Here is a 144,179-nt window from a genome sequence, read left to right on the forward strand (position 1 = left end):
GTATATTTTGTAGACATTTTTATAGTAGGGTTTTAGCTATTAATGACAGGTATTCTAATCCTCTAGTTGTAGGATATAGTGTGACTTGACTTTGCAGTAGTCGGAACATTTGTTTAGTTTGTTTACTTAGTTTTGGACCAATTTGGGTCACAGATTGTTCCATTCTTAGTTCTTGATAGCTTTGTTCTTTTATCAAAGCATCTAGTAGGTTATGGAATGTGGGTCTTGTTCTGCTTGTGGTAGCTTGGAAAGCATTATGCCAGCCTTCTACACTGTTGTTTGTTTTAGCCTCTTGGTTTAAAGTACTAAGATAGACATTCCACCAAGGTATTTGGAATTTGGGTTGGCGTCGATGTCCAGATCTGTGCAACCTTCCCACCCAAGTATCTTCGAAATAGTCCAGTAATGGTGTTAGTTTATCTTCATTCCTCTTGTAATATGTGCTGTCAATTAATAAATTATAGTGTTCCGCTACATCGGTAACAGGAACGTAGGCCAGTGCTATCAATTTTTTAATTTGATAGGCAAAGGTGCTATCTGTTGAGTACAAAATACTTAAAGTTGATTTCTGGAGATGTCTCCATATGCTCTGATTGAAATGATAGTAGCAACCCTGGATTGCTGTGTGTGGAAATGTTTTAAAAATGCTATTAATCATAGCTAATTCGAAATCAATAATTATTTTTTCAGGAAAATAATTATTCATTTCATTTTTGAGAACATTTAATATTTCTGTGTAAGTGTTTTGCTGTTTGTTTGGTAGCAAGCAGTAAATGAAAGGGATGTTATAGTTATGGTATAACCCGTGGATGGAATATAGTTGATAAAAAGGTTTTGGGCATGGTTTAAATGTTCCATCCATCATCCATTGGGGACATTGGTGGATTTTTCTTAAATTACTTGCAGTTGCAAACATTATGATTCTGTTTGTACTGCTTTCATTGTCAAAAAGGATACATTTTTCTTTATTGTGTGTGATGGACATTTCTGGTGAAATAATAATTTCCTCAAAAGTAGTAGGGTTGGGTGGGGTTGTGGAAGTGCGTCTTTTAGTGTATGCAATTGTGCGTTTTAGGGAGTCAATAGAGGGTAGTTGACCTGAAGAATGAGCTGGGACTTTTAACAGTTCCTCTTTAAGGATTTGTGTTGTTGGTTTATCACTTTGTGTGCTAGCAGTTTTAATACTTTCTAAAGCATCTCTTATTTCAATTTCTGTGACATTGGGGGGATGATTGTGTTCCCTGGTAAATAACACATTAGTTTCCTCAGTCGTAGCCCTTCCATAACATTTGTTTGATAATATTTTGTACATTTCCAAAAAACTTTTCTACCACTTTGTCTTTCCTGATTATAAACATAACCCATATAACATAACAGTAATTTATTTTTCTGTGACATAACAAATTCTGCACCTTCTGTCATTTTGTTTTACTTGTTCTAGGAAAGAGTAGAAAGAAACAAAATCAAAAAACATCTATTTCACTTTGTGGTGCAAACATAATTAATGTTGTATTTATACTTACAGTTACTAGAAGTAGTAATCACAAATGCAGAACTGTATTTTGAAGGATTGTCTTGTATGTATATCGTTATTGACTGTTGGTATGAAAATATAGAAATGCTAAGTTAATGTTTACACATAACTAACGTTTTTCCAAGGAAAAAGCACTTTTTAATTTTGCTTAGTAGTACATTTGATGTGAACATTACATATACTTACTTGTTTAAATAGTTGAGTTGTAGTATTTGGTGGAGTACATCAAGGTAGTAAAGTTCAGATCTGTAGAGAAGATAGAATAAATAAATGTTACATAATATAAAAATTATTTGGAACCGTTGGGAAAGTGGAAATCTTTAAAAGTATACTAACTTCTAAATAAGTAGTTTTGTTTGCTGTAGGTAGAATAGATGTATGATGTATTCACAATATCTGTAGAGGAAATATAAAATACATAACATGGTGTTAAGAATATAGTTCTCGTTTATTTCGGAAGTAAAAAGACAAATTAGAAGTATACTTACTTTTTTTACAAGGGTAGTCTTGTCTTTTGGTATAGTTGATGTTGGATGATTTTATTGGTTCTGTAGGGAAGATGTAATATGCAAGATATGTTGTTTAGAAAATAGCATTTTTAATATTGGGTGTTTACTAACAAAAACATATATACTTATATGTTTAATTAGTGTAGTTTTATACATTTGTAGTGTTGAAATAGGAAAATCGCTGATTATCTGTCAAAAAAATGTTTAAAATAAAGTATGAATCTTGTGAAATAGTGCTTAAAAACAGCAGTTGGTGTATAACAGAGCATTAATATATACTTACTATCTGATTTTGTAGGTGAAGAAATAGGAGCATGTATTAGGAATGTATTTGTAGTAGTTTCTATCAGAAAAGTAGGAGGAGATAAAAATTACATAAGTGCAAGAGTTAGTAGATATAAGTAAAATAGTACACTACTAATTTAGCTTTCTAAATAATGCATTGTAACTTACTTGAATAATTAGCTAGTAAAGTGGATCTTTAAAGATGTTTGTTCAGGAACAAAATCTTCAGAGTGTTGGCATCTTCTTTCTATAGAGTTAGCAGCAGCAAATGGTATAATGCATGTATCCCTTTTATAGTATGTGTATTTTGTGTGCTTTGATTTGATTGGTTGCAGGATGAAAGAAATGATTGTATAGGCTAGTTTGAATTTTTTTTAATTTAATTGGTGTGTTTGTTGATGTGAGAATGGTGGTATGTGGTGACTTCCGCATTAAAGCAGGTTAGTTGTTAAATAAAATAGATTTGTAAGTGGAAAAAAATATTTAACATGTTATTTACATGTAAAGATTATTTTTCAAATGATATAACGCATTTAATAGAATGTATAGTAAATGTAGATAAATAGGAACGTTATAAAAGTAACAGGTATTATATGTAAAAGGTTTTTTGTATAGAACAATGACTTTTATAGACTATTAATATGGTATTTTAGACATGAAAGGGTACAAAAAAGAACTCGATATTTGTTTTGAAACGATATTTTAGCACTCTATATTTTAGTAGTCGATATTTTTGTAGTGTTAGGGGTAATTTAATGAAAAACGATATATTTGTAGTCGATATTTATTAAGGCGATATTTAAGTACTCGATATTTTAAATACTCGATATTTTTGACTCGATATTTTTGTAGTTGTTGTAATAAGTATAGAAAGTCGATATTTTTGTAGTCGATAATTAATCAACAATATTTTAGCAAGTCGATAATGTGACCGTCGATAATATTTCAGTGATCCCCTCCTCAACACCCGCTCCGTCCACAGGCACGCCATCGAACTCTGGAACCTCCTCGACACAACAGCGCCGGACGTTGCCTTCCTCACAGAAACTTGGATGAACGCCTCCTCAGCCCCCGACATCGCCATAGCCATCCCAGATGGCTACAAGATCACTCGAAGAGACCGCACCAACCAAACCGGAGGAGGCATCGCCATCGTCCACAAAAACACCATCCTCATCACGACCAACTCCGACGACACCCTCACCGCCGCCAAACACCTTCACTTCCAGATACACACCGACCACAAGACCACTCTCAGAGGCACCTTCATCTACAGACCCCCGGGACCATGCACACAATTCAGCGAAGCCATTGCAGACTTCATCAGCCCGCTCGCCCTCACATCCACAGACTACATCCTCCTGGGGGACCTCAACTTCCATCTGGAAAACAACAATGACAACAACACCACCACCCTGCTGGACAACCTCGGACTCAAGCAACTGGTGAACACCCCCACCCACTACACCGGCCACATGCTTGACCCAGTTTTCTCCTCCAGCAACCACATCTCCTTCAGCCACACAACCGGACTACCCTGGACAGACCACAGCTGCGTCCACTTCAGCTTCAGGAAAACCACGACCCACCACCACCCGCAACAGGCCCCCCGAAGATGCTGGGGCAAGATCACCACCGACCAGCTCACCACCACCCTGAGCCAAAACCCCCCAACAACACTACGGACTCCAACGAAGCAGCCCGCAACCTTACACAGTGGCTCACCAACTGCGCCGATGACCTCGTACCAATGAAGAATGCCCCCGGCAGATCAGACAGCAACAAAGCCTTGTGGTTCACTAACGACCTCAAAACGTCCAAGAAACCCTGCCATAACCTCGAGAAAGCCTGGCGCAACAATCAATCAACAGAAAACATGACAGCCCTCAAGAACGCCACCTGCAAACACCGCCAGCAGATCCGGACCACAAAAAATACAGCGGTCAAGGAACGACTGGATAACAACGCCCACAACAGCAAGGAGCTCTTCAGCATCGTCAAAGAGCTCTCCAACTCAAACGCCAGCAACAACGACATCACGCCCTCGCAAGATCTCTGTGACTCACTGGCCTCGTTCTTCAACCACAAGATCGCTGACATACACAACAGCTTCGGCACCCACACCACGCTCCCACCCACCGAACCAACGCCCCCCACCACCCTCCTCTGCACCTGGACCCCCATCAGCACGGAAGACACCGCCCTCGTGATGAACACCATCCACTATGGCTCCCCAGCCGACCCTTGTCCTCACCACATCTTCAACAAAACCGACTCCATCATCGCACCCCAACTCCGGAACATCATTAACTCCTCCTTCGCATCTGCCACCCACCGGAGAGCTGGAAACATGCAGAGATCAGCGCCCTCCTGAAGAAACCCACCGCGGACCCCACGGACCTCAAGAACTTCCGCCCCATCTCGCTCCTCCCTTTCTCCGCCAAAGTCATAGAGAAGATCGTCAACAAACAACTAACCGCCTTCCTCGAGACAAACGACTCCCTCGACCATTCGCAGTCAGGTTTCAGAGCAAATCACAGCACCGAGACCGCCCTCATCGCAGCTACCGACGACATCAGGTCCATGCTCGACAACGGGGAAACGGCTGCCCTCATCCTCCTCGACCTCTCGGCCGCATTCGACACCGTCTGCCACCGCACCCTAACTACTCGCCTCCACCATGCCGGTATCCAGGGAAAGGCCCTGGAGTGGATCTCCTCCTTCCTCGCCGACAGAACCCAGAATGTCTGCCTGCCTCCCTTCCGCTCAGCAGCCACCAAGATCATCTGCGGCGTTCCTCAAGGCTCCTCGCTCAGCCCCACCCTCTTCAATGTCTACATGAGCCCCCTCGCAGCCATCGCACGCCAACACAACCTCAACATCATCGCCTACGCTGACGACACCCAGCTGATCCTCTCCCTCACCAACGACCCCGCCACCGCCAAAGCCAGCCTCCAGGAGGGAATGAGAGACGTTGCGGAATGGATGAAGCTCAGCCGTCTGAAACTGAACAGAGACAAGACGGAGGTCCTCATCCTCGGATCATCCCCCTCTGCCTGGGACGACTCTTGGTGGCCCCCCGCACTGGGCACCGCCCCCAAGCCCACAGACCACGCACGCAACCTGGGGTTCATCCTAGACTCCTCCCTCACGATGACAAAGCAAGTCAACGCTGTCTCGTCATCCTGCTTCAACACCCTATGCATGCTCAGGAAAACGGTCACCCAAGCCCTCGTCACCAGCCGACTGGACTACGGGAACGCACTCTACGCTGGAACCACAGCCAAACTACAGAAAAGAGTCCAGCTCATACAAAAAACCTCCGCACGACTCGTCCTGGACATCCCCCGCCACAGCCACATCTCCACCCACCTGAGAGACCTGCACTGGCTTCCGTTCAGCAAGAGGATCACGTTCATGCTCCTCACCCACGCACAAAAGCACTCCACAACACAGGCCCCACATACCTCAACAACCGCCTCATGTTCCACACTCCCACCCGCCAGCTACGCTCCGCCAGCCTCGCCACTGTCCCACGGATCCGCAGAACCACCACCGGGGGAAGATCCTTCTCCTACCTAGCGGCCAAGACATGGAACTCCCTCCCCGCACATCTCCGGCTGACACAGGACCATCTCTCCTTCAGGAAGCAACTCAAGACCTGGCTCTTCAAGCAGTAGCAGCACCCTCTCCCCCTTTCCCCAGCACCTTGAGACCCTAGCGGGTGAGTAGCGCGCTTTACAAATTTGATGATTGATAGTGCATTTATGGGAAAAATTGTGCTTTCAAAAATGCAACATTTTACTCCATTTTTTCAAACTTTTCTTAGAGGAAGAAACCCATCCAAGCCCCCTCAGAAGAGGTCCGACTCACTCGTTTCACTGGCTCACTACAATTCAGGATAAGTATTAAGCCACAACACTTTCAAAGATCACCAGTCACTACTGCAAGACCAGAAGGTAGGCAGTGTTTTGATGAGCACTGTTTACTTTCTGCAGCTTCCACTGGGGCAGGGACACTACACATTCAGGGGGATATTCTTAAGAACGTGTGATAACTACCGTAAAAATAGCATTACGCAACTCTTCACATCACAGTCTATCGCGGGAAAATAACACAGTGGTAACGTGGTATTCCCAAGCCCACGGTACCATGCGATAAGCTCACGATAATGCGTCAAATGTCTGCGATAAAGTCAACCCGACGCGGCAAAAATGAAAAACATGAACGCAAAAAAAGCTGCGATGAGGCCAATCGCGATACAAAAAACAGCCATAGGCCTGCAAATCCACCTCGTCATGCAGGAAAATGCACTATAAAAGCAAGTGCAGAGGCCAACGTGAACCCCACAAGCCCCACAGACCACCAGCAAGGAACAACGGGGTCGGGGAAGGCCAAGGAGAAGAGTCCGCAGGAAAACCAGATCAGCGTTACAGAGGTGACAGAACACTACCACCAACTGACACACAATTGGACCAACGTGAATGCAGTTGGAGTGTTGAGGAGGGCAATGAAGGAGGCCACGAGCCGCTGGCATGATGTGAAAAGCCAAACCAAGCACAAACCCGCTGCCAACAGGAAGGCAGCAATGTCAATAAGAGGTGGGAATCCTGCGCCACAGGAAGAGCAGGAGGAAACGGGGGCCACAGTCATCAGTGTGGAGACGGTGCAAAGAGGTGGGAGTCTGGACACAGCTCGAGAGGACCTGACACAACAGCAACAGGGTGAGTAACGACCAGGGACTGGGGGCACGGGGGATATGGGCACAATGGCACACATGCGCAACGATATGTACCACACTGCACACCCACAATGACCCTGGATCATGTCCCTGATCCCTGTGGAACACTGCAACAGACACACATAGCAATCACAGCACATCCACATTGACGACAAAGTGGTAAAATGTGCAGACCAGACACTGCAGAACAGAGGACACAACTGGCTGCGCTCATGTGCTGAAAACAGGCCAACCACATCTCACAAAGCAGGAAACTGTGAGAAGGAAATGTACAAGTACAACCTCACATCCGTCATGTAGTCCAAATGTCCACTGTCCTGCATCAAAATCCAGCACCTCCCAAACAGTCACAATGTACATACTCATACAGTCTGCATGTAAACAAGAAGAATGCGCCAACATACATGTCAACACAATGTCAACATGCATTTCTCCTTCACATTGCAGAGGGACAAACATCACCTCGAGCTGAGTAGACCAGACAACGCATCAGTGATGCTGGAGATGCCCACCACACCTTCGATACCGACACCCCACAATGCCCCACAACAGTTCATGGATATCCCGGGCAACCCACCAACCCACCACCAGGACCAGGGCAGCCAAGCTACATAGAGGAGAACCCAGCCCCTGCACAGACCACACAGAAGGAAGCACCCGCAAGCACGACTGGCTCCCAACACCTCATCGAGCCACACATGGCATTCCAATGCTAGGTGTCAGGATGCCAAACAAAAGTGGCCTAACAGGTGCGGGAGGGGTCCGAACACATGGAATACGAACTAGATCACATGCGTGGGTGTCTAATTCCTCTCAGGGACCACCTACACCACACAAAGGAGACCGACACTGCAACAGAGACACATGCATTTGCACATTTCCAGTACTGAACCATGCCCAGAGGCATGCAATTATCATTCACACACCCACGCTGGACCTGCGTAGGAAGGCTTTTAGAATTGGGGGTCTCTGGTTGGCGCAAGTATGCACTTGTGACAAGCAGGGACCCTCTCCTCTAAGTCAGGGCGAAGGATGACCCCTTAGAATTACCCTTGCTCACCCTCTAGGTGCGTGGCGTGAGCAGCCAAGGCTATTCTTCAGGCGTTAGTTAGTTAAGCATTTGTAATATTACACACAGTAAAACACACCAATCCCCCCACAAATGGACACCAGGCTGTGGATATATAAAAAATACGCTTCTTTATGTAAAAATATATATATCACTTAGGTCAGACTTATTCCCAAGACCAAATAACGTTTTTGTTGCACCACAGGTTGTAAATAGGTACTTTTCTTAGTTTCAGTTCAAAGATGGAAAGTTCTTTGGTAATTTGCTTCTACTGTGGATTTCTTAACTTCAATGTTCCAACAATAGTTCTTTTACGTTCTTTCTGCAAATAGTTCTTATGGTGTTCTTTTTCTCTGAAAAGATAGTCTCTTACGCACCTTGGGGGCTTTTAGGACCCACCCCAAGCCTTCGGCGTGCTTTGCAGCTCTCCTCCTGTCTTCGACGGGGAAACTGACTCCGTCCCTACCGCGGCTCACGCATCAGGCGTGAGCACGCCTGTACCGGGCCCGACTCTTCCTCTCGGCTCGAGGACAGAGTCAGCTGCGGGCCGGCCCAGCGGTGCGGGGGGGACTCGGGAGACAGCGCGGCAGGTAAGAGCAAGCTCGGAGGCCCTGACGGGGAGTACTGACGGAGCACACAGCTCTACTCACCCGTGGGGGCTCCGGGCACACGGAGGCTTCTCTGCGCAGCTCCCAGGCAGGGAGCGATGACGGGGAAAGAAGGAGTTGCAGGCCCCGGGCCCGGTGGTGATTTAAGGCGCACTTCTTCTTCTTTGGCGAGAGTCGGCACCGGCTTGTGCGACTCCGACGGGGCACTCTCGGATCTTTGACGCCAGCGGGCGTGTGCAGGAAGGCAGGCGCGGCCCGCGACCCTCGGCACAACGGTGCGGGGGGTCTCCTCAGCGGGGGCGGCGCGGCCTGGCAAAGCCTCGGGAATTGCGAAGCGGGGTCACAGGGCACGGACTGTGCAGCTGTCGACCCGGCGTGGATCACAATCCACAGAGGAAATTCCGGCGGGAGGGGGGAGAGCGCTTCAAGGCACTCCAGTAGCAGGCAAAGGGGCAGAGGAGCAGGAAGCCAAGCCTGGGGGCAGAGAGCGACTCCGATCGGAGGGAGGCTCTCACGGGGCAGAGGCTGGCAAGCTCCCGAGTGCCACAGCCCTAGGAGGGGCGATGAGGGGCGCAGTCTGGCTCCAGCAGGGAAGCGCACACGGCTCGAAAGTCAAGACGAGCAAAAGCACCAAGGACCCACTAGTCCTGGGGTCCAGATCAGGGGGCAAGCTCAATCAAGCCCTTGGAGAATGTTTAAAGCACCAAGAAGCAAAGTCTTTTCTCAGCAAGTCTTCTCCTCTCATTTCTCAGCAAGGCAAGCAGCAGGCCAGTCCTCCCAGCGTCTCTTCTCCTTCTAGTTGGGTAGAGGTCCTTCGTGGTAAAACAGGATTCTGATTTACAAGGAGCAGGGCTCCTACTTTTATACACAGTTTCTTTTGTTCTTACAGGCCAGGGGGGCCTTTGCATAACTGCTATCAGCCTCTGAGCACTTGTTGGGGGTACTTCTGGCTTCTGCATTCAGTGTGAGGGCAGGCACATCAGCCGCTCCCCAGGGGGCGGAGCCAGCATTGTGTGGAGAGGGGCAGCCAGGAGTACTTTGTTGACAGGCTTCGCCCTGCCTGGGCCAGGTGCAGGCTGAGTCATCAGTCGCTCCCCAGGGGGGTGGAGCCGGCATTGTGGTGGCAGAGCACAGCCTGATGCATAGTCCAGGGAAACTCCTACCTCCCACTAAGGTGTAATCCTTCCATTCACCACCTGTCATCCCCCAGCCCTGTCACTCACACATCCCAGACAGTCAGATACACATCCAAGCAGAGGCGGGCTGAAATGGTTAGGCAAGCAAAGGCTAACTTTCTAAAAGTAGCATTTGCAAACACAGGATATTAAAATAAACTTTACTAAAAGAAGTATTTTATTATTCTGAGTTCAGGCATACTAAACATTAATTTCTACCTTGTTCCCTGAGCCTGCTGGGATTATAGAGTGTAATAATTCCAGCAGCCCATCTGGCCTAAAGGGAACAGGTAGCCTTACAATAGTGAAAAACGAAATTGGCAGTAATTCACTATTAGGACATGCCACACACATCAGAGCATGTCCTACCTTACACTTACAATGCACCCTGCCCTCAGGCCTACCATAGGGGTGACTAATATGAAGTTAAGGGAAGGTTTAGGGGCTGGCAAGTGTGTGCACTTGCCCAGCCAGCAGGACAGTACCAGACTGCACGCAGGTTCTGCAATGGCAGACCCTAGACACATTTTAAAGGCTGCTTCTGTGGGTGGCGCAACCAGCGCCGCAGGCCCACTAGCAGCATTGGTATTTACAAGCCCTGGCACTCCTGGTGCACTGTACTGGGGACTAACAGTAAATCCAATGAACCAATCATGGACATCAATCACAGGTACACTTTACAGTAGGGAGCACTTGCACTGCGGCACGGATTGGCCGTGGCGCAGTGCCCTGAGCAGCGGACACCAGCAAAAACATCTGAGGCACAACAGCAAAAAGTGGAAGGGAAACTCACGCCAAGGTGCCAGGTCTAACACGTGTCCCCTCCAGCTGAAATGTGGGGGAACTACCCTACCCCAGGGAGTTCCTCATCACTAAGGTGGAAAAACCTGGACAGACCGTCAGCTTTGGCGTGATGTGTGCCAGGGCGATGTTCCACCGTGAAGTCCATACCCTGTAGGGAGATGGACCACCTCAACAGTTTTGGGTTCTCACCCCTCATCTGCATCAACCATCTGAGGGGCCTGTGGTCTGTCTGAACCCGGAAGTGAGACCCAAACAAGTAGGGTCTTAGCTTCTTCAGCGCCCAGACCACAGCAAATGCTTCTCGCTCTATTGCACTCCACCTACTTTCCCGTGGAAGTAACCTCCTACTGATGAAGGCTACAGGTTGGTCCCAGCCCTCTTCAGTCATCTGTGAGAGAACAGCCCCTACACCATGCTCTGAAGCGTCTGTTTGCACTATGAATTCCTTGGAAAAATCAAGAGCCCGGGCGCCGTGCACATGGCAGTCTTCAGGGTGTCAAAAGCCTTCTGACAGGTGTCAGTCCAAATCACATTCCTGGGCTGCTTCTTAGAAGTCAGCTCTGTCAAGGGGGTCACAATAGTGCCATAGCCCTTGACAAACCTCCTGTAATACCCAGTGAGCCCCAGGAAGGCTCTCACTGCAGTCTGGGTCTTGGGGGGTTCCCAAGCCAGGATGGTCTCAATTTTGGGTTGCAAGGGTGCCACCTTGCCACTCCCCACTTGGTGTCCCAAGTACACCACTGAACCCTGCCCAATCTGGCACTTGCTTGCCTTGATTGTGAGGCCTGCCTTGCGCAGGGCCGTCAACACTTCCCAGAGGTGTCGCAGGTGTTCTGGCCAGGTACCACTGAACACTGTTATGTCATCCAGGTAGGCGGCACTGAACTCATCCAGTCCAGCCAACACCTGGTTGACCAACCTCTGAAAGGTGGCAGGGGCATTCTTCATTCCAAATGGCATAACCCGGAACTGGAAATGCCCATCTGGTGTAGAGAATGCGGACCTCTCCTTTGCCCCATCGGTCAAGGCGATCTGCCAGTACCCAGACGTTAAATCAAACGTGCTGAGGAACCGGGCAGCCCCTAACCGATCAATGAGCTCATCAGCTCTGGGGATAGGGTGCGCGTCAGTCTTGGTGACTGAATTGAGTCCTCTGTAGTCCACACAGAACCGGAGTTCAGGTGTGGCTCCCGGCGCAGCAGCCTTTGGGACCAAGACCACGGGGCTGGACCAAGGACTGCTGGAGGACTCAACCACCCTAAGAGCAAGCATCTTGGAGACCTCCTCCTTGATGCAGGCCCTGACCCTGTCAGTCACTCTGTAAGCCTTATGCTTCACAGGTAAGCTGTCTCCTGTGTCCACATCATGGACGCACCAATCTGTGACACCAGGAACCAGGGAGAACAGATCTGGAAACTGCCCCAGTAATTGGCGGCAGTCTTCCTGTTGCTCAGGCGTCAGGGTGGGTGAGAGGTTAACTCCATCCACTGACCCATCTTTCTCAGAGGCCACTAAGAGGTCCGGTAGAGGCTCAGACTCCTCCTCCATTCCATCATCAGTTGCCAACAACATGCCCACTTCGGACCTTTTCAAGTGGGGCTTCAGGCGGTTAACATGTAGGACCCTCAAAGGGTTCCTGGGAGACTGCATGTCCACCAAGTAGGTTACCGGACTTTTGCGCTCCACAACCTCAAATGGACCTGTCCACTTATCCTGAAGTGCACAAGGCTCCACTGGGGCCAAGACCCACACCTCTTGTCCAGGTTGAAGCTCTACCAGAGTGGCATTCTGGTCGTACCACTGCTTCATTTCTTCCTGGCTGGCTTCCAGATTTGCCTCAGCAAGTTTTCTGAAGCGCCTGGTCTGGTTTCTGAAGGCCAGCATGTAACTGTATACATTCTGGGGAGGTTTCCTGGGAGATTGCTCCCATCCTTCCTTTACCAAACTCAGTGGTCCTCTCACTGGGTGACCATACAGCAGTTCAAAGGGGCTGAACCCTAGGGACTTCTGTGGCACCTCACGGTATGCAAAGAGCAGGCATGGCAAGAGGACGTCCCACTTACGCCTCATTGGACCTTCCAGGCCCATGATCATGCCCTTCAGGGTTCGGTTGAATCTCTCAACCAACCCATTTCCTTGGGGATGGTAAGGGGTGGTGAACTTGTAGGTTACACCACACTCTTGCCAAAGGGACTTCATATATTTGGATATGAAGTTGGTCCCCCTGTCGCTCACCACCTCTAGAGGGAATCCCACTCGTGAGAAAATTCCCATCAGTGCCCGTCCCACCACGGGGGCCGTCACTGTCCTCAGAGGGATGGCTTCAGGGTACCGGGTGGCATGGTCCACCAAGACCAGGATGAACCTGTTGCCCATGGCTGTCTTGGGGTCCAGAGGCCCAACAATGTCAATACCCACTTGTTGGAATGGAGTACTGACCACAGGGAATGGTTGGAGGGGAGCCTTGTTCTTCCCTCCGCACTTCCCACTTGCCTGGCAAGTCTGACAGGTCCTACAATGAGCATCTGAGCTCTTGTGCATTTGGGGCCAGTAGAAGTGGGTGACAAGCCTGTCATAGGTCTTGTCCATCCCCAAATGTCCTGCTAACGGCACATCATGAGCCAGCCCCAGTAGGAAGGCTCTGAACTTCTGGGGTACCACCAGCACACGGGCTGACCCAGGTTCAGCAGCCTTAGGCTCTGAATACAGGAGGTCATTCTCCCAGTACACATAATGTGTCTTGGCCTGAACACCATTGGCCTGGTCTGCAGCCTGCTGCCGCATACCCACGAGAGAAGGGCATTCTTTCTGCTCCCTGCAGAATTCCTCCCTGGAGGGGCCTCCTTCTTGCTGCCAATGGGTCAGCTCAGGCAGGTCCCCCAGTTCAGCAATCTGTTCCCCAGTAGGCTCCAGGGCATCCCCCTCAGGGTTTGCTTCCTCCTGGACAGTGGGAACAATAGGGGCCGGTTTCCCGCGCCTCCTGCGCCTTCTCTCTAAGGCCGGTTCCCGGGCCTCTCGTTCAGGCCCCAGGACCTCTTGATCACCCCTACTGGCTGCCATTGACCAGGTGGTCACGCACGCCCAGTCAGGTTGACCCACCATCTTCAGGTGAGTCGTTTTCTCCACCTTTTCCCAAGGGGAGTCCTCCAAGTCATTCCCTAGCAAACAGTCCACAGGCATGGTTTTCCTCACACAGACCTGCAGAGTACCAGAGACCCCCCCACTCGAAGGGAACTTGAGCCATCGGACACTGACTCTCTGAATTGTCAGCGCTGACAACCCTACAGTAGGCATGGGGTACAACCTGCTCTTGAGACACCAGGTGCTGCCTCACTGCAGTCACACTGGCTCCTGTATCTCTAAGAGCCTCAGCTTTCCTACCATTGATGGTCACTACCTGCCCATATTTTTTAGTGTTAGAGGGCAGGTAGTTTGTAGGGACCATTACACTGTCTCCTAATGAGACTAGGGTCCTCTGAACAGGATCTCCACCCCCTGGGACCATCACTTCTTCTCCTAAGTGAACACTAGTCACTTGCCGGGGGGAGCACCAGTGGGTGCTGGTTTTCCAAACAGGCGACACTTGGGGCCACTGGCAATGTGCCCCGGGTCACCACATCTGTAACAATTGAAGGGCCCCTTTGGAACAGGTCTACCTGTCGGGGCCCCGTTCTGCTTCGGGGGTGGGGGAGGCTGAGAACCTTTATGCTGGTTCCCTTGAGGATTACTTTGGGGGCCTTTAGGGAACCCTTTCTGTTTACCCCTGTCCCCCCCACTCTTCTGCTGGGGACCCTGCCCACCCTTGGCGGAGTCTCCCACTGAACCCTCGTGGACCCGGGTGCTGAGCCAGTGGTCCGCCTCCTCAGCAAGCTTCCTCGGGTTGGACAGCTTGCTATCAATCAGGTGCTGGCGTAACTCAGGAAAACAGTTATCAGACAAGTGCTCCCATGCAATTAAATCAAAGAGACTTTGAAAATCATTCACCTTATTACCCTTCACCCAACCATCCAGGGCTCTGCAAAAAAAAAGTCACATACTCCACATAGGTAGTCCCAGGACGCTTCGCACACCCCCTGAACCTCTGTCTATACATTTCAGGGGTAAGCCCATACCTGGTCATTAAGGCCTCTTTCATGTGGGGATAGGAACTCTGTTCTTCAGTGGGCAAATCTAGCAGGGTGTCCCGCCCTTCGCTAAGGAACCTCCCCCACAACCCCGCTCCCCAATCCTTGTCAGGGACCCGGTGGGAGGACATGGCTACCTCATATGCCCTAAACCACTGTCCTATGTCATCCCCCCTAAAGAACTCCTTAACTACATCTTTGGGGATGTGCACCTTGGACTCTACCTGCACCGGCGTTGTGCTGCCACCAGAAGGAGTTGTTCCCAAACCTCTCAGCTCCAACTCCTTCAATCTCAGGTTATGCTCATTTTGGCGTTGCTGTGCCTCCATGGCCAATCTTTGCTTTTCCATCTCCATTTGTCCCGCCAATTTTGCCATCTCCATTGCATGAGCCCTGTCTGCTGCCCTGTCTGCCAGCTCCTCTGGTGACAGGCCTCTGGGGGGGCTCCACAGCGCCATCTGGTGGTATGATCTCCACCGGAGTCTGGGGATCTCTTGACTCCTTCCAGGCTCTCAGCGCCTTGATGTATTGGGATTTCTTCTTGCACCCAGTGTGTGCAGCTCTGAACTTTATACAGAGGGCTTTCAAATCCTGTGCTCTGTAGCCCTCCAGACCTCCTTGTTCCCAGTCTACATCTTCAATTCCAGAAATGACAGAGGGTGCCCTTCCAGCAGGGAGTGAGCCAGGCATGGCTTCAACAATGGCAGATGTCTCAAGCAAAATTTAAAAAAATGGAAACCTGTGGCTGCGTTATAGGTCTGCTCTCGCTATGTGGTGCTCAGTTAATTCACTGTATGTAAACTACAAATGCAAATTCGCAAATCCTCACCGTTGCGTCCAATGTTAGAATTGGGGGTCTCTGGTTGGCGCAAGTATGCACTTGTGACAAGCAGGGACCCTCTCCTCTAAGTCAGGGCGAAGGATGACCCCTTAGAATTACCCTTGCTCACCCTCTAGGTGCGTGGCGTGAGCAGCCAAGGCTATTCTTCAGGCGTTAGTTAGTTAAGCATTTGTAATATTACACACAGTAAAACACACCAATCTCCCCACAAATGGACACCAGGCTGTGGATATATAAAAAATACGCTTCTTTATGTAAAAATATATATATCACTTAGGTCAGACTTATTCCCAAGACCAAATAACGTTTTTGTTGCACCACAGGTTGTAAATAGGTACTTTTCTTAGTTTCAGTTCAAAGATGGAAAGTTCTTTGGTAATTTGCTTCTACTGCGGATTTCTTAACTTCAATGTTCCAACAATAGTTCTTTTACGTTCTTTCTGCAAATAGTTCTTATGGTGTTCTTTTTCTCTGAAAAGATAGTCTCTTACGCACCTTGGGGGCTTTTAGGACCCACCCCGGGCCTTCGGCGTGCTTTGCAGCTCTCCTCCTGTCTTCGACGGGGAAACTGACTCCGTCCCTACCGCGGCTCACGCATCGGGCGTGAGCACGCCTGTGCCGGGCCCGACTCTTCCTCTCGGCTCGAGGACAGAGTCAGCTGCGGGCCGGCCCAGCGGTGCGGGGGGGACTCGGGAGACAGCGCGGCAGGTAAGAGCAAGCTCGGAGGCCCTGACGGGGAGTACTGACGGAGCACACAGCTCTACTCACCCTTGGGGGCTCCGGGCACACGGAGGCTTCTCTGCGCAGCTCCCAGGCAGGGAGCGATGACGGGGAAAGAAGGAGTTGCAGGCCCCGGGCCCGGTGGTGATTTAAGGTGCACTTCTTCTTCTTCTTTGGCGAGAGTCGGCACCGGCTTGTGTGACTCCGACGGGGGCCCTCTCGGATCTTTGACGCCAGCGGGCGTGTGCAGGTAGGCAGGCGCGGCCCGTGACCCTCGGCACGACGTGCGGGGGGTCTCCTCAGCGGGGGCGGCGCGGCCTGGCAAAGCCTCGGGAATTGCGAAGCGGGGTCACAGGGCACGGACTGTGCAGCTGTCGACCCGGCGTGGATCACAATCCACAGAGGAAATTCCGGCGGGAGGGGGGAGAGCGCTTCAAGGCACTCCAGTAGCAGGCAAAGGGGCAGAGGAGCAGGAAGCCAAGCCTGGGGGCAGAGAGCGACTCCGATCGGAGGGAGGCTCTCAGAGGGCAGAGGCTGGCAAGCTCCCGAGTGCCACAGCCCTAGGAGGGGCGATGAGGGGCGCAGTCTGGCTCCAGCAGGGAAGCACACACGGCTCGAAAGTCAAGACGAGCAAAAGCACCAAGGACCCACTAGTCCTGGGGTCCAGATCAGGGGGCAAGCTCAATCAAGCCCTTGGAGAATGTTTAAAGCACAAAGAAGCAAAGTCTTTTCTCAGCAAGTCTTCTCCTCTGAGTCCTCTCCTTTCTCAGCAAGGCAAGCAGCAGGCCAATCCTCCCAGCGTCTCTTCTCCTTCTAGTTGGGTAGAGGTCCTTCGTGGTAAAACAGGATTCTGATTTACAAGGAGCAGGGCTCCTACTTTTATACACAGTTTCTTTTGTTCTTACAGGCTAGGGGGGCCTTTGCATAACTGCTCTCAGCCTCTGAGCACTTGTTGGGGGTACTTCTGGCTTCTGCTTTCAGTGTGAGGGCAGGCACATCAGCCGCTCCCCAGGGGGGCGGAGCCAGCATTGTGTGGAGAGGGGCAGTCAGGAGTACTTTGTTGACAGGCTTCGCCCTTCCTGGGCCAGGTGAAGGCTGAGTCATCAGTCGCTCCCCAGGGGGGTGGAGCCGGCATTGTGGTGGCAGAGCACAGCCTGATGCATAGTCCAGGGAAACTCCTACCTCCCACTAAGGTGTAATCCTTCCATTCACCACCTGTCATCCCCCAGCCCTGTCACTCACACATCCCAGACAGTCAGATACACATCCAAGCAGAGGCGGGCTGAAATGGTTAGGCAAGCAAAGGCTAACTTTCTAAAAGTAGCATTTGCAAACACAGGATATTAAAATAAACTTTACTAAAAGAAGTATTTTATTATTCTGAGTTCAGGCATACTAAACATTAATTTCTACCTTGTTCCCTGAGCCTGCTGGGATTATAGAGTGTAATAATTCCAGCAGCCCATCTGGCCTAAAGGGAACAGGTAGCCTTACAATAGTGAAAAACGAAATTGGCAGTAATTCACTATTAGGACATGCCACACACATCAGAGCATGTCCTACCTTACACTTACAATGCACCCTGCCCTCAGGCCTACCATAGGGGTGACTAATATGAAGTTAAGGGAAGGTTTAGGGGCTGGCAAGTGTGTTCACTTGCCCAGCCAGCAGGACAGTACCAGACTGCACGCAGGTTCTGCAATGGCAGACCCTAGACACATTTTAAAGGCTGCTTCTGTGGGTGGCGCAACCAGCGCCGCAGGCCCACTAGCAGCATTGGTATTTACAAGCCCTGGCACTCCTGGTGCACTGTACTGGGGACTAACAGTAAATCCAATGAACCAATCATGGACATCAATCACAGGTACACTTTACAGTAGGGAGCACTTGCACTGCGGCACGGATTGGCAGTGGCGCAGTGCCCTGAGCAGCGGACACCAGCAAAAACATCTGAGGCAGAACAGCAAAAAGTGGATGGGAAACTCACGCCAAGGTGCCAGGTCTAACAAAGGCCCAGTCCACTCCTCTTACGCATTGAGTGGGTGACTATAAAGCTATATGTCAAAGGTCTAACACGCTACCTGCGGTGACACGTTGGCGTCCGCTGTACACAACACAATGTAATTTTGTCAGGCCCGGTGCCCTCATGCATATATTATGACCTAACGGACACAGGTAGTTTGTGGAACTGTCCACGGGCACGTACGCCCGGCCCCTTTATTGGCAGGGCCACATGTACAGTGACACCTGTGCTGGATGTGTGTCGGGTGAGTGTGAGCCAGCCCTCATGGAGTGGTTCGTGCTGGCAACAATTTGAACAGTGAACACCATTAAAACGGAAACTGAAAACACCAGTATAACAGAGACAACTGCGGAGCATTATGGAAGTAGCCGGAGCAAGTATAGAAGTCACCCAATATGCAAACAGAAGTGTCCGTGAGTTGCAGTGCACTGAGGTTGGGGCACCTGTAGTGCTGAGCAGGGTATCAGTCTGATGATGGACTCCACCACAGGTGTGAGCAACTCCGTTAGTCTGCCAGTACGATTGTTTCGACTCTTGCAGTTGGCAGTTAGAGGTGGTCCTGGTGGTGGTGGTGGCATGTGCCTCCTGCGGTGATGCGTCATCCGGGCCGGTCAAGACTCAATTTAATGTATGAGCCCTGGTGTAACGCAGTTGATGCCGGAGGCAGCGGACAGCGCAGGGCCACATACACATGGCATCGATGACCCCAAGGCCATCTTCTCAGAGGCCATACAATATTTCAAGAGCCATGGTCCCAACCTTGAGCTGCACAGAGTTAGTGGCCCCGGATGCACTGCGGTCTGCACAGGCACACCGCCACGGGACGGTGACTTATGGTGCAGTAAGATGGGCCACGTGAGCTAAGTGGGTCCTTATCGATGTCCGAGGTGAATGTGGCGGAGGGTTGCGGGGGGCAGTGGAAGATGTCTTCCAGGGAATGATGCATCAGGTTGGAAGCCGTCTGGAAGCAGCAAATTGAGGAGTGGATTGCTACTGCCTAGTTTTTGCCACCAAGTCAGTAGCACTGACATGATGGTGACGACAACCCCCAGTTCATGGACTCAGTCACCACCAAAGTTCAACTAGAAAGTGTCCATGGATATCAGGGAACAGACTTAGTGGCACCGGAGCTGAAAGGGGATGCAGTCTGTGATGAGACCTGTATATTGATATCAAGTCTGCCATAAATAAATCAAGTCTGAGTTTGAAATATGTGACCTATTCGACTGCAGTGTAGGCCGAAGGCAGCGGCCAGCAGGGACCCACAGCCACTTGTCGTTGGCTTGCGATGCACAGAGTGACAAAGGGCAGTTGTTGGTAGTGTTCGATCACCTTTGTAACGATGATCCTTTTTTCCTCCTGACTGAAACGTGTCATTCTTTTACACCTCTCCTTGCGTGCAATGATATGTACTCTGCCATTGAAAAATTAAGACTCAGTTCCAAATGTGTGACCTACTACAGCGAAGTGTGGCCCGAGGACAGTAGTCTGTGTGGGCACACAGACACGTGGGGTTGGAATGCTATACACAGACTTGGTGGCACCACATCGAAGGGAGTATAGTGATAGAAGCAGCCATAATTAATGTTCTCTGCCATAGTGTAATCAAGACTCAGTTCCAAATGTGTGACCTACTAGTCCGCTGTGTATGCCAGTGGAGTACGTCAACGAGAAGGGAGTTTTGCGGGCCTGTGTCGCGAAGGCCATGATGGTCTGAGGAGGCTGCCAGGGTCGCAGCACTCGGGCTTGGAGTTTGCACCAGCACGTGGTGGGCCCTCTTCGACACACGCCAGTGTCAGCAGGTGTGCATTAAGGCCTGGGTGTGCAGGGCCTGGCAGGACTGGTACGGGGACCAGCGGCTCACGGCAACGGCCTTGTGGCAGGGTGAGGTACGCCGCCCTGGCAGAGACGTTGGAAGAGAACCACATCCAGAGCTACTTGCTTTTTATTCACACCCCTACACTGGCCTGGCGTACGCCGGGCCAGCCCACTCTGCTCATGCTTACAGGGGGGGACTTAGCAAGCTATATTTCCGGGATCTTCCTCACTGGCTGGGTGTCATGGTTGCGTCCACTGCACTCCAAACACCAGTGGTGTACGTCGACATGGATGTGTGTGGTCTGCATACTGTAGTCTGGCCATCGCATCCACGCCACACTTGTCATTGTGTACATTCACATTAATGGGTCACTTGCCTCCTTCGCCCATGCCTGGTCCCCACCTCTTCCCACAATCTGCTGTTGTGTGGCTAAGGTGCCATGCCGTTGATGGGTTATGTACATGGCTGGCCCAGGTTGTCACAGTAAATTGTGCTGTCGTGTCTGGTGGGTGGGCATGTTGTTTGGCATGTTGTATGTGACTTTGTGACATGTGCATTCCCAGTATTGTGAGTTGCATGATTGTGGAGTTGAGGTGTGTGGTGTGTTCATTTGGTACTTGCCAATGAGCAGCGCATTTCTTTAGGTGCCAGCCTGGAAGCACAGGTTGATGATGGACTACCGAAAGATGTAGGACTCATGCACTCCGCCTGGGTGGTTGGCGTCAACGTTGGTGGAGATTTACCGGTGGTCCACTATTGCCTGCACATTGATGGAATACGTGTGCTTTCGGTAGCGGATATTGTGTGCAGTGTTGCCAGGGGAACAAGTAGGACATGTGTGCGGTCAATTGACCCCTGACAGGTGCGGGAAGCCAGCTATGGCGTAGACGCCTTGCTTGGTCTCCAGTTTTTCCTGCGCAGTGTGGGGGAAGGATTGGTAGTGTGGTACCAAGCTGATGATGGCAGACAAGACAGTTGTGGGGAACTTGGATTGGGCTGGTTGTGAGACTCCTTCGACTCTGGCAGTTGTTGTTTGGAAGGTTACAGAGGCCAACAGATGCAGCACAGCCAGCAGCTTTGTCTGGGGTGGGATGTTGGTTGTCCGCTGTGTTGGTACCATCAGCCTGTAGGCAATGGTGGTCTGGATGCGTGGGATGGTTGTCCTTTGGAGCCTGTGGTGGGCAATGACATTCCCTGGTGTCGGTTCTGTGAGGATGTTGCATTTTCAGGAGTTTGCTGTCTTTGTCTGCGCTGCCTCAGTGTTGGTCCGCAAGGGGGCGTGGGGTCCTAGGGTTGGGGTTCTGGGGTGGTAGCGGTGGGTGTTGTGGCCCTGTTGGGGCTCCGAGCTGCATGATCCGTGGATCCATGGTATCTGTTGGTCTTCAGATGTGGCTGTGGTCTGGGCTTCCTTTTCTGGTGGCGGTTGTAGTCCGACTTTGCACCAGGTCAGAGAAGGTGTTAATTTCCTGCTGCTAACGCGACTTATCGCCTGTTTTGTGATCTTATTACAGATCAGGCTGGTCGTTGAGAATGTTGAGGTGTGGTGTTGTCGCTGATTTTTCCTCTGGAACGCCTACTCTTCATCTCATTAGTGATAGTTGCCGGGGTCGTCTGTGGCGATGTTTTTTGAGGATGCAATCGCCGGAAAACTGGTGATATCAGCTGTTTGCACCAGCTTGTGAATGGGGTGGTAAATTTATTGTGACTTTGGCTGCAATAAATTGCTGATAACTCAGCGATAGCTCCTTGAGAATATGCCCCTAGGTTTTGTAAAATAATTAAATTATGCAGCAGAAATACTAGTAACAGTAGCAGCAGCTACTTGCTAGACAGCTTGTTTCACGCTTTAGAAATACAAAAACATACATTCATACAGAGCAATGAGCAAACTTCTGAATAAAACATAACACATTTTTAAACAAGTAGTTCCCATGTTTATTTGATGTGATTGCATGAAAAATAATATATTTAAATAAAACATTTACGACCACTGCGCCTGATCCTGTAGCCTGGTCCCCCCCTCGCTACTCCTGCCTGCTACTCCTTTTGCCGCCTTTTCTCCAGCTGATGACCGGACGACCCAGCCGTTTCTGAGCCGCCCGCCCGCACCAGTCTTTCCCGCCGCTGCCTCCCTGCGGCCCCGCCCCCCGCTAGCCCATTCGCCGCCCCACCGCTGACCCTCCTCCCGGCTGCCTACTTAAGGAAGCTGCGTCCTCGTCCAGGGAGCGACCACTGCGCCTGATCCTGTGGCCTGGTCGCCACCTCACTCCTCCTGCCTGCTGCTCCTTTTGCCGCCTTTTTCTCCAGCTGATGACCGGACGACCCAGCCGTCGCTGAGCCGCCCGCCCGCACCAGTCTTTCCCGCCGCTGCCTCCCTGCGGCCCCGCCCCCCACTAGCCCATTCGCCGCCCCACCGCTGACCCTCCTCCCGGCTGCCTACTTAAGGAAGCTGCGTCCTCGTCCAGGGAGCGACCACTGCGCCTGATCCTGTGGCCTGGTCGCCCCCTCGCTCCTCCTGCCTGCTGCTCCTTTTGCCGCCTTTTTCTCCAGCTGTTGACCGGACGACCCAGCCGTCGCTGAGCCGCCCGCCCGCACCAGTCTTACCCGCCGCTGCCTCCCTGCGGCCCCGCCCCCCGCTAGCCCATTCGCCGCCCCACCGCTGACCCTCCTCCCGGCTGCCTACTTAAGGAAGCTGCGTCCTCGTCCAGGGAGCGACCACTGCGCCTGATCCTGTGGCCTGGTCGCCCCCTCGCTCCTCCTGCCTGCTGCTCCTTTTGCCGCCTTTTTCTCCAGCTGATGACCGGACGACCCAGCCTTCGCTGAGCCACCCGCCGCACCAGTCTTTCCCGCCGCTGCCTCCCTGCGGCCCCGCCCCCCGCTAGCCCATTCGCGGCCCCACCGCTGACCCTCCTCCCGGCTGCCTACTTATGACGCCCCCACGCACGCGCAGCGGGCGCGCCGATTGTGCGCCGAAGGCGCGCCAAAGGCAAGCCCGTCTGCGCCCGTACGCGCCTGACCGTGCCCAGTGCCAGGACCCCTGACCCTCCCCGCCGATGCAAGACGACCCGACTGACCTACGACGCCGCCACTCTCAATGCACTCAATGCCGGCCGGACCCACGCCTGCTGCCGAGCCACCCCGAGACGCACCCACGGACCCTTCACCTGCTGTACCTGCAAGTTCACCTGCCTCCGAACCTGCCCCGCACCCGCCAAGACAAACACCAGCAGCAACCACCTCAAGTGCATCCTGCTCAACACCCGCTCCGTCCACAGACACGCCGTGGAACTCTGGAACCTCCTCGACGCTACATCACCGGACGTCGCCTTCCTCACGAAACCTGGATGAACGCCTCCTCTGCACCCGACATCGCCATCTCCATCCCGGACGGGTACAAGATCATCAGGAGGGACCGCATCAACCAGACCGGAGGAGGCATCGCCATCATCCACAGGAACACCATCCGCATCACGACCGACGCCAGCGACTGCTTCGCCGCAGCCGAACATCTCCACTTCCAGATTCACACCGACCCTAAGATGACCCTCAGAGGCACCCTCGTCTACAGACCCACGGGACCACGCACACAATTCAGAGAAGACATCAAAGACTTCATCAGCCCACACGCCCTCCCCTCGGCTGACTACATCCTCCTAGGGAACCTCAACTTCCACCTGGAGAACAACAAGGACTGCAACACCACCGCCCTGCTGGAAAACCTCGCTAACCTCGGACTCAAGCAACTGGTCAACACCCCCACCCACTACGCCGGCCACACGCTTGATCCCGTCTTCTCTTCCAGCAAGTACATCACCTTCAGCCACGCCACCGGACTCCACTGGACCGACCACAGCTGCGTCCACTTCAGCTTCAAAAGAACCATGACCCACCACCACCCGCAATAGGTACCTCACAGGAGCTGGAGCAAGATCACCGCCGACCAGCTCACCACCTCCCTCAGCCAGAGCCCACCCGCCAACACAACGGACCCCAATGTAGCAGCCCGCAACTTCACACAGTGGCTGACCGCCTGCGCCGACGACCTCGCGCCACTAAAGAACCATCCCAGCAGACCCAGAAGCAAGAAGGCATCCTGGTTCACCGACGAACTCAAGGACTCCAAGAAGACCTGCCGCACACTCGAGAAATAACTATGAGAGAGGGGGACTCGCACAGCTGAATAAATCAAAGTTAATCCAAAGGTAAGAATGTAGTGTGCTACTGGAGTTGAACACTGCCTGGCCTCGCAGTGAAAAATCAAAGGAACTAAAGCAAGGCCCTCTCAACCCGGAGAGGGCGACTCCGAGCACTACGTAAAGGACCAATCAGGTCTTATAATTTAAATCCAACAGTTCATCTTCAAATATACGGAGGGAAATCATCCGAATGTTGAAACCAAGTTTGTTTTCCACATTGGTTTATTCACCAATTATTGATTTAGAATATTCAATATCATATCAATGTTATCATTTCATCAAACTGTTAACACATCCCGATGCATTTCGGGCACCGCCCTTCCTCAGGGGATTACTCTACAAAAAACAATCCAAATAAATCATGTTCAAAAAAGCAGCTCAAATAAATATAAATCATGTTGTCAAACATAAGATCTGCATGCACGTATATGTATACACCCCTATTCCAGGTGAAATCATATCGTTAAACTAATCACAAAAAATGCATCAGTTAAAATCAAATGTGAATTCAAAAGTGTCCTCGAATCAAGTGAGCAAGCGTAACAAACGTGATTAATCATGGTGACCTCAGCGTTAGTTCAAAAGTATTACCAACACTAATAATCGAGCATATGGAGCACCGGTGCACGTGAACAGATAGTCGATGGTAACAAACAAATCCCTCATCACAAGCAGTACAACCCTAACGTATCACCGTGTCAAAGTTAGAAAAAGTGCATGCGTGTAATCTCTAGTCGCGTAGCGAATAGAGCGGGTTTCCCAGAGGGGTAACTTACTTGTTAAAGTGTCAAACAGATTCCCAGTTAAACGCGGTAACCGGAGGACCCAGTGTGACGGACCAATACTACCATAAGTAAGACGCGAAAGCGCATGGAGATAGACAAAAGACTAAAAGCCTGAAAGATAGAAAGTGGACTACCCGTCCAAACCAGCAGAAAACATACAAAACTCGAACATTAAAAGATTAGAGCAAAATGCACAAAACGGTCAACCCCAATAAACAAATTCGACTGCATCTTAAATAAAAAAATTATAAAGTACAGTGACAAGACGATCAGAGACCTGTCAATATGAGTGGGTGCAAACAGTGTGACATATACATAATGCAGGGTAAACATTACAAGTAACATAAAAATTCCATCCGGTCATTTAATCCATCGGGCACCATCGTGGACATCGTACGGATCCAAAAGTTCTCTCGTTTGAGCAATGTATTCTTGTTGTTATGTGTCACTTTGACTTGTTCTAGAATCAAAAATTTTAATTGTGCCACGCTATGTCTGTGTTCATGAAAGTGGTTAGCCACACTGGATTTTAGCTTGCCAGTGATACAGTTATTGCAATTGCTGCAATTATAGCAAGGTTTGAGTCCTGAATAAGTGGTCACACTGCTGGTGGACTGAGGTTGATTAAGAATTTCCTTAACATTTCTGCCTCGTGTAAATGCAAATATGGGTGGTTGACTGAAGAGTCCATTGAAATCAGGTTCAATTGCCAAAATAGGCCAATGTTTGCGAATAATGTGTTGAAATTTATTGGAAATCATGGAATATTTCGAAACCACAACCATCCGGTCGGAATGTTCTTTAGGTTTCAATTGCAGAAGGTCGTTCCTGCTGGTTTTGGCTGTTCTTTCTACAGCTAGATCCAATATGGGGGTGGGATATCCCCGCGCTTTCAGTCTCTCCAACGTAATTTTCATCTGTTTCATGCATTCATTTTCGTTGGAAACAATCCGTTTGATACGCAATAATTGCGCATAAGGTAAATTGTTCTTTAAACCTGACCGGTGAAAGCTGGTGTAATGCAGGGTGGAATTCCTGTCAGTGGGTTTTCGAAAAATCGTGGTATGCCATTGGTCTCTTTCTCTGGAAATTTCCACATCCAAATAGTGGATACATTTTTTACTGTATTCCCATGTGAAACGGATTCTTTCATTGAATTTGTTCCATGTCTCTAGGAAAGACACAAGGTTATCAGCTGTTCCACTCCATAAAAGGAATATATCATCTATGTACCGGAGAAACAGTTTGCCATGTTGAAGCCAGCTATTGTGACTTAAAATGTGAGTTTCTTCAAATGATCTCATTTAGATGTTGGCGTAACAAGGAGCCGCCGAATTTCCCATGGCGGTGCCATTGAGTTGGAGAATCCATTTATCCAGGACAGTAAAATAGCTGTGATAGAGGGTGAAGATAGTTAATTGCATGAGAAAGACTTTCAAGTCAGAATCCAAGTCTGAAGATGTTAATACATGTTCAATAGCTTCTATGCCTCCATCATGAGGGATGGAGGTATATAGTGAACATACGTCCACCGTACACATAATGAGATCAGTGTTTCTTAATTCATTCATGACTGATTCAATTTTCAAGAGAAAGTCAGTGGTGTCACGAACATGTGACCCCGTCTCCAATACAAAAGTACAGCGCTTAGAGACCCCGGTGGTTATAACGCGCTATACAAATTAAATAAATAAAATAAATATCTGTCAAGGAATCTCCCTGTGTTCTGATGTATACTGCCTCTGGTGGATACAATGGGCCGAAAAGGCGGTTTGGTAGGATGTTTGTGCATCTTGGGCAACATATACAGGACTGGAGGTTTTGGATTCACGGGTGTCAGAAATCTTCTGGTTCTGTCATTAATGGTACCATTCTCAAAGGTTTCGTTGATCAGTTGTGTCAGTTTTTTAGTAAACTCCATGGTTGGGTCATCGTCTAGCAGGTCATATGTGTTAGGATCACTAATATGTGCTTCAATCTGTTGTTCATAAAATGTTGTGTCCATAACAACTAGTGCACCACCTTTATCTGCACTCTGACAGGTAATGGAAGGATTGTCAGCCAATTCTTTGAGAATACTCTTTTCCTTCTTAGAGAGGTTACCATGTTTCAAGGGCTGTTGGAATGGTAGTTTACCAATCTCTTGTTTGACAAGATTCTCAAAGGAGTCTATGATTTTATGGCTTTGTGGTGCCATGAAAGTACTATGTGGTCTTAATCCACGGAGCATGTCCTCTTCAAGGGTGTCAGTCGGACAGATGTTTCTAAAGTAATGGCGAAGACGGATGTTACGAACGAGTTTAAATGTGCTCACTTCAAGCTCCAAAGTGTTGGAGTTAGTCGTAGGAACAAACGATTGTTCCTTCTGTAGAGTGTTGCTCTGCTCGCTGGATAATACCATAGAGGAGATATTAATTATCAAATTGTCTTCAGGAATCAACGTTTTCTGTTTGTCCTCTTGCCTTTGACTGCTTGAGGTGTTCTTTCTGATCCCTCGGCGGGTTTTTCTCCCCCGGGGTCTTTTTGTTGTTCTGGACCTGTTTCTAAAAAATGAACCGCAGAATCTGTTGAGGTGCTTGGAGTCGGGGTGTCAACATTAACTGGTGTTTTGGTAGGTCTAGATCGGTTATCATCTTCCGAAGATGATGTTTTGTTACCTGAGAACGGATTGTATGGTTTGTTAGACCTACGGCGAGCTTACACTTCTGCCCAAGTGTACACCTCGCCGAGTTTATAGTCTATGGTGTCTCTTTTGAACTTCCGTAGTTTCCTTTCCTGTATCTCTCTAGTATGTTTCTCAATTTGTGTTTTCACATCCTCCAACATAGTGGTCAGTTCTTCAGCGGACATGGTTTCGTCCAGCTCTTTTTGTACATTGTCAATCTCCACTTTCAAATCTTCCAATGTTTTATACAGCTCCTCCACAATCAGGAGGATGAGGTCAAGAGAACATTTATGAAGTATAGCGTACCATCGCTCAACAAATTGCACGTTGTTTTTACATAGTAAGGGTTTTAGTGGAACCCTTAAGCCTCTTGGGATCCTTTGGACACGGTGGTACCGGATAAGGGTACTGGCATGTAATTTTTGATTGGATTGTTTTTTCAAAAGGTAGAGTAATTGTCTAATGTTACTCTCCACACTGCGAGGGTTGCTGGTGGAGGTGATGTCTTCCTGAATGAGGCCGTAGATTTTGTCAGCATCATCTTTGGTAAAGGCGAAGGTGCTCGCCTTTAAATCGGTCATGCCGGAAACTGAATCAAAATTCATCGTAACTGCGTGCAGAGTTCCAAGGTCAGGAAAGAGTTATAACTATGAGAGAGGGGGACTCGCACAGCTGAATAAATCAAAGTTAATCCAAAGGTAAGAATGTAGTGTGCTACTGGAGTTGAACACTGCCTGGCCTCGCAGTGAAAAATCAAAGGAACTAATGCAAGGCCCTCTCAACCCGGAGAGGGCGACTCCGAGCACTACGTAAAGGACCAATCAGGTCTTATAATTTAAATCCAACAGTTCATCTTCAAATATACGGAGGGAAATCATCCGAATGTTGAAACCAAGTTTGTTTTCCACATTGGTTTATTCACCAATTATTGATTTAGAATATTCAATATCATATCCATGTTATCATTTCATCAAACTGTTAACACATCCCGATGCATTTCGGGCACCGCCCTTCCTCAGGGGATTACTCTACAAAAAACAATCCAAATAAATCATGTTCAAAAAAGCAGCTCAGATAAATATAAATCATGTTGTCAAACATAAGATCTGCATGCACGTATATGTATACACCCCTATTCCAGGTGAAATCATATCGTTAAACTAATCACAAAAAATGCATCAGTTAAAATCAAAGGTGAAGTCAAAAGTGTCCTCGAATCAAGTGAGCAAGCGTAACAAACGTGATTAATCATGGTGACCTCAGCGTTAGTTCAAAAGTATTACCAACACTAATAATCGAGCATATGGAGCACCGGTGCACGTGAACAGATAGTCGATGGTAACAAACAAATCCCTCATCACAAGCAGTACAACCCTAACGTATCACCGTGTCAAAGTTAGAAAAAGTGCATGCGTGTAATCTCTAGTCGCGTAGCGAATAGAGCGGGTTTCCCAGAGGGGTAACTTACTTGTTAAAGTGTCAAACAGATTCCCAGTTAAACGCGGTAACCGGAGGACCCAGTGTGACGGACCAATACTCCCATAAGTAAGACGCGAAAGCGCATGGAGATAGACAAAAGACTAAAAGCCTGAAAGATAGAAAGTGGACTACCCGTCCAAACCAGCAGAAAACACACAAAACTCGAACATTAAAAGATTAGAGCAAAATGCACAAAACGGTCAACCCCAATAAACAAATTCGACTGCATCTTAAATAAAAAAATTATAAAGTACAGTGACAAGACGATCAGAGACCTGTCAATATGAGTGGGTGCAAACAGTGTGACATATACATAATGCAGGGTAAACATTACAAGTAACATAAAAATTCCATCCGGTCATTTAATCCATCGGGCACCATCGTGGACATCGTACGGATCCAAAAGTTCTCTCGTTTGAGCAATGTATTCTTGTTGTTATGTGTCACTTTGACTTGTTCTAGAATCAAAGATTTTAATTGTGCCACGCTATGTCTGTGTTCATGAAAGTGGTTAGCCACACTGGATTTTAGCTTGCCAGTGATACAGTTATTGCAATTGCTGCAATTATAGCAAGGTTTGAGTCCTGAATAAGTGGTCACACTGCTGGTGGACTGAGGTTGATTAAGAATTTCCTTAACATTTCTGCCTCGTGTAAATGCAAATATGGGTGGTTGACTGAAGAGTCCATTGAAATCAGGTTCAATTGCCAAAATAGGCCAATGTTTGCGAATAATGTGTTGAAATTTATTGGAAATCATGGAATATTTCGAAACCACAACCATCCGGTCGGAATGTTCTTTAGGTTTCAATTGCAGAAGGTCGTTCCTGCTGGTTTTGGCTGTTCTTTCTACAGCTAGATCCAATATGTGGGTGGGATATCCCCGCGCTTTCAGTCTCTCCAACGTAATTTTCATCTGTTTCATGCATTCATTTTCGTTGGAAACAATCCGTTTGATACGCAATAATTGCGCATAAGGTAAATTGTTCTTTAAACCTGACCGGTGAAAGCTGGTGTAATGCAGGGTGGAATTCCTGTCAGTGGGTTTTCGAAAAATTGTGGTATGCCATTGGTCTCTTTCTCTGGAAATTTCCACATCCAAATAGTGGATACATTTTTTACTGTATTCCCATGTGAAACGGATTCTTTCATTGAATGTGTTCCATGTCTCTAGGAAAGACACAAGGTTATCAGCTGTTCCACTCCATAAAAGGAATATATCATCTATGTACTGGAGAAACAGTTTGCCATGTTGAAGCCAGCTATTGTGACTTAAAATGTGAGATTCTTCAAATGATCTCATGTAGATGTTGGCGTAACAAGGAGCCGCCGAATTTCCCATGGCGGTGCCATTGAGTTGGAGAATCCATTTATCCAGGACAGTAAAATAGCTGTGATAGAGGGTGAAGATAGTTAATTGCATGAGAAAGACTTTCAAGTCAGAATCCAAGTCTGAAGATGTTAATACATGTTCAATAGCTTCTATGCCTCCATCATGAGGGATGGAGGTATATAGTGAACATACGTCCACCATACACATAATGAGATCAGTGTTTCTTAATTCATTCATGACTGATTCAATTTTCAAGAGAAAGTCAGTGGTGTCACGAACATGTGACCCCGTCTCCAATACAAAAGGTTGTAAATATCTGTCAAGGAATCTCCCTGTGTTCTGATGTATACTGCCTCTGGTGGATACAATGGGCCGAAAAGGCGGTTTGGTAGGATGTTTGTGCATCTTGGGCAACATATACAGGACTGGAGGTTTTGGATTCACGGGTGTCAGAAATCTTCTGGTTCTGTCATTAATGGTACCATTCTCAAAGGTTTCGTTGATCAGTTGTGTCAGTTTTTTAGTAAACTCCATGGTTGGGTCATCGTCTAGCAGGTCATATGTGTTATACAATCCGTTCTCAGGTAACGAAACATCATCTTCGGAAGATGATAACCGATCTAGACCTACCAAAACACCAGTTAATGTTGACACCCCGACTCCAAGCACCTCGACAGATTCTGCGGTTCATTTTTTAGAAACAGGTCCAGAACAACAAAAAGACCCCGGGGGAGAAAAACCCGCCGAGGGATCAGAAAGAACACCTCAAGCAGTCAAAGGCAAGAGGACAAACAGAAAACGTTGATTCCTGAAGACAATTTAATAATTAATATCTCCTCTATGGTATTATCCAGCGAGCAGAGCAACACTCTACAGAAGGGACAATCGTTTGTTCCTACGACTAACTCCAACACTTTGGAGCTTGAAGTGAGCACATTTAAACTCATTCGTAACATCCGTCTTCGCCATTACTTTAGAAACATCTGTCCGACTGACACCCTTGAAGAGGACATGCTCCGTGGATTAAGACCACATAGTACTTTCATGGCACCACAAAGCCATAAAATCATAGACTCCTTTGAGAATCTTGTCAAACAAGAGATTGGTAAACTACCATTCCAACAGCCCTTGAAACATGGTAACCTCTCTAAGAAGGAAAAGAGTATTCTCAAAGAACTGGCTGACAATCCTTCCATTACCTGTCAGAATGCAGATAAAGGTGGTGCACTAGTTGTTATGGACACAACATTTTATGAACAACAGATTGAAGCACATATTAGTGATCCTAACACATATGACCTGCTAGACGATGACCCAACCATGGAGTTTACTAAAAAACTGACACAACTGATCAACGAAACCTTTGAGAATGGTACCATTAATGACAGAACCAGAAGATTTCTGACACCCGTGAATCCAAAACCTCCAGTCCTGTATATGTTGCCCAAGATGCACAAACATCCTACCAAACCGCCTTTTCGGCCCATTGTATCCACCAGAGGCAGTATACATCAGAACACAGGGACATTCCTTGACAGATATTTACAACCTTTGGTATTGGAGACGGGGTCACATGTTCGTGACACCACTGACTTTCTCTTGAAAATTGAATCAGTCATGAATGAATTAAGAAACACTGATCTCATTATGTGTACGGTGGACGTATGTTCACTATATACCTCCATCCCTCATGATGGAGGCATAGAAGCTATTGAACATGTATTAACATCTTCAGACTTTGATTCTGACTTGAAAGTCTTTCTCATGCAATTAACTATCTTCACCCTCTATCACAGCTATTTTACTGTCCTGGATAAATGGATTCTCCAACTCAATGGCACCGCCATGGGAAATTCGGCGGCTCCTTGTTACGCCAACATCTACATGAGATCATTTGAAGAAACTCACATTTTAAGTCACAATAGCTGGCTTCAACATGGCAAACTGTTTCTCCGGTACATAGATGATATATTCCTTTTATGGAGTGGAACAGCTGATAACCTTGTGTCTTTCCTAGAGACATGGAACACATTCAATGAAAGAATCCGTTTCACATGGGAATACAGTAAAAAATGTATCCACTATTTGGATGTGGAAATTTCCAGAGAAAGAGACCAATGGCATACCACGATTTTTCGAAAACCCACTGACAGGAATTCCACCCTGCATTACACCAGCTTTCACCGGTCAGGTTTAAAGAACAATTTACCTTATGCGCAATTATTGCGTATCAAACGGATTGTTTCCAACGAAAATGAATGCATGAAACAGATAAAAATTACGTTGGAGAGACTGAAAGCGCGGGGATATCCCACCCCCATATTGGATCTAGCTGTAGAAAGAACAGCCAAAACCAGCAGGAACGACCTTCTGCAATTGAAACCTAAAGAACATTCCGACCGGATGGTTGTGGTTTCGAAATATTCCATGATTTCCAATAAATTTCAACACATTATTCGCAAACATTGGCCTATTTTGGCAATTGAACATGATTTCAATGGACTCTTCAGTCAACCACCCATATTTGCATTTACACAAGGCAGAAATGTTAAGGAAATTCTTAATCAACCTCAGTCCACCAGCAGTGTGACCACTTATTCAGGACTCGAACCTTGCTATAATTGCAGCAATTGCAATAACTGTATCACTGGCAATACCACACGTCACCCAATGAAAGGTCACACGATTAAACTACGTGTCAATGCTACCTGTAACAGTGCTAACGTTATTTACATGTTGAAGTGCCCGTGCGGCAAATGTTACATTGGACATACAGAACGCAAAATCCGTGTTCGCATTTTGGAACATAAAAGCAACATACGCACACACAATCTAAAATCCAGTGTGGCTAACCACTTTCATGAACACAGACATAGCGTGGCACAATTGAAATTTTTGATTCTAGAACAAGTCAAAGTGACACATAACAACAAGAATACATTGCTCAAACGAGAGAACTTTTGGATCCGTACGATGTCCACGATGGTGCCCGATGGATTAAATGACCGGATGGAATTTTTATGTTACTTGTAATGTTTACCCTGCATTATGTATATGTCACACTGTTTGCACCCACTCATATTGACAGGTCTCTGATTGTCTTGTCACTGTACTTTATAATTTTTTTATTTAAGATGCAGTCGAATTTGTTTATTGGGGTTGACCGTTTTGTGCATTTTGCTCTAATCTTTTAATGTTCGAGTTTTGTATGTTTTCTGCTGGTTTGGACGGGTAGTCCACTTTCTATCTTTCAGGCTTTTAGTCTTTTGTCTATCTCCATGCGCTTTCGCGTCTTACTTATGGGAGTATTGGTCCGTCACACTGGGTCCTCCGGTTACCGCGTTTAACTGGGAATCTGTTTGACACTTTAACAAGTAAGTTACCCCTCTGGGAAACCCGCTCTATTCGCTACGCGACTAGAGATTACACGCATGCACTTTTTCTAACTTTGACACGGTGATACGTTAGGGTTGTACTGCTTGTGATGAGGGATTTGTTTGTTACCATCGACTATCTGTTCACGTGCACCGGTGCTCCATATGCTCGATTATTAGTGTTGGTAATACTTTTGAACTAACGCTGAGGTCACCATGATTAATAACGTTTGTTACGCTTGCTCACTTGATTCGAGGACACTTTTGACTTCACCTTTGATTTTAACTGATGCATTTTTTGTGATTAGTTTAACGATATGATTTCACCTGGAATAGGGGTGTATACATATACGTGCATGCAGATCTTATGTTTGACAACATGATTTATATTTATTTGAGCTGCTTTTTTGAACATGATTTATTTGGATTGTTTTTTGTAGAGTAATCCCCTGAGGAAGGGCGGTGCCCGAAATGCATTGGGATGTGTTAACAGTTTGATGAAATGATAACATGGATATGATATTGAATATTCTAAATCAATAATTGGTGAATAAACCAATGTGGAAAACAAACTTGGTTTCAACATTCGGATGATTTCCCTCCGTATATTTGAAGATGAACTGTTGGATTTAAATTATAAGACCTGATTGGTCCTTTACGTAGTGCTCGGAGTCGCCCTCTCCGGGTTGAGAGGGCCTTGCATTAGCACACTCGAGAAAGCCTGGCTCCTCGACCGGACCACCGACAACATGACCGCCCTCAAACACGCTACCCGCAAGCACCACCAGCTCATCCGCACCACCAAGAAGAAATCCCTGAAGGAACGACTAGACAACAACGCCCACGACAGCAAAGAGCTCTTCACCATCGTCAAGGAGTTCTCCAACCCCAGCACCGGCACCAACGACATCACTCCGTCACAAGACCTCTGCGACTCCCTCACCTCGTTCTTCCACCGCAAGATCGCTGACATCCACAACAGCTTCGGCGCACCACCCACGCACCCAACCGTCAAACCAACGCCCCCCACCGCCACCCTCCGCACCTGGACCACAGTGACCACCGAAGACACAGCCCGCACGATGAACACCATCCACTCCGGATCACCGACCGACCCCTTCCCACACCACGTCTTCAACAAGGCCGACTCCACCATCGCACCCCAACTCCGGAACATCATCAACACCTCCTTCAACACCGCCACCTTCCCGGAGAGCTGGAAGCACGCCGAGCTCAGCGCCCTCCTGAAGAAACCTACAGCGTGATCCAGCGGCCTATAGAAAATATATCATAAACAACGCTACCCAACTTCATAACCTATAAACAAAATTCTATACTAAATATGGACCCATTTATAAACCTGACATATTTTGGGCCTACTGAATCAGGTGGTCAGATTAAATCTATATACACATTATCTACAAAATATATACAATTTTATACATCTGCGGAAAGAATATTGTCATTAGAATAAAACTTAACCATTTAAACGACCACCATTGGCGACGTGATCTAGCTAATAGTAACCTACACTTCTGAATAACCAAGACCAGCTTGTTTGTCAAAAGTAAGATTTTATTTACTAAATTATGGTATATAAGTTGATAGTTTTATAAATGAATTTTATTTGCAATAAAGCAAGCATGATTGTAAAGAAATATGAGAAAAATACAATTTAAGCAAGTGAATCAAAATCAAAGTAAATATATAAAGTTTAGCATTTCTAAAACCTAATTCCCTAACTGAGCTAAATAGATAGAAATTAAAGAAAAGTTCTTTGAGGATTCTTACGTGCTCCACGCAAAGTCCGTCAGCACATCACCCTCATCGGAAAGTCAGAAAGCAGCAGCCAGCCCATCCCTAGGGGCATGACTTTTTATACCTTTCTACGCTAACTAAACTACGCAAAGGAAAGTTTTCAGAAATCTTCGACGTCCCATTGGCTGAGAGTGACAAGTGACATGTCACCCACTTTTCAAAAGTTCCATTAGATCATGTTTCATAAAGACCATTGTCTCTTCCACGTGAAACCAGGAGCTTCCTGAGTTTGCAACAAATGTTCAAATTTGTTCTCACTACGTCCAAGCAACTTCCGCGGATGCCAAGTTAAGGCTGACAAAATGTTCACTTTCGACCTTGGCCATGTCCGACAGAATGATGACAGCACATCAGTTTTTGCTTTGTGAATGCAGCTTTGATAAACTCTTTAATTCAGAATGGGCGTCTCGTGACTTTTGCAGAATTACAAGTCAGCTCTTTTCTGCGACTCAAGTGACTAGGCCCAAAAGCAGACAACTTATGATTTCTAATATAAAACAAACACAAGAAAAGTATTAATGTAAGAAATAATGTAGATTCTGTATCCACCCCAAGATTTACTAATTAATTAACCCACCCGATTAATCAAAATGTTATCTAGCCATTGCAAACAAATAAAGCAGCGTTTATATCTACCAGTCTCCGTTATTCCATGAGACTCATATGCACCTAGAATAGTAGAAATGACATCACACAGACAAGGAAAAGCAAAACAAGCACATGCTTCTCTTAAGTTTGCAGCAGTTAGTAATGACAAAAACGAAAACAATAAATTATTTTATTATTTTGCACGAACAAAAAGATGCAACAATTATGCACATTTATGAGCACACATGTTAGTCCCCCCATGTGTAAAGTTTAATCTAAGTTGTATTAGCACGACATATCACAAATCATTAATATTATTATTCATGTTATGGAAATGTGACTTCACGAGTTTAAACAAAATTTTGTTTTCTATCTCGCTCCATCAACTCCCTCATCTGGTGATTAACAAATCACCACACCAGCACTCAAAATTTTGATAATTTATAATTTCTAAGAAATCGATTCAAATTCATTTGTATCAGTAAACCTAAAAGTCTGTTTCTGCATAATCTTTGGAATTAGCATAACGCTCTCTATGTAACTCCTGTAATTCGATCTCTCTTTCTTCTTCTTTTCTGAGTTTATAGATTCTTTTCTTTTCTTTCAACTGTTTCTTTCTTTTATGTAACAAACAACCTATTTTGGTCAAAATAAAAATGAATACTATTATAATCAAAGGTGCCAGAATCTTGCCAAGAATTGAACTTCCGATATTATGAAACCAGTTTTTAATTGCTTGAAACCTTTTTGAAAGTTTCCCTGTAAAATCATCTTCTTCTAAAGGAATTATCTCTGAATGCATTTGTGTAATATTCTTAATATACATTTCAATATTCTTACTTTCATCAGGTATATATGTACAACAATGTTGTACATGTAAAATGCCACAGACTCCTCCCTCTTTTGCTAGGAGTATGTCTAAAGCAAGGCGGTCTTGAATTACCATAGATCTAATTGCAATAACTTCAACATTCACTAATTGAAACCCATCAGCTGTGTCAGTCGATAATCTATCAACTATAGTGGACAATTTTCTGATTCTCCCTGCATTTAGGGTTATACCAACAAAAGGTATTACAGCTTGAAAAATATCTCCCAGAACTTCAGTAAAAGTTTCTCTTTTAACTCTATTTACATAATTATGAATTTTAAACAATCCTTCTGAATCTCTGTCAACATGAAACACTTTAGGAAAAACAATTCCCACATAACAAGTTCCATAGCAGTGGTCTGGAAGGTTGTAGTAGGCTTTGTCACCACAAACAAAATAAATCCCAGGAAAGATAGGATCTTTTCCACCTTTAAATCCCCAACCTCCCAAAATCTGATAAGTATCTTCACAGTTACTTGCACCTACAAAATAATTATCAAAAAGTGTATTATCTCTTCTAATGCAACGTTTTCCACTAACTGGTTTGTCTATGTGAATTGCAATATTTTCAAGCATTTTGCCATTTAATTTCTCATCCTCTTTCTGCCAGTAACCTGACTTAGTCTGCTTGACTAATTCATTCCTCTTATAAATTGCTCTTCTCTCCTCAACCATGTTCAAAAATTTCTTTCCTTCAGCACTTAATTTACATGTTAGATTATTCTTGTAAGCATACTCGTAAGTGAGTTCATTAGTAACAAGGAAAAATTCTCTCATTTGTTTTGCTTTCTTATGCTTATTTAAAGTATTATCAATCTTAATATTTGCAAAAATTTCATCATAATTTGAATAGTAATATTCTAAACGTCCAGTTTGATAAAATAAACTAGTTAATACACTACATGTTACAGCATAAGTGAGAGGAAGCATATTATATGTTACTCCCTCAGAAACAGAAGCAGGTAACTTAACGCAGACGTAGCAGTCTTTTGCATCCATTACTTTAACATATTCACTCAATAGCTTTGTGAATGTATTACTTGAAAAATCACCAATTGATTTATCTTGATGAATGTTAGGCTGATGATCAATAACTTTTGCAGACGCACTATGTTTAGTTTGGCTAACCAGAGCTTTGCTTGTTAAGTTAACTTTGTGTAATTCTCTATTCATCTCCAAAGGGATAATCACAGCTAGAACCAACCAGAGCAGAACTAAAATGAGCAGACACACCAGAGTCATCTTACAGCATCTTTTAAAAACAGAACACTTTGAAGTGCTCTCCTTAACATAAGGCATTCTTGGTTAAATTTTAGCTTAAAAATAAAATAAAAATAAATTTTAAAATTCTATTTACACCCCCCTTTTAAAATAATTTTTTTTTTTTATTTTTTTTTTTTTTTTTTTAAAACCCTAAACAAGATTTCTTCGACCTTATGTCATACATAAGTTTTCTTCAACTAAACAGTTTTTCTTCGACCTTGTGTCAACTAACAAATTTTCTTCAGCCTTTTGCCAATTTAATATTTTTGTACTTCAATCATTGTCACTAATTTCTTGGATTTCGTTTTCTTCTTCACTACTATCATATATGTCAATAACAGGTGGAATTACTAAGTAAGTCCACTCAGGAGACTTGTATTTTTGGTTTGGTCTTATTATTCTCTTCCCTTTTCTCGATATCACTTCAATTTTTCTTCCAACTCCAACTTCTTTTCCAGGACTCTTTTGACTACTGATTTCTTCAACTTGTTCTTTTGGCTTTTTGATCAATCTGACTCTCAATCTTCCACCTGGCCAGTAGTCTGCTTTTCTCACGTACTTCTTCTTTGGTTCAGAATTATTTGATTCTGACTTCCAAGTCCTTTTCTTTCTGTTTTCACTTTCACCTTCCACGTCACTTTCTTCAGTTTCGTAGTCTGAAATTTCAATTGACTCAGGAACTTCTCTATTCGGCAATTTCACTCCTTCAGGAACTTCACTTTGTCTTCCATCACTGGTACTTGGTAATTCGTTCTCCTCCTCTTCCTCAATTACCCCCAACTTCCCAGATTTCGGATTTTTGTTCCTTACTTCAGAGTTTGTTCTCTGCCTTTCGATACTCTCCTGGTCTGAAACTTCTTTTTGTTCAGCTTCTTTGTCTTCAATGGAGACAACCGAATCTTCAGTTATCTTTCCTTTTAACAGATTCTCTTCACCTTCAGAATCTATTTCAATTATTTCCAAGTCTTTTCTTGTCAAATTTCCATTCACTGGCACAGTTTCCAGATGTCGACTTTCTTGTCGATCTTCAGAATCTGGAATTATTTCACCTTCTGTTTCGCCTTCTGCTTCAGAATCAGAATCATCTGTGGTATCACTTTCAACATCAGAACTCTCAGGAGTTGGTACTGGAATAGTATGACTAGGATGAATCCAACGTTTCAATCCTCTGCACTTTACAGCATTAGTAGTGATCAAAATTATCTGCCTAGGTTTCTGCCATCTAGGAGCTAGACAATTCCTTCTCCGATGTACTTTCGTTCTGACCCAATCGCCAGGTCTCAGATCATGTGTCAAAACTTTTTCATCTGACTGAGCTTCAGTTCCCACCTGATTAGACACAGAAGTTACCATATCAGATAACCTTTTACAGTAATCCAAAATTGCACTGTCATTTATGCTCAACAGTTTACCTACAGGTACAAAAGCTTGCCTCATAACTCTTCCCATTAAAATTTCATGAGGACTCAAACCTGTCTTTTTATCTGGTGTACTTCTTAATGACATTAAAACAAGTGGAAGAGCATCAGTCCATTTTATACCTGTTTCAAGACACATTTTTCCAATTCTGTTTTTAATTGTTCCATTTATTTGTTCAACTACTCCTGATGCCTCTGGTCTGTATGCACAGTGTATTTTCTGCTCAATACTTAAAGCTTCGCAAATTAACTTCATCAGTTTGTTATCAAAATGGCTTCCTCCATCACTCTCAATAGTGACTGGAAAACCGTACCTTGGGATGATTTCTCTGAGCATTAGTTTTGCCACTGTAATTGAATCACAATGTCTTGTAGGGAAAGCCTCTACCCATCTTGTAAATAAGCACACAATTACAAGCACATATTTCAAACAATTGTGTAATGGCATTTCGATGAAATCCATTTGTAACCTGGTAAAGGGACCACCTTCTCGACCAATTATTCCTGTCCCCACCACTGATTTTCTGTTTGGATTCATTTGTTGGCATGACAAACACCTTTGACAAAAAGATTCAGCGATAGTTCTAAACTTGGTATTGAACCATGTTTCTCTGAAAAGTCTAACCATAGAATCTCTTCCGAGATGTGCTGGACCATGATATAATCTGGCCATATCAGCAATCAAACAATTTGGTAAGACTACTCTGCCATCTTTGTAAACCCACACTCCATCTTCTTCACGTGGTCTACAATCTGATCTTAACCACAAGTCTTTTTCTTCATCTTCTGCTTCATTTTGTAAATCTCTAATCTCATGCCATGTTTCTACAACAGTTGTTAGCATTAATGAATTTGAATCAGTTTCTTTACTCCTCTCCCGATTGTATGAATAATTTTTTCTTGCGCAGTATTTAGCTGTTTCATCTGCGAAGGCATTTCCCTTGGAAATATAATCAGTTCCTCTAGTGTGCGCTGCACACTTAACAATGGCGATTTCTTTTGGCAATTGTATTGCTTCAATTAATCTCCTAATGAAAACTGCATTTTTAATTGGTGATCCTGCTGATGTCATGTATCCTCTCTGTGACCAGAGTTGTCCATAATCATGCACAACTCCGTACCCATACTGACTATCAGTAATGATGGTAACTCTTATATCCTTTGATATTTCACATGCACGAATTAAAGCAATCAATTCAGCCACCTGTGCTGAACGAACTCCTTCAAGACATGATGCTTCTTCAACATCTACGACTGTACAAACTGAATATGAAGCTTTTAAGACACCTCCTTCGGATCTTAAGCATGACCCATCTACAAAGTAGACAAAATCCGATTCAGACAAAGGTCTGTCTTTGATGTCTTTTCTTGGTTTAGTGCAGAATTCCATGACATCTAAACATTCATGTTCTGTTTCAATGTCATCAACAATTTCAGAATCAGGCAGTAATGTAGAAGGATTCAGATTTAAACATCTTGAAATCGAAACATTATCTGCTCCTAGTATGATTTTCTCATACTTTGTCAATCTGCTACTTGTTAAATGTTGAGTCTTACCTCTTGTCAGTAATATTTCAACTGAATGAGGCACAAAAACTTTCACAGGAAATCCCATTATGATCCCCTCACTTTGTTCTAGGCTGATACTTGTAGCTGCAACTGCTTTCAAACAACCTGGTAATGCTTTTGCAATTGGATCAAGAACTGCAGAAAAGTATGCAATAGGTTTCTTTAAATTTCCGTGTCTCTGAATTAACACAGATAATGCACATCCTTCTCTCTCACTGCAATACAGTTCGAAATCTTTCTCATAATTTGGCATACCTAAAGCAGGAGCTTGGCATAAGCTCTTTTTCAGGTTCTCAAAAGAATCCATCTCAGCATCATTGAGAATAATTGGATCTTTCACATCTGACTTTGTCAGTCTTTGTAGTGGTTTTGCAATTACTGAAAATCCACTTATCCATTGTCGACAGTAACCAACCATTCCCAAGAACATTCTGACCTGTCTTTGTGTTCTTGGTGGTAACATTGCTTGAATCATTTTTATTCTTTCTATTGTTACTTGTCTTTTTCCCTTTGCAATTCTGTGACCAAGATATTTTACTTCTTGTTTGTAAAACTGTAGTTTTGCTGGGGACACTTTATGTCCTTCTTCTGCAAGGCGATTTAACAGAATTATTGTGTCTGTTACACAATTTTCTCTTGTCTTTGCAGCTATTAACAAATCATCAATATACTGCACTAGCGTAGACCTACTAGGTAAGTCTAGGTCTTCTAATGATCTTTTTAACAGTTCGTTAAAAATTGAAGGACTTTCTGTATAGCCCTGAGGGATTCTTGACCATCCGAGGGTCTTACCTTGGAATCTGAAAGCAAAGATTTCATAACTGTCTGGATGTAAGGGAACAGTAAAGAATGCATTGCAAAGGTCAATGACTGTATACCATTCAGCATCATGTGGAATCTGAAATAGAATTACTGCTGGATTTGGAACCACAGGACAACATGGAACGACAATTTGATTAGCTTTTCTCAAATCTTGTACGATTCTAAATGTTCCGTTAGACTTTTTAACTCCCATAATTGGTGAATTACAAGAGCTACTCTCCATTTCCTTTAATACACCTTGCTTGATTAATTTTTCAATTATAGGTGTAATACCTTCAATTGTTTCTGTTTTCATTTTATATTGTGGAGTGTTTGGAAATTCTATTCCCTGTTTCAATGTAATTTTTACTGGATCTACGTTTTTCATTAGACCCATCTCATTTCCAGTAAAATCCCATATTTCAGATTTCACTGTTTCTTTGAGTTCTTCAGGTAAATCTTTTTCTTCAAATGCAGGAAACAATTTTGTTTCTTCTGCTTCCATCATCATCATTGTCATTCTGTATAAACCATCTTCCTCCATTGTTTGTAATTCAACTCCATCAGGAGAACAATATATTCTACAATTCATTTTACATAGGATGTCTCTGCCCAATAGATTTACTGGACTACTATTACAAACCACAAATCTGTGTTTGTCTCTGTAATTTCCAATTTCAACTGGTACTGGATCAGTTAAGTCAGTTTTAATTTGTTGATTACTTACTCCGACAACTTGGATGGTATCCCCAGAGAGAGGTAGGTTTTCAATTTCCACTGATCTAACAGTAGAACGGGTAGCACCAGTGTCCACTAGAAAAGTGATGTCTACATCATTAACTTTCCCGTTTACAAAAGGACCAGACTGGTCAACCTCAAGAGTGGCTCCAACAACACACTCTTCCTCCTCTCTCGGGCACCGTCAACAATAATCATCAGAATCGCTGTCTTGACTTTCTGCTAATAAAAATTGTTGTGAAGCATTTTGCATTTGAACCCTTTGCTGCTTTTGCTGTTTTTGTGGTTTTATTACCTGTTCACTTCCCTGAAATCCCACGTTTGGATTATATTTTTGAACTCCCCCACAATTCGGAAAAGGTGGTTGTGGCAATTGGTCTTGACGATTATTCACCTGTTGTTGTTGCTGTTGCTGTAACTGTCGCTGAATATTAAATTCGTTTAACCCCTGTTGCATCTGTAGCTGTCGCTGCAGGTCAACACCATTCTGCATCTGTGGATTCAATAAGGGATTCTTTAAGTTTTTAGGAGGATGAGGACACTCGTCTCTCCAATGTCCAATTTCGCCACAATTAAAACAAGGTAATCTTTGTTTCAACTCCTCAATCTTTGGGCTAAATTTCTTTGGGAAATTATTACTTTTAAACTTTCCTTGTATCTGGTTTGTATTTCCAGTTTGAACAAAATTAGTGTTCTTATTTCCCATGCTGGCAATCTGTTGCTCAGCCACCTTTACCTGAGCCCACATGGCTTTCTCCTTCAGCTTCTTCTGTTTTACTTCTATTTCATCGCTACAATACTTTGCTTTTCTTAGAATATCATCTACAGATAGTGATTGCCATCCGACAATACTATTTCTGATCATTTCTCCAATTTCAGGTTTTAGTCCATAAACAAATCTATAGACAAAATGGCTCATGTCTTTTTCATCTAATTTTTCATAACCACTGTATTGTTTAAAGATTAACAGTAATCTTTCATAAAAAGAATGAACTGATTCTTTTGTTTCCTGTTCTGTTCTTTCTATTTTAACCCAATCGACTTCTTTGGGTGGAATTTTGTTTTTCATCCAAACAATTACTTTCTCATAGAAATCCATTACAAGTGGATTTGGAGCACCTGTTTCTTTAATTCGCTCAGGTTCTGTTTTTGGCCAACTAATCGATATTTTGCATTCTGTCCAAAGATCAGATGGAACGACAATATCAAAAAATCCATCTAAATCAATCCACAGAACTTTTGACACTTTGATAAATCTATCGACTTGCCTGTACCACTCAACTGGTTTCTCTCTCAATTTCGGAAAGTCATTTGTAAATAACAGAATGTCCTGTCTCGACCAAGGGACATGAACATATCCTCCACCTGCAAATTCTCTCATTGGAAATTGTTTTGACAATTTTTCCAATCTTTCATCTTCCTTCTTTTTCGTCCATTTTACTCTCCATTTGTTCAGTTCTCCTAGTTTTTTGATATAGACAATCAAATCTTTAATATGAACTATTCTTCCCATTGAGTTCAAACTCTCAATGTCACTTTCTGAAAAGTCTAATCTGTAATGTTTTGCAAAATTCTTTTGTTTACTCACATCAATTTCAAGTTCTGCTGCTAGATCCTCTAGTTGATAATATTTGTTTTTCGTTTTCCACTGTATGCTTTTACAAATGAACAGTAGTTCATCATCTCGATAGTAATTTAAGCTATCTGGACCAATTGTTCCAATTATTAATTCTTCGATATTCGCTTTTAATTTGGCCACATCAAGTTTTGGTGTGGTTACCCTGACTTCAGGACTCCCTATATCTGATATAGCACCCATTGGTGTTTTTGGAGATAAATCCTCATTAAAGGTTAAATCAGGCATTCTCGATTTAGAAGAGTTTATTTCAGATAAGTCTGAATAAAATTTTTCAGCAGCCTTTTGAATTTCTGTATTTAAAGGAATAGTTAATCCAGTTTTGTTTGTTTCCTTTTGGTCAAATACGGGCTGAACAGGACCAATTGTTACTGGAACTGTCACAGCTTCCATGCCTTTTGTCATTCTTTTTATTAATTCTTCTTTTGATCTTATATATTCATTATAATCAACATCTTCAACATTTCTTGCCTCTCTTGTATAATCTTTTGGAGGTTCTCTTGCTCTTGGAGCCATTGTAAAATGTCTACCTTCATTTCGAGCATTCTCGAATTCTGGTCTTCTAGGAGTTTCAGTGATTTCACAATTATTAGGATAAAGTTTGGGAGCTTCATTAATTGGAGGTGCACTCGGTGAAGATTCAGTAGAAACCACCGGAGTAGACCATGATCTAGGAGGTCTCAAAGGCTGATTCTTTCTAGCAGTTGTATATATTTCTTCCATAACTGCATCCTCAGATTCACTTTCCATTGATTTCCCTGTAGGAGTACCCATTACCATTTCATGAATTAAATACAATCCTTCACTCATGTTTCCCTGTCTCCACATTCGCAATCTATCTTCATGAGTTTCTCTTCTCCAAGGTGGATTTTTAGAAGGTCTTTTAATTCCACTAGCTTCTCTTTGTAATTGATACATCTCGTCTTCCCACTCAACTAAAGCTTCAAATTGAGTTGGTCTCGGTTTCGGAACAAGAGCATTCATTTTCTCTCGTAAATTTCTTAAGACTTTTACATTAAATGAACCATCATCAGGCCAAGTTAAAACACCGTCGTTCTTAGTATATCGTTTCCAACTATCAAACCATAAGACAGTATGATATCCATATTCACCTTCCATATACGCTGCAGGTGTTTTATACTTATGAAGTAGTTTACCACCTCGCGTTTCGATTTTCTTGTCAGGTGAAAATAAATTCTTAAACTTCTGAAGTAATGTTGGCTTTTTCTCAACATGTTTAAAATGATAACTCATTTTTAAGAGTTAAAACTAATTCACAAAATCGTTCGTAAAATATTTCCGGGATGTTCCGAAAAACAACCAATCCGTGCGCGAAACACACCAACAAGCCAATGACAGTTGAGCTACGTCACTTTTCTGCTCAACCAATAAATTTGGAGTTTTTCCGAAAGACCAATCAGCTCACAGGCCGTCAGAGACTCAAGAGCCAATCAGAATATAGCTTGTGACGTAGGTCACCCAATCCCAGCGCGGCTCTGTGACGTACACAGCAGCTGCGGTTTCTCGTTTCTCACTACTGGCGCTTACCCCTCCTTCACAAAATCTTTTCACAGCGCCATTTTAGGAACACTTTTCAGTGTAAATTAATTCTTAACGATGACTATAAGGACAACATCTGTTCGTTTCACTATTTAGGATAGTTTACATACATTCAAGTATCCACACTCCGGAATAGACGGCGCTATTCACACTAAGGATAATATTCAATTGTCAGTAGAGTAACCCTTACCCCACCCTTCTAACACGTATAATTATGAACTCGCTTTGCTCTGAACCCACCGCGAAGTGAAAGTTCTAAGAGTTCCACTTGAACATAAAATACAATTCAAACTCGCACTTTCACACTGAAATTTCCCTAATTTCAAACACACATGAAATCCGTACAGGACTCTCACCTGTTTATAGAGATCATGCACCGTTAGCAAAATAACGACGTTATCCGTACAGGACTCTCACCTGTTTATAGATATGAAACATGTACCCGTACAGGACTCTAACCTGTTTATAGATAATCATGCACCGACGCTAATTTACCCTTCACTCAAGCTCGGATATAACTAATACTCTCATTACAGTGAGTTTTATGGAAGGCGCTTTGTCCCTATTCTCATGCTGCTCTAATTTCTTAGAAAACCCTCACTATACAAGATTCACACCTAGCCCTAAAACTGTGCTGCTCGGCGACAACACTATGGTACACGGCGATACCTCTTGTGATACTCGGCGATATCACTACAAACAGAACAGATGGCTTGCGTGACTAATTTCTCGCCACACAATCTATACCGGTATAGCTTACAGATAGCACGAAAAACGAACTCAACATGTGTTAAAACATCGATCCTATTTCCATACCATAACGTTTTAGTAACCCTTAGCAACCACCATATTACCTTGGTTACTCTTAGCAACCATCAATTTCTGCTACCAGAGAATTGATCCAGCGGCCTATAGAAAATATATCATAAACAACGCTACCCAACTTCATAACCTATAAACAAAATTCTATACTAAATATGGACCCATTTATAAACCTGACATATTTTGGGCCTACTGAATCAGGTGGTCAGATTAAATCTATATACACATTATCTACAAAATATATACAATTTTATACATCTGCGGAAAGAATATTGTCATTAGAATAAAACTTAACCATTTAAACGACCACCATTGGCGACGTGATCTAGCTAATAGTAACCTACACTTCTGAATAACCAAGACCAGCTTGTTTGTCAAAAGTAAGATTTTATTTACTAAATTATGGTATATAAGTTGATAGTTTTATAAATGAATTTTATTTGCAATAAAGCAAGCATGATTGTAAAGAAATATGAGAAAAATACAATTTAAGCAAGTGAATCAAAATCAAAGTAAATATATAAAGTTTAGCATTTCTAAAACCTAATTCCCTAACTGAGCTAAATAGATAGAAATTAAAGAAAAGTTCTTTGAGGATTCTTACGTGCTCCACGCAAAGTCCGTCAGCACATCACCCTCATCGGAAAGTCAGAAAGCAGCAGCCAGCCCATCCCTAGGGGCATGACTTTTTATACCTTTCTACGCTAACTAAACTACGCAAAGGAAAGTTTTCAGAAATCTTCGACGTCCCATTGGCTGAGAGTGACAAGTGACATGTCACCCACTTTTCAAAAGTTCCATTAGATCATGTTTCATAAAGACCATTGTCTCTTCCACGTGAAACCAGGAGCTTCCTGAGTTTGCAACAAATGTTCAAATTTGTTCTCACTACGTCCAAGCAACTTCCGCGGATGCCAAGTTAAGGCTGACAAAATGTTCACTTTCGACCTTGGCCATGTCCGACAGAATGATGACAGCACATCAGTTTTTGCTTTGTGAATGCAGCTTTGATAAACTCTTTAATTCAGAATGGGCGTCTCGTGACTTTTGCAGAATTACAAGTCAGCTCTTTTCTGCGACTCAAGTGACTAGGCCCAAAAGCAGACAACTTATGATTTCTAATATAAAACAAACACAAGAAAAGTATTAATGTAAGAAATAATGTAGATTCTGTATCCACCCCAAGATTTACTAATTAATTAACCCACCCGATTAATCAAAATGTTATCTAGCCATTGCAAACAAATAAAGCAGCGTTTATATCTACCAGTCTCCGTTATTCCATGAGACTCATATGCACCTAGAATAGTAGAAATGACATCACACAGACAAGGAAAAGCAAAACAAGCACATGCTTCTCTTAAGTTTGCAGCAGTTAGTAATGACAAAAACGAAAACAATAAATTATTTTATTATTTTGCACGAACAAAAAGATGCAACAATTATGCACATTTATGAGCACACATGTTAGTCCCCCCATGTGTAAAGTTTAATCTAAGTTGTATTAGCACGACATATCACAAATCATTAATATTATTATTCATGTTATGGAAATGTGACTTCACGAGTTTAAACAAAATTTTGTTTTCTATCTCGCTCCATCAAGCGGACCCCACCGACCTCAAGAACTTCCGCCCCATCTCGCTCCTCCCTTTTCCTGCTAAAGTCATCGAGAAGATCGTCAACAGACAGCTGACCGCCTTCCTCGAGACAAACGGATCCCTCGACCCCTCGCAGTCTGGCTTCAGAGCCAACCACAGCACCGAGATCACCCTCATCGCAGCCAATGACGACATCCGGACCCTGCTCGACAAGGGGGAAACAGTGGCCCTCATCCTCCTGGACCTCTCCGCTGCGTTCGACACTGTCTGCCACCGCACCCTAGTCCAGCGCCTCAGCAACATCGGTATGCAAGAGAAGGCACTGGAGTGGATCATCTCGTTCCTCGGAAGAACACAAAGAGTCCGCCTCCCCCCGTTTCGATCCGAGGCCACCAAAGTCATCTGCGGCGTCCCGCAAGGATCTTCACTCAGCCCCACCCTCTTCAACGTCTACATGAGACCTCTTAGAGCCATCGCACGCCAGCACAACCTCAACATCATCTCTTACGCCGGTGACACCCAGCTGATCCTCTCCCTCACCAGAGACCCCGACACCGCCAGAACCTGCCTACACGAAGGGATGAAAGACGTCGCCGAGTGGATGAAGGACAGCCGCCTGAAACTGAACTCGGACAAGACGGAAGTCCTCATCCTGGGATCTTTGCCCTCCGCCTGGGACGACTCCTGGTGGCCCCCAGCCCTGGGCACCGCACCCAAGCCAACCGACCACGCACGCAACCTGGGCTTCATCCTGGACTCCTCCCTCTCGATGACCAGACAAGTCAACGCCGTCTCCTCATCGCGCTTCAACACCCTGCGTATGCTTCGCAAGATCTTCCGCTGGATCCCGACCGAGACGAGGAAGACTGTCACCCAGGCACTCGTCACCAGCCGACTGGACTACGGAAACGCCCTCTACGCCGGAACCACAGCCAAGCTACAGAAAAGACTCCAGCGCATCCAGAACGCCTCCGCCCGACTCATCCTGGATGTCCCCCGACGCAGCCACATCTCCAGCCACCTGAGGAACCTGCACTGGCTCCCCGTCGACAAGAGGATCACGTTCCGGCTCCTCACCCACGCACACAAGTCTCTCCACGACCTGGGCCCCAAGTACCTCAACGACCGCCTGACCTTCTACATGCCCACCCGCCAGCTACGGTCCACCAGCCTCGCCCTCGCAGCCGTACCACACATCCGAAGAGCCACCGCCGGAGGAAGATCCTTCTCTTACCTGGCTGCCAAGACATGGAACTCCCTCCCCATCCACCTTCGGCTGACCCAGGACCATCTCGCCTTCAGGAAACAACTCAAGACCTGGCTGTTCGAGCAGTAGCATACCCCTTCCCCCAAGCGCCTTGAGACCCTCCCGGGTGAGTAGTGCGCTATACAAATGGAATGATTGATTGATTGATTGATTGGTTTCTTTGCCCAACTGGCATTACTTTGCAAATGTTCATTGTATATATTCAATATTTAGTCTATATCAATTAATTAATGAGGGCATAACTACTATTGGTCTCTTTTTTCCATCTTCTGTGAATTAGCAATACAAGAAGCGAACCATTTACAGCAGGACACTGGAGATGCAGAAGGAATGTCAATTGTTCAGACTCCCATCTCAGCAGAGATTCGGGAAGCCTTGCATAAACCTTTCCACCATATATGGTTACTATCCACACATGGTGAAGCCCAAATGGATTCTTTCTGCACTCTAACAGTATAAAGGGTTCACAATGGCTTAGTCTAACTCAGATGAGAGTCAAAGATCTCAGTTAAGGGATCCTGGGCATCTCCACCCTGAAGGAGATATGTAAACAGATATGTCTCTTCACTATATATCAAGCTGCCAACCCCAACTGTCCCAGAAAACCAAGTAAAGGAAGACTGTAATAACTCCTTTCAAGAGGGATGTACTTTAAGTGCCCACCTTGATCTCAGATCCCACAGTAAACTTGTATGTTTGTCCCGTTCAAAGTGGGAAAAAACGTATGGCTTGCACAGTAACAAAAACTACGAGGGAGCACGCTTTCTAGAGCCATGCACAGGGCTCTCAATCCCAACATGCACCCACCCACATAGTTTCCTACAAAGCTTCGAGTATCAGATGGCTAAGGTCCTTCACGTAGTAAATCTACTTAAGATAGGGATCAGTGACAGAAGGTTTGTCTTGGAAAAGTGAAAGGTAAGCTGTACACTCCACGGGTAGACAGAAGGCCAGAGGATTTATTTGTTTGGTGTTAACATTGGGCCAAAAAACAAGGATGATATTTAACAGGTAGATGACAGGTAGAAAGAAACTGGAGGACAGTCATACCTTATGCCCTGTGTGAAAACATAGGGCAAGTCGTCTGTGAGCATCAGACCTGATTTCACTGAAGCATTGGCACGGACATCGTTCTGGCAGAACTTGTTGAACACCAACGGAGGAAAAATAGCTCACCAGAATCAGATATTGAGAAGCCATATTGGGCACTATGATTTTAGGTAGTTCATGTGAGCATGCAAGATCAGTCAAAAGTAGTTTTGCCATGCTGGTGTAAGACCTAAAAAAACAGTAGTCCTGTGGGACTCATTGAGAGTACTATCTATTATATCACTATGAGGTAATTTGATGAATGCTGTGTATGAATCATATTACAAAATCAATAGCATACATCAAATGGATCATTTAGACATAAATCAAATCAAAGCCACTCCTTAATAGACCTTGGCTGCTTAGAGTGTTGATAGACGGGCCTAAAACTCACTAAGTGCAGGGGTTTCCAGCTCGCATTCCCTTCCACAGTGTGCTATCAGCTTCTCACTAGGTGACCATGTTACATTGGCTAGTCACCATAGGACTGTAAAGAGAGCCATTATTATGTGACACACTCTGGCACTGTATGGATTTGAAGGTCTGTTTGATGTAAAGAGAGAGAGAGAGATACCTATCTAGTGATTGAATTGCATAGCGTGAAATCAGACAATCTAGGATCAATCCTGACTTCCCCAGTTTATCAAATGTGTCTGATCCTAGGCAAATATTTTTTGTCACTGAGCCTACCTTATTTCATTATTCATTATGAGAGCACCTTCAAATACATGAATCCAGGATGTGCGCTGTACAAACACTTCTCGTGTTTGATTATGAACAAAAGAAGGAATTGCACAAATACTTATAGTTTGAATGTTTTTTTCTTCTTTATTTAGGTAATTCTACCCAAGGCACATACACAGCCAACGCGTTTCATTACTTGTTGTAACTTCGTCAGGGCATGTGCTCTACCGTTTAAATTTAAACTAGGAGCCAGTTGAAGTTGCAAAAACAGACGTGGATAAAAAAAACGCAATTCCACAAGTCTGGGAAGACGCCTGTGTTCTCTTGCAGAAATTAAGCCAGAGAACTCATCGTCTAAGTGACACAATAACGTGAGAAAGCTTCATAGATCCATAAGTTGTAGAAAGCACAATTGCTCTACTTGATACGAATAAGTCAAAGGGCGTGATGGGCGTGGTCTTGAAGGTAGAAGACTCGGGCTACTTGCCCTTCCGCTATTCACCAAAATATTTTAAGAGCGAAGTATAGTCTTTGATAGACGTATAATACCTCCTAAGTGTAAAGGAGGATGCTTGGCCTGCATTTAAATTCCAAACCGCAGCCGCGCGAACCTTTGCAATTCCTGGTCCCTAATATCGACCTCCCGGCATGATAACACGGGTTGGCGGATCCAAACGAAAACTCCAAATGCAAACGGTCGGTTTGCATTCGGAGTTTTCGCTTGGATCCGTTCCTCGGAAGCTTGTTTCCGGTCCAGGGAAGACATGGCTTGGCAGTTCGGGCTGGACTGTTCCCATGAGGCACAGGGTCAGACTGATTTGCATATAGCCATGTCTGAACTGGGGTGGCAGAGTGGGCTAAAGAACGGTGATGGATTAAACCCAGATCTTTTGACTGGGTGTGAGTGTTTGATTGATTCAGATGCTCCGTCCATCACCACCCCCTTTTGTATATATATACTTCCCAATGCAGTGACATAACCTGGTGTAGTAAGGTGAAGCACTTCATCATGTTCAAGAAATATGATTTTTTGATTTTTTAAGAGATGTTATCATATTTTAAAGGTTGTTTATTGCACGATTTACATGGCAAAATATCCTGATGGCTCAGTTTGTGCCCTTGGCTCGGCTCTGACTTAGACCTCCCTGTTAATTCACCCACTTCTACTCCACAGTGAGGGACTCTACCCAAGTGCAGGGGGATGTCCCCTTTCAGAGGACCACGTTGCAGGGCACTACATTTGTGTCAACTCATTGTAGCATGTTGTCCGTGCGCCTCTTGGCGGCCTCTTAGCCTCTGCACACCGGTTCATAATGTGGCTGAGGCGCAGAGGCAAAGAATTTCCCTCATTTAAATGGAGACCTGCCCCATGTAAATGAGGGTAAGCCCCATTGAGATAGCGTTGGCACTACATACATGTATGCTAGTGTTATCTGTATTACAGAAGGGGCCCCTCATGTAACACTACATCGCGCCAGAGCATAGACATACACACCCACTGCACCTGCAGGGGCATATTTACAATAAGTGGCGCATCCCTGCATATCAGCAGAGATGCGCCAGTTATTGTGCGCCATGCCTACGCCAACATGGTTGCGCTGCATTTACAATGCGGTGCACCATAAGACGTGACGCATCTGTGCCGTAAAACTGTCAGATTGCTGGAGTTGCGTCGCAAGCACGACGCAGCTCCAGCAATGCTCGGGGGCCCTATTATTCCAATGCTGCGTCAATCCTTACGCCTGCTTCAAGCAGGCGCAGAGTTTTGACGCAGCATGGGCACCAAAATGACTGAGTGAAATCTTGTAGATTTCACTCAGCCACTTTCAGGAGGCGTTCCTGTGCCGGAACGCCCCCCCCCCACCCCCCCCCACAGGGCAGGAACGCCTCCTTCTGGTGCAGGGCTTTACAACGTGACGCATCTCCCAGATGCGTCACATTGTAAATACCCCGCACCTTGGCGCATCTTTTGCACCGCCGCTGCGTCACAAAAGTGGCGCAACGGTGGTGCAAAAGCGGCGCAAGGGGCTTGTAAATATGCCCCGTAGTGCTCTGTAGGTAATAAGACATCTCCTGGCTGTTTTTCTGCTACGAAGCCAAACGCATGCACTAACAGCACAAAACAACAGCAGCAGCCATACCATGATGGCTTCCCCTGCCTCAGTCCGGAGCCAAGCTCCTCTTTTGATGGACCAGCAGTGTGTGAAATCAATTAATTTATTCTGATATTCCTCCATTTTTCCATACTTATTCTTAATTTTAAGAGTATACATCTCAAAACAGTGAGAAAGGTGTGTCTCTTTCTTTTTCTGAGCTCTTCTGCTTATAATAATGCACTAACTTGGCGAAAAAATAGGGTTAAATTAACTGACTTTTTCGCACTAAGGTAGCGGAGTCCATGATGATGTGGCATAGGCAGCACGTGGTTACACTGCAGTATTCACTACCGGAGTCCCTGTCTCTCTGTGGGTTCCAGGGAGTGGGGTTACTGTAGGGCTGACACCCCTGCGACACTTGGATGAGGGCTGGATCCATCATCCACCCCGCACACCAGGAAGAAGTTACGGCCACATCCCATTACCTAGAGCAACGCAAAGATGGCCCATGCCTGTCCGGGGACCCGCCTCCAACGTGAGGAAAGCAGTAGAGCCAGCCTGAAGGCACTTTGCTGTCGCTGCCAAGCTGTTGGCCCAAGTGAGTGCAACACGTCGCTGGATCAAGAGGCTGCTCTCGAGGAACCGCCAGCCACGCCCACTGTGAGTACAGAGCCAAGAGCCGCCGACTGCACCAGACCACATGGCCCCTCCCGTTGCACATGCATGCAAAACAGAGCATTACGAAGCACTTCACTCCCCTCCTGCTCAGCCAAATCCCTAAGCTAAAATAACATGACAAAGAGAGAACTGCCAGGAAAAAACAAATGACAAAATAAATACAATTTCTCTGACTTTGTACAACCAGCTGTGGGAGAGAGGTGCATTTCAGGATCCACTACGGATAAAAAGCACTGACATAACCAAATCAATATACAAAGAATATTACACCCTTGGTCACCACCCTACTCCACTGTGGCCGACAAGGCACAAGCCGCCAGCAACAGCAAACCACAATACAACATGCATTCACAGGGGTGCTACCCCCCCCCCCTCCCCCCCCAACGTTCAGTGAACTGGCAGACGCGATGACCATGTCCTTGCTATGGAAGACCTGTATAGGACACCTAGATAACTACTTCATCGCCACATGAGAAAATGGCAGCTCATTTAAAAGATTCCTACTGCTACATGATGCAGGGGAAGATTTTATTTGAACAATTGCTGAATCCTGGCCCGCCACAGACTATTAGACAGCAGTGAGGGCACTCAATGCTCCTTTCGACCCCCAACTGAACTCCGACTTCGAATGGTTCAAACTTCGCCAAGCCTGCTATTAAGAAGAGGAATCCATTGACCAGCCGTGGTCGGCAGTAGGAGTTCCTGCAGGACGGTGACGTGGGGAGGGGGAGGGGCAGGGTGGGGGTATTAATGTATGGATTACGGAATTTAACAGGTAAGTAAACATATAAATAAATAAAACAAATTTCGTTGTGCGCAGTGCATCGCATTTGGTGATGCACTGCACGCAACAACATTCGTTTTTATTTATTTATATGTTTACTTACTTGTTAAAGTTCGTAATCCATACATTACTACACCCACCCTGCCCCTCCCCACGTCACCGCCCTGCAGGAACTCCTACTGCTGACCGCGGCTGCCATTGACACATTCTATGCACAATTGCATGAGCTGCAAAGTACCTGCACAGCAGACGATCAGTTGAAGTAGTTTTGAGCTCAAATAATTCAAGCCTGCCACAATAAAAGCCTATGCAGCCTCCCTTTAAGACAACTGAACATCAGTCTTGATGACATCCTGAGTTTAGTAAGGTCCCATGACCTGCCCGCTGCTAGGGCCAACAAGATAGCCCTAGCCAATACCCAAGTGTCCGAAAGGACCACTACTGTTAAACAAGAGTGGTCCAACGCCATTCTCAGGAAGGGCAAGAGCGAAACCACCAGGATGCAAGGGTCCCCACCCATGAACTCTTGGTGCGGCTACTGTGGAAGTAGAGAACATCCAATCGCTGAATGCCCTGCACATGGCCGTACCTGCGCCATATGCGGCATCAGCAACCACTTTGCCTATGTATGCTGGAAGAAGACCAATTACAAGAGCACCTGTGGAGGGAAACCACCAACAGAAGCTATCCGCCAACTGTCCCTGAAAAATGTGGCAAAGAAGGATGGTATCAACTGTACACCATGACAAAAACGCTGGGCTGAAGACTCATCTCCTGAAGAGGAAGAGACATTCTATATTTCATTTACAAACAAGCTTAAATGTCGTAGGAGGCCACAGCCCACATGCATTGCCCACATCACTGGGTTCGAAGTCAAGTCCCTAATCGACACCAGAGTTGTTAATATAATGGGAATTCAGCAGTATAATCACCTTCAACCAAAACCGTCAATGACCCCCTCACACACCAGGATTTTTGTTTATGGGAACCAGTCACTCCCACCTCTTCGAGGGCACATGACAGTACAAGTGCAGTCCAATGACCAGGAGGTCACAGCAACGTTTCACATCATAGATAAGGAAGTGGACACACTGCTGGGGAGCCACACGGTGAAAGACTTGGGCCTAATATGCCTATGCATCAACAAGCGGCTCTTGAACTGCGCCATCAAGTGCAAGCATCACATAACGTCCACCATGGATGGCATCATTGCAAATGTGATTGGCTCACAGTGGTTCTCTAAACTGGACCTCAACGCTGGGTACCACCATCTACTGGCCGAAGATAGCAGGTATATCACCACGTTCAGTACTCACTTGGGACTGCGCCGATACAGATGTCTGAACTTCGGCATTTCCTCTGCGGCCGAAGTTTTCAGGAATGCAGTATGCGAAACACTATCCGTACTCCCTGGGGTTATGAATGTCAGTGATGACATTCTCATACACTCCAAAACAGCTCCCGAACATCGCCAACACCTACGAGCTACACTCCTGCATCTCTGGGAACACGGAGTTACCGTACATAAGGAAAATTGCCTATTCTTCCAATCGTCCAATGACTTTTTTTGACTATGTGTTTAAGCAAGACGGAATCCTAGTTGACTCCTGGAAATCACAAGCCATCAAGCAAGTGCGTGCACCGACCTCCTTCTCTGAGGTGCGCAGTTATCTCGGCAAGCCCACTTACTGTGGCGGATTCATTCCGGGCCTTGCCACCCTTGCAGAATCCCTAAGAGCCTTCACAAAAGTTGACACCAAGTGGGTGTGGTGCAAAAAGGAAGATGCCGCATTTCAGAAAATCAAGGATGCGTTTCTCGTCATTGTCACTATGGCATACTTAAATCCGAACCGACCCACTGAGCTCCTCATGGATGCCAGCCCCATAGGGCTCGGAGGAGTGCTCGCTCGAGAGCAAAAACCTGGATGGTGGGCAACATTAGCATTTGCCAGCAAGGCACTGATGCAGACCGAACCCTGCTATGACCAGATTGAGAGAGAGGCGCTAGCGATCAAGTGGGTATGCGGACACTTTCACTTGTACCTGAGCGGCGAACCTTTCAGAGTCATCACTGACCACCAGCCTCTACTCCTGCTATTCCACTGGTCTGCTCTGCATCCACCGCCAAGAATCAAGAGGTGCACCATCTAGCTACAGCTCTATCAGATGGAGGCCATATACAGGCCCAGGTCGAAAAATCCTGCTTATTCCCTCTTTCCAGTCCTGGTGAGAGTTAAAGCAGCGGTCCACAGTGGCACAAGGCAAAATCTTACGCTGCTGTTCAGCATAGCTAAATGTTAGTGGCATAGAGGAGAGTGACGTGTAGTATCAAAGAGTGGAATGGCAAAGAGTAGAGTGTTGTGTAGAGGTCATAAAGTGTTGTGTTTTGGGGTGAGATAGATTGGAGTCACTTAGAGTGACATACAGTGGAGTGGCTTAAAGTGGACTAGAGCGACACCGAGTGCAGTGGCATAGAGTGCGGTGATGCACAGTAGAGCGGCATAGAGTGCACTGGTGTAAAATGATGCAGAGTATAGTGGAGTAGAGTGTAGTGGCATAGAGTGCAGCAGCATAGAATTCAGCATCATACAATGCAGCATTGTAGAACGTAGTGGCATAGATTATTAGAGTGTTGCATAATAGAATGCAGTGGTGCAGAGTGGAGAGTTGTAGAGTACAGAGGTGTCGAGTGCAGTGGCACAGAGTAGAGCAGAGTGCAGTGGTATAGTGTGGTGCAAGTAGGATATAGTGCTGTAGAGTGCAGAGACACAGAGTAGAGTATAGTGGCACGTATTGCATTTGCATAGAGTGGTGCAATGTAGAGTAGCATAGAGTGATGTAGAGTAGAATATAGTGGCGTAGAGTACAATGCTATAGAGTGAAGGCGATCAGTGGAGTACTGCAGAGAGCGTTGGCGTAGACTGGAGTGATGGAGAGTAGAGTGGTGTACAGTGGAGTGGCGTATAGTGCATTGACATATAATGCAGTAGAACAGAGTAGAGTTGAGTGTTTGAGAGTAGAGTGTTGTAGGATGAAGAGTGTTGTAGAGTGCATTGGCATAAAGTGTATTGCGTAGAGAAGAGTGATGTTGAGTAGAGTGGCATGGATGCAGTGGCATTGAGTACAGTGGTGGAGAGTATGGTAAGTATTTTATTTTATTGTACGGTTAATTAAAACCTTAACAATCAAGCGTAAACCTGATAAATGATCTGAGCAACAATGAAAACAAAAAAAACCTAATTGTAGAAACAGAAAGTACAATATAAAATGCCTGATGCAGAACCATTTTTTTTTAAAGACAAGTATTTCATAATTTTTAAAGTGCCTACCAAAGAAGAGTAATGTGCACAGGCTAATAGTGGGCTATCACGAGAATGCTTCACATATTATCACCTTTCGTCAAATTAACTTTTAGTTTGATTCAGTCACTGTCACAAAGTATTTTGTGGAAAACGATTTGTGGGGCACAGTTACACATGGAGATCCCTTATCTAGATAGCACATAACAGGTCTGCCAGGAGTCTTCCCAGGCCAAAGGGGTGGATCCGAGGATGAGGACCTCTGTCTTGTCTGAGATCAGCTTCAGTCGGCTGTTCCTCCTCCATTCAGCGACGGCCTTCATTCCTTCATGAGGTTTGGTTTTGGCGCTGTGGGGGTCCTTGGTGTGGGAGAGTATTAGCTGGGTGTCATCGGCATAGGAGATGATGTTGAGGTCATGCCGACGGCCGACGTGGGCGAGCGGTGCCATGTAGATGTTAAACAGAGTTGGGCTGAGGGATGAACCCTGGGGTACGCCACAGATGATCTCAGTGGCTTCGGAGCGGAAGGGGGGAAGGCAGATGCTGTGTTCTGCCAGAGAGGAAGGAGGTGGTTCAATCCAGGGCCTTCTCTTGGATCACGGCATTGTGGAGGCGTGTTCGTAGTGTGTGGTGGCAGAACGTGTTGAAGGCGGCTGACAGTTCCAGGAGGATGAGGGCCGCCATTTCTCCTTTGTCCAGCAGGGACTTGATGTCATCGGTGGCGGCGATGAGGGCAGTCTTGGTGCTGTGGTTGCTGCGGAACCCAGACTGGGAAGGGTCCAGGATGTTGTTTTCCTCAAAGAAGCGAGTCAGTTGTTCATTGACGGTCTTCTAGATGACCTTTGCTGGGAACGGGAGAATGGAGATGGGCCGGAAGTGCTTGAGTTCCGTGGGGTCCGCCTTGGGTTTCTTGAGTAAGGCGTTGATCTCGACATGCTTCCAGCTCTCCGGGAAGGTTGCTGTCTCAAAGGAGGTGTTGATGACTTTCCGGAGATGGGGTGCGATGGCTGTGCTGGCTTTGTTGAAGATGTGGTGTGGGCATGGGGCTGACAGAGATCCGGAGTGGATGGTGTTCATGATCTTGATGGTGTTGTCGTCGTTGATGTTGGTCCAGGAGAGCAGGCTGTTGGTCTGGATGGTGGTCATGGGGGCGGAGGTCTCAGTGGTTGTCGGGGCGGTCGGGGCATTGAAGCTGTCATGGATGTCTGCGATCTTGCAGTGGAAGAAGGTGGCCAGCGAGTCACACAGGTCTTGCGATAGTGGGACGTCGTTGGTGTTGGAGCTGGGGTTGGAAAGTTCCTTCATGATGTTGAAGAGCTCTTTGCTGTTGTGCGCGTTGTTGTCTAGGCGGTCTTTGAAGGAGGCCCTTTTGGCAGATCTGATGAGGTGATGGTATCTGCGGATGGAGTTCTTGTTGGCTGTGTGGCCGTCCGGTGTTCGTTTACAGAGCCGATCTTCTTCAGCTTTCAGCAGGTTTGCTTGGAGGCCCGAAGGTCCTCAGAGAACGAGCTGGCTTTCTTGTTAGTGTGACTGTTGGAGGGTTTCTTGATCGGGGTAAGGGTGTTGGCGCAGTTGTTGATCCACTGTCTGAGGTTGCGGGCGGCGGTGTCGGGGACGGTGGGGTCGGTGGGTGGGCTCTGGGCGAGGGTGGTGGTTAGCTGGTCTTCGGTGACTTTGCTCCAGCAGTGGTGAGGCCTCAGGTGGGTGTGGTGGTGCGTGGTGGGTAACTTGAAGGTGAAGTGGATGCAGCGATGGTTGGTCCAGTGGAGTTCGGTGGTGTGGTTGAAGGAGACGTGGGGGCTTGCGGAGAAGATGGGGTCAAGCGTGTGACCGGCGGAGTGGGTGGGTGTTGTGAAGAGTTGTCTGAGTCCGAGGTTGGCTAAGTTGTCGATCAGGGGGGTGCAGTTGGTGTCGTCGTTGTTCTCGAGGTGGAAGTTCAGGTCACCGAGGAGGATGCAGTCCGTGGAGGCGAGGGCGTGTACTGACGGAGTCGCCGAAGGAGTCGCTGAACTGTGGTCGGGATCTGGGGGGTCTGTAGAAGAGGGTTCCTCTGAGGGTGGTGTTGGGGTTGGTGTGGATCTGGAAGTGCAGGTGTTCGGCGGTGCTGAGGGTGTCGTCAGTGTTGGTCGAGACTCTGAGGGTGTTCCTGTGGACGATGGCGATTCCTCCTCCTGCTCCGTTGGTGCGGTCCCTGCAGGTGATCTTGCAGCCTTCCGGGGCGGCTATGGCTATGTCGGGTGCTGAGGCGGAGTTCAGCCAGTTCACCGTCAGGAAGGCGACGCCTGGGGAGGTTGAGTCGAGTAGGTCCCAGAGTTCAACAGCGTGTTTGAGGGCGGAGCGGGTGTTGAGAAGGATGCATCTGAGGTGGTTGGGTTCTTTCCTGGTCGTCAGCATGGTGGGGCGGATGCTTGTGAAGCTGCAGTTCCGGCAGGTGAAAGCTCCGTGGGTGTGCTTCGGGGCGGCCAGGAAGCAGGTGTGTGATCAGAGATGCAAACTCGGAGCTACAAACTCTGCAGCTGGAGAGTGAAAAGTTTTACTCTGATAGTTCAGTGTGGTGTTTCCTGTTGCAACGAAATACCCTTCAAATGAATTGGTTTTTCAAATGATTGAAGTGAGATGCCATGAACAGGTGCTATGAAAGATGTCAGGGGGGATATTTTAAAGGGAGCTCATACAAACGGCGTCATGGTGGGCACCGGGGAAAGCAAAGTCACAGACTAGTCTTTCCCCGGGGTCTTTCACGCAGACGGACCAGGCTGGGGTTAAGGGGTGGGGTTTGGGGGTGGGTATAAGAATGCAGGGGAGGAAGGTGACTTCCTCTTCCTGTATTCTGGCACTGTCGGGAGGGTTCAGTTTAGAAAGGGGAGTTAGGGCCTAGTTAGGTTAGCGTACAGGAAGGGTTTCAGCAGCGATCGCAGAGCCACTGGTCGGTGGCTCAGGACGTCACCGGTGATTTGTGAGCGTGCGGAGTGCTCAGGATGGCTGCATTGACGGCAGAGCAGGCGAGGGAGGCCCTGAGGCTGTTGGCCGCGCCGGCCTGGAGGATCTCCTCCAGCCTGGTGTATTGGAGGAGGCGTGGGTGGGGCTTTCTAGGGCCCCAAGCCCGGTTTCCGCGAGGGTGTCTGCAACAGTAGTAGCTTGCATGCATGAGCCACCACCGTCCGGGATGTGCGTGCCGGGGAGGGGGCAGGGTATGACAAAGAAAGAGCCTGCAGCGGCGGTAGAAGAGCCTGCCTCCGCGCTTGGCACCCACTACTGGAGGGACGGGAGGCCCCGTGAATGCTGACAGACTTGCGGGAGGCCTCCAGGGGCTGTGAGACAGTCCCAATGTGGTTGTGGGGGGGGCCTGTTGTTGCCGGTTATAGTGGGGGAGCCTGTGGTGCTGGGGGGAGACCCCGGTTTAGAGATTGTGCAGGTGGGGGGCAGGGAGCCTCTGCAGATGCTGGCGGTTGGTCCAGCTGATTTGGCAGGGGGAGCAGGGCAATGGGAGGACGCCCCAATTGCCCTAAAAGGGGGCGCTAATATCGCTCAAGAGGACCCTTTAGGGGTCCCCAGGCAGGCCATTAGCGAGGTGGGGCACAGGGAGCAGGGGGGAGGGGGGAGGGGGTATTGTCCCCCTCCTCCCTCGGTGGGATGCCATGCCAGTGGCGGAGAGGATCAGAGAACAGCGCCACCTGGTCCAGGAGACGGAGGAGCGCTGGAGGGAGATGAATGCAGCCATGGGGGGGGGGGAGCGGTCTGGGACGAGGTGGCTGTGGGGCCCCCCACACCAACCTCGGATGAAGAAAGGTGGGCGGAGCAGGAGGAGAGGATCAGGCATGACGGGGCCAGTGGGATTGGGCCGGGGAGGTTGGGGGTCACAAGTCAGACTAGGGACTGCCAGGACCTGGGAGATTCTGGGTGTTCCAAGCTGGCAGAGGTCGGCAGAGTGTGGGGAGGCACGGCGGGGCGCAAGACAGCCCCGGGATGCGGGCCTGAAGCAGTAGGGGTTCCGTGGCAGCCTTCCCTCCGGCACGGGAGTGGGCAACGGCGTCATGTGTGGCAGGAGGCGGTGGCATGAGTGCGAAAGCGAGCAAAGGTGTGAAAAGAGATGTGAGAGAGGTATTGTGGATGCCTCTTGATGTGGAGCATGTGGTGGAATTGGACTATGATTCAGAGAGTGGAAGCTGGAAGATGGGACGGTGAGTGATGACGAAGACAGAACGGTAGGGGTGAAGAGCAACAGCAGGATTGGTATTTTGCAGGTAGCGAAACCAACAAAGTCCAAGGCGAAGGAGAGACCTCCAAAGCTGGCAGCGCCAGAGGAAAGGCGGGAGAGACACAGATGGCCTTGCAAGGTGAGGGGACTTGGTGGGCGTCATGGGATGGGGGTCCTAAAGGGGGGAGGAAGAAAGCCTGCTAGTCGGTGAGTGTGGGAGAAGGGACTGTGAGGGATCCCGTGGGGACACCACTGAGCGGAGCAGTTGGGGGGGCCAAAGAAACCGGGACGGGCAAGGTAGCTGTGGTAGAAGTACAGACGGACAAGACGGGTGGGTCAGATGACAAGGGGAGTAAGGGCGAGGACAAACACCACAAGAAACTGCCATATATGGGGTTGGCAATGCCACTGGAGTCGCATTTGTCGTAGAAAACTAGGAATAGAATCTGTAAACACGAATATGTGGAAGTGTTCAAGTTATTACACCGGGAGATACAGGTGAAGAAGGGCTCTAAGGAGGAGGAATGGGAGCTGAAGAGACGGCCTCGGGTCCCGGTGAATATGGAGAACTGGACATCGGCTTTTCTCATTCACGCAAGTATATATTGGGAAAAACATTTAGACAGGGCCATAGCTCTTCTCAAATACATGGATATTATTAGAAAAGCCCAGGTGCACTTTGGGGGATTTGTCTGGCTAAGTTATGACGAAGATTTTCGGGCACTGATCAGTGGCAATCCTGATAAGCCTTGGGGGGAAGTGGACCAGGAACTGTGGATGCAGTGGATGTCAACCACACAGTCGTCGGCCTCTACTCACATGGCCAGCGGTTTGCCGGTCACCTATCGGTCCTTTCCGCCGCGTCCCGCCCATGGGGGCAAGGGTACCTCCTGCTAGTTCAAGAAGTACAGGGCCATCTTCCAAACCAGGTAGAAATAACACGAGAGTGAGTTGGAGGTGTTCTCGATATCCCTGTAAGTTCAAGCATGAGTGCTCCAAGTGCAGAGGACGTCATGCACTTACCAATGCTTCACATTGGCCACGCCTTCAGAACAGTGGAGGGCTACGAAAGGGAGGGGACAGACTGGGCAGATGGGCACCTCCGCCAGTTAAGGTGGAGGCGATGGGCCCGTGGCTTTAATGTTACCCCGACAGGGAGGTGGCTTTGAAGATTCAGTGGGGTTTCACAGAGGGTTTATGCATGGGTTATCAGGGCCCTAGAGAGAGGAGGTGGGCAGACAACCTGAAAATCAGCCAAGGAGTTGCCGGGGGTGGTGGATTCCAAACTGAAGAAAGAGGTGGGTGAAGGGAGGATAGCGGGCCCGTTTGTTGACTGGTCGGTAGACGATTTGATCATCCCCCCACTGGAAGTGGTGCCTAATAAGGAACAAGGTGAGTTTCGAATGATTCATCACCTCTCGTGGCCGGAAGGGCAGTTCTGTGAATGATTTATTCGCTGAAGCAGACTCAAGGGTGCTCTATACCTCGGTGGATGATGCGGTCTGCCTAGTGCGGGTTTGTGGGCCGGAGGCGGAAATGGCGAAGTGTGATGTGAAGTCGGCTTTCCGCCTGCTGCCTATACACCCTACGGATTTCTCTCTACTAGGAATGCAATTTGCAGGGGCCATCTACGTGGACAATGTGCTGCCTTGGGGTGTGCGATTTCCTGTGCGCTTTTCGAGATGTTTTGCACATTGTTACAGTGGGCCTTTACACAGATCATTGGGGATCGGGAAGTTCCTCACTACCTGGATGACTTTCTCTTTTTTGGGAAGGACGCATTCAGGTGATTGTGGCAGGGCACTGTCCCAGTTCCAGGAGATATCACAACGTTTCAGAGTTAGGTTGGCGCCTGAGAAAACGGCTGGGCCCAGCTGTAGACTGACTTTCTTGGGAATTGAACTGGACTCCATTCAATGGATAGCTTGTTTCCCTGACGCAAAGTTGACAGTAATATAGGCGTGCCTTTTATGGGCAATTGGGGAGAAGAGGATTGCATTGAGGGCCGTGCAACAACTGTTGGGTTTCCTGAACTTCACATGCAGGGTGGTGAGGGCGGGACGGCCATTCTGTAGATGGCTCGGCATGGCAGTCTTACCTCTCCACAGGGTTCGGATCTCCATGGGGGTCCAGGCGGATTTGAGGACGTGGCTGACATTCTTGACTGATTTCAACGGGGTGTTACTGGAATTTGAGGAATAGAAAATGGTTTGGCAAGTACAAATTTACTCTGATGCAGCTGGGGCAGCGGGATTGAGATTTTCTGGGATGGCAGGTGGTGCGCAGAGGATTGGCCGGCCCATTGGGTGAAACAAAGGAGGAGCATTGCTTTTCTTGAATTCTTTCCTCTACTGGTTGCTTTGAAGGTGTGGGGCTCTGAATTTCGGAACCGGTCGGTACTGTTTAATGTTGATAACATGACTGTGGTCGAGTTGGTCAACCGGCAGTGTGCAATGTCTGAGACTGAATGTGGTGTTTCGAGCGAAGCATATCCCAGGGGCGAATAATGACACTGGCACCTGGAGCAGATCAATACAAGACCGAGCTACCGGTCGGCATCTGGGTCTGGGGGGAGTGAGGGTGATAGGTCTGGCGGAGCAATCTATAGCTGATTCCATGTGACGAACGTACAGATGGGCCTGGGCAGAATTTGGATCCTTTATGGACTGGTTTGGGAGACGTCGACGAGAGACCGCCAAACTATGGCACAGGGAGTGTTACAGTTTGTTTTACATTGCATTGACAAAGGTTTGTCTTCCGCGATGATTGCAGGGAAGCTGGCTGGTGTGTCTTTTTATTGCAGTTTGTTTTTCGGGTTTGATCCTACAAAGGATGTGATCATTGGCAGGGTATTCAGAGGTTGGGGCAGGGGGAGAGGACAGGGGGGAGACAAGGGGGTTTGATGGAGGCAATTACGTTTGGTTTGCTGGTTAGGCTGGTTGAGGCATTGCATTCTGTTGTTATGATGGTTTTGAGGTTGCGGTTTTTTTAACTTGCATGGTGTGGATTTTTTGGGGGGCTTTCTGGGTGTCCGAGTTGTTGGGGACGAGAGGGGTGGGTGGCAGGAGCTATGAGGAGGTTTGGTTGTATGTGGGTCGCCTGGAGATTTGGTTGGGGCAGTCCAAGACTGAGCAGTTGGGGCGCAGTAAATGCATGTGGCTGAGTGAGAGTGATTGCAAGGGAGCGTGTCCGGTGGCGGAATGGCGGAGGTTCCTACAGGTGGTGCGGGATCCAAAGGAGGAGATTATTTGTCATGCGTCAGGGGCGAGGATGACAGTGGCACAACTGTTGGCAGTGTTGCGCATGGCCTTGACACAGGTAGGTCTGAATCCGGCGGGTTTTGAGACTCACTCTTTCCCTATTGGGGCGGCAATGGCGGCAGCGCATCTGGGTTGGTCTTGGCAGAGGATTCGGCAGATTGGACAATGGAAATCTAGGTGCTGCGTGCGCTATGAGCATAAATGAGGGGTCTGGGGTATGGACGGCGACTGATGGGGGCGGTGAAGATGGGGTGTCGGGAGTGTGACACTAATGCTTTTTTCTCACCGTAGGTTGCGTGGCTGGCCCGGGGGCCAAGATGGTCACATGGATTGTCGGTCACTCGTTTGTGCTTTGGGCCTCGAAGTATGCAGAGCAACAGGTGTACGGCCGTAACCTGGGACTCAGAGGAAACCATCATGAAGTGCATTGGTGGGGAAAAGGGGGGATGCCATGGGAGGCACTATTGCCCTGGCTCGCGAAGATGGTCGCCCAGAAAGGTTGCCCGGACTTGTTAATACTGCACTAGGGTGAAAATGATCTGATTCGGCTGCCGGGTTTGGAGCACATACAGCTGATGGAAAGGGACTTGGAGATCATGAAACAAAGACTGGCAGGGACCTGCATTGCTTGGGCAGAATTTGTTCCCCGGAGAGTGTGGAGAGGGGCACTGAAACATGGGGCTGTTGAGAAAGCTTGACGAAAGCTTAACAGAGCGATGAGGGTGTTTTGTGGGGAGAAGGACATTAAAGTGATCACTCATACAGGACTGTGACTGGAGGAACCGCTACTCTTCAGGGATCACGGTGTGCATCTTTTGAGGCTGGGAAATGCCTATTATTTGATGGAGATGAGGGATGTGGTGAGCAAGTTGTGGAACAAGGCTATTTGGTGCAAGAGGGTTGTTTGAGCATGTTCGAGGGCAGGTAACCGCCCTAAAGGGGGTTCCCTGGTTGGCGGTACTTGGGAGGGGTAGGAGAGTATCTGGCAGGCGCACCCATCCCTTGGGGGGGAGAGTGAATGATGGGGGGATGGAGGCATGAGTGTAATGCCTGGTGATACAGGGGAGGAAGCTAGAAGAGAACTGAAGAAATGGAAGAAGAACGGAACTGGGTATGGAATGGAATGAGAGGTGAGTTTCGAGTGGGTGAAGGGAGTGAATGGATGAAGAGTTTGATGTTGGGGTTTGTTATTGGTTATTTTATGTTATTGTTTATTGATATGTTGTGCAGCCTGGTCCTAATAAATGGCCTTTTACACTTAACCAACAGTGTGGACTGTTTATTGCACAATGGTGAGCCCCGGGGGAAGCAGAGTCGCAGACTAGTCTCCCCCGGGGTCTTTCGCGCAGGCGGGCCAGGCTGGGGTCAAGGGGTTGGTTTGGGGGTGGGTATAAGAATACAGGGGAGGAAGGTGACTTCCTCTTCCTGCATTCTGGCACTGTCGTGAGGGTTCAGTTTAGAAAGGCCACCCACTCACCCTACAGTCTACTTGGGTTCGGGAGCTGAGTAGGCCGAGCGATGCCAGTTTAGAACAGGTTGCAGGGGTGGGGGTACTTGTGAGGGGTGGAGGAGTCTCTGGCAGGCGCATCCATCCCTCGGGGGGAAGAGTGAATGATGGGGGGATGGAGGCATGAGTGTAATGCCTGGTGATACAGGGGAGGATGCTAGAAGAGAAGTGAAGAAATGGATGAAGAACGGACCAGGGTTTGGAATGAAATGAGAGGTGAGTTCGAAGTAGGTGGAGGGAGTGCATGGATGAAGAGTTTGATGTTAGGAGTTTGTTATTGGTTATTTGATGTTATTGTTTATTGATATGTTGTGCAGCCTGGTCCTAAAAAATGGCCTTTTACGTTTAACCATCAGCTTGGACTGTTTATTGCGCGATCTCTATTGGGAACTGTTTCGAACAAGATCAACAAATGGTTAGAATTTACTTTTTATGACTCAAAGCCATAAGATCCGTATCTGTGGCATCTAGTAGTAAAAAAGAACCAATAGAAGGAAGAAAGAGCTTTCCTTAAATGCACTCCAATTTCCACAACAGGAAGTGTGTGTGGGGGGGTGTCCTTGGGACACAGTTCAAGCTGAAGATGCCATACTCACACATATCCACACTACATTTTTACTGCCACCCCTCAGAGGCATAACAAAACTTGTGTGGGCCCCCCGCAAAGAATATGGAGGGACTCCCCCACCCCCAGACAAAGTCAGGAGCTCTTAGGCCAGGGACCCATGCACAGTGTCAGAAGGGGTCACCTGAAGCTCGCCCTTCCTGCACCACGGGGGCTATGGGGGCTAATGTTACGCTACTGAAACCCCTTCTATAGCATGCTTCCCCTCCCACACCACAAACAATTGATAAAGAGCATCCCCCCTGGACCAACATCCCAGCTCCTTAAACATAAGGCATAGAAGATCTACGCACCAATGTTCTTGCGGATCATCTCTGGACCTCTAAATTAAGAGAGCTTCAATTAAATTCTGGTGTGTGCAGCATTTTCGATGGGGTTTTTTATTATTGCTTTGGAAAGTTAGGCGAAGCAGGGGAGAAAGCACAAACAATGGACAGCAGAATGCGGGTAACAAACAAGGGACAGATCAGGGCGGGGGAGGGGAGGTCATTTAGATGAATGAAGACAACGAGGGTGGGGAGAGTTAAAAAAGGCACAGAGGAGCTGGTGGGAGGTGGGTTAAAAACAGCCTGCCGAGAGTGATTGCAGGTAAATGCAGTCTTTACGAGTGCAAGTCCAAAATTAAACAAGTGTCCAAGAAGATGAGAATCTGTGGGAGGAGCGGCACGGGAGGTCAAGCTGCTGCCCTGGATAAGAGGACCAGGGAAGGAGAGGACAAGCAGAGGTGCTGTTAGGCATGGGATCGGGTGAACTGCACAAATAAAATTAAGTTGCCAAACACGCTTGAGCACAAAAAAATCTAGTGCCATAAATGGTGGAGGAAAAGTTCAAAGGGAGTACTTGGTCCAAACTCCACTGATAACAAAAGAAAGAGGAACACAAAGTGAAATAGCATGCTGCAACCAACAGAGTGACAAGCATACTAACTAATTGAAAGTAAGGGCGGGCAGTAGCCCCTTTTAAGCTTTTTTTTCAAGCTTAAAAGACTGTTGCAAGTTGAGTGCAACCTAACGCCTGCTTTTGCATGGTGGAACGTAAACAGCAACACTAATTGCCTTCCCCTTTCACGCAATTACCTGCGTGAAAGGTGCCTTATTACAAAGGGGTGTTAAGCCATGCAAAGGGGCTTACCACCAATTTGTAAATATGGTGTAGGGCATTCTGCCACAGTAACATCTAAAAAAAAGTGACGTTCCGGTGGGGCAATCCCTTTGTACATATTCCCCCAGGTCTCAGATAGCAAAGCTATCCGCTGGGTGCTATAGAACTTAGAAGACCCGTTCTGAGCCTTCACATCTGTCTACTGGACACTGCAGAATTTACAGACCTAGGCCTCAGGCAGCAGAGCTATCTGCTGTAGAATTTAGAAAATCAGGGGCCATATTATGGAATGCCCCGGAGCCCAACGAGCCTTTGCACCTGCTTTGCACGCCCCGGAGCACTTTGGTATTACAGAAGGGGTTGCAGACACTTGTGTGTCCCTTTCTGAAATACCGATAGCGCTGGCCCACATAAAGCACGAATGCTATCTTCAGAGGGCATTCCCTCATTTGCATAGGGGTGTGGCCCCAATGCAAATGGAGGAATCCCTTTGCCTCTTTTACTGTGCCATATTATAGATGTGGGTGCAGAGGCAAAGAAGCACCTCCTGATGGCAGCCCTCTGGAGGGGGCCAATGGGGTCCCATGGACCCCCCAGACATCCCCTTGCAGGTGGGTGCAGCCACTCACTGCACCCATCTTCAAGGGGATCTCTATCTAATCTCTCTTAAAGGTGCAGTTGGGTTGATGCCTGCACAATGAAACACAGAGCTGCTTCAAAGCAGGAACTCTGTTTTTCACATGGGGGCAGCCCATTCCATATAATAGGGCACACTTTCCCTGTTTGTGTTCAGAGCACCTGTTCTATGGTGGGCTGGGCGCAAACAGGGTAGGTGCGTCCTTCACATAATAGGGTCCCAGGTCTCAGATAGAAGAGGAATTCCAAGGGCAGGACAACAAAGTTACCTGATAATGATCTGATTTCTGTCAGTTTTGAGCCACTGTCTCTTTTCCTCTCAAGTCAGCTTGGCAGGCGCGCAACGCTGCTGTAGCTTGAGCTGCTGTATGTTCGGCTGGGCAATGTCTGGAGTATTATCTCCACCACACCCGAGTTTTTCAGATGTCTTTAAAAGACCATTTACATCTCATTTTTCCCAGTACTCTCTGGGCTCCCACTCTCACTCTGCCTAATCGCTATTCCTTCCATTTGTATTTTATTTTTATTGCCACAGAGGGTGAATGCATTTAGTGAAAAGGCATCTCACAAGTAGAGATGCCACCTTTCCAGAAGAAAAATACCGGCCATTGCCTTGAAACTATGGAGGGCTGTAACTTAAATGATATGTATTCATTTGTAACATGACTTGTCTGTCTTTGTTTGTTTTTGTTTAATTAAACTAAACCTGTAAATATTACTCATGGGCCATTAATGCAGCCCTAGAACACATTTAAAATACCTCTCTATTTGTATTTGCTGTTTGAAGTATGCATAGATAAGGGCTAAAAATACAGGCCTTATGCGATTTTGCTTATTTTTGTACTGGCTGGGACATAAAAATATTGGTGGTGTAGAAATCCAATCAGCTGGCAATCCTAATCTGGAGACTGAAAGTTTCTTCCAGAATCAGCACATTATTCATTTCTTCAACCCTACATCCCTGTTTGTTGCCATAAAAGCAATAGTTTACCATATTTGAATCCCTACACCAGCCGTCAATACAGTGCTGAGTTACTAAAGGTGTCTGGGTATACATCCTGCCTTCAGACAACTCACTACTCATTCTCATCACTCACCCTTCACTTTCTCTCTCACCCTACACTCACAGCAATCACAGAGCAATCACACTGCTCACCATGGACAGACGCCATTCACCGTCTTCCTACCATGCACTCACATGCGAACATTGCTCACCCTGCAGCCACATAACACTCCACTCACTCGTCACTTTCACCGCTCACCTTACACTCACAGCAATCACACTGCACTCACACTGTTACCCTACATTCACACGGTTCATCCTCCTCTTACCTTGCGCTGACAGGGGCACACTGCTTACCTTGCACTAACAGTAACCACACTGCACCCATGCACCTCGTCATGAACTTGCGCCCTTCTCCCTCCATTTATCATGCGGTCACATGAGCACACCAATCACCCTGCACTCACACCCCTCACCATGCACTGAAGCTTTTCACCCTGCACTTACAGAAGCACACTACTCACCCTGAACTCAGGTGGCACTTCACTCACCTGTCACTCTCACTTTGCAATCTCACTCACACAAGCACATTAATCACCATGTATTCATTCCACCCACTCTGCGTTTTAACCAGCACCCTTTGGCACATCACTCACCCCGCACACTCACATAGGCACTCCTGCCACTCATACAGCTCACCCTTCACTCACATCTTCATACACATCTTCACTCTCATTGGCACAGCACTCGAACTGCACATACACCACGCAAACAAGCACAGCACTCACACTGGAGTAACACCGCACACCCTGCACTTCCTCATCTCACCCGGCATTCACACGGACAAACCTCCAAGCCTGCATTCAGAAAGGCACCCTGTTCATCCTGCCTGCACACAGGGACAATAGTCTTCCGGAACTCATAGGGACACACCACTTACTCCGCACTCACCAGACACTCTCACCACTCATCCTGCATCATACACAGGCACACCACTCACCCAGCATTTAGCTGCTCACATCTCCCTGCACTCAAACTCTGCACGCACTGCTCTCACAGACACTGAAATGGGCGCTCCTCTCACATTGCATTCATGCAGTTCATCTGACACATCAGCACATTTTTCACCCTACACATGTACCACTCACGCTGCACTAACTCACACTATTCACAATCCTCCAGCATTACATGACACGCCTCTTACTCTCCACATCTAAAAATTACACAACTCTCATGAATATACACATATTTCCAAAAAAGCACCCCCAGAATACCTTCTGTTTCCGTGGTACACATGCCTACTTAATTACATCTTCAGCCGCTAACCCAGTCATAACTCGCGGCAGGGACTTAGAAAATGCACCATCACATCTGGCTGAAGGCCCTGACATGATTTTTTTTATTTTTTATTTTTTTATTTTTAAAGACCTTTATTATTGGATTTGTACAGTACACAGCGTTCAGCTTACAACCCGTCTGGGCCAGCCGCGTATTATCAATGTCAAATCTCACGTAAGGAGTGAACACAGCCACTAGGCCGACAACCCTGGGGTTCGGCGGCGTTCGAGGGATGGACTTAGAGTTTTGTAATCATGCAAACAGTTAACAATGCAATAGAACAATAATGGAAATAACGAGAGTAGTTTCGTAGGTCTTTCGTTTTTGCTATTTTCTTTTTTATGTTGTTCCTATGCAGACACATAAATACAGTGCTTTGGTAGCACTCATCAATGTCATCTTGTGAGCCGTGGCCCGCTGCAACACTCGTAAGACACTTAAAGGAGGACTGGTTAGCTCACTCTCTAGGAGGGCGCGGGACAGCATTCAGGAGGGGTGAGGCTACATAGCTTCGTAAGCGTGTTGGTCGTTGGGCGAGTATACAACGCATTCGACCTAATGGGAGCGTCTAGTGCCCGTAGTCGTATCCGGGTAGGATCACCTCGGCTCTGGTAGGAGCTTACAAAGTCCCCATGATGTAGCATGTAGTAAAAGCAATAATAAAGGGGCGTGGTCCAGAGGAAGGGGGGACCCGCAGGTCAATAACATTTAGAACAACAACTTGGGAAATACAAATGAAGGGGAGAAGGGGACTGGGATGGAGGTAACCATGTGTTGGGGGGAGCAGTAGCAATACGTCAGTAGTTATTTAGTGGGCGAGGTAGTTCGAGGGGCGCAGCAGGGGGGCCCGCCCGTGTCTCGGTTTCTTAAGGGAGGATTCCCCGTGGAAAGGTACGGTAGCTGTAACAGGGTAGTAGTGATCTTAAGGTAGGTATTGGTAGGATCCCTGACTATAGTGAAGCATGTGGAAACATGGGCGTGGGAGAGGCAATACACCCGTCACTACGAGTCAGTCAGGTGCGCAGCATACGGTAGCCAAGTCGTGGGAGTCATGAAAGTAACGAGTAGTGCAGCATGGGCTATGCTCCAATATCGCAACAGGACTGGAGAGGGAGGAAAAGGGATGAGGGAAAGATCCGCCAGGTGTAATCACGCGTCGCGATGCCAACCGCCGTGTGGGGAAGTGTGGGCAGTTTACATCTCATCACGTGACCCCTGTTCCACACATTTCTGCTGAAAGGACTGGAGGATAGTGTCCCAGTGTTGTGCAATCGGGAATTTTCTAAGGCCCGCTGTTTCCTCCCGTCGCAGGGCAGCGCTTTCTGCCCGTGCCCAGTTTACCAATGATTGGCTCCAGTGTCGGACGTGTGGAGGTGTGTCGGCCTTCCACCGCTTGGTGAGCAGCCGCTTGGCCGTGATGAGCCCTAGATCCCAATACCGGGCCTGGACTTTGTTCAGCCGTGTACGTTTGTATAATCCCAGTATATAGGCCTCCCATGTTCGTGGCACTCGTTCGTCAGTGCAATGTGTCAGTAGTGTGGTCACCCCATCCCAGTATTGTTGAAGGGTAGGACAGTGCCTGAGCATGTGTAGGAGATCTGCTCCTATCTGGGAACAGCCATTGCAGGCCGTATCTGTGACCAAGAAATATCGGTTTATTTTGTCCGGAGTGAGGTATGCTCGGTGCAATATGTAAAGCTGTATGATTTTAAAACGAGGGTTGCATGGGACATTAACCGGGCTAGCTAGAATCATTGTCCATTCCCCATCCGTCCAATCCCGTCCTCTGTCGGTCGCCCATTTCTCCCGCAGCTGTACAGTGCCGGGATGAGTATGGAGAAGAAGAGCCTGCGCCAGCCAGTGTATTATGTGCATGCCATTACTCATGACGTGAAGGTACTGTAGGAGGTGATGGGTGGGCAATTCGATGGTGATGTCGCCCCAGGCGGCAGTCAATGTGCGGGTGAGGGACCCATGCAAAAGAAACTGTCCGGCAGTGATGTGTCATCCACGAGGGTGGCGAAGGGGAGGAGGGCGCCGTCAGAGTAGAGGTCTCCCAGCGTGTCCACTCCCGCTGCGGTCCAGCTGTCAAGTTGTACAGCCGACATTGTCCCTGTCGCAGTCGGGGTACCCAATATGGGGAGTATTGGGGCGTATGGTGTTGTCGCCCGTGTCAGGCATAGGCAGCGGAGGAAACATCTGCGCGCTACCGCAAGATGCAGCTGTGACGGGCGTGGGGTCCGGGTCAGCGGGTGAAACAACACCTGGACCTGTAACTGTGTCCAGACCGCGACATCCGTGGCCGTATCTCCCAAGTTCTTTCCGCCTAGCCAGCCCGACACCCACTGTAGTTGCGCTGCCAGATAGTATAGTTCCAGGTTGGGAACAGCCAGTCCTCCCGCTTCGGTTGGCATATATAGTTTCGCCAGAGCGATACGTGGCCGGCCTTTGTTCCAGAGCAGGTCGCGTAGTAGGGCTTCGAGGTCTCGAAACACCCGATTGGGGATATATGTTGGAATATTAGCAAAGTAGTATAGAAGCTGCGGCAGGACTATCATTTTTGTCAGGGCTACGCGACTAGGAACGTTCAGTGGCAGCGTTTTCCAGAACCCAACCTGCGATCGAATGGATGCAATCGCCCATAGCAGGTTTCCGTCCAGTATATCTGCAGGTTCCCGGTAGATGTGTATCCCTAGGTACCTGAATGTCGTAGGGTACCACTGCAGTCTCACACCCCTGATGCGTATCTCACTCTCTGGAGTATTTGGGTCAAAGGAGTAGGCTCTTGATTTGGCCCAGTTGACCTTCAAGCCCGACATTTCCTCAAAAGTGCCGAAAATGTCAGTGAGGGACTCTGGAACATCACTGAGATCCTTCACATACAGGAGAAGATCGTCAGCATATAATGACACCGCATGAAGGCCATCAGCCATCGGTATACCCCATTCCGCCCCTCGGGACCTAAGTATTTCGGCCAGGGGTTCCACAGCTAAGGAGAACAACAGGGGCGACAGGGGGCAGCCCTGTCTAGTTGAAGGCCCTGACATGATGTACGCAATTGTTAGCAAAAGGATTGGAACCATAGCAAAATGTCATAATATTTCCTGTATTTATTTTATAGGGGGTGTCAATGACAAAATGCTGACCCTTGGAATTTTTAGAGGTACCCATTATTGTGGCTGAAGTATCCATGGTAAATTTATAGCACTGTCATATTGAATATATGCCTCGGCATAGGGGGCTCACCCATGAAAAAATGATGACCTTGATATAGTGGAAGTAGTTTCTGACATTTGGAAACAATTAGATCTACTCCTGGGAAAGGCCAGGCTTCCCTGGTGCACCATGAATGTACTGGTATATTTCATGAATGTCCTATAAGGAAGGGTCTGGCACGTTTTGTTATGTTAAGACACTTGTAAAGTGCATGCCTACCCTAGCAACGGAGCATCCTAGCACTAAATCTGTAGAGGAGGGTCGGTGAGGAAGATGCCGCTAGTGATCGGAGATTTGCCCAGTCTTCACAGCCCATCTAAAATTCCAGGGGTCCTGAGTGCACCAAATGGGAAGAGGCCCCCTGAGAGGCACTCGAGGATGCCAGTCTGTGCTGGTCTATGAGTGAAATCTATGGCTGTCCCCATATGACATCCTTCAAGAGTTGCACCCCAGATTGCCAGTCTGGGGCCATAATCTGAGAGAGATTCTGCTCTATTCGTCTGTGCCATCTGGTTTGCGCAGTCTGTAGAATCCTTTTTGAGACACTCAGGCTGTCAGTCTATGCCACCTTTCAAGAGTAACACACGGGATGCCCAAAAGTGCCATCTCAAATGAGTAAAATTCAGAGCTGCCATTCTGCTATGCTGCAAATTTTGCACGCAGACCTGCAGTCTGTGCCCTCCTCCAAAATCAACAGGTGAGGCTGACAGTCCTTTCAATCCCTACCTGTGATGATCAGTGCTGGTAGTCAGTGCCATGAGAGACACACTCTGGCCAGCTAAATTTGGTCATCCCCAAGAAGCGAGTATCAGAATTGCCAGCATCTGCTGCACGTCTATGAAATAGATTGAGTGGGGGCAGGTGGCAAATCCCAATGAGACGGAATGCAGATATGACGCTGTGGCATTCTGTGAACAATAATTAGCCTTTACTGTTATTTATTTTCTATTTTTATAGATTTTTTTCAGATACAAACAACATTTAATACATCCATATCATCATGTATATTTCAGTAGTCATACATGGCAGAATCTTCATTATGTAATCTTTAAACGGAGTTATGTCACATCAACAATCTTTACAGTCTAGGCATTCCCACCCTTCTTCTCCATTCCAGCACTGTGCTCTGTCTCTTCCTGTTCTATTACACCCTTCCTCTCTCGGTCCTCATCACTCTTGTGTATTTAAACCTTTGTTGCCCCATGGGGTCTCATCCGACTCCTCCCAGTGGTGAGTATTACATTTTCTTCCCCTATGTCTTATGTTCTCCTTTCTCCAGTCATCAGGGGGCTTATGGAGGTTGGACCATTAAATATGCTCTCAAGGGGTCTTTCAGTCTAGAAGTAGGTGGGAGGAGCTCTGCAGTTATCAGGGATTGCTCTTGCCACAGTTTTAGGTCTTGTAGCCAGACCTTGAATTTGGGTGCCCTGCCTCTTCCTCACCTGCAGGCAACAGTTTACTGACAGAATATTAATGTAAAAAATATAGCTGAAAAAATATAGAATGCAAAAATATCGACTCCCTATACTTAAACAGGTAAGTACAAAAATATTGAAAATAAATATCGATGTTAAAAATATAGTTGTAAAATATCGATTTTTACATATATATAAATCATATTAATAAATAGTAAATATATAAAATAATAAAATTAAGTTAAGAAAAATAAAGTGGATTTAATATACATGTTAACAAATACAACAAATAAACTTAGTTTAAAAAAATGAAACACACATGCATAATAATCCATATGTATATGTATGACCTTTTCTATCTCGGCAAGGATAGCACTGTGCTAATCCTATGCTTAAAAACTTTGATAGAAAAACAAACATTTGAGGTGAGCAGCTCTAGAGTGCTCGCTGGTGTTGAGAGTGCTCTAACAGGAGCTGCTTTTTGTATATATATATATATATATATATATATATATTACCTACTGGCGGTCGCCAGTAGGTATATATAGTTAGGATTTTTTTCTCTATGGGATTTTTGAAAATTCTATGTCTAATAACCTTGGCGTTTGTGGACGGAATTGGCTGAAATTTTCAGGAAAATGGCACATTTTGTTTCTGAGCAGCCCCTGAAAATTGGGGGGGGTTCGTCCAGGGGGGGTCGAGAAAAAAGGGGGGTCCCAAAACGTGTTTTTAACATTGAGTTTTCCATAGGGCGGTTGGCCTCACTTTTAGCCCGAACGGCTGAATGGATTTGCACGAAACTTGGCAAAATTGTAGGGACTGGTAGCCCGATGTGCCTTTTGTAGGTCTCAATATATGTGCTACAGTGGATTTTGAGAAATTAACGTTTAAAAAAAGATATATATCTGTAACAGCGGAACGGGCAGCGCTCCAATTCGCGTACTTTTCGCGCAACGGAGCTTTGTGAAGCGAAGCTGATTGGTTCTCCGGCGTCTGTAAACATTCCAAACAGTCCGTAGCGGCCGCCATCTTGTCTCTCGGTAGGATCGAGAGACAAGAGGAGGCCAAAGCGAAGGGGCAAATGACCATAATGGGGCATAGTAGATCCTCCCTGACCTCTTAGGTTTGATGTACCATTTTGCCAAGTTTGGTGTAATTCCGTTCAGCCATTCAGGCTGTAGACGTATCTAAATGTCAATAATCGAACAGCTGAATGGATTTGCACGAAACTTGGCAAAATATTAGGGACTGGTAGCCCGATGTGCCTTTGCTAGGTCTCAATATATGTGCTCCAGTGGATTTTGAGAAATTAACGTTCAAAAAAAGATATATATCTGTAACAGCGGTCCGCTTCGCGTACTTTTCGCGTTACGGAGCTTTGCGAAGCTGATTGGTTCTCCGGCGTCTGTCAACATTACAAACAGTCCGTAGCGGCCGCCATCTTGTCTCTCGGTAGGATCGAGAGACAAGAGGAGGCCAAAGCGAAGGGGCAAATGACCATAAGGGGGCATAGTAGATCCTTCCTGACCTCTTAGGTTTGATGTAGCATTTTGCCAAGTTTGGTGTAATTCCGTTCAGCCATTCAGGCTGTAGACGTATGTAAATGTCCTATGGAAAATTGCATGGGGAAAACACATTTGAAAGTGTTGAAATTTAGAACCAATTAAAATGTTACTTTGGTTTTGTATTTGTGTGTGATGAAAGTTAATTGGTTATGTATATATCTCAAATGAGAGGAAACCACAGCCATTTTGTGATACTACTGTCTGAGGTACATTTGTGAGGAATTTTTGGTGGTGAATTTCTGGTGTTTGATTTACACAGTACTAACACTTCTCCTACTTTTAAAAAGGTGAGTTGTTAATTTGTAAGGGGAACTATGTTGTACACTTGAAGATAATTTGAAAAATGTTTTCTGTTATTTATTTGCAGTCCTTCTGTTATACTAAATACTTGATAAAGGTAGTTTTATATTATGTATTACTAAAAACGATAAATGAAAGTGATTATTTTTTTCTGCAATTTACAGCAAGCAATTTCAAAATAAAATGGCTCACAATGAAGAGACCGTGGCAATTTCTTTTGCATTGTCCACTACATTGATTGAAATTGAGAGCACCAATAATGAAATATTGTCACAAGGAGGAGATGACTTGTATGATTTCATTAGATTGATTGAAATTGACAGCACCAATAATGAAATATTGTCACAAGGAGGAGATGACTTGAATGATTCCACTACATTGATTGAAATTGAGAGCACCAATAATGAAATATTGTCACGAGGAGATGACTTGAATGATTCCACTACATTGATTGAAATTGACAGCACCAATAATGAAATATTGTCACAAGGAGGAGATGACTTGAATGATTCCACTACATTGATTGAAATTGACAGCACCAATAATGAAATATTGTCACAAGGAGGAGATGACTTGAATGATTTTTTTGATCAATCTGTTGATGGCGAATTTATCGAATGTTTGGAGACCATAGAGTTACAAGAATCATCATTGCAGACTTTTAATGAGGAGATTCCAGATGAGATGATTGAAGAGGAAATTGCTGATGAGGACATGTTACTAGTTCTTTCAAATTTAGAAAATTCTGAAGAATAAATTTATATTTAGAAATCAAAAATTGTTTGAGACATTTTTCATTTTTATTTTTAATTTATGAGGTTGTAGCGAAGTGATTGTAGTATAAAATGAGACTTATAGTATAGAGTGCAACATTTTTATGTTACATGGTAAGTTTACTCATATTTACTTCCCTTCTCCCACTATATTATCTCCAATGTGTATTTGACATCTCTTCTTCATCTCCGGCCTCCTTTCTCTCACTGTGTGTCTCTGATGCATCTTATCGCTGCTATTTTGTGTAATTACAGAAGAGAGTAAAATAAAATAGTTCGGAACGTGAAAAAGGGGCAAAGTAGAGTACCCCTCACCCCCTAGGCCTTCTCAGGCGGTCCCAAAAGGATCAGTTTCTGCTTTCCTGAGAGATTATGGTATGAGTTCCATATACCACAATAATTTGCATTACAACATGCAAGATATATATCTCCTATTACCAACTTTTGGAGATATTCGCGCTAAGCGCGAATATCTCCAAAAAGTAACACCTGCCCTGAGCAGTTCTTAGCCATGTGATCCAATGGGAGGTGGATAACATGGCTAAGAGCATTAGCTCGGTAATGCATGAATATCGCGGACTTTTTAGCGATATTCATGCATTGCGGCCGTTTTTTATCGCATTTGCGATAAACCTTGATAATAGCAAGGTTTATCTTCGATAATTTCTGACGATGCTTAGCGGTAAAAAATTTGTTGGTAAGCATCGTTAGCGATAAATATCGCTTAACTTTGGTAATATGCACCAACGTCTGTTAACGTTCGATTCGAAGGAAATGAGGAAGTGTTGAAAAACATTGTTTGCGCCATCTTGCCTTTTTTGAAATGCCACACTTTTGTCGTGCACGGCAGCCATTTTAGATGCCTTGACCAGACCCACTCTCTGCACGCTGTCGATTCGTAGCATGGCTCCCCACCCTCACAAGCATCTTCCCCAGGCACTGGTCACCCCCGCTCTCTGTCTTATGCATGGGCAATAAACCTCCCCCCATCTGCGCTGCTCTTCCCTGAGAATCACACTCTGTGCCCGCCCGACACCTCCCTTTCGCCCTATTCACTACCGCACCCTCTGACACTCCTCTTCCTCTGTGTCCGATTGTCCAGGCTATCAGCTAGCCCTGCAGATGTAGTTTATGGCTCCAGCTGTAAAGAATCACCCCTCTTCAAAGGAGTTATAGTAGATCAAGGCCCACACCTGATGAGATCCGTCACACCACACGTGTTCCTACTATCTGAAAACCATCCTGTATTGTGATTGGGGAGGGGACCGAGCCTGAAGCGGAAGATTCTAGGAATGACTCTTTGTACATCAAAGTTTTTACAATTATGTGTCACATTAAAAATATATAGCACTCCAACAAAGTAGTAGGAATATAAAACTTTAATAACATATAAATATATACAACAAAACAAAAACAGTAAAAACATTTAAACAACGAAGAGACCGTGGCAATTTCTTTTGAATTCCTGATGAGGACATGTTACTAGTTCTTTCAAATTATGAAAATTCAGAAGATGTTGCCTGGGGGTGGGTCGTCAGTAGCAGTCTGTTGTGCGAATAGTTCCAAGGCAGCAGAACGCGCTGAAATCTAGATGGCACGAAAGTGATGTCTAGTAAGTTGCCGCCCAGCAAATAACGGCGTGGGGCGCCGCGGGGGTGAGTGAGTCCAGTAGGCACCACAGCTATTCTTACCGGCATTGCAGAATTACTGCTGGGGACAATGCCTGTGCTGTAGCAGGGTCACAGCAGAAACAAAAAGGATTCTGTTGAAGATGTTGTTGGTTTTCAATTTGAAAACAGTTCTGGTGTCAACTGCTATGGTAATGTAGTGGTTAATGTTTTGTTTTCTCTAGAAAATGTAAAAGAGGGGGAGGCAGTCCAAAGTTCCGTTAAAAGGGCAAAGGAAAGGATCGGTGGTTTGAACTATCACTTCAAAAGGGGAGGGGGTGCAACAATTTTTCCTACCGGGTCACACTGTGCTTTCACCGGAACTGAGGTCTGCAGGATTCTAGTAATTCAAAGTGAGGCTGGCGCCAGCATGGGAGCGCCGACGTCCCGCGGATACAGTTTCGTCACTCCACAGGCGATCATGGCAGTCATTCCCCATCGGGGGTCGGAGACTCCCGCGGCTCCTGTAGAATCTTCAAGGTCGTGGAGGACTACGGTGGTGGAGTCAACCAGTGACCGGGCCATTTCTTCATGCTGGGCCCGCTCTTGCCAGGTCGATCGCCATTTTGAGAGTTCGGCAGCTACCGGCGATCGCGGGGTCACATGAGCGGACGGGCTCCACCCTGCCGGGCGAGACGTTGCAGCATCGCCACAGTGGACGAACCCTTTTCGGGGCGCCTGGAGCGCTGAGGGTGCAGCTGGGAAGCCTTCACCTGAGGAGGCGGGAGAGGCCTGTTCGCACCGTCTCTCCCTCCCAGTGCACCCCACGGCGCCCCGCTTGACATTTGTTATGCCGGTGGCGATGAGGACGGGGTGGGGTCGGATGCATGTGCAAGACATCCCCCCCAGTGTTGTCAAAGCCATTTTTGAAGAAAGAAGTGGTGCCTGGCGTGTTGCCGCTGCTATTACGAAGGAGAAAAGAAAAAATGTCCCGTCCGTCTTTGGGCCGGGCTTCCGGTGGATGTCGGCCGGACGCCCCTGGCTCTGGCCCCATGAACGGGTTCCTTGGTTTATCGGCTGCAGCCGGATCCCGTCGGCCTCGGCCCCCCGACCGTTGGTGGCCGGACCGGAAGAGCATGTGGCGGGACTACCTGAAACTCTCAAGGGCCACCGCGGCCGGACTGGGAGAGAGAGGGGAGGGTCGAGGAGACATTCCCCCCCCTGCAACTCTTCAGCGTTGTAAAGGCAATCCCCTGGCCGGGTCCCGCTGGCCTCGGCCTCTCCTCCGGCTACACCCTACGTTAGGATCTCCTGGCCGAGGCGTGGCAGCAGGACCCGCCTTATATGGGCTGCTCCCGGCTGGGCATAGCCGCAACCCTGCCCCACCTTGGAAGTTTCCAGAGTGGGGGCGGATGTTCTACTGACTTGCATTTTCCCTAGTCTATCAATTTTTTTGGCGTGGCAGGCGGTGGGACAGCGAGGGGTGATTTGGTTTCTCTTACTGTTTTTCTGGTCTCTCACCACTGGCATATTTCTAACGTTTTCTTGTTTCTAGGACATTAATAGGTTTTATCATTACGTTATGTTATCGTTTCTTTGTTCGTTGTTTAATAAAAGTTCATGTTCATCAGTGGCCTACTGATTTTCGTTTTCCTATTCTTTTCTTTCCAGGCTGTTTCATGCTAAAGTTTCTGTTAACAGGATACAGTGATCACTTCGTTATTATTGCATATGTCCTTTTCACTAGGGGTGCTCTCTGGTCGGGCCAGATGACGTTTCTCTAGTAAATGGTCCGGGTGAAACAGGTGCATCAATCAGTGGGGAGTAGATAGGCATGACAGATTACAACGGGGGAGAAAGGTCCGCATTACGTACCCTTTCACTATTTGCAAAGATTTTCCTACGTATATTTGCAAACAGGGAATACCTCCAAAAAGAACCAATTCCCAAACAGTCAATGTTTGGGGAAACAATCAATCAATGAGGAACGAAATAGGCACGACGTGTTAAAGGTTTGCGTTACCTACCCTTCACTATCTGCAAAGGGAGAGAGAATATTCCTATTCTTCCTCGTTTGCAGGCAGAGAAGATTCTTAAGAGAACCAACTTCGAACAATTCAATGGTCGATTCAAACAATCAACAAGGGGTACTGTGAACACAAATGAACGCCGCTTATGTACATACACATTGGTATTATCAACAGGTTGTTCCTAATGTTTCTATTTTAGGGAGGTCAAAAAGAGATCCCATTAGTGGCCTACTGATTTTGCTCGATTCCTTTTGTTTTTTTACACGATTTTTCGCTATCTGCAAAGACTAAACAGAGTATTGCGACTCTGTGCTTGTTTGTAAATAGAGAATGAACCAAAGAGAACAATCAATCAAATGGAGAGAGAAGCAGGCACGACGGATTACAACGGGGGCAAAGGCCTGCGTTAACTACCCTTCACTATCTGCAAAGAGAGAGTACTCCTAATAGAAATGAGGGGTGGGGGGCAGCATTCAAAGCAGATCAGTGTGCATAAACACGAAAATGTTTTTACTTACCACGTACTTGACATTCGACAGCTTATGATATTTGCTATTAAAAAACCATTGAAATTCACTGAAAAAACCATAGGTTATAGACCATATATAGTTAGGAATTAGCATTTACAAAACCTTGAAAATTCACTGAAAAAACCATAGGTTATAGACCATATATAGTTAGGAATTAGCATTTAAAAAACCTTATTTTACTCACACAAAACCATTGAAATTCCATATATAGTTAGTTGCACTAACTATATATCGCGCACCCGCAATCCACTGCTGATCATGTCACATATTACATCATTCATGACATGGTCAGTGACATCACTGATGACATCACTGATGACGTCTCATTTGACATCATTCTTGTGCTAATACGATAAACCTCTTCAGACTCTAATATAACCTTAGATACACTCAGTGTATACAGACACTCACACACTGCCACTCATCCATGGAGTTACTCACACACCCAGTCAGTCATGCAAAGAAACAATCTCACCTCCATTTCTTCAACTATACAGTTATACACACCTTACTTATTGAAACATATACTAACACATATTTACTCTCTTATACAATCCCTGATACAAGTTCACAATGATCGATACAACCACTCACTCATTCAGTGGCTCTCATGCACAGTTATTTATATATGCCAACTCTCACATGTACTGTGTTTTACATATGTACTTACTATGACATGTAGCATTGAGATATCCATTCACTCATCAATACACTCATGCACACAGTCAACTGCCCATGTAGCTGTTTCCACATGCACTCTTGAACTCATACACCTAGTGAATAAACTGCTCACACATCTATGCACAGAGTCACACACCTTCCAGCCACCCCCACACAAACTCAATCTCCCATAGAAATACTTGGGCAACCAATTAATAACACATATAGCCTCTCGTATAGCTAATGATCAACACATGCAGCAGTTTACATCACAACAGACATAATGATGCACAAATTAAGACAGTTTAGTCACTAACCCATGCATTCAGTGAGACACATTTAATCACTCACTCATACAGTCAGTCACGCACCTACTAAATCCTTCATCCAGACACTTATACATCCACTCATTCTTCAATATGTAAGACATATTTTAACTTTACAGAAACATACAGTCACTGGATGTTGTCATCAGTGATGTCATCAGTGATGTCATTTGAGATGTCATCAGTGATGTCATCAGTGATGTCACTGACCATGTCATGAATGATGTAATATGTGACATGATCAGCAGTGGATTGCAGGTGCGCGATATATAGTTAGTGCAACTAACTATATATGGAATTTCAATGGTTTTGTGTGAGTAAAATAAGGTTTTTTAAATGCTAATTCCTAACTATATATGGTCTATAACCTATGGTTTTTTCAGTGAATTTTCAAGGTTTTGTAAATGCTAATTCCTAACTATATATGGTCTATAACCTATGGTTTTTTCAGTGAATATATATATATATATATATATATATATATATATATATATATATACTTAAAAACAATTATTAAACTATTCATTTGTATTTATTTTATCATTCTTAAATGATATAAAAATACATACACATATATATATATATATATATATTGCACACAAAGTCTTCTGGAAAGAAGGACTCGCTCTCGGAGTGAATACCAAAATGTATTTGTGACGCGTTTCGTCAAAGAATTGACTTGATCACACAAATACCATACGAGAAAGGAAGTCTTACATAGCTGGACACATAGTAAACAGACTACTGAAAACTAAATAGTCATGATGACTTTGGCGGCCATATTTGAATGTATACATTAGTGAATAAAAAGTAATGTCTCATCACCCGGAATGTACAAACAAATTACATACACGTTATTATTCATAGTTTTGATAGATTATGATTAAATCAGATGATTGCTGAGAGCGCAAGTTTAAAACTACCTCGGTAGTTGCATTTGGTAATGCACATGCGCAAACTGGTTGAATACTGCACAGTGTATTTATGCAATTTTGATCTTAGCAAAAAAATTATATTCACAAATTATGTCTGCGAATTTCAGCTGCATAGTGCCCACATTGTATTTACCATGAATGCAAAAGAGTACAACCAGACATATGATTACCATACGTGTCAACATTTGAAATGCAAACAGTATTGATGACTACATCAGCCATATTTAAATGTATACAACAGTGAATCAAAAGTAGTAGGATCACTGCCCGGGATATACATATATATATGTATATATAACAATAACATAAAATCTATTAAAAAAAAAATTCTATTATAAATTAAAACACTCAAATTTACCATTCCCACTCCTTTCAATGCAACAGGAGGGAGAGTGTTGGATCGGGTTGGGGTAACAATTACTATTCCCACTGCAATTGGTGCAACAGTAGGGAAAGTGTTGGATAGTGGAGAGGTAAAACTTACTATTCCCACTCCAGTGAGTGCAACAGTAGGGAAGGTTTTGGATTGCTTGGGGTTAAAAATTACTATTCCTACTCCCATGAGTGCAACACTTGGAAAAGTGTTGCCTAGCGGAGTGGTCAAACTTACTATTCCCACTCCAATCAGTGCAACAATAGGGAAAATGTTGGATTGCAAAGGGGTAACAATGTTGTCTAGGTGCTAGGGACTGACCAGAACAGAATAACAAGGGGCATTGTTTATCGACCTTGTTCACCGTGTTCAGACTAAACTCCAGGAACAGGTAGGGAATGAACAGAGCAGATGGTCCTCATGTGAAAGGCTAAAACAGAGCATTGCAAAAATAAAGCCATGTAGTAACGTGAGCAAAAGCAATATCATGGCTGCTGGGCTCATGCTAACTTAGGGGGTCCTTACGATGGCAGAAGGCCCACCACCAGTGCGGTGGCGGGCCTTCCGCCATCATAATGTGGTGGGGGAATCTGATCGTGATGGGCGCAAAGACCGCCTGTCACGGATCCGCCAATCGGATCATTACGATTGCCTGGCAGAGCGGTCTGCATTCGTAAAATGGTGCCAGTGCCTAGCTGGCACTGTCCGCCAAATTACGAGGCTGGCTACAGCCAGTCTTTCCATGGCTGACGAGGATTGGATTTGGGGGCCATTGAGGGTCCCCCTTGTGTTGGGGGGAGGTTGGGTGCACTGGGGGGTATCCATAGTACCCCCTTACATTTCACTGCACCAAGTGCCTGCCACGTAGTGTAGTGAAATGCACAACCACCATTGTTTACATCGCCGCGGATGCTGCAGTCAGCAGCACCCGCCGCAATGTTAAATTGCAAGATGTGACCGCCATGGTGGCAGTCGCATCCTACTTTGGTGTGCGGGACCGCCGCATGCATTGTGGACGGTCCCGATACCCACCACAATCGTAATGACCCCCCTTAGCGGCTTCGACAATGTCCCTATCGGCCATGTGACATGGTAAAAATTACTATTGCCACTCCAATGAGTGCAACAGTAGGGAACATTTTGGATAGCAAAGGGGTAACAATTAATATTCTCACCCCAGTCAGTTCAAAAGTAAAAGTAAACAAAATATCAACAACTAAAATATTTAAAAAACAAAATACATAAAAACATGTATAACTATATTAAAAATTAAAATACAAATATATTTAATATTACAAATGTAAAAGAAAACACATCATAATGTTAAACGCATATGACAAATACCTACAAATATTATATTAAATTAAATAAAACATAATTTTCAAACAAATACATATTTTTTATTTGAAAATATTTACAATCAAAAGCATTGATTATTACATAAATGTACTTATTTTATTTGCTACCCTAAAACACCACACAATTCATAACCCACATCTAAATTTTATTTAAAAAATATACTTACATAATTAACATAATTAAGTACAAATTAAAAAATAAAATACAACTCATAACAATTCATAAACTTCCAACACTTTACCCTTATAATCCCCAGAAACCTGTGATAAAATTAAACTGTAAAAAGATTAATTACACAATTAACACTTATTTTTAATTACAAAACAAAACTAATTGTATATATAAAAACTGATTATAATGCAAGTAAAATTAATTTACTTACCACCCTTTATCCCTAAAAAAGTAAAACCCACACACACAAAATATATAAACAACTACCCTAATTAAATATCAATTAGTTAATTAACATACATAATCAACCAATTATTAATTGATTAAATCTAAAATACTTCCCACACTTTACCCATATAAACCCCATAAGCCACACCTAAACTTAATTACACAATAGCCATAATTAATTTGCAATCAATGTATTAATTGACCTAAAATGAATTACACAATTTCCATAATGAATTTTCAATTAATTCATATAAATTAACAACTAATTATTAATTAATCAAAAATTAATTACTTCCAACCCTTTACCCCAAAAAACCCAACACCCCATACCTAAAACAAATTATACAACTACCATATATATTTTTTTTCAGAACAAAATTTTATTTAATTGAGAGATTGCAAAGAAGGTGCAGCTCTCCGGGCACCGGAGAAGCTGCGAGCAGACGAGCAGCCGTCATAGATAGGCAATCCATACAATAATTTAAAGAAGAATAAGTACCCCGAGTCCCCCCGTCCCCCTCCAACTCCCCCTACCCGGATCCCAATCTAGCCCCCTGAACAGTGTCTACATAGTCCAAAACGGAAAAACAATTTATGAAATATTCAGTGTATACTCCTCCTCACCCAGGATCTAAGCACAATTGTCCTGCATCAACATCTTGTTGCACCGGTGGTTCCAGCCACTGTACTCTGTATTCTGCCCATCTCTTCCATATTTTATAGTGTTTTCTGGGGCAGCCCCTGGCGTCAAACACTGGGCGCTCCAACTCCATATAGAAATCTAAGTCCTTTTTCCACACTCCCACCAGGGGGGCCCTAGGGACCTTCCAGGCTCGAGTCACATCCCTCTTGGCTACCATGAGGCCCAGCAGCAGTAGATGCCTTTTATAAATATTGCCCCCCACTTGTTCCATAACATGGAGAAGGCCCAGCTGCGGCGAGCGGGGAAGCTCCCAACCCAACACTTCAGGTGCCCGACACACTGCATGCATGGAAAGGGGGGACCCATGAGTACAGCCACGGGACAGATTCGGAGGGCCCCAGGTGTAGGGGGGGCTGCTACAGCCCCCGAAGTCTGATTCCCACAGCCGCTTTGTCTCACTGAGACCGAGTCGATACAGCTACCCGAATCGTGCATCGTACTCCCTCGTTCGGAAGCTGGCTCTATTGCGTGGCACGATTCGGCTGCAAACGAGTCGGACTGACAGGATCGAGTTCGGAAACAATTTGGTCAACTCAGATGAGATCTTCACATCGTACTTGGTCGTTCGGAAGGGGGGGCGATTCGGTCGGAAACATATGTTCCGAATCGGGTTTGCTCGATCCAGAAGTCGTCTGGAGGCCTTCCTAGCAAGATCATACTCAGGCCCTACATTTTTTGAAAACAATATTAATGACTTCTATATTTTTTAAAACTTTAAGAGGCCTATTAGGATGGCGGACGGACCTGCGTCCGTCCGCCACCCCTGAGGTGGAGGGACCGTCTGCAGGGGCAGCGGCGGTCCCTCCGTTGCAATTAGGATGTGACCGCCACCCTGGTGGTCACATCCCGTATCTATAACCTTGCGCGGGTGCTGCTTGAAGCAGCACCCGCCGCAAGGTTAAAAATGCATGATTTGCATTTACATGCTCAACGCCCTGGCTGATGAGGATTATGAATCCGAAACCGGTCCCAGGATGCTTGTTTCCGGTCCAGGGGAGACATGGCTTGGCAGTTCGGGCTGGACTGTTCCCATGAGGCACAGGGTCAGACTGAATTGCATATGGCCATGTCTGAACTGGGGTGGCTGAGTGGGCTAAAGAATGGTGATGGATTAAACCCAGATCAGTTGACTGGGGGTGAGTGTTTGATTTGCTCAAACGCTCCGTCCATCATCCCCTTTTGTATCGCTTTGTTCGCCCTAAGTGTGGCAGGGTATGCTCAGACGTGAGTCTCTTGCTCACTTGGCCACTGGATTCAAGATAGCCTGACTGATGAGGATTATGAATCCGAAACCGGTCCCAGGATGCTTGTTTCCGGTCAAGGGAAGACATGGCTTGGCAGTTTGAGCTGGACTGTTCCCATGAGGCACAGGGTCAGACTGATTTGCATATGGCCATGTCTGAACTGGGGTGGCTGAGTGGGCTAAAGAATGGTGATGGATTAAACCCAGATCAGTTGACTGGGGGTGAGTGTTTGATTGGTTCAGATGCTCCGTCCATCACCACCCCCTTTTGTACCACTTTGTTCGCCATAAGTTGACAGGGTATGCTCAGACGTGAGTCCCTTGCTCACTTTGCCACTGGATTCAAGCAAGCCGGGCTGAAGACGGCTGAAATGCCAGAAACCGGTCCTCGGAAGCTTGTTTGCGGTCCAGGGAAGGCATGGCTTGGCAGTTCGGGCTGGACTGTACCCATGAGGCACAGGGTCAGATTGATTTGCATATGGCCATGTCTGAACTGGGGTGGCAGAGTGGGCTAAAGAACGGTGATGGATTAAACCCAGATCAGTTGACTGGGGGTGAGTGTTTGATTTGCTCAAATGCTCCGTCCATCATCCCCTTTTGTATCGCTTTGTTCGGCCTAAGTGTGGCAGGGTATGCTCAGACGTGAGTCCCTTGCTCACTTGGCCACTGGATTCATGATAGCCTGGCTGATGAGGATTATGAATCCGAAACCGGTCCCAGGATGCTTGTTTCCAGTCCAGGGAAGACATGGCTTGGCAGTTCGGGCTGGACTGTTCCCATGAGGCACAGGGTCGGACTGATTTCCATATGGCCATGTCTGAACTGGGGTGGCTGAGTGGGCTAAAGAATGATGATGGATTAAACCCAGATCAGTTGACTGGGGGGTGAGTGTTTGATTTGCTCAAACGCTCCGTCCATCATCCCCTTTTGTATCGCTTTGTTCACCCTAAGTGTTGCAGGGTATGCTCAGACGTGAGTCCCTTGCTCACTTGGCCACTGGATTCAAGATAGCCTGGCTGATGAGGATTATGAATCCGAAAACGGTCCCAGGATGCTTGTTTCCGGTCCAGGGAAGACATGGCTTGGCAGTTCGGGCTGGACTGTTCCCATGAGGCACAGGGTCAGACTGATTTGCATATGGCCATGTCTGAACTGGGGTGGCTGAGTGGGCTAAAGAATGGTGATAGATTAAACACAGATCAGTTGACTGGGGGTGAGTGTTTGATTTGCTCAAACGCTCCGTCCATCATCCCCTTTTGTATCGCTTTGTCGTCCTAAGTGGGGCAGGGTATGCTCAGACGTGAGTCTCTTGCTCACTTGGCCACTGGATTCAAGATAGCCTGACTGATGAGGATTATGAATCCGAAACCGGTCCCAGGATGCTTGTTTCCGGTCAAGGGAAGACATGGCTTGGCAGTTTGAGCTGGACTGTTCCCATGAGGCACAGGGTCAGACTGATTTGCATATGGCCATGTCTGAACTGGGGTGGCTGAGTGGGCTAAAGAATGGTGATGGATTAAACCCAGATCAGTTGACTGGGGGTGAGTGTTTGATTGGTTCAGATGCTCCGTCCATCACCACCCCCTTTTGTACCACTTTGTTCGCCATAAGTTGACAGGGTATGCTCAGACGTGAGTCCCTTGCTCACTTTGCCACTGGATTCAAGCAAGCCGGGCTGAAGACGGCTGAAATGCCAGAAACCGGTCCTCGGAAGCTTGTTTGCGGTCCAGGGAAGGCATGGCTTGGCAGTTCGGGCTGGACTGTACCCATGAGGCACAGGGTCAGACTGATTTGCATATGGCCATGTCTGAACTGGGGTGGCAGAGTGGGCTAAAGAACGGTGATGGATTAAACCCAGATCAGTTGACTGGGGGTGAGTGTTTGATTTGCTCAAATGCTCCGTGCATCATCCCCTTTTGTATCGCTTTGTTCGGCCTAAGTGTGGCAGGGTATGCTCAGACGTGAGTCCCTTGCTCACTTGGCCACTGGATTCAAGATAGCCTGGCTGATGAGGATTATGAATCCGAAACCGGTCCCAGGATGCTTGTTTCCGGTCCAGGGAAGACATGGCTTGGCAGTTCGGGCTGGACTGTTCCCATGAGGCACAGGGTCAGACTGATTTGCATATGGCCATGTCTGAACTGGGGTGGCTGAGTGGGCTAAAGAATGGTGATAGATTAAACACAGATCAGTTGACTGGGGGTGAGTGTTTGATTTGCTCAAACGCTCCGTCCATCATCCCCTTTTGTATCGCTTTGTCGTCCTAAGTGGGGCAGGGTATGCTCAGACGTGAGTCCCTTGCTTACTTGGCCACTGGATTCAAGATACCCTGGCTGATGAGGATTATGAATCCGAAACCGGTCCCAGGATGCTTGTTTCCGGTCCAGGGGAGACATGGCTTGGCAGTTCGGGCTGGACTGTTCCCATGAGGCACAGGGTCAGACTGAATTGCATATGGCCATGTCTGAACTGGGGTGGCTGAGTGGGCTAAAGAATGGTGATGGATTAAACCCAGATCAGTTGACTGGGGGTGAGTGTTTGATTTGCTCAAACGCTCCGTCCATCATCCCCTTTTGTATCGCTTTGTTCGCCCGAAGTGTGGCAGGGTATGCTCAGACGTGAGTCTCTTGCTCACTTGGCCACTGGATTCAAGATAGCCTGACTGATGAGGATTATGAATCCGAAACCGGTCCCAGGATGCTTGTTTCCGGTCAAGGGAAGACATGGCTTGGCAGTTTGAGCTGGACTGTTCCCATGAGGCACAGGGTCAGACTGATTTGCATATGGCCATGTCTGAACTGGGGTGGCTGAGTGGGCTAAAGAATGGTGATGGATTAAACCCAGATCAGTTGACTGGGGGTGAGTGTTTGATTGGTTCAGATGCTCCGTCCATCACCACCCCCTTTTGTACCACTTTGTTCGCCATAAGTTGACAGGGTATGCTCAGACGTGAGTCCCTTGCTCACTTTGCCACTGGATTCAAGCAAGCCGGGCTGAAGACGGCTGAAATGCCAGAAACCGGTCCTCGGAAGCTTGTTTGCGGTCCAGGGAAGGCATGGCTGGCAGTTAGAGCTGGACTGTACCCATGAGGCACAGGGTCAGACTGATTTGCATATGGCCATGTCTGAACTGGGGTGGCAGAGTGGGCTAAAGAACGGTGATGGATTAAACCCAGATCAGTTGACTGGGGGTGAGTGTTTGATTTGCTCAAATGCTCCGTCCATCATCCCCTTTTGTATCGCTTTGTTCGGCCTAAGTGTGGCAGGGTATGCTCAGACGTGAGTCCCTTGCTCACTTGGCCACTGGATTCAAGATAGCCTGGCTGATGAGGATTATGAATCCGAAACCGGTCCCAGGATGCTTGTTTCCGGTCCAGGGAAGACATGGCTTGGCAGTTCGGGCTGGACTGTTCCCCTGAGGCACAGGGTCAGACTGATTTGCATATGGCCATGTCTGAACTGGGGTGGCTGAGTGGGTTAAAGAATGGTGATGGATTAAACCCAGAGCAGTTGAGGATGAGGGTTTGATTTGCTCAAACGCTCCGTCCATCATCCCCTTTTGTATCGCTGTATAATTCACAGGCTGTGAAAGGCATAATCTGAGTATTGGTGCTGCCATCCTGTCTTCAATGCCCCTCCATGCAGCAGTAGTGCACTCTACTGTAGTGGGATCTGAGTCTCTATTTTTAAGTTTGTGTGCATGAAACTCACTAATGGGATTAGATCCATGTACCCCTGCTCGATATCTGAGTGCGGCGTATAAAGGGGAGGGTGAAACCAGTATACCCCAAAGTGTGCCAGTGCACAAAAGTAATATAGTTTCATATTAGGAACTTCGAAACCTCCCTGTGAGAACGCTCGTAATAGGGTGGCCCATTTGAGCCTAGTTTGTTGCCCCCCTGGCCAGTCTGATCATTTGTGTTTAGAGTATTTTAAAGAAGTGCCGTCCCCGGTTGTATGGAATGTTGAGGAAGAGGTACAACAGTTTAGCCAGTATCACCATTTTCATGAGCTATATTCGTCCTGCCATTGGGAGAGGCATGGCAATCCACCACGTTATCATGTCTATCAGAGAGGCTAGGGTCTTCCCATAGTTGGCCCGCATGAGCTCCGTCCTATCCCTGGTGACTACTATCCCCAATTATTTGACTTCCACTTGACACCATACGATGGGGTAGTCTTAAGCATATGTCTGAGTTGCCTCATTGAGGGGGAAAATCAAAGTATTTTCCTAGTTGACATTAATACCCAGTGAATTTGCGCAATATGCGGTTCAGACTGATTCGTGGGTTTCGCACATAGATTGTTATATTGTCTGCTTAGAGACATGCTAATATGTGTCTGGTGGGGTAACGTTTGGCATGTTCCATGATGCTGTTGGCGTAGCTTAGCAGCAAGAGGCTCTACCACCAGTGCGAAGAGCATGGGTGAGAGTGCGTAACCCAGCCTCGTTCCCCGCGATATTTTAAATGGGGCAGAGCCTGCTCCATTGATCAGAACTTTTCCTTGTGGCTATTGGTACCTTAATCCATGAGAGGAAATCAAACGGCATCCCCATATGTTCTAATACTCCTAGCAGGTACCCCTATTCCACCAAATCAAATGCTTTGGTGGCGTCCAGAAATACTACCACTGCCTCTATCTCGGGGTCCACGTCTTGAGCAGCAAGAAGAGAGTTTGCAACTTATGTGACGTCGATCTCCCGGGAATAAAACCCTCCTGGTCGGGCAACACCAGAGAGCTCATAAGATGACCTACTGGCGGTCGCCAGTAGGTAGTTATAGTTAGGACCTAGTTTCCATAGGAAATCCACAACCTTCTATTTGAAATAACTTTGGCGCCGGTGGACGAATCTTCGTGAATGTCTCCAAGAAAATTACCTGTTCGGTTCCGCTCTTTCCCTGAAAGTTTGGGGGTGATTCATCTAGTGGGGGCCGAGAAAAAAGGGGGGTCCCAAAACATGTTTTCCCCATGCAATTTTCCATAGGGACCTTTAGCCAGGGTTACAGCTCGAACGGCTGAACGGAATTACACATAATTTGGCAGAGAGGTAGAGTTCTGTTCGCAGATTGTGCTTTTTGTTAAATGATGTAAATCTGTTCAGTAGTTTCTGAGAAAATTGCAAGTAAAATCATAGCGATATCTAGAGACGGAGTTCAGAACGCGTACGGAAATCTGTTCTATTACGAGCGTGAGCTGCATGCTGATTGGCTGTGAACTGTCTGTCAACACTCGAAACCAGGAAGTGTTGGCAGCCATCTTGTGCCTCGCTAGAACCGAGTCACAAGAAAACAGTAAAACAAAGTTGAGAAATAAGGGAAGGGGGTAGGCTAGAAACATTCTGACCCTCTAGGTTTGCTCATGGGGTCGTACATGGATGTTTAGGCTCTATTTTTTTTTTTTTTTTTTTAAAGGAAAATCGCGGCGTACGCGTATGGAAATACATACAATTACGAGCAAGAGCTACATGCTGATTGGCTGTCAATACTCTAAACCAGGTAGTGTTGGCAGTCATCTTGTTTGTCGGGAGAGCAGAGTAAAAAATGGCGGGGTACTCGTGCAGTACTTGTACACGGTGGAAAAGGTGGAAAAAAACTAGTAGTCCGTTTTTTTCATTAGGTTTCGGAGGGCAAATTACGGGGGCAATTATTTTGCATAATGGGGGCTTGTAAGGTGCCCCGAGCACTGGGGAATGGCAATCCTCTGGTTTTATTTTTTAGTGTGCGGGGGGGGGTTACGGTCCTACTCCCCGCAGTCTCGGTGAGTGGCACCCCTCGGGTATTTAAAAAAAAAAAAAAATGTTTTGAGCTCTCTCTCTCTCCCCGTACACATTGCGGGGAACGCCACCTTTCTGGGGTAGTGATTTGTAAAATGACCTTCCAGCTCCGGGTACCTGCATTGTCTGGAGTTTTTTATTAATGTTGGGAGGGTGGGCTTGATAATATGTCCTTGTTAATTCCCATAGAAGCCTATGTTCTGGTGTTAACATGGGCTTCCATGGGAAATAACAAGGCCGTATTATCAAACTCTTTATTGCCGTTTTATCTGCAGTTTCCTGTCAATAAAACGGCGATAATTTTAACACCGGTCCTTGATAGTATGCACCTAAGTTTACTGGTCAGAAAAAGAGCAAAGGGCCATATTATCAACAAAAGGCGATTCATTATCGTCGCTTTTATTGGCAGGAAACTGCCGATAAAGCTGCGATAATGGGCTTGATAATATGCCCTTGTGAATAACCATAGCAGCCCAGGTTAACATCAGAATCTGGGCTGCTATGGGAAATTTACAAGGGCCTATGTTTTTTTATTAATGTTGGGAGGGTGGGCTTTATAATACGTCCTTGTTAATTCCCATAGAAGTCTATGTTCTGGTGTTAACATGGGCTTATATGGGAAATAACAAGGCCGTATTATCAAGCTCATTGTCGCCGTTTTATCGGCAGTTTCCTTGCCAATAAAACTGCGATAATTTTAACACCGGTCCTTGATAATATGCACCTAAGTTTACTGGTCAAAAAAAGAGCAATAGGCCATATTACCAACAAATAGGCAGGAAACAGCCTATAAAGCAGCGATAATGGGCTTGATAATATGCCCTTGTGAATAACCATAGCAGCCCAGGTTAACACCTGAACCTGGGCTGCTATGGGAAGTTACAAGGGCCTATTATCAAGCACATTATCGCCGCTTTATCGGCAGTTTCCTGTCGATAAAAGAGGCAATAATGTATCGCCTTTTGTTGATAATATGCTCCTTCATTTTTATGATAGTATGTAAAGCTTTCCTTTTTTTTGTGTAGCAGTTGTACTCTCTACGCATGCGCAGCGTCGTTTCGAAGCCCACGTTTTCTTTTTCTTCAAGTTCAACAAGCAAACCTTTCTTTATTTCAGGTAGTTAATCTGTCGCTTTCTTTTCCTGGTTCGTGTGTGTCATCCGCTGCTGTACTTTTGTACAGTATTATTAATCATATTTTTTCTATATTTATTTGAAAGGTAGTGCCGAGGCGCCAAACGTTGATGACGTATTCCATCCACCGCCATTTTAGTAGTTTTTCACCGTTGTTTTTATTATATCTGTTAGTTAGAACTCAGTAGTTTTCAATCCTAGTCTTGAATATCTTACTATAGTATTTCAACATTATTTTTATTGTGGACCGTCATACCCCTCCCCCACAAAATATAAGAAGTGTGTTGTTTTTTTATTAACTTTTATTAAACAATAAATATAAACGAAACTCAATTATAACTATATTAGAACTAGAAAAATAACTTTAACAAACAATGTTATAAACAAATTGTGAAATGGATTCCAAAAGGTGTCCGATTGGTAATCTGCAAAAGAAAAAAGAAAGTTAGAGTTTAGAATTAGGTAGATGTGAGTAAATGAGCTGAAGCATTACGGGGCATATTATCAAGAACGGCGATAAAATTATCGCTGTTTTAGCGGTAGGAAACTGCAGCTAAAGCGGCGATAATGGGCTTGATAATATGCTCTTGTGAATTCCCATAGCAGCCCAGGTTCTGGTGTTAACCTGGGCTACTATGGGAATTTATAAGGGCATATTATCAAGCCCATTATCGCCGCTTTAGCGGCAGTTTCCCGCCGCTGAAACGGCGATAATTTTATAGCTGTTCTTGATAATATGCCCCTACAAGTTTTGGTAACTCTATGGTTTTACGTGTGTAGTGAGACTTGTACATTCCAGTTCTGTTATAGTGCCGCGTTCAAGTGGTGTGTTTATGGAAGTGCCTATTGCGTTAATGACGCCCGTTATGCCGACTTATTTCTAATGCCTTGTTATGAAGGCTTTGTAGATCTAGGCCTCTGTGCTTACTGTTGTATAAACCTTGCGGCTAAATATTTCAGGCAGTTGGCGTCACAACTTGTTTTCAACAATTATTATACACGTCCAAGCAGACAGCAGTGTCTAAGTTTAAGAGAGAAAGAGAAATGATGTCACAGAGAGTGAGAGAGAGAAAGAGAGAGAAAACAACATTAAAACTGTGTCGCAGAGTCTGGAGTTGAGATTTTTTCTTGAAAAGTCAGACGTAGATTTAGTAGCTCCTTGCATCACTTTACCCATGTTAAAAGTGACTCAAAAGTGGCGTAATAAGGTTGTGGATCTGTTTGTCAGACTGTTGTAACCTGTCTGTTGTCACTGCTCAGAGGTAATTATAAATTTTACAGAGAAACTGCTGTACACTACGCACTCTGGGCCATAATATCAAGCCTGGGCGACAAAATTATCGCAACTTTATCGGAAGGAAAGTGTCGCTAAAGTGTCGATAATGGGTTTGATAATATGCTCTATGGAATTCCAATCGAAGCTCATGTTAGATGTCAGTTGTTATAGTGCTGCGTTCAAGTGGTGCCTATATGGAAGTACCTACTGCGTTATTGACGCCCGTTATGCCGACTTATTTCTAATGCATTGCTAGGAAGGCATTGTAGATCTAGGCTGCTTTACCTTGTATAAACAGTGCGGCCACCGGAGTTCACCACTCGACTTGAACTCTGCTCATATACGTCAAAGTATATTCAATACGTTGGAGACAATTCCATTATTGTTGCTCGATAGGCCGTGGTTGCTTCTGAACGATGTTTGGTGAAGGAAACAAAAGGATATTTTGATTAGTCATCGTAAACTGAGTTCCGTAACTACTATCAAAAGTGAATTTTAATGTGGGTTCTTAATATTCCTTAGTTAGACTGTTGCAGCTTCAGCAAACAAAGGCTCGCACGCTGAGATTTCCGAAAGCGCATGTTACGTGACGAGCTGGGCTCGTCATCAGCGTGCGAGGAGGCTACCTGATGACGAGCCCAGCTCGTCATCAGCGTGGAAGGGGTTAATACAGGCCTGAGACGGCCTCGTGACGCAGAAAAAAAAATACTATCATGGACGCACAATTAATAATAATAGAGGCCTAAGCACGTGGCCTAGTACAGAAATATGACACAGAAATTTATGGACGCACAATTTTTTAAATTAGAGGTGTATAGGACCTTGTGACTTATAAAGAAATATTTGAATTATGTAAGCACAATTTAAAACCATTGAGGGGTAGGAAAGCCATAAGAAGGAGAAAAAAATAGGATTATGCATATACAATTTACAGTGGAGGCTGATGTTGTGACGTCTTCTCTTACCTTTGCTTCTGTCGTCTTTTGTCGTGTCTTCAAAGGCTGCGGTTTCGCTGAGTCTGGGGTGTTTTCGACAGTCTGTCTGTCACCGCAGCACAGGCAGGCAAAAGAGAGCGTGCACACGTCAGTGCCCGCATTATATGGGAACCGCGGGGGCTGACCAAACCAAGCCCAGGGCCGTCATTGGTAGCGTTTTCACGGTCTGCAAGAATGACGGCCCTGGGGGACATCCCATTGGGTAATGTATTAGTTTCCAGGCTTAGTGATAGCAAGCATGCTAGGTGGTGGCATGTGGGTGGTGTGGGCGTGCGTGCACCGCGCATGTGCAAGTATGAGTGTGTGCACTAACAATTAACCGCAGAGAGAGATGGGGACAGTGTTATAATGTATGCAGAGGCAGGCCCAGAATCGGATCTACAATGAGTGAACACTTCTAATCATTCTCCCTAGCGCACCCTGAGCTCTGATTTATCACTGAGAGGGTGAGCGCACCATAGTTTGTACTGCGTATCATACTCAGTGTGTACCCGCGCATATGGTACGTATATGCTTTGACGTTACGCGTCGCGTTAAAGCTTCTGTGTGACATCATGTACGGCATTCTGTACGGGAAAGGGTGCAATGTTTCTACTTGTTTAAAACATTTATTTATGTATTTAATGTACATACTAAGGGCAGACATTTGGGATAACTATGATTTTTTTTAATACTTGTAATAATCATATATTACATTTAAAAACAATTACACAAATCGCGGTAGAACATCATGCATTCTGGTTTTGAAATAGGTGTGTAAGCGCATCATAAGCGTGCGCAAAGGCATGTGACTTTGAAAGTAGAGATTTGATTGGTTCATAACTATTCCTATTGCGACTGTTGAAAGTTCCGTCCCATTATAAATATTCGACTTTGAGTTTCTAAGAAGAAGCATTTCTTCTGAGAATCTTCTCAAATAGAAGGAAGAGCAATGAAGTCATCTTCCAGCAGTTCTTCAGAGAGAGATTTCATTCCTGAAGAACGTCCAAAGAAGAGGAAAGAAGCTCTAATTTGGAAGTTTTTTACTTTTCCAAAAGGACAAAAAAAGGTTAATGCTCCAAAAGTAACCTGTAAAATTTGCCAAAGAACTCTTTCAAGGGGTGATCCATCTAAAAAATACTCCTTTGGCACAGCAAATATGGTGCGACACGTGAAGAACTTGCACCCCAAGAACTTTGCTTGAGCTGCAAGACGGAGGTTGCACGAGAATCCACCTGCTGCTACACCAAGCACATCAACTGCGGCAACAGCATTTTCAGGAAGCAGTCCTTACCCACATATTGATTCTGACTTTGCTAAAGTTAAAATTCTATGCATTTATTGCGATAAACTTCTGTGTTATGGGGAACAGTCTATAGACCTGATGAAACGCAGGATGCAGGATCATTGCTGTCCTTGACATTAGTTGTTTTTTGTTTTCATTCTTTTGTTCCGCTTGGAATTTATTGAGAAGACGCACAAAAAACTACAAATGAATGAATGAATATCTTACTAGTGTATGGAGAATGTGAAAGTGCAGAACTATAAGGAAGTGCTACAGCATAAATCTATAAGGTATTTATGTATAGTATACTGTAGTACGTCTGAAGCACTTGAATGTAACATATGTACATAAATATGTTACAAGTCTTTGCTTCAATTTGCGCTGCTGGTGAAAGCGCCTGGGTGAATTTGTATGTGTTAGGGGCGGATTTACAATCCTCTTGTGCCTCTTTTACACAGCTGTTGCGTCACTTTTGTTACACAGCGTTGGTGCAAAAGATGTGCCATGGTGTGTGCTACTAACAATGTGACGCATCTGGAGCGTGTATTACATTGTAAAGCGCTGCACCAGAAGAGGCTTTCTTGTGCAGAAGGGGGTGCAGCAACGCCTTCTAAAAGTGACTGAGAAAAATGTATAACATTTCATTCAGTCACTTTTGAGATTATGCTGCGTCAAAACCTTGCACATGCTTGAAGCAGGTGTAAGGATTGATACAGCATTGTGAGCATAGGGCCCCAAGAGCATTGCTGGAGCTGTGTTATACTTGCAACCGATGTCAAGCAATTATTAATCCCAAAATTCCTTTGCAATTTAGTTTTGTTATTATTTTATAATAAGAATATGACATATAATCTAAAAAATAAAATAAATATAAATATTTATATTAAAAATATAAGAAATTAGTATAAAAAGAAAGACATAATAATTAATACATTTATAAATGATCATTTACAAAACCTTTGAAATTCACTGAAAAAACCTTAGGTTTCACACACGTTATAGTTAGGAATTAGCATTTAAAAAACCTTGCAAATTCATTGGAAAAAACGTAGGTTTCACACATGTTATAGTTAGGAATTAGCTTTTAAAAAAGCTTAGAAATTAATTGAAAAAAACAGAATTCACACGTTATAATTAGCTAAACATTTCTCTCATACAAAACCTTTAAAATTCCTCCGTTATAGTTAGCTCAGCTAACTATAACATGCGCGCCCGCAATGCACTGCTCATGACGTCACATATTACATCACTCATTACATGGTCAGTGACATCACTCATGACATCACTGATGACATCTCAAATGACATCCCTGATGACATCACTAATGACATCATCCTTGTGGCAGACCTTCTCTCACTGTAATATAACCTTTGATACACGCAATCAAAAATAGAAACTAAAATGTTCAAAAAAATGGAGATACCAATTCCGGTTAGAATAACATATTCAGTAATTCCAAAATCTACATACACATCCACTTATTCACCAACAATTCTATATAGTCACTCATATATGTACTCACTTATCATATGTACTCATACACCTATGCATCCTGTTATACACCGACACTCATCTATAGTTACTCACACACATACTCACACATGCAAATAAACTATCAAATATCCCTTTCCTTGCATATACAGCTATACACCCACCACTACACCAACTTCTACAAATTCGAACACATACTTACTCTCTTAAACAATCACTTATAGAAACTCATACTTATTTATACAGGAAGTCTTAGAATCTCTTGCTCTGACATATACTCACTTGAATGAATGAATGATCTTTATTCGGATAAAAGTACAATTTGTCACCACCAAAACAGATACAATAAAATATTAAAAACATATAAATATACAATATCATCCAGTACAAATACACAATACAGGAATAAAAAAAATGGTAAAAAGGGGGTTCGATGGGCATAAAAACTAGCAGCATAAATGGCATTGTGCACAAATATAAGTCTAGAACAATTTGTGCAAATCAGCAAAGGAATTATAATAAAGTGCATTAAAGTGCGGTCAAACTTAACAGTGCAAATTATTTTAAATAAATCTGTGCAACGTCAGCAATAATTTACACGGATAATACATAAATGTTCGACAAACCAGAAATATCTTCCAAATGGGTCCCTAAAATTAATATACAATGAGACAACCCTCGCTAACGATTAAAAATATATATAAACAAGATAAAGAGTGCATACCGCATTAGGGTTCATTCATTGAAGCGCGAGAGCGTACTGCAGCTTGGAGAAATGTACTTACTCTAAAAATCAGATCATTGTTTCCCAGTTTTAATATTTAAAAATATGCAAATTCAAAGTCCGTGATAACCCGAGCTTTGAAGTATGGGGCGAGGTGCCATTTGGTATATCTTACATAAAATTTATGAAAAAGTAAAAAGTGTAACAGAGTTTGTTTGCTACCAGTGACAGGTCAATTGCTCTAGATTTTTATTGAAACCTATTGGGAAGCAAAGAGAATATTTAATGCTTCCGTCCCTGAGGCGATAGAGTAGGCTCCTTTTCCATCTCCCCATATATTTTCAAAGGTATTGTTGTGGCATATGATTTTGAGTACTAGGTGTCTCCAGGAGAGGCATGTATCTAGCAACAGATGGTTTAAGATGCTCAATATCTTGTCTTTCTTTGCGATACAGGTCGTAAAGTGCCCCCCTGACTGATCTTATATTTATTCCTTCCGCCTCTGAAGGACATTGAAAGATATGCTCCATGTCCACGCTAGCTAAACAGTTTTTTACTGCGGCTTACCAGGGTATACAGCCTCTTTTGTCGCATTTAAGGCAATCTGAAATTATTTCTCTGGTTAAGGTTGCCGCTGGATTCTGCCATATTTTCGCCCAGAAAATAGCTGGGCGCGACCTAATGAAATCCTCCACATGTTGTAAATTCAATTCCTTGTGGCATATATAATTAGGAGATGATATCAGTGCACCAAGGATTTTCCCACAGAATCTGTTCTCTTCAATTTGAATCCCGCTACAATTTACATGCCCCAGACTTCGGCCTCATAGGTGGCAGTTGGTACACATTGCGATTTATATATATGGATCAACGGTACCACAACCTCAGATTGTCTTGGTTGCCGAAGACTGATGATGGAATTTATTGCTTTAGTCAGTTTACTTCTTCCATGGGCCAGGTGGGCTTTCCATGAACCAGATTCTGAAAAGACTAAACCCAGATAGGGAAAAGTGCTGGTGCATGTCAACAGTTCATTGCCCACTAAAATTGATTTAATACGGTATTTTTTCGTCCCGCAGCTCATTATATAGGATTTTTTAAAATTTGTGCACAAATCGAGATCTGCCATGAAGGACACGAATCCCTTAACTAAAGTGCGAAGTGCATTGGGCGTGCGACCCATAAGGACCGCATCGTCTGCGTATAAAAGCACTGGCAGTAATTTACCGTTAATTTTGGGAACCTCACTAGATATTTTTTATAGGGAGTTATGTAATTCATTAATGTAAAGAATAAAAAGCAGGGGGGCCAGAACACAGCCTTGTCTGACTCCTCGGTCGATGGTGATGTCCCCAGAAACGTCCCCGTCGTTGCTTATCCTCACCCGTGCCTTCAGATCCCTGTGCAAATAAGACAAAAAACAAACCAGAGCCTCACCCAACCCATAATTTAAAAGAATTTCCCATCAGCGTGATCTGTTAACAAAATTGAATGCTGAGGATAAATCCATAAAACTTAATTAAAGTGGAACTTCTGTGCAACCGTATATTTCCCCAAAATAAGATTCAAATTTAAGCACTGTTCAACAGTTCCAACATTGCTTCTAAAACTCAGCTGGCAGCAGTTTAAAATTTGGTTATCTTCCGCCCAAAGCCTGATTCTGTTAAAAACAACCCTGCCTAAGATCTTCAGGGTGTTATCAATCAAAGAAATAGGGCGGTAGCAGCTGGGGTTGGATCGGTCCCCTTTTTTAAAAATGGGCACGATAATACTAGTCGACCAAGTGCTCGGGATGGTTACATTAGTCAAGTTATTAAAAACATTACATAAAAGGGGAGCCCAAAAGTCCGCTTCCTGTTTAATAAGATCAATAGATAACCCGTCCGGACCTGGTGCTTTATTCCCTAAGCTTTGGTGTAAGGCCTCTTCAACTTCAGATATTGTTATAATGACCTTTAGGACTTGGGTACAATTATTATTACTAGTAGTTATTGAGGAGGCGGTGTAAATTCCAGCAACGTGCTTCTCCCATAGCTCACTAGATATGTTACAGCTTATGGGGGTAATATTTGTATCCATGGACTTCATACTTTTAACTTCCTTCCAGAATCCATTTGTGTCCTTTAGGGAGGCAGCCTTAGCTAGATTGTCCCAGCATGCTTTCAGTATCTCATCTGAGCGGATTTTAGTGGCTTTCTTGTAGCAGGCTCTTAGTGATCTTATTAGAGTTACATCCCTGGGTGAAGCCGCTAATCCTTCACGCAGGTCTCTATTGGCCCGCGAACAAGAGCTATCAAACCACCTGGGAGTCTTGCTTATGTTAGTAATTGGTTTGGAGATTATGTGTTTAATACCAGTACAAAGACCACTAAAAGCCTCAATAATCTCCCCGCCTGTCTTACTTGACAAACATATATATATACGAGTGCGGGATACGTCCTTATCGTGCGTTCAAGAAGGGCTTTATTGTCTATCCCCTTCCATATCAACCTGAGCTTGTCCGTAGTTAATACCAGGTTTTTAGCCCCGATTTCCCTTTGAGTAAGAAATTTAGAACAAAGTCTAATAGTAGTTAAAATAGGATTATGGTCGCCTTGACTAGTGCGTAGAACCTCAGCCTTTACCAAAAAGTTTTCCAATGAGGATGATATAAAAACTATGGGGCAGATTTATGATGGGAATGCGCCACGTTTGCGTCACGCAACTGCAGCGTAAACGTGACGCATCCCTGTGACCCATTTACAACGTTACGCATCTAGGCAGATGCGTCACGTTGTAAAGCCCTGCGCCACTTGTGGGCGTTCCGGAGCAGGGTGGGCGTTCCGGGGCAGGTGCGCCTCGCAAAAGTGGCTGAGTGAAATCTATAAGATTTCACTCAGTCACTTTCAGGCCAATGCTGCGTCAAAACCCTGCGCCTGCTTGAAGCAGGCGTAGGTCTTGACGCAGCATTGTATAGATGGGGCACCCCCGAGCCTTGCTGGAGCTGCGTCACGCTTGCGACGCAACTCCAGCAATGCGCCACCTTTACGGTACAGATGCGTCACGCATCTGTGCCGTTTTGCCCCATGGTGCGCCGCATTGTAAATGCGGCGCACCATGGGTGGCGGAGCAGCGGCGCAAAATAACTGGCGCATCCCTGGGGATGCGCCAGTTATCATAAATCTGCCCCATAATCTATAATCGATGAGCACCCGCGTCCTCTATAGGTAGGCAATGATCCCTCAGTTGGATGTACACAAGCTTTTTCCATTACATTAATCATATTTCGGGGTAATAGAAAATTACAAAGTTCTTCCCCTCTTCTGCATGTGGTCACACCAACTGGGGTAATAGAAGTATTCTCAATATCACTAGACATTCGGGCATTAAAGTCTCCAGCTAAGAGTATACCGCCTATTTTGCCATACCTCTGTTCATCGTTCAATCCATCAATAAATTCATACAATTTAACAAAATTTCTGTTAGGTAGTGACATAAAATCATTATTATAAAAATTGATTAATCATATCGACGCCCCCGTGTGTAAATTATGGCTTGAAAATCTGCATTGTTTGTCATTACGGATTTTTTGCTGCCCTTTGCCGATATTTTTAACCACGTTGATAACCCCCCGCATGGTCGGCCTGTTTTTGGTCTATCTACAATACAGTTATAACACACAAACCCTTCCTGGAACAATTCATTTGTGCACCACGTCTCCTGAAACATCAGACTGTCATAAGTACTAACCAAGTCAACCCACTCTACGCAATTCATTTTAGATCCTAATCCTGCTATATTCCAACTTAAAACATTTAGATTCAGATCTAGTGTTGTGGGTTTGCTAGGACCTATACATAATGTTACGGGGTCTGCTGGCTCGGATATAGTAGGGAGTTGGTCGTTCAGTAGTCAGTCCTGACTCTCCAAACCAGACAGCGCAGCAAACCGATTCTGTAGGTTCAATGTTGGCGTGAAGAGATGACGAGGACCCTCTAGGTAAGGAAAACCAGTGAACCTATTCTGAGTGTTCCATGTTAGTATAGGAGGAATACGTGGTCCTAATGGGGGTTTATAAAAGAAGCCCAATGGTAAAGATTGTATGTGGGTTGGGACTGTGTTATAGTTGACTTGTGTTTGCAATAGCCATTTCACCAAAAGGGGGTGTCTAAAATGTATGATGATACAATCACCTAGGATATTCTTTTCGGAAGACCCCACCCAGCCTAAACGTCGCACCATTAAGATATCATTGGCGTGCTCCATCCCTAAACCTTTATATTTTGTTAGCCAATCACTGCTCTTATTTTTAAGTTGTTCCCAAGATTCTGATTGGTCTCTCTTCAAGGGAGGGACGCCAGCTAGGATTACAACGTAAGGACTGGCTTCTGGGGGTAAGTTAAGAACATCTTTAGCCACAATAGGAATATCTTTTGGGGCAGTTCCTTCACCTAAGGGCACACATACAGGTAATGTGGGGGAAGCTGACACCGGAATCTGTGGCTGACTATTACTATTACTGCTTGACCCATCGCCAACTATTACTGCATTTGGGGTAGACATCATGTTTGGGCTAGATTTCGGGGGCTGACTATCCTTTGGATTACTGCCCTTACCACAAGCAGTATTAACAATTAGGGCTGTACATATACCATTCGCCTGTGATATGCCCTGATCAGATACTCCCATCTGGTTATTGCCCCCCACGATTTTTTTAGCAATAGTGACATTACTTCTGTTAATGTCTGGTTTTTTAACCAAATTTTCCAATCTGACTAGCCGTTTAAACAGAGCATTAAGTTGTTTATCAATTAATGCTTTTAATCGGTCATAAACAGAGCCCATTATGGAATCGATTGGAAAGTCCCTCAGCCTGCCATGTATGCATGTAATCATATGGTCAGTTTGTGTATGGGCTGAATTGATACCGTCTGCAACTGTCAAATCCACGGTATTATTCGATGTTGACTCAGTTGTGCCCGTTGTACCTGTTATATTAGCAGTTGGTCCTTGCTTCCACATACTTTGCGGAGTAGGTTGAGTTGTTGAGCGTGCCGGCTGTTTCCTTTTACAGGTGGTAGATTTAGTTACTCCTCTCTTCCTCTTTCCCCCCGCTGTTGTTGTGGCCCTGAACAAGTCCCCACTGTTGGCATCGGTATTGGGCCCCAGTTAACATGCTATGTTGATTGTATCAGCATCAGTAGTTTCGGGCTCAATCTCAGGGCCCTTAGAAAACATGTCTCGCTGGCTAGGGATGGTAATCGGAACTTCTGGGGACAACGGGAAAGGGATAGATGTATTGATCTGTTCTACTTCGCCCAGTGAATGCCGATAGGGTGCGGGTAGGCTCATAGAGAGTCTTCTTTCAGTTAGCTCGATCTCGGTTGTGACCATATTAACTGCTTCCTCAAGCATGCTTTCAATGGTGGGCACAGTTGGAGGTTTGGGACCAGTTAATACTATACGTTTCCCTATAGTATAACGATGACACTCACCTTCTGATAGGGTTTAGGGGGGTGGCCCAGCCCAGCCTCGTCCTGCCCCGGACGGCCACAGACGGCCCGCACTTTGCCCGGGCTTAGCCAGGCGACACCCGCGGGCGTCCCACGGGGCGGGAGACCGGAAGTAGTTAAATAATCCCGGTGAGGATGGGGGAGGGGCTGCCGCTCCTGCTCGTGGCTCCTTCTCGCTGCTGGGACACCGAGTCCCGATGCCTTGCTCCCACTGCTGATAGCCCCAGAGCCTCCTGATGCTTGCTCTCACTTCCACACGATGCGTCTCCTGCGAAGCGGGAGGCGCGAGTTGTTGATGAGGCCCCGGTGAGGAGGGGGGAGGGGCTGCCACTCCTGCTCGCGGCTCCGCTCACTGCTGGGACACCGAGTCCCGATGCCTTGCTCCCACTGCTGATATCCCCAGAGCCTCCTGGTGCTTGCTCTCACTTCCACACGATGCGTCTCCCGCAAAGCAGGAGGCGCGAGTTGTTGATGAGGCCCCGGTGAGGAGGGGGGAGGGGCTGCCGCTGCTGCTTGCGGCTCCACTCGCTGCTGGGACACCGAGTCCCGATGCCTTGCTCCCACTGCTGATATCCCCAGAGCCTCCTGGTGCTTGCTCTCACTTCCACACGAGGCGTCTCCCGCGAAGCGGGAGGCGCGAGTTGTTGATAAGGCCCCGGTGAGGAGGGGGGAGGGGCTGCCACTCCTGCTCGCGGCTCCGCTCGCTGCTGGGACACCGACTCCCGATGCCTTGCTCCCACTGCTTATATCCCCAGAGCCTCCTGGTGCTTGCTCTCACTTCCACACGATGCGTCTCACTTGTATACATCAATACTCACATATACTAGTTTAAAACATATGTAGTTACTCATAAAGTATTGAGACAGTCATTCACTCACTAAATAAGTCAGTTATACAATCAATTTTACAAAAAAAACATTCATTTAGATACTTATTTACCCATTTATTCTTCCATCGACGTTTAGATATACATATATAAAAAATATTTATTTTTCAGTAAGACACACATTCACTGGATGATGTCATCAGGGATGTCATTTGAGATGTCATCAGTGATGTCATGAGTGATGTCACTGACCATGTCATGAGTGATGTAATATGTGACGTCATCAGCAGTGCATTGCGGGCGCGCAAGTTATAGTTAGCTGAGCTAACTATAACGGAGAAATGTCAAAGGGTTTGTATGAGAGAAATGTTTAGCTAACTATAACGTGTGAAACCTATGGTTTTTTCAATGAATTTCCAAGCTTTTTTAAATGCTAATTCCTAACTATAACATGTGTGAAACCTATGGTTTTTTCAATGAATTTGCAAGGTTTTTTAAATGCTAATTCCTAACTATAACTTGTGTGAAACCTATGGCTTTTTCAGTGAATATATATGTATATATATATATATATATATATATATATATATATATATATATATATATATATATATATATATATATATATATATATATATATATATATATATGAGGTATGTCAAGTTCCTTTGTTCACCAGCGCTGCAGTCTGCCACACAAAACGAACAGGAACCAACGAGACCCAAATGTGGTGCAAAGTTATTTTATTTTTTCAAAAGACCCAGCACCAGTCCGCCACGACGCGTTTCGGCTAAACGTAGCCTTGTTCACATGACAACGTCACGAGGGCTGGCCACCCTTTTAAAGTGCATAATAGCCATCACATGACACAAACATAGAAGAGTTACTATAATCTTATCAGATAACTCACGCGTTTGTTTATACATTACAGCATAAATGCTGTACAATTGCACACTATTGCACAAGCCCAAGCAAATATCAATTCTTATCTGTCCGAGTAATTGTAAAATACAAAATACAAAATATACCTTATCACTGCACATTACTTGCTATAGAGGAGTCCCTCTTACCAAAATTTCATATATATACACACATCATATCACAATGGTTACTCAATAATTGATAAAAGCTCAAAAGGACAATATAAAAGTTAAAAACATAAATAATTACATTAGAAACCATGTCCTGATGGTGGAACTCTCTCCTAATAGTTAACCAAATTGGCAACTGAATCCATATATAGCATATGCAGTTCAATAGATTAAGTGTGCAAATAGCAAAATTTGTGCAAATTATTTCTGATTTGATATATGTACAGATGGCTAAAAAACAGGTGCTACCATACGGTGAAAAATAGTGCTAATACAAACATTGTGATTAAAATCAGTAATACAGTAATCTGGCGAGACGTCCAGGGTACAAGATAAAGTTTAAAGTGAAATACAGCTACAGAAAGGCTATGTAATCATAGGTTACATATAACAGTGGACCTTGTTCATTAAAGATAGGTGTGGCAATCCTCCCCAGTGTTGAGGCCCTGTGGTACCTTAGTATCTAAAAGGATGATATAGCGCGTTTCTAATTTACGCAACAGGGACTCTCTATCACCTCCCCTCCTCTGGGGAGGAACACAGTCTATCACAAAGTATGACAAGAGGGAAGCATCTTTCCCATGGCACTTGTCAAAGTGCCTGGCAACTGGATAAGAGGTGTCAACGTTGCAGATTGCTCGTAAATGTTGGAGAATGCGCTTGTGGACCTGAGGCCTCGTACTGCCCACGTATCTTAGCCCACAAGGGCACTCCAAAACATAAACTGCAAACTCTGTCTTACAGTTGAGCTTGTGTTTAATCTTAATTGGAAATGGCGACAATGGTGTTCTCACTTCCGTTTTACTAACGCCATTTTTACAAGCCTTACAACTTGAACACCTCAAAAAGCCCTTACTCTCATTGAGCCAGTTTCCCATCACCACCTCAGGACTGCTGGATACCAGGCTATCCTTCATTGACCTAGCTTTACGATATGCTATGCTAGGAAATTTTGGAATCACTGGACCCAAGATAGGATCCTCAGATAGTAGGGACCAATTCTCTTTGATGATTTTATAGATGCTATTATGCTGGTTGCTATAACCCATAATCATCCTTGTTACCCCTTGTGGATCTTTTGCCTGTACTTTTGACTTCGTCACTCCTGAGCCCAGGAGTGACAGCCTGTCCATTCTGTTAGCCTTTAGAATTGCCATATTAATGGCTTCAGATTTATAGCCTCTAAGAAGGAAACGCGATTTACAATGGAGTTGTGCCAGCCGGCACTCCTCCTCACTGCTGCAAATCCTCCTGACACGGAGCATTTCCCCATAAGGTATGCTCCGTATCAGGTGTGCAGGATGATGACTCCCCGCATGCAGCAATGTGTTGCCCGCAGTGGGCTTTCGATGCAATCTTGTTTGAAGGCTGCCTGTCTGAACGTAAATCTCAACATCTAGGAACACAATTGAAGTCGCACTGATGTTGCTGGTAAAACGGATGTTAAGGTCATTGTCATTCAGTTTATCAATGAAATCAATCACCTCCGTCTCAGTGCCCTCCCAAATAAAAATCAAATCATCAATATATCTTGACCAGAGTTTCACCTTGGTATTCATAATGGCCAAATGTTCTTGCCATAGGACCTGCTCCTCCCAGTACCCCATATGCAAACAGGCATAACTGGGAGAGAAGCAGGCCCCCATAGCCACTCCCCTGGTCTGAAGAAAAAGCTGTTTAGCAAACAAAAACATATTGTTCTCTAAGCAGATTGCAATCATGTCCATCAGCATTTTAGAATGGTCTTGGAAACAAGATGGTCTTTTCCCAAGAAAATATATATATATTCACTGAAAAAACAATAGGTTTCAGGTCATATATAGTTAGGTATTAGCATTTAAAAAACCTTGGAAATTCACTGAAAAAACCATGGGTTTCAGGTCATATATAGTTAGGTATTAGCATTTAAAAAAACATTAAAATTCACTCAAAAAACTATAAGTTTTAGTGGTGTTATAGTTAGCTGGACATTTTACTCATACAAAACCATTGAAATTGCTCCTATATAGTTAGTTGGACTAACTATATTTCGCGCACCCGCAATCCACTGCTGATGATGTCACATATTACATCATTCATGACATGGTCAGTGACATCACTGATGACATCACTGATGACATCTCAAATGACATCACTGATGACATCACTGATGACATCATCCAGTGACTGTGTGGTTCTGTAAAGTTTAAATATGTTTTACATATTGAAGAATGAGTAGATGTATAAGTGTCTGGATGAAGGATTTAGTAGGTGCGTGACTGACTGTATGAGTGAGTGAGTGATTAAATGTGTCTTACTGAATGCATGGGTTAGTGACTAAACTGTCTGAATGTGTGCATCAGTATGTCTACTGTTGTGTAAGATGCTGTATGTGTTGATCAGTAGCTATATGAGTGGCTATATGGGTCATTGATTGGTTGCCCAAGTATTTGTATATGAGACTGTGTCTGTGTGTGGGTGACTGGGAGGTGTGGAAACAGCTGTATGGGCGGTTTACTGTGTGCATTGGTGTGTTGGTGACTGAATGTATATCTCAGTGCTACATGTCCAAGGAAGTACATATGTAAAACACAGTGCATGTGAGAGTTGGTATATATAAATGCCTATACATGAGAGCCAGTGATTATGCAAGTGGCTGTATGGATCAATGTGTACTTGTATCAGTGATTGTTTAAGAGAGTAAGTATGTGTTAGTATATGTTTGAATAAGTAAGGAGTTGTGTGTATAACTGTATAGATGAGGAAATGGGAGTGTGATTGATTCTTTGCATGACTGACTAGGTGTGTGAGAAACTCCATGGATGAGTGAAAGTGTGTGATTGTCTCTATAGGTGTATAAGTGCATATGATAGTATTGTATTGATGAGTGACTGTATGTATGAGTGATTGTATGGGTGAATGAGTGGATGTGTGTGTAGACCTAGGCTATATTAAGGTTATATTAGAGTGTGAGGAGGTGCATCGTATTATCACATGAATGATATCATCAGTGATATGATCAGTGATGTCAAATGAGATGTCATCAGTGATGTCACTGACCATGTCATGAATGATGTAATATGTGACATCATCAGCAGTGGATTGCGGGTGCGCGAAATATAGTTAGTCCAACTAACTATATAGGAGCAATAACAATGGTTTGGTATGAGTAAAATGTCCAGCTAACTATAACACCACTAAAACTTATAGTTTTTTTTGTGAATTTCAATGGTTTTTTAAATGCTAATACCTAACTATATATGACCTGAAACCTATGGTTTTTTCAGTGAATTTCCAAGGTTTTTTTAATGCTAATTCCTAACTATATAAGGTCTGAAACCTATGTTTTTTTCAGTGAATTTCAAAGGTTTTTTAAATGCTAATTCCTAACTATATATGGCCTGAAACCTATGGTTTTTTCAGTGAATTTGCAAGGTTTTTTAAATGCTAATTCCTAACTATATAAGGCCTGAAACCTATGGTTTTTTCAGTGAATTTCAAAAGTTTTTTAAATGCTAATTCCTAACTATATATGGCCTGAAACCTATGGTTTTTTCAGTGAATTTCAAAGGTTTTTTAAATGCCAATTCTATTAGCGGATAACGTTTAAATATATTAATATCCTAGTGGGAACACCTGAGCACCCTAAGGGGTCAGGGTGTTTCTACCCTGCCCCCTTTTTGTATTCTACACATTTGTTTTTCTGCTTTTTTGTGCCTCAGTCTATTAAGACCCAAGATGGATGCCAACACTTCCTGGTTAGAAGTGTTGACAGCCAATGACCATGCAGCTTTCTCGGGAAGGCATGCTGCTTGGCTGCCACTGTCTGTCAACACTCAAAACCAGGAAGTGTTGGCAGCCATCTTGTGCCTTGTTAGAACCAAGGCACAAGAAAGCAGTGAAACAAAGATGTGAAACTCGCAAAGGGGCCAGAGTAGAATCACCCCGACCCCCTAGGCCTGCTCAGGGGGTCCCACAAAGACCCCAAAGGCAAAAAAAACAAAAAAAAAAACAATATATATATTTTTTTGTAAATGTCGTGGTACGCGTACCGTGCGCGTACCCCGCGATTTTTTAACTAGGGGGTCGGGGTGCTTCTACCCTGCCCCTTTTTTGAGTTCTATACATTTGTTTTTCTGCTTTCCTGTGCCTCAGTCTACCGAGGCACAAGATGGCTGCCAACAGTTTCTGTTTTGGAGTGTTGACAGACATTGGCAGCCAATCAGAATGCATCTCGAGCTCAAACGGTAAGCTTACAGTAAGCGTACCGGTAAGCTCACCGGTAAGCTGCCATAGATATATCAAAATTTTTGAACCTAAATTACTCAAAATCCACTGGAGCACATATCTTGAGACATAGCAAAGGCACATCGGGCTACCAGTCCCTACAATTTTGCCAAGTTTGGTGAAAATCCATTCAGCCGTTCGAGCTAAAAGTGCGACAGACCGCCCTATGGAAATTAACATGGGGAAAACACGTTTTGGGACCCCCCCTTTTATCTCGGCCCCCGCTTGACGGATCCCCCCAACCTTTCAGGGAAGGACCGGAGCGCCGCGAGGCAAAGTTGCTGAAAAATTCAGGCAGATTCCTCAACCGGCGCCAAAGTTATTCCCAATAGAATGTTGCGATTTCCCTAGGGAAATCAATCCTAACTATATATACCTACTGGCTATTGCCAGTAGGTAATATATATAGATATATATATATACCTGTATGAGTACTGGTGTCAAGCGTTCGATATATGTGTTGTAAAACTCAGCCGGGAGGCCGTCTGAGCCGGGGGCTCTGCCAGAGCGCAGCTCATTACTGCCTCTTTAATTTTGTCTTCCTCGATCTCAGGTGAGAGGAAATTCCTTTGAGCCTCCCCCAGCCACCCCAGTGCTTTATCTTCTGAATATGTTCCCAGCAGAATAGGTTGTGTTCCTTTTGAAGAGTAGAGTTTGGTATAATAGTTAGTGAATGCCTGAAGGAAGTTTTATGTTTTTATATGTATGGTGCCTTGTGCATTTTGTACATCTAACACTTAGTTAGAGAATCTAGGATGCTGTATCTGTTCCGCCAGGGCCTTTCCCCGCCTTTACCCTTCCCTGTACCTAAGGGCACGGAAGTACTTGCTGCGGAATAGACATTCTTTTTCTGCTGTTTCCTTGTATTCTGCTATTTTATCTTTAAGGTCAGCTTATGCCGCCCCTGCTGGAGAATCCGCTCGCTGTTTTTCCAGCAGTTTGAGGTCAACTCCCAAGCAGGTAAGGGTATTTCTTATGTCTTGCAACACTCCTCCCCCATCGCAATACACATACCACGCATTGTGACTTTAGATGCCTCCCACACTGTGGCTACCCAGGGAACCGACTGGTTATTACTTTGAAAGAATTGGTGCATATCCTACCCACCTCTTCTCTAAAAGAATCGTTCAGCAACATTGTTGGGTTGAGCCACCAAGCTGCGCGTGGCATGCATTCAGTCGGGGGTCAAGTGTATGTTGCACCGGGGAGTGATTTGAGAAGGTGCATGCTAGATGTTGAGCTTGTGCAACCCAGGTTCCCATTTCCCTGGAGAAGATCCAGTAGTTAAGTCCCGACCATGTTGTGTTGTGAGTGCACTTCAGAGTAATGAGTGTCTTCTTCTAACTGAGGATGAAGATGCTGTCATGCATCTAATAGCTGATTGTCTGTAACTATACGTTGGAGCTGCTTGTCGCGGATCACAGATGATTAGCAGCCCCCAAACAAATAACGTAAATGCCACTAACCTGTCTTCTTCTAGCCAGCGGGGACCACAGCTTGAAGAGAGACCTCCCAGTTCCCCCTAGTGCCAACACTCCCAATGTGGTAAACGAAACACACTGAGCACAGATCGCACTCCGGGGAAAAGGGAAGGGGTCTGGTCTAAGGTAGGGAAACTTCTTGGCACAGCGTAGCTAGAAAAACAAAAGGAAACTGATTACCCAGAAATGCAGATGGCGCTAGACTGTTGCTTCTAGAAGGACCTATGGGATTACTCACTAGTTGCCCCACAGCGCTATTTTCAGGAAACTCTCGACGAGAATGATAACCAATTGGTGAACCTCTTTCATAATCCTATGGCTGTTACTGCACAGTACCCACAGGAAGGAATGTTCTATGGGCGTGTACAAGGCGTTTGTGATAACTAAGCGTAATGCCCACTTAGAAGGCACAGGTTCTATCACAGTAAAAGTACGCCTGCACGCACAATTTGACCACAGTAAGAAAAAACAAACAATAGTAATTGTTAGGATAGCACGGTCGTGCTATCGGCAAGATCCTACCTCCACTAGCGGGAAGGCAAGCGTCCGCGGTATTAGCTGCGGCGTCCTCCAAGCTGGAAAGAAAGCGTCCGCGGTATCAGCTGCGGCGTCCTCAAAGCGGGAAAGAAAGCGTCCGCGGTATCAGCTGCGGCGTCCTCGAAGCTGGAAAGAAAGTGTCCGCGGTATCAGCTGCTGGTCCTCGAAGGAACGGAAACGAATTGGTTCAGGCAAGGAATCGGGTAAGATTGACAAGCACCTCTCACTTCCTGGGAGGTGCTTAAATACCCATTCCTAATTGCCGGTTCCTAACAGCTAGAGCCCAGGGCTTTCTGGGTGATGTAGTGCTGCCACTTCTATTTAGCCCTGCCCTATACTTGTGACCCAGAATCGCTACAGAGCCCCCTCTCAAGGACTGCCGACTCGGCGGTCGACCGGGTTTACCCGGATGTGCTCGATGGAACTGTTCCAATAAGTCCGGGCAATGGAGGTTCTGCTCAGGTTCCCAGGATCTGTCCTCAACGCCGTATCCCTTCCAACTCACCAGGTACTGGACCCTACCCCGAAACATCCTAGAATCCAGCAGTTCCTGCACTTCGTACTCTTCCAATCCCCCCACTAGCACCGGGGGAGGATGAGTGGGTAATCTAGTGTCTAAGGGACAGGGTTGGAGCAGCGACACATGAAAAACAGGGTGTACGTGCCATGCGCGGGGAATAGCCAGTCTCAGTGCCACAGGATTAATGACTTCTTCCACGCTATAGGGGCCTATGTATTTAGGCTTCAGCTTATTCACACCTTTGAGGTGTATGTTTTTGGTAGAGAGCCACACCTTGTCTCCTACTTGGTAGTCCGGTTCCGGACTGCGTTTCAAGTCAGCGAAACGTTTCTGCGCTGCTTGAGCATCCGATAAATGGCGTTGCGCATCGAGTCTGACCGCTTGTATATGTGCATGATGTTCCTGTATGCTAGGAAGATTGGAAAGAACAGGCCAGTCGAAGGGAAGGATGTTTGGATGATAACCCAAAAGGCAGAAGAATGGTGAACAACCCAGGGTCGAATGGTCGGTGTTGTTATACGTGAACTCAGCCAACCATAAGAGAGTCACCCAATCTGTCGAGTTTTGCAAGGAAAAACAACGCAGGTATTGTTCCACAGTCTGATTGAGGCGTTCTGTGTTGCCATCCGTTTGGGGATGGTAACTCGTTGAGAGCCTGGCGTCAATGTTCATTGTCTCGCACAGGACCTTCCAGAAACGGGAAGTGAATTGCGACCCTCTGTCCGTTATTAAGACATTCGGGACACCGTGAGCCTTGACAAGATGTTGTAATACCACCAGTGCCAATTCTGCGGATGTCGGTAATCCCTCCAACGGTATGAAGTGCCCCATTTTGGTCAGGTGGTCCACTAACACCAAGATCACTGTTTTTCCTTGACATAAGGGCATTTCCACTATGAAGTCCATAGAGACTGTGTGCCAGGGTTTGGGGGGAATGGGTATGGGCCGGAGGAGTCCCATCGGCTTGGTGTGTCGTGCCTTACCCTGAGCACACACAGAACAGTTCCTGATGTATTTCTTTGTATCGTCTCTCACGGATGGCCACCAGAAGGAGCGTTCGATAGTGGCGATGGTTTTGTACACACCCCAATGACCTCCCAACACAGAGTCATGGGCCCAGTTCAGTACTTGCATCTGAAGACCAGGGTCAGGTACATACAAGGTGTTACGATAGTACAGGAGTCCGTCATTCAATGTTCCCCACTGAGGTTCTTCTTGGAGCCAGGCCTTGTCATCCATGTCCGCCACTGACACCTTGAGATCCTCAATGAAATCCGGGGTCGTGAGTAAGGCTATCGCGGGTCCCGGAAAAGCTTTTTCAGACAAGAAGGAAGGCGGCTCGACGTCGTCAGCTGTCCGACGTGCTGGGGTATCCTGGTTCCGAGAGAGAGTGTTGGCCTTTTCGTTTTGTGGACAGGGACGGTATTTAATGACAAAATCATAGTCCGAGAAGAAGAGAGTCCAACGGAGTTGTCGCGGTGTCAGGGCCTTGGCGGTCTTTAGGAACAGCAGATTCCGATGGTCTGTGTAGATTTCTATGGTGTGACGGGCTCCCAACAAGTAGTGTCTCCACTCTTCACACCCTCTCTTGATAGCCAATAACTCTTTGTCTGTAATCGAGTAATTGATTTCGGTAGGGCTTAATTTCTTCGAGTAGAAGGCCACAGTGTGAATTTGACCTGTAGAGGGATGTCTTCGGGACAGGACCCCTCCCAAAGCGTAGTGGGACGCATCAGTTTCCAGTATGTATGGTAGCTGAGCGTCAGGATGACGCAAAATCGGTGCTTGGGTGAATCTTTCTTTTAAGTACTGAAATGAATGTTCGGCTTCCTCACCCCAGATGAAGGGGGCGTTCTTCCTCAATAGGCTGGACAAGGGATGTATGATCCGGGAGAAGTCTTTGATGAAACGCCGGTAATAGTTCGCAAAGCCTAAGAATCTCTGTATGGATTTCACACTCTGAGGGGTCTTCCATCTCGTGATGGCCTCCACCTTCCCGTTCTCCATCTGAAAACCATTGGCGTTTATCACGTATCCCAGAAATGACACTTCTTGCGTATGAAAGAGGCATTTCTCCAATTTGGCATACAAGTTGTGTTTCTGCAAACGACCCAGCACTTCTCTGACGTGTTCTATGTGTTCCTGTAGAGTACGAGAGTAGACGAGGATATCGTCAATATAAACCATGCAGATGGTTTCTAGCAATCCTGTCAACACCTCATCCATAAAATACTGAACGGCTGCCGGGGCGTTGCATAGCCCGAACGGCATCACCCTGTACTCAAACAGGCCAAACTTGGTCCGGAAGGCCGTCTTCCATTCGTCTCCACGTTTGACTCTGACTAAATCGTAGGCCCCCCTTAGATCCAACTTCGTAAAGTATCGAGCCCCGTGTAACTGGTCCATCAAGACCGAGAATAAAGGAAGGGGATACCTGTTTTTGACTGTGATGTTGTTCAGAGCCCTGTAATCAATACACATTCTTAACTCGGCACAATCCTTCTTCGGAATGAAGAATAAGGGCGAGGAAGCAGGTGACGTGGAGTGTCTAATGAAACCAGAGGCTAAATTCTCGTCTATATAGTTCTTCAAATATAGGTTTTCTTTTTCGGTGAGTGCATATACCCTACTGCAAGGAATGGCCGCTCCAGGGAGTAGTTCTATGCAGCAATCATAGACCCGATGGGGTGGTAAACGAGTGGCTTTCTGTTTATTGAAGAGAGGCTGGAACTCTGCATAGTCGTCTGGCAGGGTGGTGGCACTACACGTCCGTTCCGTTGCACATGCTGCGGCCAGGTAGTGTGCACTGGTGGTTTTCTCTTCCTTAGCCTCTGAGGAGAAGGGGAGAGGTAGACTGCAATGTTCCGTACAATAGGCAGAGTTCAGAGACACCGTGCGAGCGGTCCAGCTCACAGCGGGATCATGTAAGGTCAGCCATGGCATACCGAGAATTAGGCGGAATTGTGGAGCCGCTATTAAATGAAACTGAATGTACTCGAAGTGTTCAGTTTTGATTTGCATTCGAAGAGGCTGGGTATGCCTGACTACAGGTCCAGAGGATAGGGCGGAACCGTCCACCGCCATCACGTGCTCTGGTTCCTCCCTCTTCTCCCATGCGATTCCCAGGGAAGTGGCATATCCAATATCCATGTAGTTACCGGTAGCTCCGGAATCCAACAAGGCATCCACTTGGATAGCTTCATCCGCAGAAACCCACAAAGATACGGTCATGTTGATGTGGGCCACCTCTGACATCAACGTATTAGCTAGTAGTGAGGAGATCGGTGTATAGTTTTCGTCCAACCCAGTGATCTCGTTCTGGTTCGGACTCTTCAGTTTTCCGATGTCTCTTTCGTTCCTAGAGCAACGGTCTTTCGTGGAACGGGATTTTTCTCTGGTTGTTGGGCCCAGGCTCTAGACTCTCTGATGAAGTGACCGCTCTTGCCACAGTATAAACAGAGTTTCATCCTCCTCCTGCGTTCACGCTCTTCTGTCGTAAGGGGGTCCTTGATTCCCCCGATCTGCATTGGCTCGGTCCCGTCGGTAGGTTTGGGGGTTTCTTCAGCCAGGGGTTTTGGCCTTGGATACCATCCTCGTATCTCACCCCTATTCCGATCCCCTCTTCTTTCCAGCAACCGGTGGTCCAGCTGTACGGTAAGATCGATAAGCTCCTCGCAGGTTGCTGGTAGCTGGACTACCTGGGAAAGCACGTCTTTCAGTTCTCCTCTCAGGCCCTGGTAGAACAAAGAGGTTCTCTTTTCCGGTGGCCAGTCCGTTTCAACCACGAGCCGATTGAAGGACGTGATGTAGGATAACAGGTCCTGTGACCCTTGACGCAGAGTAAGCAGTTCCTTATCTAGGGACAACATGTGGGACTTCCGGTCCAACAGTTTCCGTAAGGCAGAGCAGAAGTCAGTGAAGTGGTGTAACACAGGATCATTCTTTTCCATAAGGGGTATGGTCCAGCTTGCCGCGTTCCCACCCATATATGACATCATGAAAGCGGTTTTCGCAGCATCATCCTGGAATACAGCGGGTTTACAAAGAAAGTGAAGCCTACACTGGTTCAGAAATGTCTCGAACTTCTTGGAATCCCCATAAAAACGTTCTGGGGGGGCTAGAGGAATACCTGTATTCTGTATTACATGGACGGTAGGGGTATGGTCCGTGGAGGAGGGGGGAATGGAAGTGGAAGAAAAGAACCCTCCTCCTGATGCAATCGGGGATGAGGGAGGGGGAGCCGGATACCCTGCTGGAGGAAGCGTAGCCTCCCTAATGTACGACCCTGTTCCAGTGCTTTTGCGCATTATGCCTGCCACCTCTCGGCGCATAGTATTCATGTCTCTTTTCAGCTCTTGATTTTCAACCCTAGAGGCATGTACCTCTTGCTGTAGAGCGTTGAAGCTTTCCAGCAACGAGGCTAGTACCGCACCGGTGTCCATGGTCCGGGCTGGCGAGTATCTTGGGCTTGTCAATCTGTCACGGATCACAGATGATTAGCAGGCCCCAAACAAATAACGTAAATGCCACTAACCTGTCTTCTTCTAGCCAGCGGGGACCACAGCTTGAAGAGAGACCTCCCAGTTCCCCCTAGTGCCAACACTCCCAATGTGGTAAACAAAACACACTGAGGACAGATCGCACTCCGGGGAAAAGGGAAGGGGACAAAATAATAAAAGACACTGTAGTTGGGGCACCCGTCTAGGTCTGGTCTAGGGTAGGGATACTTCTTGGCACAGCGTAGCTAGAAAAACAAAAGGAAACTGATTACCCAGAAATGCAGATGGCGCTAGACTGTTGCTTCTAGAAGGACCTATGGGATTACTCACTAGTTGCCCCACAGCGCTATTTTCAGGAAACTCTCGGCGAGATTGATAACCAATTGGTGAACCTCTTTCATAATCCTATGGCTGTTACTGCACAGTACCCACAGGAAGGAATGTTCTATTGGCGTTTGTGATAACTAAGCGTAACGCCCACTTAGAAGGCACGGGTTCTATCACAGTAAAAGTACGCCTGCACGCTCAATTTGACCACAGTAAGAAAAAACAAACAATAGTAATTGTTAGGATAGCACGGCCGTGCTATCGGCAAGATCCTACCTCCACTAGCGGGAAGGCAAGCGTCCGCGGTATCAGCTGCGGCGTCCTCAAAGCGGGAAAGAAAGCGTCCGCGGTATCAGCTGTGGCGTCCTCGAAGCGGGAAAGAAAGTGTCCGCGGTATCAGCTGCGGGTCCTCGAAGGAACGGAAACGAATGGGTTCAGGCAAGGAATCGGGTAAGATTGAAAAGCACCTCTCACTTCCTGGGAGGTGCTTAAATACCCATTCCTAATTGCCGGTTCCTAACAGCTAGAGCCCAGGGCTTTCTGGGTGATGTAGTGCTGCCACTTCTATTTAGCCCTGCCCTATACTTGTGACCCAGAATCGCTACACTGCTTTTGCATGGGTGTATAATGGTGGAGCTGGGGGTTGGATCTATCTCTGCGGGGGTTCCAGCGAGGTGTTAAAGTCTTCCCCCCATATTACATAGGTGGATCCTATATCCATCACCTTACCACTGAGAATATTTAAAAAGGAAGGGTTGTCTACATTTGGGCCGTAACAGCACACCAGGGTAACGGAGTATGTAGCTAATCTTCCCCACATGATGCTGAAGCTCCCTTGTATGCCCTGCAGTGCCTCCATTGCCATGAATGGCGTGCTTTTTTAATTAGTATTGTTGTGCCACTTGTCTATGTATAACACCAGGAGAAGCATTTATGTTGTGCCCAGCGTGATGCAAATACTGGTTCTGTCACGGAAGCAAAAAGGGTTTCCTATAGCATGGCAATGTGGATATTGTGTCTATCCAGGAAGGTTAGGACTTGCCTGCATTTGCGTGGGTTACCCAACCCCCGAATGTTCCAGGTTAGAAGGTTTAAACCTGTGGGCTTGTGTTTATCCACCATGAGTTGGGTGCCTGACAAAACCCTTTCTCTACTGATGGACATCCTCCCCATATGTCACAGCCATTTTGACTCATTTATGTTTTGGATTAACAAGGGGGCTGAGTTCAGGGAATAAAGTGTCTGTAGTGAAAGTGTCTGTAGTGCAATTGCATAAGAGAATTTCAGTTTTTAGTTTGTTTATCTTGTAACCACCCACCAATTAAAATAGGTGGAAAATGTCAAATACCCTCTACACCAATAACGGGTGGTTCTATACCACTGTCTGTTCTTATGGTTATAGTAAGAGGCTCTATAAAAAGAGCAAAGAGAGTCGAGGAGAGGGGGCACCCCTGTCATGTTGCGCTGTTCTCCTTACATGCACCCATGTTTGTTGAATGTATTATCAGTAGAATGGATGCCCCTGATACTGCTTTTGTATAACCTGTATAAAGTTTGTTGGGAAGCAAAATTTCCCTAAAATACAAAAAGCCTCTCCCAGAAAACCACGTCAAAAGCTTTTTAAGATCTAATAGGAGGAAAAAACGTTGCCTACTGCCGGAGTAGTTTACCACCGCGTTTGTGGCACACGCCTATTTACATACACATTGATACAATTTTTGCATATTTCCATTCTCAAAAATTCTTTGAGCGCAACAGTATCACACTTATGTGCAGAATTTGAAATAAGTGAGAGGTTTAGAACAGCTGATGTCGTTGATGCCACTTCACACATGCAGTGTTTGGTGGGAGAAGTCACTTGCGAGGAGTCTCCACACCCGCTGTGTTTACAAACCAAGTGCTACAAAAGGGGGTGGTGATGGACGGAGCATCTGAACCAATCAAACACTCACACCCAGTCAACAGATCTGGGTTTAATCCATCACCGTTCTTTAGCCCACTCTGCCACCCCAGTTCAGACATGGCCATATGCAAATCAGTCTGACCGTGTGCCTCATGGGTACAGTCCAGCCCGAACTGTCAAGCCATGCCTTCCCTGGACCGGCAACAAGCTTCCGAGGACCTGTTTCTGGCATTTCAGCCGTCTTCAGCCCGGCTTGCTTGAATCCAGTGGCAAAGTGAGCAAGGGACTCACGTCTGAGCATACCCTGCCAACTTATGGCAAACAAAGGGGTACAAAAGGGGGTGGTGATGGACAGAGCATCTGAACCAATCAAACACTCACACCCAGTCAACAGATCTGGGTTTAATCCATCACCGTTCTTTAGCCCACTCTGCCACCCCAGTTCAGACATGGCCATATGCAAATCAGTATGACCCTGTGCCTCATGGGTACAGTCCAGCCCGAACTGCCAAGCCATGCCTTCCCTAGACCGTAAACAAGCTTCCGAGGACCGGTTTCTGGCATTTCAGCTGTCTTCAGCCCGGCTTGCTTGAATCCAGTGGCAAAGTGAGCAAGGGATTCACGTCTGAGCATACCCTGCCAACTTATGGCGAACAAAGTGGTACAAAAGGGGGTGGAGCATCTGAACCAATCAAACACTCACACCCAGTCAACAGATCTGGGTTTAATCCATCACCGTTCTTTAGCCCACTCTGCCACCCCAGTTCAGACATGGCCATATGCAAGTCAGTCTGACCCTCTGCCTCCTTGGTGCAGTCCAGCCCAAACTGCCAAGCCATGCCTTCCCTGGACCGGAAACAAGCTTCCGAGGACCGGTTTCTGGCATTTCAGCCTTCTTCAGCCCGGCTTGCTTGAATCCAGTGGCAAAGTGAGCAAGGGACTCACGTCTGAGCATACCCTGCCAACTTATGGCGAACAAAGTGGTACAAAAGGGGGTGGTGATGGACGGAGCATCTGAACCAATCAAACACTCACACCCAGTCAACAGATCTGGGTTTAATCCATCACCGTTCTTTAGCCCACTCTGCCACCCCAGTTCAGACATGGCCATATGCAAATCAGTCTGACCCTGTGCCTCATGGGTACAGTCCAGCCCGAACTGCCAAGCCATGCCTTCCCTGGACCGCAAACAAGCTTCCGAGGACCGGTTTCTGGCATTTCAGCCGTCTTCAGCCCGGCTTGCTTGAATCCAGTGGCAAAGTGAGCAAGGGACTCACGTCTGAGCATACCCTGCCAACTTATGGCGAACAAAGTGGTAAAAAAGGGGGTGGTGATGGACGGAGCATCTGAACCAATCAAACACTCACACCCAGTCAACAGATCTGGGTTTAATCCATCACCGTTCTTTAGCCCACTCTGCCACCCCAGTTCAGACATGGCTATATGCAAATAAGTCTGACCCTGTGCCTCATGGGTACAGTCCAGCCCGAACTGCCAAGCCATGCCTTCCCTGGACCGGAAACAAGCTTCCGAGGACCGGTTTCTGGCATTTCAGCCGTCTTCAGCCCGGCTTGCTTGAATCCAGTGGCAAAGTGAGCAAGGGACTCACGTCTGAGCATACCCTGTCAACTTATGGCGAACAAAGTGGTACAAAAGGGGGTGGTGATGGACGGAGCATCTGAACCAATCAAACACTCACACCCAGTCAACAGATCTGGGTTTAATCCATCACCGTTCTTTAGCCCACTCTGCCACCCCATTTCAGACATGGCCATATGCAAATCAGTCTGACCCTGTGCCTCATGGGTACAGTCCAGCCCGAACTGCCAAGCCATGCCTTCCCTGGACTGGAAACAAGCTTCCGAGGACCTGTTTCTGGCATTTCAGCCGTCTTCAGCCCGGCTTGCTTGAATCCAGTGGCAAAGTGAGCAAGGGACTCACGTCTGAGCATACCCTGCCAACTTATGGCAAACAAAGTGGTACAAAAGGGGGTGGTGATGGACGGAGCATCTGAACCAATCAAACACTCACACCCAGTCAACAGATCTGGGTTTAATCCATCACCGTTCTTTAGCCCACTCTGCCACCCCAGTTCAGACATGGCCATATGCAAATCAGTATGACCCTGTGCCTCATGGGTACAGTCCAGCCCGAACTGCCAAGCCATGCCTTCCCTGGACCGCAAACAAGCTTCCGAGGACCAGTTTGTGGCATTTCAGCCGTCTTCAGCCCGGCTTGCTTGAATCCAGTGGCAAAGTGAGCAAGGGACTCACGTCTGAGCATACCCTGCCAACTTATGGCGAACAAAGTGGTACAAAAGGGGGTGGTGATGGACGGAGCATCTGAACCAATCAAACACTCACACCCAGTCAACAGATCTGGGTTTAATCCATCACCGTTCTTTAGCCCACTCTGCCACCCCAGTTCAGACATGGCCATATGCAAATAAGTCTGACCCTGTGCCTCATGGGTACAGTCCAGCCCGAACTGCCAAGCCATGCCTTCCCTGGACCGGAAACAAGCTTCCGAGGACCGGTTTCTGGCATTTCAGCCGTCTTCAGCCCGGCTTGCTTGAATCCAGTGGCAAAGTGAGCAAGGGACTCACGTCTGAGCATACCCTGTCAACTTATGGCGAACAAAGTGGTACAAAAGGGGGTGGTGATGGACGGAGCATCTGAACCAATCAAACACTCACACCCAGTCAACAGATCTGGGTTTAATCCATCACCGTTCTTTACCCCACTCTGCCACCCCATTTCAGACATGGCCATATGCAAATCAGTCTGACCCTGTGCCTCATGGGTACAGTCCAGCCCGAACTGCCAAGCCATGCCTTCCCTGGACTGGAAACAAGCTTCCGAGGACCTGTTTCTGGCATTTCAGCCGTCTTCAGCCCGGCTTGCTTGAATCCAGTGGCAAAGTGAGCAAGGGACTCACGTCTGAGCATACCCTGCCAACTTATGGCAAACAAAGTGGTACAAAAGGGGCTGGTGATGGACGGAGCATCTGAACCAATCAAACACTCACACCCAGTCAACAGATCTGGGTTTAATCCATCACCGTTCTTTACCCCACTCTGCCACCCCATTTCAGACATGGCCATATGCAAATCAGTCTGACCCTGTGCCTCATGGGTACAGTCCAGCCCGAACTGCCAAGCCATGCCTTCCCTGGACTGGAAACAAGCTTCCGAGGACCTGTTTTTGGCATTTCAGCCGTCTTCAGCCCGGCTTGCTTGAATCCAGTGGCAAAGTGAGCACGGGACTCACGTCTGAGCGTACCCTGCCAACTTATGGCGAACAAAGTGGTACAAAAGGGGGAGGTGGTGATGGACGGAGCATCTGAACCAATCAAACATTCACACCCAGTCAAAAGATCTGGGTTTGATCCATCACCGTTCTTTAGCCCACTCTGCCACCCCAGTTCAGACATGGCCATATGCAAATCAGTCTGACCCTGTGCCTCATAGGAACAGTCCAGCCCGAACTGCCAAGCCATGCCTTCCCTGGACCGGAAACGAGCTTCCGAGGACCTGTTTCTGGCATTTCAGCCGTCTTCAGCCCGGCTTGCTTGAATCCAGTGGCAAAGTGAGCAAGGGACTCACGTCTGAGCATACCCTGCCAACTTATGGCAAACAAAGTGGTACAAAAGGGGCTGGTGATGGACGGAGCATCTGAACCAATCAAACACTCACACCCAGTCAACAGATCTGGGTTTAATCCATCACCGTTCTTTAGCCCACTCTGCCACCCCAGTTCAGACATGGCCATATGCAAATCAGTATGACCCTGTGCCTCATGGGTACAGTCCAGCCCGAACTGCCAAGCCATGCCTTCCCTAGACCGCAAACAAGCTTCCGAGGACCGGTTTCTGGCATTTCAGCCGTCTTCAGCCCGGCTTGCTTGAATCCAGTGGCAAAGTGAGCAAGGGACTCACGTCTGAGCATACCCTGCCAACTTATGGCAAACAAAGTGGTACAAAAGGGGCTGGTGATGGACGGAGCATCTGAACCAATCAAACACTCACACCCAGTCAACAGATCTGGGTTTAATCCATCACCGTTCTTTACCCCACTCTGCCACCCCATTTCAGACATGGCCATATGCAAATCAGTCTGACCCTGTGCCTCATGGGTACAGTCCAGCCCGAACTGCCAAGCCATGCCTTCCCTGGACTGGAAACAAGCTTCCGAGGACCTGTTTTTGGCATTTCAGCCGTCTTCAGCCCGGCTTGCTTGAATCCAGTGGCAAAGTGAGAACGGGACTCACGTCTGAGCGTACCCTGCCAACTTATGGCGAACAAAGTGGTACAAAAGGGGGAGGTGGTGATGGACGGAGCATCTGAACCAATCAAACATTCACACCCAGTCAAAAGATCTGGGTTTGATCCATCACCGTTCTTTAGCCCACTCTGCCACCCCAGTTCAGACATGGCCATATGCAAATCAGTCTGACCCTGTGCCTCATAGGAACAGTCCAGCCCGAACTGCCAAGCCATGCCTTCCCTGGACCGGAAACAAGCTTCCGAGGACCTGTTTTTGGCATTTCAGCCGTCTTCAGCCCGGCTTGCTTGAATCCAGTGGCAAAGTGAGCAAGGGACTCATGTCTGAGCATACCCTGCCAACTTATGGCAAACAAAGTGGTACAAAAGGGGCTGGTGATGGACGGAGCATCTGAACCAATCAAACACTCACACCCAGTCAACAGATCTGGGTTTAATCCATCACCGTTCTTTAGCCCACTCTGCCACCCCAGTTCAGACATGGCCATATGCAAATCAGTATGACCCTGTGCCTCATGGGTACAGTCCAGCCCGAACTGCCAAGCCATGCCTTCCCTAGACCGCAAACAAGCTTCCGAGGACCGGATTCTGGCATTTCAGCCGTCTTCAGCCCGGCTTGCTTGAATCCAGTGGCAAAGTGAGCAAGGGACTCACGTCTGAGCATACCCTGCCAACTTATGGTGAACAAAGTGGCACAAAATGGGGAGGTGGTGATGGACGGAGCATCTGAACCAATCAAACACTCACACCCAGTCAAAAGATCTGGGTTTGATCCATCACCGTTCTTTAGCCCACTCTGCCACCCCAGTTCAGACATGGCCATATGCAAATCAGTCTGACCCTGTGCCTCATAGGAACAGTCCAGCCCGAACTGCCAAGCCATGCCTTCCCTGGACCGGAAACAAGCTTCCGAGGACCTGTTTCTGGCATTTCAGCCGTCTTCAGCCCAGCTTGCTTGAATCCAGTGGCAAAGTGAGCAAGGGACTCACGTCTGAGCATACCCTGCCAACTTATGGCAAACAAAGTGGTACAAAAGGGGATGGTGATGGACGGAGCATCTGAACCAATCAAACACTCACACCCAGTCAACAGATCTGGGTTTAATCCATCACCGTTCTTTAGCCCACTCTGCCACCCCAGTTCAGACATGGCCATATGCAAATCAGTATGACCCTGTGCCTCATGGGTACAGTCCAGCCCAAACTGCCAAGCCATGCCTTCCCTGGACCGGAAACAAGCTTCCGAGGACCGGTTTCTGGCATTTCAGCCTTCTTCAGCCCGGCTTGCTTGAATCCAGTGGCAAAGTGAGCAAGGGACTCACGTCTGAGCATACCCTGCCAACTTATGGCGAACAAAGTGGTACAAAAGGGGGTTGTGATGGACGGAGCATCTGAACCAATCAAACACTCACACCCAGTCAGCAGATCTGGGTTTAATCCATCACCGTTCTTTAGCCCACTCTGCCACCCCAGTTCAGACATGGCCATATGCAAATCAGTCTGACCCTGTGCCTCATGGGTACAGTCCAGCCCGAACCGCCAAGCCATGCCTTCCCTGGACCGCAAACAAGCTTCCGAGGACCGGTTTCTGGCATTTCAGCCGTCTTCAGCCCGGCTTGCTTGAATCCAGTGGCAAAGTGAGCAAGGGACTCACGTCTGAGCATACCCTGCCAACTTATGGCGAACAAAGTGGTACAAAAGGGGGTGGTGATGGACGGAGCATCTGAACCAATCAAACACTCACACCCAGTCAACAGATCTGGGTTTAATCCATCACCGTTCTTTAGCCCACTCTGCCACGCCAGTTCAGACATGGCCATATGCAAATCAGTCTGACCCTGTGCCTCATGGGTACAGTCCAGCCCGAACTGCCAGCCATGCCTTCCCTGGACCGGAAACAAGCTTCCGAGGACCGGTTTCTGGCATTTCGGCCGTCTTCAGCCCGGCTTGCTTGAATCCAGTGGCAAAGTGGGCAAGGGACTCATGTCTGAGCATACCCTGTCAACTTATGGCGAACAAAGTGGTACAAAAGGGGGTGGTGATGGACGGAGCATCTGAACCAATCAAACACTCACACCCAGTCAACAGATCTGGGTTTAATCCATCACCGTTCTTTAGCCCACTCTGCCACCCCATTTCAGACATGGCCATATGCAAATCAGTCTGACCCTGTGCCTCATGGGTACAGTCCAGCCCGAACTGCCAAGCCATGCCTTCCCTGGACTGGAAACAAGCTTCCGAGGACCTGTTTCTGGCATTTCAGCCGTCTTCAGCCCGGCTTGCTTGAATCCAGTGGCAAAGTGAGCAAGGGACTAACGTCTGAGCATACCCTGCCAACTTATGGCAAACAAAGTGGTACAAAAGGGGGTGGTGATGGACGGAGCATCTGAACCAATCAAACACTCACACCCAGTCAACAGATCTGGGTTTAATCCATCACCGTTCTTTAGCCCACTCTGCCACCCCAGTTCAGACATGGCCATATGCAAATCAGTATGACCCTGTGCCTCATGGGTACAGTCCAGCCCGAACTGCCAAGCCATGCCTTCCCTAGACCGCAAACAAGCTTCCGAGGACCAGTTTGTGGCATTTCAGCCGTCTTCAGCCCGGCTTGCTTGAATCCAGTGGCAAAGTGAGCAAGAGACTCACGTCTGAGCATACCCTGCCAACTTATGGCGAACAAAGTGGTACAAAAGGGGGTGGTGATGGACGGAGCATCTGAACCAATCAAACACTCACACCCAGTCAACAGATCTGGGTTTAATCCATCACCGTTCTTTAGCCCACTCTGCCACCCCAGTTCAGACATGGCCATATGCAAATAAGTCTGACCCTGTGCGTCATGGGTACAGTCCAGCCCGAACTGCCAAGCCATGCCTTCCCTGGACCGGAAACAAGCTCCCGAGGACCTGTTTCTGGCATTTCAGCTGTCTTCAGCCCGGCTTGCTTGAATCCAGTGGCAAAGTGAGCAAGGGACTCACGTCTGAGCATACCCTGTCAACTTATGGCGAACAAAGTGGTACAAAAGGGGGTGGTGATGGACGGAGCATCTGAACCAATCAAACACTCACACCCAGTCAACAGATCTGGGTTTAATCCATCACCGTTCTTTACCCCACTCTGCCACCCCATTTCAGACATGGCCATATGCAAATCAGTCTGACCCTGTGCCTCATGGGTACAGTCCAGCCCGAACTGCCAAGCCATGCCTTCCCTGGACTGGAAACAAGCTTCCGAGGACCTGTTTCTGGCATTTCAGCCGTCTTCAGCCCGGCTTGCTTGAATCCAGTGGCAAAGTGAGCAAGGGACTCACGTCTGAGCATACCCTGCCAACTTATGGCAAACAAAGTGGTACAAAAGGGGCTGGTGATGGACGGAGCATCTGAACCAATCAAACACTCACACCCAGTCAACAGATCTGGGTTTAATCCATCACCGTTCTTTACCCCACTCTGCCACCCCATTTCAGACATGGCCATATGCAAATCAGTCTGACCCTGTGCCTCATGGGTACAGTCCAGCCCGAACTGCCAAGCCATGCCTTCCCTGGACTGGAAACAAGCTTCCGAGGACCTGTTTTTGGCATTTCAGCCGTCTTCAGCCCGGCTTGCTTGAATCCAGTGGCAAAGTGAGCACGGGACTCACGTCTGAGCGTACCCTGCCAACTTATGGCGAACAAAGTGGTACAAAAGGGGGAGGTGGTGATGGACGGAGCATCTGAACCAATCAAACATTCACACCCAGTCAAAAGATCTGGGTTTGATCCATCACCGTTCTTTAGCCCACTCTGCCACCCCAGTTCAGACATGGCCATATGCAAATCAGTCTGACCCTGTGCCTCATAGGAACAGTCCAGCCCGAACTGCCAAGCCATGCCTTCCCTGGACCGGAAACAAGCTTCCGAGGACCTGTTTCTGGCATTTCAGCCGTCTTCAGCCCGGCTTGCTTGAATCCAGTGGCAAAGTGAGCAAGGGACTCACGTCTGAGCATACCCTGCCAACTTATGGCAAACAAAGTGGTACAAAAGGGGCTGGTGATGGACGGAGCATCTGAACCAATCAAACACTCACACCCAGTCAACAGATCTGGGTTTAATCCATCACCGTTCTTTAGCCCACTCTGCCACCCCAGTTTAGACATGGCCATATGCAAATCAGTATGACCCTGTGCCTCATGGGTACAGTCCAGCCCGAACTGCCAAGCCATGCCTTCCCTAGACCGCAAACAAGCTTCCGAGGACCGGTTTCTGGCATTTCAGCCGTCTTCAGCCCGGCTTGCTTGAATCCAGTGGCAAAGTGAGCAAGGGACTCACGTCTGAGCATACCCTGCCAACTTATGGCAAACAAAGTGGTACAAAAGGGGCTGGTGATGGACGGAGCATCTGAACCAATCAAACACTCACACCCAGTCAACAGATCTGGGTTTAATCCATCACCGTTCTTTACCCCACTCTGCCACCCCATTTCAGACATGGCCATATGCAAATCAGTCTGACCCTGTGCCTCATGGGTACAGTCCAGCCCGAACTGCCAAGCCATGCCTTCCCTAGACCGTAAACACGCTTCAGAGGACCGGTTTCTGGCATTTCAGCCGTCTTCAGCCCGGCTTGCTTGAATCCAGTGGCAAAGTGAGCAAGGGATTCACGTCTGAGCATACCCTGCCAACTTATGGTGAACAAAGTGGTACAAAAGGGGGTGGTGATGGGTGGAGCATCTGAACCAATCAAACACTCACACCCAGTCAACAGATCTGGGTTTAATCCATCACCGTTCTTTAGCCCACTCTGCCACCCCAGTTCAGACATGTCCATATGCAAGTCAGTCTGACCCTCTGCCTCCTGGGTACAGTCCAGCCCAAACTGCCAAGCCATGCCTTCCCTGGACCGGAAACAAGCTTCCGAGGACCGGTTTCTGGCATTTCAGCCTTCTTCAGCCCGGCTTGCTTGAATCCAGTGGCAAAGTGAGCAAGGGACTCACGTCTGAGCATACCCTGCCAACTTATGGCGAACAAAGTGGTACAAAAGGGGGTTGTGATGGACGGAGCATCTGAACCAATCAAACACTCACACCCAGTCAACAGATCTGGGTTTAATCCATCACCGTTCTTTAGCCCACTCTGCCACCCCAGTTCAGACATGGCCATATGCAAATCAGTCTGACCCTGTGCCTCATGGGTACAGTCCAGCCCGAACCGCCAAGCCATGCCTTCCCTGGACTGCAAACAAGCTTCCGAGGACCGGTTTCTGGCATTTCAGCCGTCTTCAGCCCGGCTTGCTTGAATCCAGTGGCAAAGTGAGCAAGGGACTCACGTCTGAGCATACCCTGCCAACTTATGGCGAACAAAGTGGTACAAAAGGGGGTGGTGATGGACGGAGCATCTGAACCAATCAAACACTCACACCCAGTCAACAGATCTGGGTTTAATCCATCACCGTTCTTTAGCCCACTCTGCCACCCCAGTTCAGACATGGCCATATGCAAATCAGTCTGACCCTGTGCCTCATGGGTACAGTCCAGCCCGAACTGCCAGCCATGCCTTCCCTGGACCGGAAACAAGCTTCCGAGGACCGGTTTCTGGCATTTCGGCCGTCTTCAGCCCGGCTTGCTTGAATCCAGTGGCAAAGTGGGCAAGGGACTCATGTCTGAGCATACCCTGTCAACTTATGGCGAACAAAGTGGTACAAAAGGGGGTGGTGATGGACGGAGCATCTGAACCAATCAAACACTCACACCCAGTCAACAGATCTGGGTTTAATCCATCACCGTTCTTTAGCCCACTCTGCCACCCCATTTCAGACATGGCCATATGCAAATCAGTCTGACCCTGTGCCTCATGGGTACAGTCCAGCCCGAACTGCCAAGCCATGCCTTCCCTGGACTGGAAACAAGCTTCCGAGGACCTGTTTCTGGCATTTCAGCCGTCTTCAGCCCGGCTTGCTTGAATCCAGTGGCAAAGTGAGCAAGGGACTCACGTCTGAGCATACCCTGGCAACTTATGGCAAACAAAGTGGTACAAAAGGGGGTGGTGATGGACGGAGCATCTGAACCAATCAAACACTCACACCCAGTCAACAGATCTGGGTTTAATCCATCACCGTTCTTTAGCCCACTCTGCCACCCCAGTTCAGACATGGCCATATGCAAATAAGTCTGACCCTGTGCCTCATGGGTACAGTCCAGCCCGAACTGCCAAGCCATGCCTTCCCTGGACCGGAAACAAGCTTCCGAGGACCTGTTTCTGGCATTTCAGCCGTCTTCAGCCCGGCTTGCTTGAATCCAGTGGCAAAGTGAGCAAGGGACTCACGTCTGAGCATACCCTGTCAACTTATGGCGAACAAAGTGGTACAAAAGGGGGTGGTGATGGACGGAGCATCTGAACCAATCAAACACTCACACCCAGTCAACAGATCTGGGTTTAATCCATCACCGTTCTTTACCCCACTCTGCCACCCCATTTCAGACATGGCCATATGCAAATCAGTCTGACCCTGTGCCTCATGGGTACAGTCCAGCCCGAACTGCCAAGCCATGCCTTCCCTGGACTGGAAACAAGCTTCCGAGGACCTGTTTTTGGCATTTCAGCCGTCTTCAGCCCGGCTTGCTTGAATCCAGTGGCAAAGTGAGCACGGGACTCACGTCTGAGCGTACCCTGCCAACTTAGGGCGAACAAAGTGGTACAAAAGGGGGAGGTGGTGATGGACGGAGCATCTGAACCAATCAAACATTCACACCCAGTCAAAAGATCTGGGTTTGATCCATCACCGTTCTTTAGCCCACTCTGCCACCCCAGTTCAGACATGGCCATATGCAAATCAGTCTGACCCTGTGCCTCATAGGAACAGTCCAGCCCGAACTGCCAAGCCATGCCTTCCCTGGACCGGAAACAAGCTTCCGAGGACCTGTTTCTGGCATTTCAGCCGTCTTCAGCCCGGCTTGCTTGAATCCAGTGGCAAAGTGAGCAAGGGACTCACGTCTGAGCATACCCTGCCAACTTATGGCAAACAAAGTGGTACAAAAGGGGCTGGTGATGGACGGAGCATCTGAACCAATCAAACACTCACACCCAGTCAACAGATCTGGGTTTAATCCATCACCGTTCTTTAGCCCACTCTGCCACCCCAGTTCAGACATGGCCATATGCAAATCAGTATGACCCTGTGCCTCATGGGTACAGTCCAGCCCGAACTGCCAAGCCATGCCTTCCCTAGACCGCAAACAAGCTTCCGAGGACCGGTTTCTGGCATTTCAGCCGTCTTCAGCCCGGCTTGCTTGAATCCAGTGGCAAAGTGAGCAAGGGACTCACGTCTGAGCATACCCTGCCAACTTATGGCAAACAAAGTGGTACAAAAGGGGCTGGTGATGGACGGAGCATCTGAACCAATCAAACACTCACACCCAGTCAACAGATCTGGGTTTAATCCATCACCGTTCTTTACCCCACTCTGCCACCCCATTTCAGACATGGCCATATGCAAATCAGTCTGACCCTGTGCCTCATGGGTACAGTCCAGCCCGAACTGCCAAGCCATGCCTTCCCTGGACTGGAAACAAGCTTCCGAGGACCTGTTTTTGGCATTTCAGCCGTCATCAGCCCGGCTTGCTTGAATCCAGTGGCAAAGTGAGCACGGGACTCACGTCTGAGCATACCCTGCCAACTTATGGCGAACAAAGTGGTACAAAAGGGAGAGGTGGTGATGGACGGAGCATCTGAACCAATCAAACATTCACACCCAGTCAAAAGATCTGGGTTTGATCCATCACCGTTCTTTAGCCCACTCTGCCACCCCAGTTCAGACATGGCCATATGCAAATCAGTCTGACCCTGTGCCTCATAGGAACAGTCCAGCCCGAACTGCCAAGCCATGCCTTCCCTGGACCGGAAACAAGCTTCCGAGGACCTGTTTTTGGCATTTCAGCCGTCTTCAGCCCGGCTTGCTTGAATCCAGTGGCAAAGTGAGCAAGGGACTCACGTCTGAGCATACCCTGCCAACTTATGGCAAACAAAGTGGTACAAAAGGGGCTGGTGATGGACGGAGCATCTGAACCAATCAAACACTCACACCCAGTCAACAGATCTGGGTTTAATCCATCACCGTTCTTTAGCCCACTCTGCCACCCCAGTTCAGACATGGCCATATGCAAATAAGTCTGACCCTGTGCCTCATGGGTACAGTCCAGCCCGAACTGCCAAGCCATGCCTTCCCTGGACCGGAAACAAGCTTCCGAGGACCTGTTTCTGGCATTTCAGCCGTCTTCAGCCCGGCTTGCTTGAATCCAGTGGCAAAGTGAGCAAGGGACTCACGTCTGAGCATACCCTGGCAACTTATGGCAAACAAAGTGGTACAAAAGGGGGTGGTGATGGACGGAGCATCTGAACCAATCAAACACTCACACCCAGTCAACAGATCTGGGTTTAATCCATCACCGTTCTTTAGCCCACTCTGCCACCCCAGTTCAGACATGGCCATATGCAAATAAGTCTGACCCTGTGCCTCATGGGTACAGTCCAGCCCGAACTGCCAAGCCATGCCTTCCCTGGACCGGAAACAAGCTTCCGAGGACCTGTTTCTGGCATTTCAGCCGTCTTCAGCCCGGCTTGCTTGAATCCAGTGGCAAAGTGAGCAAGGGACTCACGTCTGAGCATACCCTGTCAACTTATGGCGAACAAAGTGGTACAAAAGGGGGTGGTGATGGACGGAGCATCTGAACCAATCAAACACTCACACCCAGTCAACAGATCTGGGTTTAATCCATCACCGTTCTTTACCCCACTCTGCCACCCCATTTCAGACATGGCCATATGCAAATCAGTCTGACCCTGTGCCTCATGGGTACAGTCCAGCCCGAACTGCCAAGCCATGCCTTCCCTGGACTGGAAACAAGCTTCCGAGGACCTGTTTTTGGCATTTCAGCCGTCTTCAGCCCGGCTTGCTTGAATCCAGTGGCAAAGTGAGCACGGGACTCACGTCTGAGCGTACCCTGCCAACTTAGGGCGAACAAAGTGGTACAAAAGGGGGAGGTGGTGATGGACGGAGCATCTGAACCAATCAAACATTCACACCCAGTCAAAAGATCTGGGTTTGATCCATCACCGTTCTTTAGCCCACTCTGCCACCCCAGTTCAGACATGGCCATATGCAAATCAGTCTGACCCTGTGCCTCATAGGAACAGTCCAGCCCGAACTGCCAAGCCATGCCTTCCCTGGACCGGAAACAAGCTTCCGAGGACCTGTTTCTGGCATTTCAGCCGTCTTCAGCCCGGCTTGCTTGAATCCAGTGGCAAAGTGAGCAAGGGACTCACGTCTGAGCATACCCTGCCAACTTATGGCAAACAAAGTGGTACAAAAGGGGCTGGTGATGGACGGAGCATCTGAACCAATCAAACACTCACACCCAGTCAACAGATCTGGGTTTAATCCATCACCGTTCTTTAGCCCACTCTGCCACCCCAGTTCAGACATGGCCATATGCAAATCAGTATGACCCTGTGCCTCATGGGTACAGTCCAGCCCGAACTGCCAAGCCATGCCTTCCCTAGACCGCAAACAAGCTTCCGAGGACCGGTTTCTGGCATTTCAGCCGTCTTCAGCCCGGCTTGCTTGAATCCAGTGGCAAAGTGAGCAAGGGACTCACGTCTGAGCATACCCTGCCAACTTATGGCAAACAAAGTGGTACAAAAGGGGCTGGTGATGGACGGAGCATCTGAACCAATCAAACACTCACACCCAGTCAACAGATCTGGGTTTAATCCATCACCGTTCTTTACCCCACTCTGCCACCCCATTTCAGACATGGCCATATGCAAATCAGTCTGACCCTGTGCCTCATGGGTACAGTCCAGCCCGAACTGCCAAGCCATGCCTTCCCTGGACTGGAAACAAGCTTCCGAGGACCTGTTTTTGGCATTTCAGCCGTCATCAGCCCGGCTTGCTTGAATCCAGTGGCAAAGTGAGCACGGGACTCACGTCTGAGCGTACCCTGCCAACTTATGGCGAACAAAGTGGTACAAAAGGGAGAGGTGGTGATGGACGGAGCATCTGAACCAATCAAACATTCACACCCAGTCAAAAGATCTGGGTTTGATCCATCACCGTTCTTTAGCCCACTCTGCCACCCCAGTTCAGACATGGCCATATGCAAATCAGTCTGACCCTGTGCCTCATAGGAACAGTCCAGCCCGAACTGCCAAGCCATGCCTTCCCTGGACCGGAAACAAGCTTCCGAGGACCTGTTTTTGGCATTTCAGCCGTCTTCAGCCCGGCTTGCTTGAATCCAGTGGCAAAGTGAGCAAGGGACTCACGTCTGAGCATACCCTGCCAACTTATGGCAAACAAAGTGGTACAAAAGGGGCTGGTGATGGACGGAGCATCTGAACCAATCAAACACTCACACCCAGTCAACAGATCTGGGTTTAATCCATCACCGTTCTTTAGCCCACTCTGCCACCCCAGTTCAGACATGGCCATATGCAAATCAGTATGACCCTGTGCCTCATGGGTACAGTCCAGCCCGAACTGCCAAGCCATGCCTTCCCTAGACCGCAAACAAGCTTCCGAGGACCGGATTCTGGCATTTCAGCCGTCTTCAGCCCGGCTTGCTTGAATCCAGTGGCAAAGTGAGCAAGGGACTCACGTCTGAGCATACCCTGCCAACTTATGGTGAACAAAGTGGCACAAAATGGGGAGGTGGTGATGGACGGAGCATCTGAACCAATCAAACACTCACACCCAGTCAAAAGATCTGGGTTTGATCCATCACCGTTCTTTAGCCCACTCTGCCACCCCAGTTCAGACATGGCCATATGCAAATCAGTCTGACCCTGTGCCTCATAGGAACAGTCCAGCCCGAACTGCCAAGCCATGCCTTCCCTGGACCGGAAACCAGCTTCCGAGGACCTGTTTCTGGCATTTCAGCCGTCTTCAGCCCAGCTTGCTTGAATCCAATGGCAAAGTGAGCAAGGGACTCACGTCTGAGCATACCCTGCCAACTTATGGCAAACAAAGTGGTACAAAAGGGGATGGTGATGGACGGAGCATCTGAACCAATCAAACACTCACACCCAGTCAACAGATCTGGGTTTAATCCATCACCGTTCTTTAGCCCACTCTGCCACCCCAGTTCAGACATGGCCATATGCAAATCAGTATGACCCTGTGCCTCATGGGTACAGTCCAGCCCGAACTGCCAAGCCATGCCTTCCCTAGACCGTAAACACGCTTCAGAGGACCGGTTTCTGGCATTTCAGCCGTCTTCAGCCCGGCTTGCTTGAATCCAGTGGCAAAGTGAGCAAGGGATTCACGTCTGAGCATACCCTGCCAACTTATGGTGAACAAAGTGGTACAAAAGGGGGTGGTGATGGGTGGAGCATCTGAACCAATCAAACACTCACACCCAGTCAACAGATCTGGGTTTAATCCATCACCGTTCTTTAGCCCACTCTGCCACCCCAGTTCAGACATGTCCATATGCAAGTCAGTCTGACCCTCTGCCTCCTGGGTACAGTCCAGCCCAAACTGCCAAGCCATGCCTTCCCTGGACCGGAAACAAGCTTCCGAGGACCGGTTTCTGGCATTTCAGCCTTCTTCAGCCCCGCTTGCTTGAATCCAGTGGCAAAGTGAGCAAGGGACTCACGTCTGAGCATACCCTGCCAACTTATGGCGAACAAAGTGGTACAAAAGGGGGTTGTGATGGACGGAGCATCTGAACCAATCAAACACTCACACCCAGTCAACAGATCTGGGTTTAATCCATCACCGTTCTTTAGCCCACTCTGCCACCCCAGTTCAGACATGGCCATATGCAAATCAGTATGACCCTGTGCCTCATGGGTACAGTCCAGCCCGAACTGCCAAGCCATGCCTTCCCTAGACCGTAAACACGCTTCAGAGGACCGGTTTCTGGCATTTCAGCCGTCTTCAGCCCGGCTTGCTTGAATCCAGTGGCAAAGTGAGCAAGGGACTCACGTCTGAGCATACCCTGCCAACTTATGGCGAACAAAGTGGTACAAAAGGGGGTTGTGATGGACGGAGCATCTGAACCAATCAAACACTCACACCCAGTCAACAGATCTGGGTTTAATCCATCACCGTTCTTTAGCCCACTCTGCCACCCCAGTTCAGACATGGCCATATGCAAATCAGTCTGACCCTGTGCCTCATGGGTACAGTCCAGCCCGAACTGCCAGCCATGCCTTCCCTGGACCGGAAACAAGTTCCAAGGACCGGTTTCTGGCATTTCGGCCGTCTTCAGCCCGGCTTGCTTGAATCCAGTGGCAAAGTGGGCAAGGGACTCATGTCTGAGCATACCCTGTCAACTTATGGCGAACAAAGTGGTACAAAAGGTGGTGGTGATGGACGGAGCATCTGAACCAATCAAACACTCACACCCAGTCAACAGATCTGGGTTTAATCCATCACCGTTCTTTAGCCCACTCTGCCACCCCAGTTCAGAAATGGCCATATGCAAATCAGTCTGACCCTGTGCCTCATGGGTACAGTCCAGCCCGAACTGCCAAGCCATGCCTTCCCTGGACTGGAAACAAGCTTCCGAGGACCTGTTTCTGACATTTCAGCCGTCTTCAGCCCGGCTTGCTTGAATCCAGTGGCAAAGTGAGCAAGGGACTCACGTCTGAGCATACCCTGCCAACTTATGGCGAACAAAGTGGTACAAAAGGGGGAGGTGGTGATGGACGGAGCATCTGAACCAATCAAACACTCACACCCAGTCAAAAGATCTGGGTTTGATCCATCACCGTTCTTTATCCCACTACGCCACCCCAGTTCAGACATGGCCATATGATATGTAAATCAGTCTGACCCTGTGCCTCATGGGAACAGTCCAGCCCGAACTGCCAAGCCATGCCTTCCCTGGACCGGAAACAAGCTTCCGAGGACCGGTTTCTGGCATTACAGCCGTCTTCAGCACGGCTTGCTTGAATCCAGTGGCAAAGTGAGCAAGGGACTCACGTCTGAGCATCCCCTGCCACACTTATGGCGGCCAAAGCGGTACAAAAGGGGGTGGTGATGGACGGAGCATCTGAACCAATCAAACACTCACACCCAGTCAAAAGATCTGGGTTTAATCCATCACCGTTCTTTAGCCCACTCTGCCACCCCAGTTCAGACATGGCCATATGCAAATCAGTCTGACCCTGTGCCTCATGGGTACAGTCCAGCCCGAACTGCCAAGCCATGCCTTCCCTGGACCGGAAACAAGCTTCCGAGGACCCGTTTCTGGCATTTCAGCCTTCTTCAGCCCGGCTTGCTTGAATCCAGTGGCAAAGTGAGCAAGGGACTCACGGCTGAGCATACCCTGCCAACTTATGGCGAACAAAGTGGTACAAAAGGGGGTGGTGATGGACAGAGCATCTGAACCAATCAAACACTCACACCCAGTCAACAGATCTGGGTTTAATCCATCACCGTTCTTTAGCCCACTCTGCCACCCCAGTTCAGACATGGCCATCTGCAAATCAGTCTGACCCTGTGCCTCATGGGTACAGTCCAGCCCGAACTGCCAAGCCATGCCTTCCCTGGACCGCAATCAAGCTTCCGAGGACCGGTTTCTGTCATTTCAGCCGTCTTCAGCCCGGCTTGCTTGAATCCAGTGGCAAAGTGAGCAAGGGACTCACGTCTGAGCATACCCTGCCAACTTATGGCGAACAAAGTGGTACAAAAGGGGGTGGTGATGGACGGAGCATCTGAACCAATCAAACACTCACACCCAGTCAACAGATCTGGGTTTAATCCATCACCGTTCTTTAGCCCACTCTGCCACCCCAGTTCAGACATGGCCATATGCAAATCAGTCTGACCCTGTGCCTCATGGGTACAGTCCAGCCCGAACTGCCAAGCCATGCCTTCCCTCGACTGGAAACAAGCTTCCGAGGACCTGTTTCTGGCATTTCAGCCGTCTTCAGCCCGGCTTGCTTGAATCCAGTGGCAAAGTGAGCAAGGGACTCACGTCTGAGCATACCCTGCCAACTTATGGCGAACAAAGTGGTACAAAAGGGGGAGGTGGTGATGGACGGAGCATCTGAACCAATCAAACACTCACACCCAGTCAAAAGATCTGGGTTTGATCCATCACCGTTCTTTATCCCACTCTGCCACCCCAGTTCAGACATGGCCATATGATATGTAAATCAGTCTGACCCTGTGCTTCATGGGATCAGTCCAGCCCGAACTGCCAAGCCATGCCTTCCCTGGACCGGAAACAAGCTTCCGAGGACCGGTTTCTGGCATTACAGCCGTCTTCAGCACGGCTTGCTTGAATCCAGTGGCAAAGTGAGCAAGGGACTCACGTCTGAGCATCCCCTGCCACACTTATGGCGGCCAAAGCGGTACAAAAGGGGGTGGTGATGGACGGAGCATCTGAACCAATCAAACACTCACACCCAGTCAAAAGATCTGGGTTTAATCCATCACCGTTCTTTAGCCCACTCTGCCACCCCAGTTCAGACATGGCCATATGCAAATCAGTCTGACCCTGTGCCTCATGGGTACTGTCCAGCCCGAACTGCCAAGCCATGCCTTCCCTGGACCGGAAACAAGCTTCCGAGGACCCGTTTCTGGCATTTCAGACTTCTTCAGCCCGGCTTGCTTGAATCCAGTGGCAAAGTGAGCAAGGGACTCACGTCTGAACATACCCTGCCAACTTATGGCGAACAAAGTGGTACAAAAGGGGGTGGTGATGGACGGAGCATCTGAACCAATCAAACACTCACACCCAGTCAACAGATCTGGGTTTAATCCATCACCGTTCTTTAGCCCACTCTGCCACCCCAGTTCAGACATGGCCATATGCAAATCAGTCTGACCCTGTGTCTCATGGGTACAGTCCAGCCCGAACTGCCAAGCCATGCCTTCCCTGGACCGCAAACAAGCTTCCAAGGACCGGTTTCTGGCATTTCAGCCGTCTTCAGCCCGGCTTGCTTGAATCCAGTGGCAAAGTGAGCAAGGGACTCACGTCTGAGCATACCCTGCTAACTTATGGCGAACAAAGTGGTACAAAAGGGGGTGGTGATGGACGGAGCATCTGAACCAATCAAACACTCACACCCAGTCAACAGATCTGGGTTTAATCCATCACCGTTGTTTAGCCCACTCTGCCACCCCAGTTCAGACATGGCCATATGCAAATCAGTCTGACCCTGTGCCTCATGGGGACAGTCCAGCCCTAACTGCCAGCCATGCCTTCCCTGGACCGGAAACAAGCTTCCGAGGACCGGTTTCTGGCATTTCGGCCGTCTTCAGCCCGGCTTGCTTGAATCCAGTGGCAAAGTGGTGCAAGGGACTCACGTCTGAGCATACCCTGCCAACTTATGGCGAACAAAGTGGTACAAAAGGGGGTGGTGATGGACGGAGCATCTGAACCAATCAAACACTCACACCCAGTCAACAGATCTGGGTTTAATCCATCACCGTTCTTTAGCCCACTCTGCCACCCCAGTTCAGACATGGCCATATGCAAATCAGTCTGACCCTGTGCCTCATGGGTACAGTCCAGCCCGAACTGCCAAGCCATGCCTTCCCTGGACCGCAAACAAGCTTCCGAGGACCGGTTTCTGGCATTTCAGCCGTCTTCAGCCCGGCTTGCTTGAATCCAGTGGCAAAGTGAGCAAGGGACTCACGTCTGAGCATACCCTGCCAACTTATGGCGAACAAAGTGGTAAAAAAGGGGGTGGTGATGGACGGAGCATCTGAACCAATCAAACACTCACACCTAGTCAACAGATCTGGGTTTAATCTATCACCGTTCTTTAGCCCACTCTGCCACCCCAGTTCAGACATGGCTATATGCAAATAAGTCTGACCCTGTGCCTCATGGGTACAGTCCAGCCCGAACTGCCAAGCCATGCCTTCCCTGGACCGGAAACAAGCTTCCGAGGACCGGTTTCTGGCATTTCAGCCGTCTTCAGCCCGGCTTGCTTGAATCCAGTGGCAAAGTGAGCAAGGGACTCTCGTCTGAGCATACCCTGTCAACTTATGGCGAACAAAGTGGTACAAAAGGGGGTGGTGATGGACGGAGCATCTGAACCAATCAAACACTCACACCCAGTCAACATATCTGGGTTTAATCCATCACCGTTCTTTAGCCCACTCTGCCACCCCATTTCAGACATGGCCATATGCAAATCAGTCTGACCCTGTGCCTCATGGGTACAGTCCAGCCCGAACTGTCAAGCCATGCCTTCCCTGGACTGGAAACAAGCTTCCGAGGACCTGTTTCTGGCATTTCAACCGTCTTCAGCCCGGCTTGCTTGAATCCAGTGGCAAAGTGAGCAAGGGACTCACGTCTGAGCATACCCTGCACACTTATGGTGAACAAAGTGGTACAAAAGGGGGAGGTGGTGATGGACGGAGCATCTGAACCAATCAAACACTCACACCCAGTCAACAGATCTGGGTTTAATCCATCACCGTTCTTTAGCCCACTCTGCCACCCCAGTTCAGACATGGCCATATGCAAATAAGTATGACCCTGTGCCTCATGGGTACAGTCCAGCCCGAACTGCCAAGCCATGCCTTCCCTG

This window comes from Lissotriton helveticus, chromosome 3_1 (assembly GCF_964261635.1).
Source record: "Lissotriton helveticus chromosome 3_1, aLisHel1.1, whole genome shotgun sequence".
Taxonomy (NCBI): Eukaryota; Metazoa; Chordata; class Amphibia; order Caudata; family Salamandridae; genus Lissotriton; species Lissotriton helveticus.